The sequence below is a fragment of the Zeus faber genome, assembly GCF_960531495.2.
Source record: "Zeus faber genome assembly, chromosome: 20".
In the NCBI taxonomy this organism is placed as follows: domain Eukaryota; kingdom Metazoa; phylum Chordata; class Actinopteri; order Zeiformes; family Zeidae; genus Zeus; species Zeus faber.
The window spans coordinates 3,299,180-3,415,284 of NC_137207.1; the positions used below are offsets into that span (position 1 = coordinate 3,299,180).

Here is a 116,105-nt window from a genome sequence, read left to right on the forward strand (position 1 = left end):
ATGTGTCATGACAAGGGCTCCTATCTAGTATATATGGCGATGGGGATTTTACCTGTTACTCGTTCGACCAACCAATGAGCAACAGGTATGCAGGCACTCTGATTCCGGCCCCAATTACCTAGACACAGGTCAGGTGTGGCTGCTCAAACCACCCTATCCCCACACCACAAACCTCAAAAAGCCTTTTCAAAATCATGGCAGCGTGGTTAAAAGTGCAAATATGAAGACATCTTCAACAGAGCAGTGATAAACTGTTATTTTCATGTTTGTCATTGAACACCATCAAATCTTTAGTGTCCTTAGACTGTATTGCCAAATTATTATTTTCTATATATTTGTAATAGTTTTACATTTTCAGAAAATTTTATTTTATTTATAAAATGTTAGTTCATTTTAAATATTTTATTTAAATATTAAATAAAGAAAAATATTCTTAATGCGATCAAACAGATCCAACAATTTATAGATTCATGATCCACTTAAAAAGGTCTTGACGAAAAATAAAGGTAAGAGACCGTCACTAACAACATAGGGGGAAATGACTACTCTGTAAGTCAGATGGGAGAGTCAGTTTTTAATAAAGAATTCCCATAAATACGATTTTTCGATTTAAAATATACTTCCTTTGTGTTGAGTCTGCACTGATTTGGTAATTCTATGTATAAATATGTTTACACTATGATTTGCAAGACTCAGAAGTGGGGGGGCAAGGCAATTTATCACAGAAAATGGTGTGATTAATTCTTCATTTTTTTTATTATCGATTAACAGACCATATATATATATATACACGTATATGCCACTTTTTGTGGTAGGCCGTTTATAATACAGTTGTGATTTTTTTCAAATAACACACCAATCAAAAACATTCCTTCCAGAAAATTATGAAATCAAAAGAAATTTGGGTTCCACATATTCTTTTGGTTAGCAGAGGTTAAAAACAAAAAAGCTGGAAAAAATTTTACAAACAAAAAACATTGAATCCTAGAATATTCCACACAGAAATCCAAAAGTAGCACGGACAGTATTATTGGCACCTTTTTTGAAGTTGCAAGAAATTACTGGATTTCAGTCACAGGTGCCTTCAGCCTAATAATCACTCTTTCAACAAGTTTAAATGGGGCAAAGTACTCATTCTGCTATTTTGTGTCGCTGCATGTACTACAATGAGCATGGAGAAAAGAACAAAAAAAGTAAAATTGTCTGAGGAGGTCAGACAAAAGATGGTAGCCAGCATGGACAATCTCAAGGCTACAACTCCAGCTGCAGAGGCCTTGATGTTCCTGTATCCACCTTTTGCAATGTTATCAAGAAGTTAATACAAGCTGACCTTCAGACACAAGGTAAAACCGTTTCAACTTGCACCATCTGTCACAACTCAATGAGAGGGGGTTCTACGGTAAGAGATCCAGGAGGACCCCACTGCTGAGAGAGTGACACAAGAAAGTCCGGCTGGAGTTTGCCAAAACTCAACTGAACAAGCCAAAATTCTTCTGGGAGAATGTCCTGTGGACAAGATTAAACCAATCTAGAGCTTTTTTGTAAATCGCATAAACCCTATGTTTACAGGGGGGGAAAGTGAAGCCCTCAAAGAAAATTACACTGTCCCAACAGTCAAATATGGAGGAGGTTCACTGATGTTTCGGGGTTGCTGATTGGGGTGGGTGATGATTTGAAATCGGGAGATTACCAAGGTATTTTGGAGAGCGATGTTCCACCCAGTGTCACAAAGCTGCCTCGCCGTCGAAGGTCATTCGTCCTCCAGCAGGACAATGACTCTTAACACACATCAAAAAGCACCCAGGAATAGTTCAAAACAAAAGCTGAACTGTTCTAAAGCGGCCAGCTATGAGTCCAGATCTAAATTGGCCATTGAGCACCTGTGGAGAGACCTGAAACAGTAGTTACAAGAAGGCACCCTCCAAATCTGACACAACTGGAGCAGTTTGCAAAGGCTGTGCTACCAAATATTAAATCTGGGGTGTCAATTTTGTCTACGCCAATTTTATGATTTAAAAAGGTATTGTGGTGTGGGGATGGTGTGGTTTGAGCAGCCACACCTGTCCAGGGTCTAGGAAATTGGGGCCCAGGGTCAGTTTGGCTGCATACAGTGGGTACAGCGGCACAGTGCATTGCACTGCTGCCTCACAGCAAGAAGGTCCTGGGTTTGATTCCCACCTGGGGCGCTGTTGGCACCATGCTCCAGCGGGTTATCTCCCAATTAAGGCCCTTTCTGTGTGGAGTTTGCATGTTCTCCCCGTGCTTACATGTGGTTTCCTCCATGTAACATCAGTAAGGACTGTGAGAGAAAAATGATTACGATCAACTATTTTGAATGAGGACTCCAGAAGGGGATTTTAAAACATTTGTCTCTGTCTCCCCGGGAACCCCCTAGAGTTCATGTAAAAATAAATGTTTTGCTCCCTACAATGTCCATTTTAACATGAAAGAATCACATCACACTTGGCCCTGTTTACCTTCTATGGAGATGAAGAAACTCAACAGGGGGCGCAGACTTGTTTTAGACCTCTGAACCAAGCCACATCCTGTTTTTCTGTATAAAGCCTCCTGTCTTTTGCTGTGATATCAGATTGATCCGAGCGCTGCTTTGTAGCAGTACTGAATCTTTCTCTTTATTCTGCAGAATAAATAATCTTGAATATTCTCAGTTTTGTTTTCTTGTAGCGGGCAGATTAACCTCACCGATCATTGTGGAAGAATTTCTTCCACAGGACCCCCACTAAAAACATGCAGAACAATGTCGTCTGACCGGTGATAGACATTTTATAACTGGTCCCCGGGTGTGTTGCTGTATGCTGCCGACTGCTCCTCCTCTTCTGGAGGAAGGAAAAGCCAGGATCCGTCAAAAGCAGAGACATAATTTCACCAGCCACCATTCAAAGTGTGTGTTGGTCGAATGAGTGCATGTGTTGTCATGTGTGCCCCGTGATGAATGAACATTCTTCTTATACCTGTTGGTAGATCTAACGAGCAACAGCTAAAAAACCCCACCCACACACACTCGGAGAGGAGCCCTTGTCATGACACGTGTCCATTTGCTCCTGGGCCTATTCCACCTAGCCCACTCTCTACAATAAACTGTCTCTGGAACCCCGTCATCTGTGTCTCTGTGCAGGAGGTCCCCGAAAATGCCACTTGTGTGGCGCGTGGTAGGCGAAACTGTCACAGATATGTTAAGTTCTGAATCAAAAACAAAGTTTCTGTGCTATTCACAGTGAAATAAGAAATTGTAGAGGCCAAATACTTTTGTCAATTTCAACTTATTTTAAAGACAATTGTGAGTTTGTTTTAAAATGAACAAGGTTGCCAATATTTTTGGCCACGACTGTAGGCAGATAAAGTCTACACAACATTTTCTTTTATTTTTGGGAGGGGGCCCTAAACCCAAATGTAGTCTTCCAAGGGGAGCATTGCCATAATAAAAAACAGAAAGGTATGGCAACCCGGGGCTATAGTGCATGGACGTATCCCTTGTGGAAGTCCAGCATTTCACTGCACCATTGCTCAAATGGGCCTGTTGTGATATTACGAGCATAATGAAATCATGGGCAGTGAAAGACTTTGGTTCACGCCTTTCGCCTCACAAAACCCAACCATCCAATCCCATGTCCTTCACCAACACCATTGACATCACCCGTGTCATCACACACCCGACGTTATGTTTATGTGCAGCTGCAAGTGCATATATGTGATTTGGACTCCCCTGGTTGGGAAGGCGTTCAAAGGAGTGTGAGTAATCTGATGTAAAAGTATTTATATTTTAGAGTGTGCAGCCCTGCGATCATGTGCCACCAGCTTTTTTTTCCCCACCGGAATGCTAAACAAAGAACCACTGTTCCAGAAGCCACAATATCGTGCATTACACCCTTCCATGTACTTGTAGATGGCAGCAGTACTGTAGGTAGTAGTTACATTAGCGCATTCGCTATGAGGCAGGTCTTCCACGGTAGCACTGACGATAGTTATGTCTGACTGAAGTGCTTATAGTCGCAAAATTGTTTTGTGTAACTCAAGCAATTGCACGAAGGAGGCGCCGAGTCAAGCCTCCTTGATTAAGTCAAAAGTTGCAAGAGAGAAGGCTACCAATGCACTGAATAGATATGATTTGTAGGATCGGCAAAAGTGATATGGAAGAGAGCATGTGTTCCCTAACTTGATAATGCAATATATTGAAAGACTAATAACTTATTAAGTACAAAGTAATTATTAAACCCTTTAAGCCTCTACCAAAAAATTTATTCGCATTTTGTATATTTGGTTATTTTTATTAAACTTTGCATTTTTCAATTTTTCACTTTTCACATTGGTTCAAGTCAATGAACCGCTTTCTCAGCTCAGTGCTCCGCTCCTTAGACTTTCCCAATGTAGCTTTTGTGGTCTAACGAGTGTATCAAATGAGCCCTATTTAAATGGGCTCAGAGAAGACACCAGCTATAGTCAATCATAATCACTCACAAGAAGTTAAGAGGCAACGCCACAAAGAAAATTTGATTGACACAACTTTCTACATCTCCAAAATGTATTATTCAAGTTGCTGTATGTATATTTTTCATGCAGCAGATTCAAGATTCAAGATTGTGGCAGTTTCGCCTACCACGCGCCTCCCAAGTGGTGTTTCAGGGACCTACCTACCCTTGTAGAGAGTTGGCCAGTTGGAATGAGCCAGGAGCAGGTAGACATGTGTCATGACAGGGCTCTTATCCGGAGTGTGTGGGAGGATGGGGGTTTTACCTGCTGCTCGTTGGACCAACCAACGAGCAACAGGTATGCAGCCACTCTGATCCCAATCACCTACATCCAGGTCAGGTGTGGCTGCTCAAACCAGAACATCCCCACACCACAAAGATGTTTATTTATCACATACATATACATACGAGCATACATATATGCAATGAAATGTCATTGCAACCCACCCGGAGATTATGCACAATAAGTACTGACTGACACAATAGCTAACTAATTACTACCTACTACTACATCTGATTCCTAAAATGTCATGCAGTTGGTAAATAGAATAAAATATTTGAAATAAAAGAAATTTAAAAAAAAGAAGATTTGGTCACATTTTCAAAAAGATCCATAGTAAATTTATTAAAGAATCAAAATTCATGAATGTTTTTTGTGACAAAGAAGTATGTGCTCCAATCATTCCATCACAAGACTGCCATGACATACATGTTCTTTACAAGTGTTTGTAAGTTTTTGACCACAACTGTACATATAACACACACATATATAAATACACACACACACACACACACACACACACACACACACACACACACACACACACACACTGTCATACTGTATATACGGAAAAGAGATGTGATCGGCCAAATTCGAAAGCATTTTTGCAGGGATTGGGCAAAATCGCAAGCTCTCGCAAATATTGGAGAGGTTGAACTTGCGCTAAGAGTTCAACCTTGGTCACCTTTGACGCACAAGATCATTGGCTCTCTCACTGGCTCTCTCATTTGGAGAGTACAAATTTGATGACGCTACACTTTAGCTGTGGTAAAATCATGGTATTTTATACAATTCTGCAATTCAAGAATATAAATCTACTCGAAAAAAAACAGCGTGGTTTGCATTGACTTGTGAAGCAGAATTTTATTTGTGTAATAAACAAATAAAAATGTAATTGTGTAATTATATTTCCTTTGTTTGTGTTATTGTCTATATACTGGTCTCACTATCCCGTTAACCAATTAGCTTTAGACCTAATATTGGCCTTACTCTATAACTGACTGCAAAACGTCTCTTTAAATACACTTTAAAAAGTACCAAAAAACACTTATAATTCTATAGAGCTCTTTCTTCAAAGCAAAAGTTCCACAAAGAACAAAGTTCAACAAATATGCACATGCATTAGGACTTGCACACACACATATGGTGCGAATAAATAAATAAAAATAATAATTTCCCCATACATGGGAAAATATAATCTCAAGTTTGTACTCTTATTTACACCTTCACGACTCTGCGTTAATGTTTGCAAATAGTTTGGACACTATTTCAGTTGCACACACACACTGCACACACACACACACACACACACACACACACACACACACACACACACACACACACACACACACACACACACCACAAGCAGACACTCACACAAATGCATACAGTAGTGTGTACACAATACAAACATACATACATCCAAGCAGACACTTGTATGTTCATATACTGTTTGTATGCTCTTTAATGCATACATACATGTGAACGTTCATATAAACGCTCTGTCATCATAACCACATGTAGACACAAACAAACAAGCACACGCAGACACACACACACACACACAGACACATATAAACACACACACACACACACACACACACACACACACACATTTATTACTCCTTCAAAGTAAAGAGAGGTCAGACAGGGATCATGTCAGTCAGGCAACCTGCCACCAAAATGATGACGGATTAGCCACCTCTGAGATCGCCTCCCAATCAAGTCCAGACTTGGTTCCCCCTCGCATGCTCTCAGTTCCTGTAAATGGAGATCGATTGTACTCAGGTGTCGTCCACGATCACTGAACTTGTCGTTTGTGACGTATTGCTATTGCAGTGTCCCCCCCTCACCTTTCTCCTGCCACAGCACACTGTATACAATGAAATAGTCCCACTGCACATGACTATCCCGTTATCTGCGCTCCCTATTTGCGTTCCACCAAAATTAATTATTTTGACAGAATTTAAGGAATCTTGTATGTCGCAACTCTGAATGACTCGTCAATCACTGAATCTCCAAAAAAAGTCAAACCTTACATCACTACTAATAGATATCGCTTGTCGGTGCTTATTCTGATAAACACAGAGCTGCTATTATGGCTGGAACTGATGAATTCATACAGCGATTTTGATCTTGCAACACAAGAATTGGAATTTGAAACGTTGTTTTACGGCACACCTGGCGAGCACTTACGGCATAGCGGTTGTAAAATACTGCACTACTGGATCATGAAGGGGTTGATAATGTTCATACACACTGAAAAATAACATAATTTCTTCAAAACGCTGTGCAGCTCCAGAAAGGACCATCACAGACATAAAGAACCTAGGAGGACGTGGCCCGGTGAAAATGCTACCTCCATTTTGGACTCTCTATCGGACCGACCCGTCAAAAGGTCAACGCAGCCAAACCCGCTTTGTTATTGACCTCGGCCCCAGAGCGACTTTCCTTTCTTCGCCACCCAGAAGTAGATCGACTGATCACCAATACTCCATTTCAAAAGGTACAATAAGTAATATTTTGTTTGCTCATTACGCCAAATGACCATTGACCAGTCAGTCCACCGTTACCTCGATTACTGCTGAGATTTCAACCTCTGTTTAGGAGAAAATTCTCCTCGTGCCCAGACCTGCCTATCATCCAATCTCAATCCCCACCCCATGAACTACACAACTTACAGTACATCCCCGTAGTTTATGGCTTACATGCGAGCAAGGATGAACATTCAGCTACAATATGACCAGCGTTGCGAGACACCTATGAAGGCCAAGAGGCGCTCACAGTCTAGTTTCTGTGGCTTCCTTTACTGTAGCAGCCACTGTTTTTCGTTAATCGTCAAATGTGCATATATAGCCGTCCTAAATGCATGTGTGACCAAGGGCCCATGAGGGACATACAATGCCCCTCACCCGTTTCTGATACCAACTGAGTGACCTCCCAAAACAGGATGGTCACCAGCCATAAATCTGCCTGACGATGGCAGCCTTGCAATAACATTGTCTTTGTCAACAGCGAGGGATGTGATTTCTCATTTGATGTCTCCGAGCTCAGAGAACACGAGGAATGCCTCTCATCCGGAAAATGTGAAAAGTAGATCACGGATTGTTATATGCATTGCTCTCCCTCTTGCACACCGGCCAAAAAGATTCAAAAAGTTAATGAGACAGAAAATCTTGAAAATTGTGGAAAAAATATATATTTTCTTTCTTCTGTATGAACTAAAGAACTATATTTAATTTATATTCAACCATTTTTCTCTGCATAAAAAAACTAGACTTCTAGCATTATTTATGATTTTAGCTTTATTAACTGACGCCCCAGTCAGCAATTCAATCAGAGATCCTCAGGTTATGTTTCATAATACACCTCCACAAGTATTCACACCATTCCTCCATGGGATGCTTGGAATTCAACCACCGCTCAGTCACGTTGGCGTGCTTCGGGTCAAAAAGTTATCCCGGATGCGGTCGGAAATCAGAACTTCTACAGTTCATATCATGAGACGATCCTGGATCCCAGACGGCAACGGGGGAAAAAAATTAATCCTCTCATTTTCCTTACCGCAAGACTCCCCCAGGCTGGGGGGGTTTGCCAAGTCAGAAATGAATGTTGATTTAGGAACAACAGAAGCCTTTTGTCTCCCTCAGCCATTTTCCCTTTCTATCTAGCGTCCAGCCACTTGGCTCTGTGCGCTGTGATTTTTCCGCACATAAAAAGTTTCATGATGAAATAGCGCATTTGGCTGATAACGGTCCAAAAAAAAATCGAGTCGAAACCAAAGTCCGACCGACAAGCCGGTCACTTACTCTCACTCTCGATACCAAATACAGATGCCGATACTTGGTAAAGGAAGTAAAGGAAAGGAAGGAAAAATGGTTCCTGTGCTGCACAAGTATTTGCCACGATATGTTTTTCACCTGTTGGGAGTTAGATACCCATTCAGTTTCATAAAGAATCCATTGTAATGGGTTACAGAAAAAGCTTTTGATCGATATTGACATTTTTATGTGACGATCCATTCCAGCTGAGGAAGAGGAAACGTCGGGATGAGAAGTACTGATACTTTGTGAATCAATACGGCCATCCATATATATATATAAAAAAATTTTTTAATGTCAGGATTTGAGTAGTGGCCCGTTTTAATATAACAGCAGTGGAGAATCCACGTCCGTAAATAAGAACAAAGCGATGGCTTTAACAGCAGCACTTTGGATCCTACAAGACATTCCTGGAGCTGCGTTTCAGGTTTTTACGTCATAGGGATCAAACGTTTGTTCCCTGGACGTAAAATAATCTGGCCAGAACAAATTGGTACGGGTGGCAGTAACATTTGGGCCGAGGTGGCCGCAGTGGATGCTGCGGTGAATGCTGCACTTCACTTTAGTTGTGTCATCTCCTGTTTGGAGATGAAGTGAAGTGCGGCAATAATGTAACAAGCACATGGTCATGGAAAAAATATATATATAGATGTTCTTATAGGGATAAAAAATAAAAATGAAATTAAGATTTATTTTAGAATATTGCGAGAATCCTCCAGGTTTATTCCCTGTTATAAGTCAAGAATTCTGGGGCTGCTTTCATGACACATTAAATGAGTTTTGGCTAAGTGTAAGTCTTACTTTTTTTGAAGTGAACTGGATAGAATCACTTCAGGGAAATAGTAACACTAATAATAAGTGGAATGTGAAAGGAAATCCTCAAGGGTGAACTCAGTTTTTAGGCCTTAAGTTTGAGTTTCAACGTATTTTTTTTTCAGACGAATGCAAAACACATCTGAAGAAAATTTGTATATAAAACACTTGGAGGGTAGGTTTGATATTCAACCAAAATCTTATTAAAATGCTCTATTCCATTCAGTAATAGCTGTTCATAACCTCGCTGAGTGCTTGACTTTCGACTAACTGACCACTCTGATGCAGCCTTGTTCTTGCTTTTTGCGCAAAAAAGCTGGATCTGCAAAATTACAGGCGGATTCAAGACACCTGCGTACCAGCCAGATGTGTTTGTTTGTTTTGTTTGTATGTGGACAAATCAGAACTATTCAAAATATACACATGGGTGCCGCAGCCGGACAGCAGGTTCTGCAGGTTCAGCAGAATATAAAAACATAGAATTTACTTGCTTAATGTAAACGTCTAACACCTCAACCCAATTGGGCGTGTTTTCAGCAACTTCAGCGGACACGCCCACAGCGTCTCAGAGCAGAGAGTACAGGTACTCCTCACTTAACGACCTACCTGTCTAACGACCGTTCAGACTTACGACCAGTCTGTATTGTACGCTGCATACAATACCGCAGCGTCTCAGTGCCAAGCATCTCATCGAGCATCACCCTTTATATACTATATACAATATATACATTATGTACACTATATATACACTATATACACTATACGTATATACTATATACACTATATATACACTATATAAACTATAGATACTATGTATACTATATACACTATATATACACTATATAAACTATATATACTATGTATACTATATACACTATATATGCTATATACACTATATGTACTATATACATTACATACACTACATACACTATATACACTATATATACTATATATACCATATATACTTTACACTTTATTCACTTCTTCTTCTTCTTTCGGCTGCTCCTGTAAGGTGTCGCCACAGTGGAGCATCTGCCTCCAATACCTTCTGTTCTGCGCATCTTCCTCCCTTCCACCAACCGCCTGCATGTCCTCCCTCACCACATCCATAAACCTTCTCTTTGGCCTTCCTCTTTTCCTCTTGCCTGGCAGCTCCATCCTCAGCATCCTTCTCCCAATGTAACTCTCATCTCTCCTACACACACGTCCAAACCATCTCAATCTGGCCTCTCTCACTTTTTCACTAAACTGTCCAACCTGAGCTGTCCCTCTAATGTACTCATTGTTAATCCTGTCCATCCTTGTCACTCCCAATGAAAATCTCAATATCCTCAACTCTGCCACCTCCAGTTCAGCCACCTGCCTTTTTGTCAGTGCCACCGCCTCTAAACCGTAACATAGCTGGTCTCACTACCGTCCTGTAGACCTTCCCCTTCACTCTTGCTGGAACCCTTTTGTCACAGATCACTCCAGACACTCTGCTCCACCCACTCCTTCAACTTTCACCATTTTATCTTTGCTCTTCTTTCACTCTCTTACTCTTCCTGCCCTCCAGAGTCATCCTACAGACCAACATTCGATGCTGCCTAGCAACACACTCTCCGACCACCACTTTGCAGTCACTAATCTCTTTCAGATTACACCTCTTGTATAAAATGTAGTCCACCTGTGTGCACCTTCCTCCACTCTTGTATGTCACCCTGTGTTCCTCCCTCTTCTTGAAATACGTATTCACAACAGTCAATTCCATCCTTTTGCAAAATCCACCACCATCTCTCCTTCCACATTCCTCTCCTTGACACCACACCTACCCATCACCTTCTCGTCACCTACTGTATGTCTCTGATCCCTTCGCCAACATGCCCATTAAGATCTGGTCCAATGACGTCTCTCTCCCTTGGGGACACTCTCCACCACTACATCCAACTCACTAAAGAATTCTTCTTTCTCTTCCATCTCACACCCAACTTGGGGAGCATATGCACTGACCACATTCATTATCATCTCATCATTTTCCAGCTTCATGTTCATCACTCTGTCCGACACTCTCGTCACCTCCAAAAGACTCTTGACATATTCTTCCTTCAAGACTATCTCTACCCCATTTCACCTGCATGGTAGAACAGTTTGTACCCGGCTCCGATACTCCTGGCCTTACTCCCCTTCCACCTGGTCTCTTTGACACAAAGTTCATCTACCTTCCTTCTCTCCATCATGTCAGCCAGCTCTCTCTTTACCCTTCATAGTGCCAACGTTCAAATACACTATATACACTACATCCACTATATACACTATATATACAATAAATACTATATACACTATATATACCATATATACTATATATACGATATACAGTATATACAGTATATACACTATATATACTATAAACACTATATACAGTATACTATATTCACTATATATACCACATATACTAAATACACTATATATGTGTATGTATATGTTTATACACTATATACACTACATACACTATATACACACACAATATATACCATATACACCATATGTACTATATACACTATATATACCATATACACTATATATACCTTAAACACTATATATACCACATATACTAATTACACTATATAGTCAAGTCTAGTCAACTCACACTTTATTTATAGAGCGCATTTCATACCAGGGCAACATAATGTGCTTTACAAAAAAACACAAAAAAGAAAGAGAGAACGTGGTTGTCAGCCAGTCATTACAAAGAATGCTCTTAAAACAACAGCAACAAAAAAAGCAACAACAAAGACAACAAAAACAACAATAAAAGTGACTCCAACCACAGTGGCAACAACAGCAACGGCAACAGAAAACAACAACAGTAGCAACAACAGCCACAGAAACAACAATACGGCAGAAGCAACATCGACACCAGCAGCAACAACAGTAAAACAACATTAAAAAAAACAGCAGCAACACACATGCAAAGACGTCACCGGCACCGGAAATGGTAGCTCTCACCAGAACCAGAAATCTCCTCATCTGAACCTGAATGGTCACTCAAGTTAGAGATGGTTAAGTTGAGGTATAAGCTTACGTTAAGTTGATGTATAAGGTAAGTGAGGGTTAAGTTTAGCTATAAGGTTAGCAGCAGCAACGACAACACCAGTTAAGGTATAAGGTTAGCAGGACCAACAACAGCATCAGCTGCAACGACAACAAAAACAGCAGCAACAGCAACAGTAACAGTAGCAGCAACAGCAACAGCGCACGAGCGAAGACGTCACCGGGACCTGAAGTGGTAGCTCTCACCAGAACCAAAAATCTCCTCATCTGTTTTGATTCAACAGTGTATACCATCTCATCTCAACAGAATAAATCACAGCAAAGACGTCACCAGAACCGGAAGTGGTAGCCCTCACGGGAAACGGAAATTTCAACGGTGTGCACCATCTCATCTTCATCCAGTCACGGTCCTTTAATTAGCATCCCTAAGTTATGAGTCAAGTTTTCAATCAGACCTCGGGAGGGAGATCCTTTAGACTCTCTCTCTCCGAAAACACACCCTTCTTATGATCCTCTAACTGTAATATCACAACAGAAAAAAACACAGCAACAGAAATAGCAGCAGCAGCAACATCAACACTGTTAGAAGAATTTTATATGTCTATGTTTTGCTGTACTTTTCACATGAAATTTTGTACAAGGTATGTGTACTTTGCTTTTCTTCTAAAGGCTAAATAGAGTTCATGTCTGTATGAACTGTATAAAAAAGTAAGCTCTCCAGTGAGAACCGAGCACTTCCTCTGTGGCACTCTGTTGTGTTGTCACACTGAAACTGCTCCTCTTGTACAAGATAAAATACTTTATTAACCTTAAGCATTGGTCCCCTATTTCCTCTGTAACAATTAGTCAGTCCATGAACAAAGTTCAAAACAATTTAACTTCAACATTAATTTGGCGCCCAACGTGGGGCTCCAATATCTGCCTCTTCTCTCCAGAGTATCGGACCTGAAACCTTGCAAGGGGAGGTCTGGGAGTCCTAAAGAAAGTCCTCAGCCGCAGACCGTTAAAGGTTCATTTTGAGCAACAGAGGCCAGGCTCCGCTGGAGAGTGGAGCAGTGACAGAGCCAGGACCATGGAGAAAAAGAGGTGGGTAGAAAACGCCAAAAGATAAAACAATTATTACTTATGGGCATTTAAGGGTGAAAGGCTTGGTTCTGGGAACTAAGCATTTAAGGGTGAAAGGCCCGGTTCTGCGAACTAAGCATTTAAGGGTGAAAGGCCCGGTTCTGGGAACTAAGCATTTAAGGGTGAAAGGCAAACTCCGGAGTCAGGGACTCGGAAACATTTGGAAGGACGTAGAACTAATCCCCCAGGACCTGAGTTAACAAAATATCGACGTATGAAAGGAATGAAAATAACGATAACAAAGATAAAAATAAATAAAAAGATAAAACAAAAAATTAATATATTAATAGTAAAATAAATAAAAATGGGAAATAACCGTTCGTGCTGTTGTAAAGGACAAAATAAATTAAAATACGATGGAGATGTGAAACGTATGCAGACAAGAGGACCAAATAACATAAAGTACTTAGAAAAATGGAAAAAACAACAACAGAGGAGTATAAAAGGTTGGTGTCAGTGATAGACAACAGATCAAAAGGTAGAGAAAAGCAGAGACGAAAGAATGGGTATGAGGAAGTGAAAGCGTGGTTAGTCGAAGCAGAGGCAAGACGTAAGGGACAGCAAAGACAGAAGGAAAAAGAAAGGGAAAGAAAGGCAGTGGAAAAGAAAGAGAGAAAAGAAGCCGAACAAAAAGATAACGATTAAAAAAATCAGAAAAACCAAAGGTCACTGACATGTACCCTGTTCTTTGTTCCCGCCGAGACAAACAAAGGAGAGAGTGTGGTGACGAGTACGTTCCTCTGGCTTCCCTTCCCCATCCTCCACCCTATCCTGAACCTCTAGTCTTCACTCCTCATCCAACGCTCTACGCTCCAGTTCCTCCAACCTCCTCCGAACCGCCACGTCTCAGTCCACAGGACACAGCTCCTCCAGGGCAGTACCAATCTGGCGAGACCCCGAAAAGAATAACTTGCAGTGGTAAGTCATACAATCAATTTTCCTCAACGATCAAAAATAAACCATTGCCGCCAGAAAGAAGGAGAACCAGTCATAATATCCAAACAACATCCACCCAAGTTTATCTGCTTTCGTTAAAAAAAACAACTACCTAATTGAATACGGCACAGCAGACTTGCACCTCATAAGGGAGCACGCCCTGCATGTCGAATGAGTGCAACGCACAAAAAAGAAAAAGGAGGTGAGTGACGCTTTTGTAATAAAAGAAGGAGAGGATAAAAAAAAAATAATGATGGCGATGCTTCTGTGTATACCTCGAGGACGAGGTGGCTGCTGAGGACGTGATGGAAGTAGTGGAAAAGGTGGAGTGGGAAGGAGGAATGGACACGAGAGAGACGATGTCTGTTATAACTGTGGCAGATCTGGACATTGGGCAAGACATCGAGGAGGGAACACAGAGGTGGAAGAGGTGGAGGAGGAGGAGAAAGGGGAACCAGACCGATGGATGACCCGCATCTGGCGTGAATGCCAGAGAGAAAAGCAGGTCATGCACCCACACACACACAGAGAGAGAGATCGCATTTCCCTGCGATTCAGGAGCATGCAAATCGATTATACGGGAAGAAAACGCAGACGCTTTAAAAATATCGAAAGGAAAAATTAAAATAATTATAATAATTAATAAATAATTAAAATAACACCACAGGGATCATTTAGGACATATATTTGTGAACATATTTGTGGACATTTATATAAGTGTGAACCCCGGTGCATATCTATTGGCTGCAGGATCAGGATATTAGTCTGCCTCAGCGAATGAAAGTAATAATTTTGAGACAAAAAGAAAATCTATTACCCCGTACAAACTTTGATTACAGTAGGCCAGGAAAAATAATGTAACATGCCTAAGTCTAACAAAGAACTGCACTTAAGAGTTAATATTTTCTTCTCTGCGTGGACTACTGTACCTTCCGTAGATTTGGAGCATTCATCATGATGTACTGTAAGTGCCTGGATTATTCTGCTAAAAACAAGTATTTATCAAGTATTTATCAGTCTTATGCAAACATTATGAAAAACTCATCTTGTATTGCGCTCACTTTTGGTGAAACATCACCTGACCTCCAAGTGAATATAATATATTAGATAAAAAGTTAGATTAACAATAAAAATGGGTATTACAACAACATACTGTTAGACAATAAGTGTAAGTCTAAAGAATTAACAATTAACTGTTGAATAAGCCAAGAAATCATCAAGAAGTTAGAATATGTTGCAATATACACTAACTGAGAATTAATTTGGAAATAAAGAGAGACCAATCGCTTACTACTCGGCAAGATTAGATACAATAGCGAGAGCATTACCACTATTGGTGCTGATCCAACAATCAGCACCAATAGTGTTGTTTCACTCCCTGACGTTAAAAGTTCCACATGCAGTCTCAATACTTCTCTTACAGAATAATATCGCTTTCCTGTCCCCTGCCAGATATCTCGGGTGTATGGTAGTTCTATTATCTCAACCTCATCTTACCATAGAACGATGTACCACTCTGAGTGCTTCCACCATTTTACCATCTGCCGTGGACGGGGAGACGCATGACTGCATCTCCCGATAGTCAGTGCGCTTTCTCCAAACGACACGAATGGAAGAACAGAGGTATGGTCACATCCACGGGAAAACCAATTACACATGCGGAACTAATATCAACACTACTAGACACGATTCTCCTTCCAAAATCTGTAGCAGTCTCTAAATGCGCCGCGCACACCAACAGAACAGATCCCGTTTCACAAGGCAATCGCTTCGCTGACGAACCCGACACAGACACATACACAGCTGAAGCTGCCATGACGCATATAGATCAAGAAATTTTACGAGACATGCAAGAGACAACGAAAAGACAGTGGAAAAATAAGAGATCGAAACAAACAGATAATGACATTTGGAAATGACCAAACGATAAACCTATCCTTCCTAAATCTCTTTTTTGTTGCGGCTATTTTGAGCCATGGGTATACCAATGTCTCAACAGGAGGGATGGTCAATATGGTTTAATGTCAGTTCACAACATACGGATTTTATATTTACTCTAAAAAAAAAATTCTGCATCATATCTAATTTTCTCCAAACAAAACGCACGGGGCAGATTATGATCAAAGAGAGGTGCATTCCCACCAGCTACCTATCTGTTTCAAACAATATGCATGTATTTTATAGAACTAAATAAAGCAGAAGGTAGGAAGTACTGTTTAGTGATAATAGACATGTTTTCTAAATGGGTAGAAATAATACCAACAGTAACTAATGATGCTATCACGGTGGCCAAGGTCCAACAGTCCACATTTTAGAAATCAAGTCATATCAAAATTATCAGAAATATTTGGCATACAATTAAAATATAATTTTAGCTACCATCCACAATTGGCAGGTCTGGTAGAAAGGACTAATGGAACAATCAAAGCTAAATTGAGAAAAGCTATGGATGAAACAGGGAAAACATGGATTGGCTTACACATTTTACCAAGTACCCTAGGCATATCACCTTGTGAAATGTTATATTGAAGACCCTATATTGTACCTCTCATACAAATGAAAGGAGATGATACAGAATTGACAGAAACAATTGTTGATTATATGAGTAAAATGTTGAAAAACAAAGATATTACGGCTAGAGTGTCTCACCCGACCGAACCAGTGCCGCAAGGTGAGACCCCGGTGAAACCATCAATTGGGTGTTCATCAAGTTCCTGAAGAAGTGTTGGTCTACACCCCGGTGGGAAGGGCCATACCAGGTCCTGCTGTCCACCCCCACTGTAATCCAAATCGCTGAGAGAAAAACCTGGGTCAACCTCACACTGCAAAAAGACCTGCATCACACCAACGGATTCCGATAAGTAGACACCATGGCTGAAAGACTGTGGCCCCCCTTTCGAAGGATGGGATGTGGGCTTAGGGGAACCATCTGTATATTTACATCAATATCACTACTGATAGTGGTACCCCATATAATAGTATGAGATACAAGAGTCAAGGGGACAACCCACTGATGCCAGCACCACCGTAGCACCAGAGGCGTCTGTTGATAGGACGAGCGCTATCGAGTAAAGAGAACTGCACACCCCCAATCTGATAAAAACGTACACCGACCCAAAGGAGCTGTAAGCCCGTATCTAAGGATTTCAAACCCCGTGATTGTTTTGAACTTTACGGAAGGACAAACAACTAGTGTCCAATTTGACCTAAGTTTGGTAATTCACTGTGGGAACCAACAGTCGGGACATGTGTGGAGCACAAAGTATGTTTGCAAGGTACCCCATTCCCGACAATTTCAAGGTCCACTACTATGTCCACTACCCCCTCAACGGAACCTTAAGTCGGACTGCGTGGCCTGTGCCAGAGCCAGAGCTAACTTAGGGACGGTACCATTCCCTTAAATCCTTATAATGATCCACAAGGTTTTAAGTGTGTATTACAATTATATGCCTCTACCGCCATCCCTGAAAATTGTATCACAGTGGCTCATCTGTTTCCCCCGTGTCCCCTAAGGTTAGACCGCTATGGTTCACGCCGTATGATGCTAACTTTACCAATCTGTAGAGAGGTGGATCAGGACCAGACGTGGGAACACTGAAGTCCTGCAACACGACCTTAAAAGTATCTGAGGGTGATGAAGGGGTGATCGATACTCGGGTGGGAAACCAGGCCCAAGCCTGGTTTCCAACCCAAACCGAGCGGACATCTGGTGGTTCTGCGGAGGGAAGAGCCTCCATCCGCTACTACCTGCAGGTTGGCATGGGACCTGTGCTCCAGTACAGCTGGTAATGCCCTTTTATGTCCTACCAGTAAGTGGCAGTAATAACCATGTCCTGCCAACTACAACCGATCTTAAACGACACAGGAGAAGTTCCCCTGGAGGAACCTTTGATAATTGAGTATATATTAACACTATCGGAGTACCACGAGGGGTCCCCGCAGAATTAAAAGCTTGCGATCAGATAGCGGCAGGACTGGAATCTGTGCTTTTCTGGTGGTCAACCATTAATAAAAATGTTGATTGAATAAATTACATATACTACAACCAACAAAGATTCATTAACTATACTCGGGATGGGATAAGGGGCCTGGCAGAGCAATTGGATAAAACTAGTTTGATGACGTGGCAAAATCGAATGGCATTGGATATGTTGCTGGCTAAAGAAGGTGGCGTTTGTAAGATGTTTGGTGACATATGTTGTACTTTCATCCCAAACAACACCGCTCCTGATGGCATTGTGACCAAAGCATTGGTTGGACTCACAGCATTGTCCAAGGAGATGACGGAAAACGCAGGAAAAGATAATCCATTCACCAAATAGCTGGAGAGCATGTTTGGCAAATGGAATGGCATGTTACAATCAATCCTAATATTATTAGCAGTAATGATTGCAATTACAGCTACATGTGGTTGTGGTTGTATTCCATGCATTAGAGGGTTGTCTCAAAGACTCATAGAGAATGCCATGACTAAAACGATGCTGTACACACGAGTTCCTAATGATGACAACAATGACAGTACAAATGAAAATTATGAATTTCTGATCAAACCCAATCAGGACTCAATACAGATGAGGATTCTCCTCAACCGGAAATGGTAGCCCTCACCGGAAACGGAAATTTCAGTGGTGTGCATCATCTCATCTTAATCCAGTCACGGTCCTTTAATTAGCGTCCCTAAATTACGGGTCAAGTTTTTCATTCCGCCCTCGGGAGGGAGATCCTTTTGACATTCTCTCTCCAAAAACACACCCTTCCTATGATCCTCTCACTGTAATATCAAAACAGAAACAACAACAACAGCAACAGAAATAGCAGCAGCAGCCACAAAACAACAACAACAGCAGCAGCAACATCATTTCCAGCAGCAGCAACAACAAAAAACGACAGCAAAAAAGACAAAAGCAACGCATACGCAAAGACGTCACCAGAACCGGAAGTCACTCAGGTTAGAGACGGTTAAGTTGAGGTATAAGGTTAGAGATGTTTAAGTTAGGGTATAGGGTTAGAGATGCTTAATTTTAGCCATAAGGTAAGTGAGGGTTAAGTTTAGGTATAAGGTTAGCAGCAACCACAGCACCAGCAACAAAGACAGACAGACAGACACACAGACACACAGACAGATAGACAGACGTCAGTCAGTCAGTTAGTCAGTCATAGACTGTAGCAAACAACAAGGTTTTAACCTGCTTTTAAAAGTATTCAGTGTGGGGGCCTCACTCAGGTCCCTTGGGTCCATTTACTTGGGGCATAGATACAGAAGGCAGCTTCTCCTGCTTTAGAGTTGGTACGAGGAATAGTTAAAAGACCACTGCCTGTGGACCTGAGAGTTCTTGCCTGTTCGTGTATAATTAACATTTATTTTATATACTGAGGTGCAAGGCCATTTATAGCTTTATATACAAGTAGCAGAATCTTAAAATCAATTCTAGTTTTGACGGGGAGCCAATGTAGAGATCTAAGAACAGGTGTGATATGTTAATTTTTTTTTGTCCCGGTGAGAACGCGTGCAGCCGCATTTTGGATTAACTATAGCCGCTGCACAGCTGATTTCGGGAGGCCGGTGAACAGGGCATTACAGTAGTCCAATCAACTCGTTCTGAATGCATGGATTAATTTTTCGGAGTCTGCTTTTGACAGGAAGCCTCTTAATTTTGAAATGTTTTTTAGATGGTAGAAGGCTGATTTTGTGATTTGATTTATATGGCTCTTAAAATTTAGATCGCTGTCTATGATTACACCCAGATTTTTGACTTCATTCATGCTCTCGAGGGACACAGAACTAAGATGAGCTGCAATTTTCTGTCTTTGAGCCTTTGCACCAAAGATGAGTATATCTGTTTTGTCTTTGTTCAGTTGTAAAAAGTTCTGTGACATCCATGCATTAATATCATTAATACACTGAGTGAGGGAGTGTATGGGGAGTAGGTCATCAGGAGATGGTTGTGAATCATCTGCATAATTATGGTAATTTATTTTGTGTTTCTTCACAATATGTGCAAGTGGAAGCATAATGAGGTTAAACAATAATGGTCCCAGAATCGAACCTTGGGGCACTCCACATACAATATCCACTTTGTTTGACACAAAATCTCCTCACTCACTCACTCACTCATCCCATGGCCTAGGGGGCCGTAGGGGTGTCTTGTTGGGAGCTTGGGCCGTCAGGGATCTCCAGCGCTCACGGTCTTCTGCTGTACGAAGCAGGGTTTGGAAGCTGCAGCCAGTCCATTCTTTGATGTTGTCTATCCAGGACTTTCTCTGCCTGCCTCTTCTTCGTTTCCCCTCTACCGTCCCCTGTAAGATGGTTTTTGACAGGGAGGTGTGTCTTGTGATATGGCCAAACCAGGCCAGTTTGCGACATTTCACTATTGAGAGTACAGGTTCTTGTTGTCCAGCATTGGTGGTAACTAACTGTCTGACGTAGATGTTTGTCCGGTGTTCATTGTAGGAAATGTGTAGCATCCTTCTATAGCACTTGTTTTCAAAGGACTGTATCCTGCGTTCGGTGTCCGCTGTGAGTGTCCAGCTCACACAGCCATAGAGTAGGGTGGATAGTATGAGAGAGTTAAAGAGTCTGACCTTCACCGGGAAGCGGATGGTGTTGCTTCTCCATATTCTGGCCAGTCTTGTCATGGCTGAAGTTGCTATGCCAATTCTTGTTTTTATTTATTTTGTGGAGCTGCCATCTTCACTCACAAGGGACCCAAGGTATTTAAAGTCCTTTACTTCTTCCAGTGTTTGCCCATTCATTGTGATGTTGGTTGGTGTTGGATGGTTATGGCTGTTGACCAGGATTATCTCCATTCCGTATCTTCTCGCTACCTGCTCCAGTCTGGTGGTGAGATCCTGGAGTTCAGCTTCGCTTTTCCCTATGAGGTCGATGTCATCAGCGAAGCGAAGGTTGGAGATGGGCTTTCCTCCCATGGATATGGAGGTGTGGAACTCTTGCAGGGCTTCTTCCATGATGTTCTCCAGGAAGATGTTGAATAAGACCGGGGAGAGGAGACAGCCTTGACGGACACCTATTGTTGTTTTAAAAGGTTCTCCCAAGCCATATTGATGAGAACTGAACTGCTTGAGTGGGTGTAGAGTGCTTGTGTGACCTGTATGAGGTTATTGTCAAAGTTGTAGTTTCTGAGAACCTAGCTTGTGTTGATGCTGAAGGTGCTTCTCAATCAGTAATCTGATGGTAAAGATTTGCTCAGTGCTCCTCCTTCTTGGTCTGAATCCTGCTTGTTCCTCTGCAATGATTTCCTCTGCCTTGCTCTTCAACCTGTTAAGGATGATCCGCAGCAGTACTTTGCTTGCATGACAGATGAGGCTGATGGTTCTGTACTTTTGGCATTGCCTCGAGTTCCCTTTTTTGGGGATGGGGATAGTTAAAGATTGGGTCCATTTTTTGGGCCACTGCTGGGTTTCCCAGATCCTTTGGCAGATGTGTGTCATTGCTTTGCGCATCTCATGCCCTCCGTGTTTCCAAAGCTCTGCTGGGATGTTGTCGATGCCTGGCGATTTGCCAGTCTTCAGGCTCCTTACTGCCTCCTCCAATTCGGCTTGGAGTATTGGCACATCTTAACATTCCCTGCTGGACTTTGTGGCATTGGTGAGAATGTTGGGGTCTGGTTTTATTTCGAAGTTGTACAGTTCCTGGCAGTACTCGGTCCATCTCTTGGTTACCGCTACTTTTTCGGTTAGTAGAGAGCCGTCCTTGTCTTCAATTATTGTGGCTGTGGGTTGCTGTGTCTTTGTCAGTTTCTTTAATGTGGTGTACGCTGCTTTACTGTTGACATGTCGCATCCCTTCCTCTATGCTTTCACACTGCTCTGTGATCCACTTCTCTCTAGCTTCCCTCATCCTCTTCCTGATGTTTTTGTTCACCAGAGTGTACTGTTTTGCTGCATCTGGGTCATCCTTCCTGGTCTTCTTGAAGGTTCTTCTAAGGTCGCATAGATCTAGGATGTCGTTGGTGACCCATGGTTTGTTTTTCTTCCTGTACTTCCCTAATACTTCCGTTGCTGTTTCTATTAGTGCTTCCTCCATCTTGTCTGTCAATGTGTCTATGTCTTGTAGTAGGTTAAGTGTTGTGAATTTACCCCCTATGTTTGCCTCAAATACTCTTGCTACTTGTGGGTCTTACAGCTTGTCTACATTAAATCTGATGCATGGGTTATTGTGTTTCTTTTGTGTCTTCAGTCTAAGTCTGAGTGTCAACAGTACCATATCGTGGTCACTTCCAATGTCCTCCTCAGGAAAGGTTCTGGTTTGGGCTTTGTTGATGCTCAACTTGAACCTTTGTGGGGAGAGTATGTAATCGATTTGGTTATGTGTCTTTCCATTAGGAGCGTGCCATGTTGTTCTGCGGGAGATTTTGTGTGGAAACAGTGTGTTGGCTACAGTGAGCTTATGGCTTCTAGCAAAGTTCAGAAGTCTCAGTCCTCTGTCGTTTGTTTCATCTAGTCCAAAGCGGCCTGCTGTTCCTCCCCAATGTTTGTAGGCATCTGTGCCAATTTTGGCATTCCAGTCTCCTTGGATGACCAGAAAGTCCTTCTTGGGTGTTGCCTTGATGGTGTTCTCTAGCTCCTCATAGAAAGTTTCAACTGCATCATCGTCATAGTCGATCGTTGGGGCATACACTTGAACGATGGTTATATTCATGGGCCGCGCAGCGATCCGGATGGTGATGAGCCTGCTGGATATAGGCGTGCAGCTGATGTCTGAATTTGTTTTGCTTTTGTTTACAATAAAGCCAACTCCATGCTGGTGTTTAGAATCATCTCCACTGAACCATATCTTGTGGCCTTCTTCTGTAGCAGTTTCGCCACAGCCGGTCCATCTGACCTCGGCCAGTCCCAGAATGTCCCACCTATATCTGTCTAGTTCATGGGTCAGCTCCCTGACTTTCCCACAGGCATACAGTGTGCGAACATTCCATGTCCCAATAATGGTGTCATGCTTTGGGAGGTTGTGTGTTGGTGATAATCTTGTCCCAGTAGCAAACTTGTCGCCCCCACCCTGGGTCCAGACAGTGGGTAGCGCGGCCGCTGTTCTTCCGGGCCTCGACCGATCCGGCATGTAGATTCATGACTGTTTATCCATCATGACATTTCATTAGGCAAATAAGCTTGGTGGTGCCTATCTCCTCTCCAAGCTCTTCACCAGGGGGACAAAGAGCCCCCCTGGCTACCCTTGTCTGGTTTAGCCTGCCGGTCAAAGCAGTTTACCGTGGTGTGGCCGCAGAAACTCTGCTACTTGGAGCCATAGACAAGAGCTGGGTGCTAGTGAGGTCCAGTAAGGTTTCAACCACCACTATTGCAACCGGCACTAGTAATCCATCTGCGGCCGTATCAACCTTAAAGGTAGTACCCCTCCCTTCCACACCCCATACACTGGACACAAATTAGAACCGGGCCAGATAGGCCAACCCAATTTTGTAATCTCGCTAATAAATCTGATGGTCAACAGTGTCGAAGGTAGCACTGAGATCCAGGAGCAGAAGAAGAGATTGTTTTATTGCATCAGTGTTTATGTGTAGATTGTTCAGAACTTTAATAAGTGCTGTTTCTGTGCTGTGGTGAGGTCGAAAGCCAGATTGATAGGTGTCTAAAAGGGTGTTTGAGGTTCGATAGTTGTTAAGCTGAAGGTAAACTGTTTTTTCAAGTATTTTGCTGAGGAACGGCAGGTTTGAAATGGGCCTATAGTTGGCAATAACTGTTGCATCGAGATTGCTCTTCTTCAGGAGTGGTTTAATGACAGCCGTTTTAAATGCTGCAGGAAATATACCTGATTGAAGAGAGCCATTTAAAATTTCAAATACCTCATGTGCTAGGCAGTTAAAAACTGTTTTAAAAAAATGTGGTAGGGAGGGGGTCCAGGCTGGTGGAGGACCTGAGCTGACCACAATATCGTCCAGTCCTTTTGTGTCTAAGGGGATGAAATGAGACATGGCAGCAGTCATATTATTGGGGAGGTTTATTTCTGGATGTTGAGGCACGAAAATTCTGTCTGAGAGCTATCATTTTCTTGCTGAAGAATGTAGCGAACTCCTCACATTTTTGAGTGGAGAGCATCTCTGACAGGGTTGTAGATGGTGGATTAATAAATCGATCAACAGTGTAGAACAGCACTTTATTATTGTTGAGGTTTTCATTAATTACTTTATAGAAGAAAGACTGTCTGGCCTGTTTAATTTCTATATTGTATCACATGAGTCTATCCTTGTAAATTTCATGATGAACCTGAAGTTTTGTCTTTCTCCATTTTTGTTCTGCCTGGCGACACTCTCTCTTAAGCTGCCTAATAGCTGCTCCATCTCTCCAGGGGGCTTTTTGTTTTTCTTTGTTTTTAGTTTTAAGAGGTGCAATCTTATCAATAATATTTTGTATTTTGGAGGTGAAGTTGTTCACAGGATCCTCAGTTGATGATGTCTCTAACAGCGGTAACTCATTTACAATTCTCTTAAAGTTTTCAATGGTATTATTGTTATTTATATGTTTTTTAATTGTTCGGGAACCCCTCTGTTGTACAGGAACAGCAGACACGTCAAAGAAAATGCAACAGTGATCTGAAATAGCAACATCCATGACATAGGGTACAGTGATATTTAGTCCATCAAACATCAGCAGCGAACAAAAGATTTCAGCGTAAGTTCCATGTTCAAGGCGAGGAGGCGTGATTCGTGAAGGTTTGGATGAACTCCATCTTGTCTGAAGGCCTTTGGACGGCTCAAGAAGGTGCCGAAGTTGTCCACAAACGGTACGTCGAGGGAGCAGCAGTATCCCTTGAGCCATGTGTGTAGCTGAAGAACACGCATGAATTTTATGTCTCCAAAGCTGAGACACGGCAGCGGACCGGAGACGATGAACCGACGGTCCTACTGTAGAAGACTGTCAATAAGCTTCGTAAAGTCTTCTTTAAGTGTCTCCAATTGTTTGTTCATGAGATCGGTTGTTCCTACATGGATGAGAACACCGGACGAGAGCACCCGGGTAGCAGACGGTTTTAGCCACAGGCAAGGTGTTGTGTCGAACCATGGAGGAGCCGACAATGAGCATGGATGGAGCTCCGGCAGGCAGAGGAGTTCTGAGGGACAGCAGCAGCCGAGCTAGGAGAGCACCATCCTCCCGGAGGCGGCACAGGCAGGCGGTCCAAGTCAGTGGCCACGGGGCGGCCCCGACGGACGAAGATCGCTCTACGGTGTTGAAAACAGCGGGGTCCACGGCGGCGGAGGAGCCACCAACTGGCTCGGGAGCGGAGGCCCGGGCAGGCGATGGATAGTCTGTCAGCAGTGGGAGCGAGGCAGGCGGCGGTAGAGACGTCTTGGTGCCCTCAATGCCACAGTGGTGCCCTCGATGCCCCCCCCACCCCCCCAAAGGAGGGAATTCCTGCATATCTCCGACATCCACTGTGGAATCTGTTCTCCAGCCGGAGAGTCTCTGGCATAGAGCGGCGCAAGGGGCGCACGCAACGCCGGCCACGGCTCGTCGCCAGGGTCCAAGGTTCTGGGGTGGAGCATGGCCCAGGACCTGGGCCATGGGTCCTCTATCACAGCCGGCGGGGCGTCAGATGGATCCGACTCACCCGCAGTGAGAATGGATCTGGGCCGTGGGAGAGTGGAGTCTTACGTTCGGTCTGATCACAGCGGAGGACATGGAGCAGGAGATGTGCTTAGCCTGAGCGCTAGCGACGGAGGTCAGATGCACAAACAGTTCATCCTTCTTCTTCACGTCCTCACGCAGGCTGTGGATGTATTTGAAGACCAACTTCTCTAGAGCGCTGAGCCTGTCGACCAGGCGCAAACAGTTCCCACAATCCGTGGAGGTAGGCATCGATACCGGCATAGTTAGCAATATGCTAGGCTAACAGGCTAGCTAGCATCAGCCGAGCGCAGCCAGGTCAGAGTCCACTTTCCAAAATCCGAAAAGACAGTTCAGGCAAGGGTCAAAGCCAGGAAAGAGTAGGGATATCACAGTGCAAAAAAATCCTTAAGACTATCTCTACCCCATTTCTTCTGCCATCCACTCCATGGTAGAAAAGTTTGTACCCGACTCCGATACTCCTGGCCTTACTCCCCTTCCACCTGGTCCCTTTACACATAGTACATCTACCTTCCTTCTCTCCATCATGTCAGCCAGCTCCCTCTCTTTACCCTTCATAGTGCCAACGTTCAAAGTTCCTAGTCTCAACTCTATTCTCCCACCCTTCTTCCTCTCCTGCTATCTACGGACACGCCTTCTCCCTCTTCTTCTTCTTCGGCCGACAGTAGCACAATTTCCACTGGCACCCTGTTGGCTAACGGCACCAGTGGCGGTCGTTGTTAATTACACATTGTTAAGTGGTGTGACAAACTCAGAACACAAATTTATTTTCACTTTACAGGCACTTTAAGGAAGATTAATGCAAATGACAAAAGAAACAGACAGGTGGAGGACAGGGGGCACGATCGGGTGGCTACGGATATTTGGGATATCACAGTAAGCGGAATCCTTCCAAGGCATGAGGCAGAGAGTGTTGATATACTGTCTGTCTGAACAGCAAGGAATTGCACGGAGCAGCAAGTGTATTTCGTAATTTCTAAGCCACCATTGATTTTCACGCAACACAGCTGTGATGCATTGCTGGAGGCCGTGTTATTTTGACTCTTTAATGAAAATAAAACTTAAAATGTATTACATTTTATTTTTAGATGCAAATGCCAACAAGCCATCGACCTCTCAGATGTTCAGGCAGATTGCCGCAGGCCAGAGTGCTGACCGACGCCTAAGATGTAGAAAACTGTTTGGATGTAGAAAAATCTTTTTCATACTTATTTTTACATTGATCACAAAGGTTTACCGACAGGGCTATGAGATCTTCAAATGGCAATCTGAGAAAGCATGTGGACAAAGTGTTGCGATGGTACAGGCCTGTGGTTAGGGAGAAATCAGTGTGTCGTAACCAGAAATTTGCTGCAGAAGTCAATGTTGGCTCACTGACAAGGTGAGCTTGATTTAATTGGGAAAAATCCACACATATGTAGATGTTGCAATTTCAGACAAACAACTGGGGTGTGTCAGCAATGGATTGTGGGTAGGCAGCAATGCAAGAGGTGCAGAAATATGCAGCGAATAGCCAGCATCATTCACCGCATTACCCATAATCGCAGTAAGGAATGCATTCATTTTTCTAAAGTGTTGCAGCTAATCACTTCAAAGACTGTAGTGGAAAGTAACTGAGAAATAGAGTTCAGAAAAAAACTGTTAGAAATGCTTCATGGTCATCAGAGCACAGCAATTTTTGTGCCTACTAATGTCGATTAACAGAATTGAATTCTGCAAATAAATCTATCACAAATGAAGAAGAAAATAATGAAGCTTTGAATACTTAAATAAAGCTAAATTATCAGTAAATGACCCAAGAAAAGTTTGCTTGACAAGATTTCTTAATGATGATGACCTCTATGATTATGGTGGTCCAGCTGCACAGCAGGCATGCCGATCCAACTCAGCAGCCATTGGCCGTTTTGCAGTGACGCATCTGTGTCCAGGCAAGGTTATGCGTCTTTACGCTGCCTAGAGAACTGTAAAGCAGACACGTGCACGGGGGGATGCCCGAGCACCTGCCCCTTTGTCCCATGTTGCCATTTTTATCAGACGCAGTTTTTTTTAACAGTGTGTGGTGAACAAAGGGGTGTGGTCAAGCACTGGCTGCGGACGACAGCATGGTTCCCGTTCCAGCGGCCACCAAGCTGCCTTGAATCAGCCCAATCAGCGCCCACACTGCGCTGATTGGTCCGACTTGAGGCAGGGAGATTTCTTAATATTTGTCTATCTTGCAGAGGGGGTCGGCACACAGGCTCGTCAGCAGCCCAGCAGTGGAACGCCATTCCTCCTGCGCCTGAGATGATCATTATTATCATCATCATCATCACTATAATATTCATCATTATCAATTGTGATTGATACTTGTGGCCAGCGTACCATATTGTTCAATGTGACAATAAAAACTCTGGCCATGTTTCTGCACCTCGGCCCAAGAGACTCGGTCTCCCCTGAACCCTGCCGCCGTTAGACCACTGGTGGCTCCAGGGCATCTTTAGACGGCCCTTCTGTGTGCCTACCCTGTGCCGGAGCCCAACATTGGGAGCTACTGTGGCAGATTCGCCACAGTACACCCAAGTGGCGTGTTCAGGGACCTCCAGCACAGAGACACAGACGACGGGGGGTTGATAACACCAGTCAATTGTAGAGATGAGGCTAGATGGAATTAGCCTGGAGCAGATGGAACATGTCATGACAGAGGGCTCCCATTCACACTCTGTCCCCTCCACCTCCTGGGACAAGACTGACCCAGCCCTCTGTTCAGTCTGCAGACAGAAAGGGAGAGAGAAGTTAGTGTTAAACAGCACTGGCTTCCCACAGAGAGCTGACTTTACACTCGCAAATGCTTGCTGGCACTTCTATGACCACTGGACCGGATCTGGAGCACCTTTTCTAGTTAAGTTGGACTGGGCGGAAGGGGCTGGTTAGCTCCAAAAAGTCGGCAACCAAGCTTTAATCAAGCTGGTGTCGGACCAGGCCTTCACCCAAGTGGTACCCCAGATACCGTACCTCCCGCCATCCCACAGCACACTTCTTTGGGTTGGCGGTGAGCCCAGCCCACCTCAGGGACTCAAGCACAGCACCCACATGCTGCATATGCCGCTCCCAGGTGTCGCTGTGAATGGTAACGTCATCTAGGTAGGCCGCGCAGATGCAACATGTGGACGTAGGACACGGTCCATGAGTCTCTGAAAGGTGGCTAGGGCACCGAACAACTCGAAAGGAAGTGTGCGAAAGTGGTATAAGCCAAACAGCGTGGAGAACGCAGATTTTTCTCTTGAGAAAAGGGAATGTGTCCTCATGTCCAGTGTCATGTGTCCAGTGTCATAAAAAAAACAAGCTCTACCTAATTGGTCTAGAAGTTCATCGACCCGGGGGATCGGGTAGGCGTGGAACTTGGACACTGCATTCACCCTTCGATAGTCCACGCAGAACCGGACTGACCCATCGGGCTTACCCACTAGTACAATGGGACTAGACCAGTCACTGGTGGACTCCTCTAGTACGCCCATGTCCAGCATAGCCTCTAACTCTGCCCGCACGATCTTGCGTTTGTGTTGGGGCAGGCGATACAGCCGAGAGCAGACCTTCATCCCCGGGGTCGTCTCCACATGGTGATGTATGAGGGACGTGAGGCCTACCAGGAAGGAGAAAACATCAGAGACAACGCAACGCTGAAGTGCGGGCATGTCCGTGCTCTGGGATGGAGAGAGATGGTCACTTAACAGGGCCACGGTACATTCGGCTCCTTTTTGAACCTCCAAACTCAACTCATCCCGCTCAATGACCGGCGTGACCAGAGCCACGGACACCCCCTCCTTCCATTCTGTTAAGAGGTTGAGGTGATAAATCTGTGCCGTCCCCTGCCTGTCAGACTGTTCGCCCTCATAATTGACCTCGCCAATCCGCCATGTGACCACAATGGCCCTTGCCACTTTGCGAGCAATTTAGAGCTGGGCGTAGGGAGCAACACTAATACCTTTTCTCCCGATGCAAATTCTCACCCAAGAGCCGCTGACGTTCCTGAGCCCGGAGCAAATTCTCATGTGATAATGGCCGAATCAGCGCGTGTAACTTTGCTCTCAGGTCCACAACATACTATATTTCATTCTTACTGGTGCTAGGACCTTCCTCCCAGTTTTCTTTAATTAGGTCTAGCACCCCCCTGGGTCTGCTGCCAAAGAGGAGTTCAAAGGGAGAAAATCCCATGGAGGCCTGGGGAACCTCCTGACACTGTAGCCATACAGTCCATCACAAACTGTCTTCTAGCGATAAATAAGTGGATGAGCAATAACTTCCTGAAGCTAAATGAAAACAAAACTGAAATCCTTCTGATTGCCCCCCCCCCCCCAAAAAAGGGGCATGCTACTTAAAAACCTAGGGAAACTGGCTCCCTGGGTCAAACCTGAGGTTACAAGTTTGGGTGTCATTCTAGACTCCGACCTAAGCTTCAAGTCCCATATTAACAAGGTGACGAAAGTTTAATTTTTTCACCTCAGAAATATAGCAAGAGTAAGACCTTTCATAAACCAAAAGGATGCTGAAAAGATGATTCACGCCTTTGTATCAAGCCGGCTTGACTACTGTAATGCACTTCTCACTGGCCTTCCCAAAGTAGCTACTGAAAGGCTTCAGCTCATCCAAAACTCGGCTGCCCGACTACTAACTAGAACTAGATTATCTGCTGAGGTTAAGGTCCTCTAGAGGTCGAAGTCCTCAATAAAATAGGGGGATAAAGTCCTTCCCTAATTAAACAAGGTTAAAGTCCTCTAGAAAACAGGAGTTTAGACAAATTTCTGAAGTCTATTTAATTCTTATGATTAATGGCTTGATTTTAATCTTTTATTCTCTGATTAATGTTTTTGAGTTTCATTATTGGTTAAATCTTTTACTTTCTAATGCGCTGTTGTACAGCACTTTGAGTTGCATTTAATGTTGGAAAGGTGCTATATAAATAATTTTTTACTTACTTACTTACTTACTTACTTACCGCAAACAACAGGGGGTCCAGCCACTTGTCCCAATTACGGCTGTCGTCATGAACGAACTGTCGAATCATGTTTTTCAGCGTTTTATTAAAGCACTCCACCAGGCCGTCGGTCTGGGAACACTGGTCCGAATTGAGCGGACGCCCAGTAACCCCTCAAGTTCCCAAAGTGTACAAAACATAAAGGTAGTGCCCTGGTCAGTCAGGATTTCCTTCGGAATCCCGACTCAGAAAATGACCTGAAACAGCGCCTGCACCACACTTGTGGCCGCAATACTGCGCAGGGGCACTGCTTCTGGGTACCGGGTTGCATAATCCACTAGGACACAAAACCATACCAATACTGATCTTTGCGTAGCCAGGGGGTTGACTAACTGGCACCCAGGACATGCAGCGCACTATTTACGCATATCTGTCCAAATGCCCGGCCAATAGAAGTGGGTCATTATCTGCTGTTGTGTTTTCTCGTGACCGAGGTGACCAGCCATCAGGTTATGGTGAACCGCCTGGAAGAGCATTTCCCGGCGGCTCTTTGGCACCAACGACTGAGTTACCTTCTCTCCTGTCTGAGTGTCACAGCTCACTCGATATAACCTGTCCCTAATCTCCGAAAAATACGGGTGAGTGAGCACGGCGTCTGGGCACATCAACATGGCATCGATTTTAACTACCCCCTCAAAGGGGGGTGTTGTCTCGCGACTGCTCCAGCGGAAAATCGTCAATAGGAAAGGTTAAAGGGACCGGGGGAGATCCTACTTGGGATCCCGCCGCCCCTGCTTGCGTCCCGCCCACTGACAACCCCCCCGCGTCACCTTGCGCCACGCAACACTCACATTTCTCTACTGACCGTGAATGCACTCCCCCAGCCGTTCTCGTCAATATGTCAAACCCTGGCCAATCCATGCCCAAAATCAGGGAGTGCGACAGGCGGGAACATACCGCAGCCTGTACCCTATGCTTTTTTTTCCTTGGAACGAAGAAAAGAAGAAAGAAAGAAAGAAGAAACAGTCTTTATTTATCACGCAACACACCACACTACAACACATGCTTGCACACACACACACACACATGCTTTGATGGTGGCCAGTGAAATGAATTCTCTGCTTTTGACCCATCCTGGCTTGTCCTTCCTCCGGGGGCTCAGCCAGGAGCAGTGGGCAGCATACGTGGACGCGCCCGGGGACCAGGTGATAAATGTCCATTGCTGGTCAGGCAATGATGGGTGCATGTTTTTGGTGGGGGTCCTTACTGACGTGAGGTGGAGGAAACCCCATGTGAGCACGGGGAGAACATGCAAACTCCACACAGAAAGGCTCCTGTTTGGGAGATAACCCACCGGAGCACCGTGCCAACAGCGCCCCAGGCGGGACCCAGGACCTTCTTGCTGTGAGGCAGCAGTGCAATGCACTGCGCCACCGTGCCACCGTGCCACGAATTTCGAGCCAGACCATCGCATACGTGTGAATACCCGCATGCACACAACGAACCTCCAACTGTGATGCCTCCATCAAAGCCCCGTGTCGAACCAGGAGTTGCTGGACCATCCTCTGCGAACAGCCCAAGTCCAGCAAAGCCTGATGTCTACCCCCTTGTAGCCTTACCGGTACTTGGTAGGCCCCTTCCCGACCAGGGGACGGTCGCCGGCCTGGCTAAGTTCCCTGTTGGGATGGATGGAGAGAACTTGGCCAGGTGTTGTGTTTGGCCAGGCCAAACACAACACCTGGCCAAGTTCCAGTCGTGGTGGTCGTGGCCGGACCGCCCGCAGTGTCCGCACCCCTGCCTGGACGTCTGCGCAGCTCCCTGATTTCCCACAGCAGCACCGCCTGGAAGCTGAGGAGGACAGAGAGGGGACAGCACGGGAAGGGGAGAGAGCATCCCACAGAACCCGGCGAATCCTGCATAGGTCCAGGGGTCAGACGTAGTGCCCCCTCGGACATTGTTCTCCGGGGCGCCACGACGGACTGCGGACCCAGCGAATCCTGCAAGGGTCCTGGAGTCCGACACATGTCTGGTCCTCTGGCCGGCTCTCGTTCGGCGGCGGTGTACCGGCGGCCAGTCACGGAGTGCTCCAGGGAGCTCATGCTGGCAAGGACACACTCCAGCTGGCAGAGGAGGTAGTCCCGCTCCTCCTCCTCCAGGTCCGCGAGGCGTTTCCGCAGCCCGCGGATGGGCTCCGGGGGGGCCTTTCACTCGGTGCCCTGCACCTCCCAGGTCTCTGTTCAGGTGCCACTTATGAAAGTCTCTGCCCACAGGTAAGGGTTTAGGGAGGGAGACGGAGTCTTTCTGGCCGTGGTGCACCAACATGGTGAGAGTTTTTATTGTCACCTTGAACAATAAGGTACGCTAACCACAAGTATCAATCACAATTGATAATGATGATATAATAATAATAATAATGATAATAATAATAATGATGATCATCTCGGGCGCAGGAGGAATGGCGTTCCACTGCTGGGCTGCTTACGAGCCCGTGCGCCAATCCCCTCTGCAAGACAGACAAACATTAGGAAATCTCCCTGCCTCGAGGCAGCTTGGCGGTCACGGGAAAGGGAACCATGCTGTCATCCGCAGCCGGTGCTTGACCACGCCCCTTTGTCTGCCACAGTGTGAATGGGCATCGAGGTGTGCGATGTGCGTCTGTCTCCTTATGGAACGAAACAAAACACTGTGCGTCATGGGAACACTTCCTCACTCACTCTCTTAATGATAGCTTTCCTGTCCTCCACATAATGAGGCTATTCCTGAACCCTAATTTTCAGAGGACCAAGGTGTTGAGGTACAGCCTCTTCCTCCTTAGTTCCTGCTCAGTATATTTTCCGCAACGTCAAGCGAGCACCACAAAGAGGAAGACACACTGTCCACTTTGGTGTTTTGTGTTAGAGAAAGCCCAGCCTATTCGGTCAGGATGATCTGAGCCACGCATGGCTGGACAAGCCACCCCCCACCCCGATTCTCCCCTAATTCTGGCAACACGATACAGGCTCCAACTGAGCAACCAGGATATTGCTGGTAGCTTCAAACTGGCATGGGAAGAACATGGTTTCCTGTGGCGTAACTATGGTTGTATGAATTCCGGATGACCGTCAGAGATTCCTGTCACTCAGATTCTTGGCGAGAGGATTCATAAGGGGCGACCTCCGTGATGACAAGGGCTTACAGTATATAGGCAGTTGAGATGGAGAAGATCCAATGCTCGAAGCACAGTCTCCGACAGTCAGTCGCAATTAATAGGACCGTCATTACATTCTGAACTCTAATTATCTTTCAAAAGTTACTTATTTCACAAAAATAAATCCCTAGATATTAGATATTTAAGTAATATTTTCTCAGAGTTGAAAGACTGAATATTTGTGATGAAAAATTCCCATCCGATTTGATCCTTTCTTCCGGTCACTCATCGCAGCGCTGTTCGACATTGTTTCTCCACTCCACTGCCACCCTCCCCTTTTCTCTCACTGCCCTTTTCTTCCTCTTCCCTCTGTCTCCACAGCTCTCAGCAACAGGAAGCCATTGTCTAACCCCTCTCGTCACCATTCCAGTTGCTCCTGTCTCTAGTGCTTTCCGGGGGCTGCTTTGATAAAAACCATGACAATTCACATACGGCGGGACGAGCAATGCCTCAGAATGATGAAGTGTGTGAAGATGAAGAGTAATGTTACCCTCCCACCTCACCATGGCCCGAGTGAGAACAGAACAGTATCCTCCTTTAAACCCCCAACCCCCGTTTTTTTTTTCTCAAAAATCAAGCTTTCAATTTTGGATTCCGTGAAAAGACCACATTTATAGACATGAAGAAAAAAAATTAAAATAGAAATGGCCCATTCAGCCAGACTGAAGTGTGACAGCCAAGAAAAACAACAGGTCCTGGCCAGCGAAACCTCGCTCCACGATGCAGCAACTTAATTCTATTCTAGAGTATGAAAAGAAGAATTACAAAAAAAAGAAGTTCACGGGCCAGCTGGAAAACTCACTTTGTCTGGGTCGTGCGCAACCGACGAGAGTTACTGACATACTGACATACACGGTGTCACTAGGCGAGGAAATTTAGCCCAAGGACAAAGTGCATCAGAGAGGCCGCCGCGGTTGGAGCCAAAGCATGCTGTGCCGATATGATGAGTGATTCATGGACAGCAAAAGAAAAACGAATGCTGGAAACAGGATCGAGAGGGAACATGAGAAATTAGAGGGGAAGGGCGAAGAAGGAGAAAGAGAGAGAGCGGCGAGACAGAGGTGATAATGGGAGATAGAGGATAATGGAAAACAAGTACATGGTGATAGATTAATAAAATGAAAAAGGCAGAGGGCGGCTTGGTGGCCGATTTATCAGTCCGTTTGCTGTATTAACGGCCTCGCTGACTGAGAGATGATGGTAAAACGGATCTTTAAGTGATGGATGAGGGCACATGGCTCCGTAAAGACCTGTCTGCATCAACTCATCGGACGCGTAAACACTGCGGGGGCCGTAATTGTGAAATGACGACATTTTCGTATTACAGAACCGAACCAAACTCAAAAGAAGTAAATAGACCTGATTACACATCCACTCCATTATCTTGAACTTTCCTGAAAGGGTTTTGCTGCTGAAATGTGGTCCGGTTAAGGAGGCAAGTCACACATCTATTGCAAGTCAAAGACCAGGCATAAGGTCTTTTTATGATTATGCACTACAGCTGGATGTGAACAGATGGAACAGGGATACGCAAAATGAATCAACAAATCAACAGTCTTTTTAATGGCCTCCAGGGGTGCATGTGGTGAATATGTTTCAAACATTAGCTATTGTGTTGCAAGATCAAAATTGCAAGGCTATACAAATTATTCAAATTCATCAGTTGCAGCCAGAATAGCAGTCGTGACAGTGAAGACTTTGCGGAGCGATGGACTTCATCTCTTTTTTGAGATTCAGTTCTTGACTAGTCACTCAGTAAAAAGAGGCATTCGACTTTTCTGGCTCTTTGTTCATTTGATTCAGGTGGTGTAACGCACGGTGGGCAAGAGTCAAAAGAGTCTGTAAATGCAATTGTCACAAGAATCCTTGAGTTCTGTCAAAAATGTTTTTTTTGGTCGAACGGAAAGAGTAAATCAATCACATTCACATTCATATGAATGCTTGACTTTTTTCGTATCGGGCTTTGTTTTGTTTTGGTCTCCAGAAATTATTTTCAGTTTGTGAGTCATACTGATTCACTCGCAAACACTGTACTAGAGGATAGAGCTACTGACAGTATTAATTCAGGGCAGATGGGTGATGTACCAGTAAAATTAATTTGCCTCCATCTATCTAACAACTTGACCAGGCAAATAAATGGTCTAATAGACCGATTGTTTTCACTGACAAAACAACATATTTGCAATGCAAGAAACGACTTTTAAACTTAGGATAGCCTACTTACACTGACATATTACAGGATTTACAGGCCCTTAAAACTTGTGCAATTGATGAGAAAAGTCTCCCCAGGTCGTAGATGTATTTGATTCAATGGATAAATGTGAAATAAATACAAAATTACAAATGTCAAACTCAGGCAAACTCTTAATGTTGGATATCTATCCAAACCTTATCCCAACCGTCTTCTCTAATTTGACGAAAAGCTGTCATATTTTATTCACACAAATCCCAATAAATAAAGCTCATGTAAAGAAACAAAATAAACCTCCCTCTCAGTTCAGCAGGTTTGGCTGAAATGCCAAACAAAGGTGAATCCAAAACCAAAATATAATTTGTTTCCATGCTCTTCAACTTCTGTATTAGTTTTTTTGGAGTTTAATCGGCTGTAATTTGTTCGATTTATTTTTTACAGCCGCCGCAGTGATCTCCAGGTCAAACATTTCTGGGGGCGGCTCTTTGTTTCCCTTTCTTTTTCTACCTTTTCTCCACCTCCCCCAATAAAAGCGACTCATCCCCATTCCCCCTCATAATACCTGCTACGGTTTAATATAATATTATATTAAGTATATCAGACCTGTTACACACATAGAAAAATGGGAGTCACACTTGATGTTTTTTATATGTATATTATTTTAATTAATGTTCATATATTTTTGACATAACCACCACAACACTTCAATTAATGTGCATTTGTCACAAGGTTGCATCTAGCCATGTTATTTATTTTTTTTACCCGCTTATTCCCGTTCATTCCTTTCGTGGGAGGCCATGGGTCCCTAAAGACTGGTTTATACAGTAATCGCCGCAGCCGTAGTGTCGTTTAGTGTGCACGCCATAAATGACATATAAATTACGTCACAGCGATTTTGCTTGAGGGCGCACACCTCCCAATTTTTGGAACTCCGCGCTGTGCACGTCAGGTAATTCAAGATGGACGCATTCCGAAGGAAGGCTGTGCGAAGAGGTCCGCAGGTACAATCTGTGCAATCCATCCATGCATGACCACAAAAATAATCAGATGGTGTGAATTCACCGAAGGAGATAGCTCCATCTCTGTCCGGGACTTCTTCGTAATGTTTACACCGACAATTTGCACAAAAAAAGACTATATAGTTAACAACACTGCACTGACTACAACATTTAACACTTTCTATTTTCATTTTACTGCTCTTTTCTAATTATTCAGGACCTTCCCTCAGGTCTTATTTGTAGTGTTCACAGCAGTTCTTTTAGTTTCCCCTGCTGGTTTGTGCACATCGCCCTCCTACAGGAAGATATTGCCACGGCATCTACACGGCAACCTGTCAACTACCAATGCTCCTGCTCTCTGGTAGTGCATGCGCCATGAGCTGCACGACTCACTTGCAGTGACTACAGTATAAACCAGGCTTATCCCACCTAACTGCAAACTCCAACAGAATAGTGATAAAAAGTATGGCTCATTTTGGAAATTCGGCTCCTTACGAGTGACTCAGTAAAATGATGTGTTCTATCTTCTTTTTTTGTTTGATTAAAATGATTTAAATAGGAAGAAAGCAAAGTGTTCATCAGTCCCATTCAATATAAATTATGATGAATGTCTTCACAAGTTTTTCACATAAATTTAATCCTCAGCCATTTTTTTCTGTTCGCGAGTAGAAGATTCGCTGTGGGGCTTGATGCACATGCATAACGCACAACTTATTCCTAAAATTGCCTCAGGGCTCTCGACTCTTTTCATTCAATATTCGAGACTTAGTGTGTCTCGCTGCAGTTGCAGTCGCCCAAGTGACTCCCAACTCCTGAGTCAAAAAGAATCGTTTGTTCGCGACTCAGAAACACAGGCTGAACTGAGTCTCAAATATTGAAAGAAAAGAGTCGAGAGCCCTGAGGCAATTTTCCGATTTAAAAGATTTCTTCGCTATCAACGAATGGATGAATGACACCAGGGTCACCTCAGAAAATTCACACCAAATGCCGAGTTCACACTACGTGATTCTAGGCTGATTTTCTGCTTGCTGACAGGTTATTGCGCAACAACGAGCGTGGTGTGAACTGCTCACAACGCGATCCCAGCGATCGGCGACGCCAGCGAGATATCAAGCAGGTTTAATATCTGGTCGTGTCGGGATCCAGTCGGGAGTGACACAACGAGCTATAGCCAATGAGCGCAGACACAGGGTGGCGGGGGGGAGGGGAGGGGTCGAGAAGGAGAGAGGGGGAGACCGGAGTACACAGAGCAGCAGCCAGAAAGACCATAGACCAAGACCATACCTATTTGAAATTTCTTCTCAAGTTTTTTAATATATTTGTTATTTAGACTCTGCTTTTATTCTTTTTTTTTTTTACAGTGATCAAGAATATAATAAAAGATAATTAATCCTGTCCTGCGCATGGTATTGCGTCATTTCTGATGTCAATTCTCACGTGTGTTTTCATGACAAAACGTACTTTGGAGACCCGACGCGATTCCTCCTGGTGAAAGATCTTGTAATCTGTGACCCCTGACACTGATCAGTCATGATTGAAACCACAAGAGTCCCGATCACTAGACTAAAGTTGTGTAGTCTGAACAGTACAGCCATCTGATGACTTTGAAAGTCATGTAGTGTGCCCATGGCATAAGGGAGAAATTTAGAGTCACCAAAAAACTGTGATCTGCACTTCCCTGCAGGTGGGAGGAAACTGGAGCACTCAGGGAATTGAAAATTCCGTGCAAACCGAACGCAGCTTCAGTTTTTACATGTGAACACGGCTGAAGCAGTAGGTTTCATAGGCCTTTACCATAACAAGCGGAGTTCAGAGGAGTTCAGCCACCGACGGCCGGCTTCTGGGGGCTGATGGCGGTCACTTTCACACAGGAGCCCGTAGGTGATTAATAGGTGGAACCCAGGGCCCGACATCCATTTTTCATTATCACCGATAAACACATTGTACATTCCTCAGAGACAGTCCAACAGGAGAGAGGAATTGCCATAAAACTGGGTCAGTTGAAAGAACGTTTCACTCACTAAAAACACTTAGTGAGAGTCATGAGCGTTTCCTAATGAACGCCGCTTTTCTCAAAACATTATGTGGGGGGGCATACAATTCGGATCCATCCATCACAGGTGGACACATGGTTTAGAGTGAGTTTGGAAGGTTTTGGTTTCCAAATATACAAAGTACTCAAAGTGTAACTTCAGTACCTTCAGTTTCTTTAAGTGAAAAAACTATCTATCTAACTATCTATCTATCTATCTATCTATCTATCTATCGATCTATCTATCTACAGTATCTATCTATCTATCTATCTATCCTATCTATCTATCTATCGATCTATCTATCTACAGTATCTATCTATCTATCTATCTATCTATCTATATATCTATCTATCTATCTATCTATACATACATACATACATACATACATACATACATACATACATACATACATACATACAGTATAGACATTAACAGTGTCAATAATTTGTTTAATTAATTGATTTCAATCGAGTAATTAATCAACATTTCTGTGAATAATTGGGTATGGTTCTGTCATTGGTTCTCTGGTTAATGCCACATTTAATAAAAAGCTAAAATTTCATAATGCCATTATAGTGTCAAAGTAGATAAAGATAAAGTAAATGAATTTTGTGATACTCTGTGATATGTGACTTCACAGATTGCACATTGTGGTGCTTTGGTCCATTCAGCTGTCATAATATTGAGCCTTTCTTCTCTACTGATGATTGGATGTGTCCCGCTACGTGGGTGAGTTGGCTACGTTGATTGTGTGATAGTGTTGGTTTACCGGAGCTTTGGTATGTATGAAATAAAATAAACAGCTTCCATCTCAGAATCTGGTTTCGCTTTATGCGACGGAATTTCCAAAAGACTATTCCGAGCCCTAACTGACTCTTAGCCACCTATTTGAAGTCCATTCACTTCCCTCTAGAGAGTGTATTGATAAATGGAAAAAAAAAAAAGCCAAGGACGTAAGCTGCAATGAGAAATGGTCGACATTGAAGCAAAAACAACATTTTCTGCCAAGCTATTTTCCTAATTGGGTCAATTAAGGAAGACAGCGTTGGAGAAGACATCCATCATGTTCATTGCCGGTCGTGTCTGTGCGGGAGCCGCAGGAGGGAGGCTGGGGGATCTGCTCTGTTTTAGGGTTAGGGTTTTCTTGCAGATTTGGAGCCTTCACACCGCTTGGATTTGGATCTTGGAATGGCGAACATGCCTGTGTGTGTGTGTGTGTGTGTGTGTGTGTGTGTGTGTGTGTGTGTGTGTGTGTGTGTGTGTGTGTGTGTATTTCATGGTGATGTAGGTAGGGGGCTTCACGGCCAGCCCGGCTCATTACCTCGGTTGCCGTCATACCCCAGTCAGTATGCAGCGAGATGATGAATGACCGGGTCCTCATTGGAGGGCCATGATGGCCGCGTGGCACATGGAGCTCGAGCAGAGGTTGACTTGACTTTCTGGGGATGCACAAAGTTGCCAGAATATATATCCCCGTTGACACATGCTGGGGCTCTTGCAGACCCCGGCCAGGCAATCCTGTAATTCAATACCAACCTTGGGATTTTGTATCACATATGGACGAAACCCATATGGCTTTATTTGACTGCGAGTTCAAGTTGGCAGGGCTATAGGAGGCATCCCCCTCCTAATCACTGACACCTGAAATCCAAAGTCCTGCACTGTTATTAAAGAATTTATTTAAAAGTACTTTACTTTTTTCAGTTGTACCTCCAATACCTTATTTGTGGATTTGCAGAAGTGCAAAAGAATCACTAGAACCCTGAAAAAAATGGTAAAATGCTCGGTTCACAACCATTTTTTTACAGAACTTCGACATAAAGAAGCTGTTCAATAATGATGGGAACCAACATTTTCATAAGCCTTGGTTGAAAAGTGGCAAATTTATCCTTTAAATTTGCATATGACAGTCTTCCTCCATTAACTTAATTCTGCTTTGACTGTAGTCCTTGGTTGCATGAACAGCAATGAAATGCTCTCCAATGCACTCAAAGTAGACAAAAGGACACGCATGCTGCATTCAAAATCGCATAACAGCATACTATATAATATGCTGAGTTAGTATGTGAGCATTTTTACCATAATATGCATAAACCCAGAACACGCTGAAAGGAAATGGCTACATACGATGTAGTCACACTGTAACCGCGATCCACGGTTCTTTTTACTCACGTTCTCACCTATTAAAGTACGCTGGGCAATAGAGCACTGGACATATTTAGCCTATAGTACTGATTTCCAGACAGTAGCGCACACACACACAGGCGTCCACAGAAGGCACTGATCCTTTTAGGACAAGGCCCAGATTGTGAGGAATATGGATGAACGCAGTCCAAAGGCCACCTAAATGGAGTCATGATTTTTTCTTTCACACATTACAATAAGTTTCCCCGGTATTTCCACAGACAGGATTCCATTTTCAGCTGGCGCTGGAAAACGCTAGGTGCATAGCACGAAACAACCAGATATCTCCGGGGGTGTGTGTGTGTGTGTGTGTGTGCGTGTGTGTGTGCGTGTGCGTGCGTGTGTGTGCGTGTGTGTGTGTGTGTGTGTGTGTGTGTGTGTGTGTGTGTGTGTGTGTGTGTGTGTATAAATACATTTAGATGGATGGACAGCTTGGAGTCCACATCACTAGAGGAGATTGGAAGTCCTTTTAGGGCTTGTCACACCCCTCAGACGCTATACCTCTCTCTTTCTCCCTCTCCATCTCTCTCTCTCTCTCTCTCTCTCTCCCTTCTCCCTCTCTCTCTCTCTCAAACACAAACTCTCTGCGTCTGTCTTTGTCACACATATAAGCAGACACTAACGTCTATGGCCATCAGCAGTCAGGGTGAATGGTCATTCAGCTCCAGTCAACAGTGTCAAGACGAGTGAAAGGCTGAAAAAGATGAGATGGGGAGGCGGAGGTCGAGAGGAGGAGGAGTAGGAAGAGTGGATGAAAGGGAGGATGAGGTCTCGGGGCCAAAAGCAACATGGTGGGCTCAGCTGTCCCCCTCCCATTCTGATGAGTACCCCAGGCAAATATTCTATGAATGAGAGCACAGAGAGAGAGACTCTCTCTCTCTCTCTCTCTCTCTCTCTGCCTCTCTCTCTCTCACTCTCTCTCTCTCCATCTCAGAGCAGGAGGAGAAGAGGTGTTTCATGGATGATGTCATACGAGATGAAAACATTTGAAACGGGTCTCAAAAGGGGGATGTGAGTTCTAGCCTGTGTCTGGAACAACGATTACCGTTCTAAGGCTCTTGGGTCCTAACCCTCTTCGGTCCTAACCCCCTCTTTTAATTTGGCATTGGCATATTTGGCTTCTACAGCTGAAGTACGTCCTTGAAAAGTATTGCGCCAAATTATTTTTTTTGCAACATAATTTTAGGTCACTTCACTTGAATAAACTCTTCAGAGAGGTCTTTGGCCAAGTAGTAGGAAATTTGTCTTTAAAATTCATAGGTGTTGAAATTAAAATTCAGCACCTTCCATAAATTATCATTGACCTTCACCTTCACCAGCAAAAAGACCACACCTAAGGAGTCATTCTTCCACTCGTCCACTCTTCTAATTGTACAAATCGGCTTGGAAATGACAGTGAGTCAACCCTCCACAGGAGATAATTGGGAGAGACACTATCTCTTTTGACTTTGAAGCATCAAGGGGCTTTAAACAAACTAATGCTCCTCTAAGCACTGTCCCGCTCCCAGCGGTGTCCTCGAAGACTGTTGTCGGACATGCAGTACGAGTGTCAAAGAGGCCCTGTGATCCACCCCCTGTCCCCCCAAGGAGCCATAGGAGGTAATTTAATGGCTGTCTGACCCACAGCGGCCCTGGCCTGTCACCACCTCTTGCACAGGGAGACTATTGTGCTCCAGATAGCGAGACACAGGGAGAACCCTAACAGCAACCCTGAGGAAGGTCATATTGAATCTTGAATTGAATCTTCAGAGTCTCCTCACTATGTCCCTTTCAGCTTTCTGACTCTTGATGAAGTAAAGAAAAATTCAAAGTGGGGAGGGTTGGTTGTCTGAATTAAACCTAGTGTACACCAAAGGACTCTAAGGCAAGGATGTTCGAGTATTTCCAAGCTCTTAAACTGAATCGTGAGTAGATTTCTTGTATTAAGGGTCTTTTTGGGATGATTTCTGAGATGTCACAAGAATCATAAACTCATAAACATTGTGATTACTCTGCAACCAGGATTAATTTATAATATCTCAAATCTTGGCTCCTCTAGTGAGCTAGAATCCAAAGTGATTCACACCTCTGTGAATCCTACAGTGTGCGCACTTCTAGGATGGGGGGGAGTGGGGTGCTTTAAGTGTGTGATGCGGTGATTTGAACCTGGCAAGACCTTGGTCTTAAACTTGTACATCTTGCAGCGACTGCAATTAGACAGGCGGCGTAGCTCCCGTTGGCTGGACTCTCTAAAGCGTCACCATGTGTCAAACAGCAGCAAGTGTGGGTCATGGATCCACCCACGGTCCCCTGACATATAGCAGGAGCAACTTCTAGACCTCTAATTTTGGGGGGAGTTATCACGCGTTACCCGAATAAACGCCTGCGGATTGTTTCAATTTCCCCTGCGTAATTCAACGCAAAGCGCGCAGCCGGCGTTTCCTGGAAGGGCGCACCCCCTCCGCGCGTCTTTTATGGAATATTAATTTCCAACCGTCATCGCTGACCATGGCGGCTGTTGTTTTCCAGCTTTTGCACCTATTTTTAATTTTGGAGGTCGGATATTGGGCTAAAGCCGCGGCGGAGGATCGGCGTGGCGACGCGCAGGAGAGCGCGGAGCATCGGAGCCCTGTGCGTGGGAGCGCAAGCCGCGTATCCGCGGTCTCCGCCAGCATGTTCCGACTGTACGAGCAGTACAGCAAGGAGCCGCACCGCCAGAGAGACGCAAATACCGTGAGGAGCTTTAAAGCTGTGCCAGGTGACTGATCACCTATGATATGGGCTATGATATGATTTCATGAATGGCATCATTGGATTGGAGCCATTGGATCAACGTTTAAATAAACTGATTTGTTAAACTTGATATATTTTAGGGTTACTTTCGTTTTCAACTTAAAGTCTTACACAAATTATATAAGTTATATATATACTACTAAAGTTAAGCTGCTAAAGTATATATATATATATCTAGGTTGTAAAGGTATCTTTTTAAACGTTGATCCAATGACTCGTTGGCTGCGGGAGGAATCGGAATCTTGTTGACTAAAATCTAAAATCACGATACCCCGCTGTCGACAATTTCACAATATCATGGGGATGATTATTGGTGCTTTCATAATATTTACACACAACAATGGTTAGTCATGTGGATATTAATGTAAACCCTATAGAGGTGTTGATTAGAACAGCTGGAACAGTCAATGAAGTTAAGAAAATGTCATTTATTTACTGCAATGCAACATCTACGACATTAAAGTGTATCGCGATATCGCGATAACCAAAAGTCAAGACGATGTCTAGTCTCTTATCACGATATCGGTATTATAACAGTAAAGTTATTGCCTGGCGCTATTTCATGATGTCGATATCGCCATTACATATCGCCCTAATACAGTTATTTATTCGTTTTATATGTGTTGACATTTCCAAATTAGGAAATTATATTTAACCTCTATATTTGTTATTGAATGGAGAGTTGCTCTCTCCACCACATGTTGTAAATCTCTGGCCATGCATTGTGATGTGATTGATCAGTTTGGGGGAGGGCTTAAGAAAAAAGTAAGGTCCACCTGATAGACGTGAGACCAGAGACACTGAATTGAATGATACCTTAAAGAAAGAAGAAACAGTCTTTATTTGTCACGCAACACACCACATGCTTGCACATGCTTTGATGGTGGCGGGTGAAATGGATCCTCTGCATTCGACCCATCCTGGCTTGTCCTTCCTCCGGGGGCACAGCCAGGAGCAGTGGGCAGCATACGTGGACGCGCCCGGGGACCAGGTGATAAGTGTCCATCGCTGGTCAGACGATGATGGGTGCATGTTTTTGGTGGTTTCCTCCACCTCACGTACCCCATGTGAGCACGGGGAGAACATGCAAATTCCACACAGAAAGGCTCCTATTTGGGAGATAACCCGCAGGAGCACGGTGCCAACAGTGCCCCAGGCGGGAATCGAACCCAGGACCTTCTTGCTGTGAGGCAGCAGTGCAATGCACTGCTATATATATATAAATATATATATATATATATATATATATTTTGGTTTCAATCATTTTCCCATTGTGCATATTTCAAGAGAAAGCCAAAGGCAGGTTCTTTGCTTCTATTTGGTGCTGTCTAATCATACATTTTTGACAGAGAGGCCAGTGGAGGGTAGTTCCTGAATAAATATCTTGTAAATTAATATTTCATAAAGGGATTCATTTATTATTGAATATTACATTCATTATTTCACACTCTCACACAGTTAATGTATGTACCGTATGTGTCGTCTCTCTAGGGGTCTCGGAAACTGGAGAATGGTTCCAGTTTAACCTGTCTTCCATCCAAGACTCGGAGCACATCCTGTCAGCGTCTTTCCACTTCCTGCACAAGCGGCCCCGGCACCAGCGGCCGTCTGTCAGCTGCCGGCCCCGGAACCCGTCATGCACTTTCCAGCGGCAACAACAGCCTCCCTCACTGGCACTCCTGTTCCACGGCGCCTCCCGTGGCTCCGCCCCCACGCCTCTACTGGGAAACGCAACCGTCGCGCCTTTTAAGCGAGGCTTATGGCAAGCCATGGACATCACCTCCGTGGTAGAACAGGCTCGCGCTCTGAATGAGTTTCTGATTCATGTAGAGTTTGACTCGGGGTCTCCTCCCAGCCACGAGGGTCTCTCATCGTCCAACCTGCCATACATATTGGCATACGCGGACGACCAAGCTATAGACGACCCCAACAGCGTGGCTCTTTCGCTTCAGCGGTACAGTCCATTCCCCCTGGGTGAGGACCCAGCACGTTCGCGAGACGCACCCGCCCCACCCGCCCCGCCCTTGCTCTCGGCCTCAAGGGCGCGGAGGGAGCTCCCACGGTTCCCCGCGGGCCAGATCCAAACCAACGACCTTCCTGAGGTCCACTTCAACACCTTGAAGAATCACGAGCTGTGGCAAAGCACCTATTTCCCTCCCAAGGCCAAAGCAGTGGTCAGGCATGGCCGCAAGCAGGGCCTTGAGGGTGGCGGCAGCCCGGGTAAGCCACAGGTGCTGAGCTTTGACGAAAGGACAATGAAGAAAGCCAGGAGGAGACAGTGGAACGAGCCCAGGGTGTGTGCCAGGAGGTACCTCAGGGTGGACTTTGCTGATATAGGCTGGAACGAATGGGTTGTGGCCCCAAAGGCCTTCGATGCCTACTACTGCTCCGGGACCTGTGGATTCCCAATTCCAAGAGTAAGTCTGCTCTCTCCCCCTTGAATTGCCAGTAATCCACTGTAATTCATTGTTCTTCATTTGCTTCACTTGGGCTCTGAGGTCTTATTTTTTTTAACGTCTCTTTCAATTGTCATCCCCGACTAATTGATGCAAAACACATACCAACCGCAAATCCTGCACATTGAAAAGGTCAATGCTTTTATTCCTACTTTTGGAATATAGGTCATTTATTCTTAGTAGGGATCACAAATAGACCCCTCCTTTTTTTAATTGTAAATGTGTCCTCTTTCTTTCACCACGGCGACTCCCTCAGGTGGTCCGCCCCTCGAACCACGCCACCATCCAGAGCATTGTCAGGGCGGTGGGCATAGTACCCGGGGTCCCGGAGCCCTGCTGCGTTCCAGACCAGATGAGCCCCCTCCCCGTGCTTTTCCTGGACCCGAACCGCAACATAGTGCTCAAGGTCTACCCGGCCATGTCCGTGGACACCTGCACCTGCCGGTAGACACAGGAACAATGAGGAGGACTTGTTCGGGGTGGTCCCAGTATTCCCAGGTTGAATGAAGAACAGTTGGATACCGTGTAAAGCAACTTTCAAAAGAGAAGAGTGAAAAAAGATTGCAATTTAATGATAATGATTTGAGCGAGCTGTGAAAATTAAAAAAATATATCAAGAAAAACACGACAACTGACTTTATGATGACACACAATAAGTGACCGTTAAGTCTTCTCAGCTATTCCAGATCATTCTAGAGCCTAGAACTCACTTTTCCCCCCTGAAGCTTCAGAATCCTCAATGTAGTTCTAATTAAGTGAAATGACTAAGGAGGTTAATGGATATTGATCCTGCAAGGAGGTGCATATCCTCCTTAATGAGCAACTACATAAACAATTATTGACATGTAAATATCAATGTAACTAACACAACTAAAAGGGTACTTATGTGTTGTAAATATATGGTGCTGCTTTCCTCCAAAGTGTGCCTTTGTAGTGGAATGCCTCCCTTATTTCTGCAAAAATTGCATGAGAAGTATAGGCTTTTTGAAATAAAATGTTAAAACTGATGTGTTTATGTATTGTATATAGTATGACGAATGTATATTAAAAAGGAGCATAATTTTGTACCTCTTGTTACTTCCACAATAAAAAACAAACCAAAAAAAACAATAAAAGATAGTGGATGTGCTGCCACCTGGCGTTCTCTAGAAGAAGTATTTAAATGCTAGACCGAGTTATAAGTTGAGTTATGACAGTTTGTAAATTGCCAACAGATGGTCAAATTGCCATCAGGTTATCACAGACAATAACAGAAATGTACTTTTTTTCACTTTGTTCAACTTACATTATTATCATTAAGTTGATTAAAGGATTTTTTTTTAGGCTTTCTTCACCTTTCCATGCCTATAACAATGTGTACTATACATTCATTACTTTTGGCATAAACAAAATCCTTTGCTTTACTTGTGAAACTATGTGCTGTTCCCATGCCGACAGATATTGTTTTTGTCCTTCCCCGATTAACTCCACGGAGAAGAATTCCGACACTCTCAAAAGGCCACAATACAGGCATTTTAAAAACCTCAGCATGAGTCAAAAACTGACTGACTGACTGACTGTGTGAAAGAGACAGTCCAGGATAATGAGAGTAGGGCCAACGTCCCCAAATACACTGGCTTCTGTTTGGGGGCTTACACCCCTTAAGAGTAGCTCTGGCCCCATCTGGGTATGTTGTCATTTTGTTCCCTCTCAACTGTCTCATTTAGGCTCTTGGGAGTCTTCTCGTTGATGTCATTGATAGTAGATGCGACACAATTGTTAAAAAAAAAAGCATATACTGATTATTTTTATTATCACACTTGGACCTTTCTAGACAACACCAAGCCTTGATGGAAATACCACGGTTTTGCACTAAGTACAGGTCTAAGTAACTGTTTAATTCATGGGATGTAAGGCAAATGCCATACACTCTTAATCCTTCTTGGCTTTACTTAATCAATGCTATGCAGCTTTTTTAACAGTCCACATGTGACTAGTATTGATGGTTTCTTTAAAAAAAAGTCAAATAAAACCATTTTTGTTTGACACAATGGCAAAATAGTTTATATTTACAGTTCATATTTGGTCTGTTTGTTTCTGTAAATGATTTTCAAAGGCTTTAATGGATTTTATTGGACTATTGACCGCAGATCCTATATGCTTTGTGAAATTGTAATATTGAATTGAATCATACATGTACGCTATCTTTAACATTTCCTTCCGATGCAAATGTATCCAATTGTCTTTTTAATGTTCCTGAATCTAATTGCAGATGAGGTGACATCTCTTGAATTTTTCTCTTGAGTCTTCCTTAGGCAAATGTACTGTATAGTATATGCACATAAGTTAAATTGTTACATTTTTGGAAAGCCAGTGCTTTTTGAGAGCAATTTCCAAAGCAATTATATCCCTATAGCCCTAATACCATGCCGCTGTAAATTCCAATACCCCTTAATGCCTCAGAGTAAACTAAATTGATGTTGTTTACCCTGTGAAACAACATTTTGTCGCCTAGCCATTACACAAGGACACTTTCTTAATTTAGAAATTGGAAATATTAAACACTGCAAAATCTCTGACGGATTTCAGAGTGTCATTAATTTTGTCCCTGCTGGCCCCAAGGTTTCACCCCCCACCCCCATCTCCCACCCCCTCCCAAAAAAAATAAAAAAGCTGGGAAAAGCTTCATTTTATGGAAATGTCTGTTTGTCCATAATCTCCCAGTTTCCAGGGTCCTTCCTCATTATCCCTGTCAAGTGTTTACATAGTCTTCATTAGTGGCCAACGTTTTGATGATAAAGCCCAAAAGAAGGCAATGGGAAGGCATCAATGGCACAGATAACCCTGGCTGGGCCACTATTTTGATTGACACAAGTTCTCTGTTTACTCTCTGAGCATGGGAGCAGACCTCCAGGACTGTGGTCCTACTATAGGGAATCTGCTCGGGGTGCACGCTCACATTAGCTCTGCAGAGGAATTAAAAATTCACCATGCGTTTTTCTGGAAAGTTCCTGTTCCAGGTTTGTCTCAGTCTGGTGGTGTCTACCGGCTCTTGTAGCTGCAAGCCCCTCAACGGCGACGTTGCGGTCGAGGGCTTTGAAGGCTATTACTCTGAACAGGACCTTCTCAAGGAGGACCACGCGGAGTCGAGGCTGGAGGACCTGCTGGGAACAATGAAGGAGGGCTTTCTGAGGAAACTAAACTTGTCTGCCGTTCCTCAGGACAACAGCAGGATCTACCCTCCACAGTTTATGATGGAGCTTTACAACAAATATGCCTCCAACAGCACAGCCATTCCACAATCAGATGTCATACGGAGTTTCACTGTCCAAGGTTTGTCTCCAAAAGAGATCACTACTGTACCTTGAGTTTAGAGAGGCATAACTCTTCTTCCTTTCCCAATTAATCCAGTATTTACTGAAATGATATGTCTACAGTTAGTGTAAACCCTTTCCTTAATATATAGGAGATAAGGTTGCACTCACATCTTATTAAGCTTAGTTTGCCACCTGCCTCTCCCCTGACATTCTCACAAAATCTCACCCAAATGTCTCCCCACAGATATCACCCGCTCGGTGACAAATGGCACAGAATCACGGCATAGACTGCTCTTCAACGTCAGCGTGCCTTACCACGAGAAGGTCACGGCCGCCGAACTCCGGCTCTTCTTCCTGCCGTTGCCTGCCAGGTCAAGTGTCACCTCCCACGAGAGCAGGGCCGCCATCAAAGTTTACGAGGTGGATTACAGCGGATACGCAACCGTGTCCAGACTGCTGGCTGGGAAGGAGGTGAAAGGGACGCACGGCTGGTGGGAGAGGTTTGACGTGACCCGGGCCGTTCAGGCGTGGATTACATTGGGCCGCGGAGAAAGCGAGTTTGAGGTGGCGGTGGACAATAGAGAATGCTTGCCGTTGGAAGGGGGACCGAGGGAAGATGCTGGTTGCATGGACGTGAGTGTCTCCCTCGGAGACAACGCATCGGCGGCTTTGATAGTCTTCTCGGACGATCTGGAAAGCGGGAGGAGGGAGGCCAAGATGGAGCTAAGGGAGATGATCCTCCACGAGGAGGAAACCATGCTCTATTCAGGAGCCGACCAACGCGGCGACGATCGCCCAACGAACGAGATCCCAGAAGCCATGCACCCGCGGAGGAGGAAGCGGAGAGCTGAGCGCGAGTACTGCCGGAAGACCTCGATGAAGGTGAACTTTAAGGACATTGGCTGGGACAGCTGGATCGTGGCGCCTCCAGAATACGATGCCTTCGAGTGCCGCGGCCTTTGCTACAACCCGCTAACGGACGACATGACTCCATCCAAGCATGCCCTCATCCAGACCCTGATCAACATCAGGAACCCCAAGAAGGCCAACATGGCGTGCTGCGTCCCCATCAAACTGGACCCCATCACGGTCATGTATCGGGAGAACGGACGCCTCACGATCAGACACCTATATGAGGAAATGAAGGTGGCCGAGTGTGGTTGCAGGTAGTGAGAAGGCTGTGTTGGCTGTGGTGGGACTGACGGGTGGTTTCTAACACGCTGCGACTGCCACCAGGTCATTTTTTATCTTTTATGTATTTTTTTTTAACTTATGTATAATATCTGGCCCCTGAGTCCTGCCACGGTGCTATTCAGAAAAATAAGACAAAAGTGTCAATCTAATGTACTTCAGCCAACGAGATGTTTTCCCTGTCCCTGTTTTCATACTATATTAGTTATGGTTAGGGATAGGGTTAGAGTTTGGGTTAGGGTTAGCGTTAGCGTTAGGCTTAGGATTTGGGTGAGGGTCACATTCATTCGGGCAAAATTTCAGTCCTTAGTTCCTTGATCACTATGTACTTATGTATCGAGAGCATAGAGAGACAGGTCACAGCTCACAGTGAGACTACCAAAAATAAATTCAAAAAGTAACTTTATTTTATGAACATTTTGAATTCTTGGTTTCATATTTTGGGTTCTAAGTGCAGGGCCATGTGTGTGTGTATGCATATTTTTGAAATTTGAAAATCGAGCCTTGAAAAATCAGTTAGAGAACTTTTATAGAATATTAATTATAATATGCCAAAGGCCTTAAATAATGTGTCCTGTACTCACTATGAAAAGTAATAATTAATAATTTAGTATTTTCTTTTGAGAAAAAAAACCCTTTTCTAAAGGTGTCAGTGAAATCAACTCTTAAAATATTTTGATATTCTGCATTTGTGAATCCATGAAAATAAGGATGACATTTACCAGTGACGGAATTGTTTGTCATTATGTAAATATGTACATTTATATATTATGAATGACATTTTGGAGTAGCCTGGCAGACAGACAGCTCTGATCGAGTCAAATTCATTATTTCTTATCTTATTTTCTTATATCTTATTTCTTATATCTTATTTTATTTCTTATTAGAATGCATTGAAGCCTTTCTTTTTTCAAGAAATTGCCATTCACATCATTTGAGCAATCCTGCATTACTCAAATAATCATAAATCTTTAGTTATTTCATAATCATAGTTATAGTAATGTAAGTTATGCAGTAAAATCATATTTACAGTTTTTCTTGCTAATTTTCTACCATTTTCACATAATAAAAAGTCAATTTGATACCTACACCATGTATATATAGATATATTTATATATGTGTGTGTATATATATATATATATATATATATATATATGTATGTAATGATACTTACGAGTTAATGAGTTAATACCTTCTAACTTCAATTTGTACTCCTTGTCCTCAAATATAACTATTTGCATTATGTTTGACTTTAACTTCCCAGTGATTCAGTATTTATGTGGCATGCATTTAAAAAAAATGCAGGCCTTAGACTAGGTATTGGTATTAGATATTAGGCTAGTTTTGTCTTCTTCTTTTGATTAAATTTGTTGGTGAGATAAGTATCTGTTTTTAAAGAAAACAGCAGCATTTTAATACTTGATTTAAATTTCAAGACATCTTTCCTTATTTTAAAAATACTTTTTCTTGCAGACTGTTGTATACGAGTATATGAGTATGTATATGAGTATCTTTTTTTTCCCACATTTGTTTTCTTACTATAATAAATATATTAAATGAATATCCTCACTACTATACTCCTTGGCATATAACTAAATTTAATTAAATTTGTGAATATTAAAAAAAATATATTGACATGGATTTTTCATGTCCAAACGTGTAACAGCAAAAAACAATTCTCCCCAAAAATGTCCCTGGTTCCTGATATTTCATCCTGGTGTTGAAGATGAACAAATTAATTTACTCGTCTTAATCAGTGTTAATGTCTTTACATGCGGGTATATAAACAGCATTGTAAACAGTCCAGTCACAGGCTTCACCGCGTCCTTATCACCAAACAAAATGAGAGGATGAGCGGACACAGACACTTGCACTTCCTTCCTGGAAATGTAAAAATAGCTCTCATCTATACATAGCATCCCAAAATGATGTTGAAGTCATCGCTAATCTTGTCATTAATAATACGTTTTGCTAATTACTGCGGTGAACTATTCCTATTCTATTCCAAACTGTTGACAATCAAAAGTGTCTAATTCGCCATCAAGCATGACAGAGTGAGTCGTCTAAAAGTGGCACTCAAGGGCCCCGATTGGCTCCTAAAAACTCTGCAGAGGGGATTACATTATGTAAGGCGCAGGGGCTAAGGAAAGTTAAGAAACAAGATTAGTTTAAAATCTACCAGTAGATCATTCTCAGTTGTATAAATGCTTCAATTCTGTTGTCAAGTTTAAGCCCAAGTTCTTGGGTATAATGCTTGAATGGAACTTAGAACCTGATTTCTGAAGCTGATTTCTGAATATCAGTAGTGGTGTTTGATATCCAATGAGCAATGAATTAATAAAAAATAAAAAAAAACTATCTTTAAACATTGACTTCTAATAGTCTTCATAGACTTATTTGAATTAATATAGAGACCACAATAACAATTTTGAGTAACAACAGTGTTTATTGAAATGTTCAGGCAATACTGTAGCTAAATCCAATGCAAATGATTAGGGTTTTTGTTTTTTTTTATTTTGAGAAGAAAAAAACAATAAAGCATCAATCTAAGAAGGTATAAATAAAAATAACAGAAAGTGGGGCAAACTTCAAATGGCTTCTGTTAAATCACGTTGTTTATTTTGTTGTTGTTTTTTCGTGTCAATTTTACAGAATGCCTCTTCCTGCCATTGCTGATCCAACCCCTGTTTAAAGGTAGGTCCCACGAGAGAACAGCGTAATCATGTCATTAGAGGAGCGACCCAGACATGACCCACTAAAACCTGGCTGGCTTCTCTGACTGGCCACCGTGCAGAGAGGAGGGGAGGGAGGGAGAGATGAGAAGGGAACAAAGGAAAGGATAGAGGTACAGGTTTTTTCAGGTGGACATGAACATGTAAAAGTCAAAGGTTCCTCGCTTCAGAACGATATGGCACAAAGGTGATTTGGGTGAAGCATCATGAGTGTAATTCCAGTGCACGTTTGCTTTCATTGTTTTTGAATTCAATGCAATAAGATGGTGTGTAGTCCCTTAAAAAAAGTCCATTCCCTGTCTCCAACTTAGATGTAAAGGAAATTATTGCACAAGTCATCAAACATTGCCAAGAACCTACTTGTGCATTATATTATGATAAATCTGAAAAACAATTGCCCAGTTCTGTGCATTTTTACCCATTGCTATTGTCTGTTGGGCTGATGCACCACAGATAATGCGATTAAGGGTTTATTGGGGGACAAAAGCCTCTTATCTCGACGTTGAAAACCTGAAAAAAAAACCTGTGACAGCGAAAACATTCCCTCTACAATAAAAGCCGCCGTCCCTTTCCACAGACAAAGACACTAAAACAACCGAATGAAGCAGAAGAAATAATAAGAAATAGTTCTCGCTATAAATCACAGTAACGGAAATGGCAGCCGCTAAACCCACACCAGCACTTTTGGTGGTGATTCTCTATTTTACTCTTTCTGTAAGCTCACCGTTCCAGCCTGCCTTAGTACTAGACATGGCTAAGATCCTGCTGGACAACTACTGCCTCCCTGAGAACTTGGTGGGGATGCAGGAGGCCATTCAACAGGCCATCAACAGTGGAGAAATCCTTCAGATTTCAGACAGGAAGACCCTAGCAGCTGTACTGACAGTTGGCGTCCAGGGGGCTCTGAACGACCCGAGGTTGGCCATATCGTATGAGCCAAATTTTGTCCCTGTGATACCACCGGTGCTGCCGTCTCTGCCCGCGGAGCAGCTCATTCGACTGGTGAGAAACTCAGTGAAGCTGGACGTCCTGGAAAACAACATTGGCTACCTGCGGATTGACAGGATTATCGGGGAGGAGACGGCAGCAAAGCTTGGCTCGCTGCTAAGGGACAACATCTGGGATAAGGTGGCTCGCATGTCCTCCCTGATATTTGACCTGAGATACAGCACGGCCGGAGACCTTTCTGGAGTTCCCTTCATAATTTCCTATTTCTCTGAGCGGGAGCCGCTCATTCACATTGACACCGTGTATGACAGACCCTCGAACACAACTAAGGAGCTATGGACCATGTCCTCCATCACAGGAGAAAGGTACGGGAAGAAGAAAGACTTGATCATTTTGACGAGTAAACGTACTATGGGAGCCGCCGAAGCAGTAGCTTACACACTTAAAAACCTGAAGAGGGCTATTATAGTTGGAGAAAGGTCTGCAGGGGGGTCGGTGAAAGTCCGGAAGATCAAGATCGGAGACTCTGGGTTCTTCATAACAGTCCCTGTGGCTAGGTCTGTCAGCCCAATTACAGGCCAGAGCTGGGAAGTGACTGGGGTTGCACCATCTGTCAACATCATAGCAAAGGAAGCCATTGGAAATGCCAAATCTCTATTGGCTGTAAGGAATGCCATTCCCAAGGCCGTGCAGAGTATCTCTAATGTCATTGGGAGATGCTACGCATTTACCGATCGCGTCCCAGCTCTGCTTTCCCATCTGCAGTCGGTAGACTTTTTCTCAGTCATATCTGAGGAAGACCTGGTGGAAAAACTCAACCAACAAATCCAGTCTGTTTCTGAGGATCCCAGATTGATCATCAGATTAACTAAGGACCAATCTGTCCTTCTAGAAGAGGAATCAGAGCCTGGAAAGGTCGTTGATGATCCAACATACTTGGGAACGCTGGTTGATACACTGTTCAAAGTGCAAATCCTCCGGGGAAATACCGGCTATCTCCGCTTCGATACTTTTGTTGATTCCTCTGTGGTGTCTAAACTTGGGGAACACATTGTGAAAAAGGTGTGGGAGCCACTCGAAGACACTGAAAACTTGATAATTGACCTGCGCTATAATACTGGTGGGTCCTCAGCTTCAATGTCCTTAATATTGTCCTATCTCCAGGATGCTACACAGAGACTCCACCTTTTCACAATATATGATCGTGTCCAAAATACAACAATCGAATATGACTCTCTGTCAGAACGACCAGGACTAAACTATGGATCCAAGCGTGGGGTGTATGTGTTGACCAGCTACTACACAGCAAGCGTAGGTGAAGAGTTTGCTTACTTAATGCAGTCTCTACATCGTGGCACAGTCATTGGGGAAATAACATCTGGTACCCTAACACACTCGAAAACATTCCAAGTAGAGGGAACTGGTATGGCTATTACTGTGCCCTTCATAAACTTCATAGACAATAATGGGGAATGTTGGTTGGGAGGTGGTGTGGTTCCTGATGCTATTGTACTGGCAGAGGACGCTGTGGACCATGCTCATGAGACCATAGAGTTCCACAGCGGGCTCATGTCACTGATTGAACAAACGGGAGAACTCCTAGAAATGCATTATGCCATCCGTGAGGTCGCCATGAAGTTGAGCAAGGTGCTTTTGGCCAAATGGGCGGAGGGATCGTACCGCTCGGTAGTGGATTTTGAGTCGCTAGCATCTCAGTTAACAACAGACCTGCAGGAGACGTCAGGCGATCATCGACTCCACATCCTGTACTGCGATATTGAGCCTGAGTCTCTGCACGAGGTTCCCAAGATCCCGACAGCAGAGGAGGTAGGATACATAATAGACGCTCTCTTTAAAATAGAGGTAATGCCAGGCAATGTTGGCTACTTGAGGTTTGACATGATGGCAGATGTGGAGGTCGTGAAAGCCATCGGAACGCAGCTCATAAAATTAGTGTGGAACAAGATAGTTGATACGGATACGCTTATAATTGACATGAGGTTTAACACAGGGGGTTACTCCACTGCCATTCCCCTCTTATGTACCTATTTCTTCGACACTGAACCTTTGCGGCACCTCTACACCATCTTTGACCGCTCCACCACCACAATGACAGAGGTCATGACCTTACCTCAGGTCACAGGTCAAAGGTACGGCTCTCATAAGGACATCTACATCCTCACAAGTCATATGACGGGGTCTGCCGCCGAGGCGTTCACTCGCACGATGAAGGACTTGAACCGGGCCACCGTGATAGGGGAGCCAACAATCGGCGGATCCCTCTCAAGCGGAACGTACCAGATCGACGACAGCATTCTGTACGCTTCCATTCCCAACCAGGTGGTTTTGAGTGCAGTCTCCGGTAAGGTGTGGACTGTGTCGGGGGTGGAGCCCCATGTGTTCGCCCAAGCAAGAGATGCTCTAAATGTTGCAAAGAGAATCATAGCAGCAAGACTTCCCAAACAAGAGCAAGGGAAATAGTCGGTTGATGTAATCCATTTTTCACTAAAGCTCATGTTGTTAGATACCTGTCACACCATTTTTATGTATAATGTTTTCAATTGGCTTGTTCCAATAACTTTTCCCTGAATAACAGACAGGCATTGAACATATTTCAACAGTTTTTAATCATCATAGCCGGGTGTCATTTTAAAACATTTAGAGGACACAGTTTCAGACAGATATGGTTCTAGAGTAAATCATCTGTTAAAATATTTGGATGACTATTTAGATCTTTTAAGATTAGAATTTTTCTTTGATTCTTTGTTATTTAGGTAAATCTGACTAATTTACCATTGTGCTACTCCCTAATTTGATCTCAAAGATTTCTCCCAAAGTCAATGTATGTTATCTGGTAACCCTAACCCTGATGTACTGTAATTGTGAGCATATTCTGTCTATTTGGCTTTGTTTGTACTGTTTTTCAATTACAATTTAATCGTAATATTGTCTGACACAATTTTTAACATTCCACTTTATCGTCATCATTCGTCTTTTGATTATTAATTTTTTGTACTATCCATGTGAAGTATCTAAAGCTAATAACTCAAATGCTTTGCTGTTTCTCACTGTTTGCTGTTTCTACACGCTCCATTGTAGGGATGTCTTTCTTCACTGAATGGTTACTTATTCAAATCATCTGTAGAGGGAGCAAGTTCCCCACAAATCTAGAATTAGCCTGTGAGTTTATTTCTGCTGGTCAGTAACTGCACTGTTTTCGATCAAATAAAGTCTGAAAGGGACGTTAAACATTGACATCTATGTATTTTTTTTTTTACTTTGCAGAAATAAAACAATGATTGCTTGTGTGCTAGTGCTAATGCTTGCGCAAGTGATAGCAAACAAGTGTGACAATTTCCTACACAAATGGAGAGTAGTCAACACATTAATGCCATTGCGTGGGGTCAATCCTGAGGTTCAACTGGAAAACTACAGTGAGAGACAGACAACAGTGTGGCGCTGTTTAGTTTTCAGCTTGGAAATAAATAAAGCTGACTTAGACTTAGCATACCGTGAGGACTGATCTGGAAAGCATGCAGTTGCAAAATGGTCTCTGGGGTTTGCACATAAGGGTTGAACTTCTACCTAGTCTTGGAGTTTCTACCTATCCTTGTCAGAAATGGAAGGCCTACAACATTAGTTAAAGTACGAGACAAGTTTCTACAAATATTTAACATCTTATAAAGTTGTTAATAATACAAATGTGTGAATGACTAAATGGTCTTTGCAACTCCTAAATAAATACTCATAACCCAATACGAAAGGACTTTGAAACTGCAAAGGTAGTCAATATTTTTTTAAATTAGTAATTAGTAATGTAATAATCTCTGATTAGTTCCTGTGCCAACATTACCCTATGTGGCACAGGTGTGTTAAAATACAGGTTCAAAATCCCTTCTGTGTATTAAAAACCAGTATCTTGGGCAACATGCTGCAGCGCCACTTGGCTCGCTTGTTATTGTCTTACGAAAGTACTGAGGATAATACGATTAAAGGTTTATTGTGGGGGAGGGCGGGGGTAAATCCTCTTAACCAAGTGTTAACAGAGACCCTTGCGGTGGAAGCGGTGTCATTTGACAGAGCACCTCTGTGCGGGAAGGAGGTTCTGTTGACTGACGTTGACTGAGTTTCATTGATTCAAACCAGGAAAAAATGGCGAAAGTTTTCATTTTAGTGGCGTCTCTGCTGTTTCTCAGCAACATCTTCATCGTACGTGCTGAATTTTCCCCCAGCCTCATTGTAGACATGGCGAGGACCCTCATGGACAATTACTGCTCTCCAGAGAGGCTGGTTGGCATGCAAGAAGCAATTGACACAGCCAGCAGCAACACAGAGATCCTCAGCATCCCTGACCCCAATACCTTGGCTAGCGTGCTCACTTCAGGAGTTCAGAGCACCATCAATGACCCGCGCCTTAAGGTTACCCATGAGCCTGACTACATACCCGCTGTTGCCCCTCAGCTACCTTCACTGCCTCCCGAGCAACTCATTGCCGTCCTCCAGAGTTCAATCAAGCTCGACATCCTGGATGGCAACATCGGCTACCTGCGGATCGATCACATTCTTGGGGAGGAGGTGGCCGACAAGATCGGCAATTTGCTTCTGGATCTGGTCTGGAATAAAATCCTGCCCACTTCAGCTCTGATCTTTGACATGCGTCACACCATCAGTGGAGATATGTCAGGTATCCCCTATATTGTGTCATACTTTATAGAGGCTGAGCCTCTGATTCACATTGACAGTGTGTACGACCGACCTTCTGACACCACCACTGAGCTTTGGTCGATGTCAACTCTACTGGGGGAGAGGTACAGCACCACCAAGCCCCTCATCATCCTCACCAGCAAAAACACCAAGGGGATTGCAGAAGATGTTGCCTATAGCCTCAAAAATCTCAAGAGGGCAACAATTGTGGGTGAGAAGACGTCCGGTGGCTCGGTCAAAATCGACAAGATCAAGGTGGGTGAAACGGACTTCTACATTTCTGTGCCAACCGCAAAGTCCATCAACCCCATCACAGGCTCCACCTGGGAGGTCGTTGGCGTCACCCCAGACGTTGAGGTCAATGCGGAGGACGCCCTGGCCACTGCCATCAAAATTATCAATCTCCGTGCGCAAATCCCAGCTATCATCGAGGGCTCTGCCACGCTAATTGCTGAGAAATACACTTTTGAGTCCATCGGAGAACACGTTGCCACAAAACTGAACGGACTACTGGCAAGTGGTGAGTACAGCAAGATCAACTCTAAGGCTGACCTGGAGACTAAGCTCACTGCTGATTTCAGGACCCTGTCTGGGGACAAGAGCTTGAAGACCACGAATAACACCCCTGCCCTGCCACCCCTGGTGAGAACCGTGTTTTCAATAAAATGTTTTACTAATTCCATTCAGTAAAGTGAATTTGCAATTCTTTTTAAACTCTTGGAAAAATAGTCCATAGTTACACTTTGATGGCATTGAAGTGTTTTGATTACAAATATTACAGTCCATCATCTGTTTTTATGTGTTTTTATCATCCTAGAACTATTCTCCTGAGATGTTCATTGAGCAGATCAAAGTCTCCTTCCACACCGATGTGTTTGAGAACAACATCGGCTACCTGCGTTTTGACATGTTTGGAGACTTCGAGGAGGTTAAGGCCATCGCCCAGATCATTGTGGAGCACGTCTGGAACAAAGTGGTCAACACCGACGCTATGGTAGTTGACCTCAGGTAATAGATCTCAGATACTCCTGCTAAATAGCAGCCAGACAAAGCATATACAGTAATTTACTGTGCTCTTGTATTACACTTGAAATCTGTGTGTAAATATCTGAGATTCGTCTTTTCAGTATTTCATGTCAATCAGGTCTTCAAAGAAATGGTGCCATCTTTCAATGTTTCTTATTTTGCAGATCCTATTTTCCAACTTCATGCCATATTCTTATACAACATTTGAGGGTAGTACACTACTATTCTTAAATAACAAATTCCAGTGACTTAGGCAATTGGATTATTCAACTCACTGAGAATAAATTTACTGGAAATTGTGAACAAAGTACTTTTCCAATCATTCATTATACAGTACCCTCATGACTATATTTATAAGAATCTACCCTGACTTATATGTATACATTTTATGATTGTATTTGCAGGAACAATATTGGTGGGCCTACCACGGCCATAGCGGGGTTCTGCTCCTACTTCTTTGATGCTGACAGGAAGATTTTACTGGACAAGCTGTACGACAGACCCTCTGGCACCATCAAGGAGCTCTGGACCCTTCCTGAGCTTACTGGTGAGGGTTTTGGTGTTATTAAAAATTTCAGTTACAGACACTGTGTCTATAACACAGATGCAACAGAGTGGTAAGTTTCTTGTGTTGGTGAAATAGCTTTTTAGCTTTGACTCCCTTTCACCCCACCCCACCCCACCCCCTCCAGGCACCCGATATGGCAGTAGGAAGAGCCTGATCGTCTTGACCAGCCGCACCACTGCTGGTGCGGCCGAGGAGTTCGTCCACATCATGAGGAGGACCGGGCGCGCCATGATTGTCGGCGAGACCACCGCTGGGGCATCCCATCCACCTGAGACATTTCGTGTCGGCGAGACCGACATCTACCTCAGCATCCCCACCGTCCACTCAGACCCGGCTGCCGGGCCCACCTGGGAGGGCGCCGGCATCGTGCCCCACTTCCCCGTCCCGGCTGACGAAGCCATCGACACTGCCAAACGCATCTTCAACAAGCACATTACGGGCCAGAAGTGAGCGCCCCCGATAGGAGGAAGGGGGGGGGGGTTGTTTTAGGGTCGGGGTTTATTTTTGTTATTTTTTGCAGCAGTGCTTTTGTTTAAAAGGAAAAATAGACTATGTATGAAAGCAGGATTTATAAGTAATTATTATTATTATTTCTAGCAGTTGCTGTCAGAAGGAATCTACAAAACCTGAAAGATTTTTTTTATTTTTTAAGATCATGCTTTCCACTTTGTTGGACTAGGTTGGTATCACAAACTGTTTCAACCACTCTGACAGTGAATGGGAAATGTGTCCGTTGTTCGGTGCAGACCACAGAGGCTATATGGGTTATATCAATTTCAGTGGTGGGACGCAATAAAAGAACAAAACAAGGAAAACGCAGCCATGGAGGTTCTTGTCTTCTTTTTTAGAGACACAGCGGTCTTAAGAATGGATTTGGGCAAACCAGCCGACCACACTTATGGTTTTTAGTGGTGACCACCAAAAAAAATCCCCCTATTATATTTATTTTGCGTTTGTCTTGCATTGGTAATCTACAGAGTGCTGGCTACGGTGGGAAAACCCCTGTGTGCGCAGCAGGGGATTTCTATTTAACCTGATGAAATTCAAGTCAAATTCAATGAGAATTCGATGAGAATATTGCAAGGCATCGCTGGCGATAACATCAACCCACTAGACATTTTGGGGGTTGAAAACACTCCGGGGTCTTGGCTTAAACCAAGATAAATTTTGTTAAAAAGTGAAAATGTAATAGAGGGATATACCTAGACGTGCAATGTAATTTTGATTAACTCATTTTCCCATATAAGCTTTTTGGTAGTAGTAAGTGATTCAATTTCAGTAGGAATTATTCAAAGCCTGTCATCTAGTGCTCACTAGGAAGCCGATAAACACGAAGTAAATTCCAATTGGAAATTGATAGTGCAAATTTTTTTTTCAAATAAATCTCTTGAGTATCAAGCACAAGTAAAAAATTATGCTATGTGTAGTGACTAGTAAAATTGTAATAGATACTGCAGTATCTATTAAAATTGTACTAGTCAGCCTTAGTTTCAGTTGTTACATGGTACCAATTGCAATTGTTACTTCCAACCTTCACCACACACATGAATACCGCTCTCATTTCAGTTTTGCTCAAACCCAATAAGGACCCAACTCTCAGCAGTCTCTAAAAGTAAAAATCAAATTGACGAACAACATCCTACAACCACCTCAAATGATTGAACATCTCACTCATATCGGTCTCTTGAAAAATCCCTTTTCCAGAATATACAAACTTTTATTAAAAACAGATGACACCTTATCTTTACCTACAATGAAATGGGAAAGAGACCTTGCTGTCCCCACCGATATCAACCTGTGGAAGCTTATTTGCAACAACACCTTTTCTATGACCCACAACTCCAAAATGCAACTCATCCAATTTAAGATCTTGCACAGAGCCCATATCACGGAATACTAAATGTTCAAAATGGGTTTTGTGGATGAAGACATTTGCTCTCACTGTTCCCTTTATACCAGAGATGACTACTTTCATGCCTACTGGCTCTGCCGACCTATCCCAGCATTCTGGACCAACATCACCAAGAAGCTATCAACCCTTCTGGGTCGCAGCATTCCAGTCTCCCCGTCTATATGTCTTCTCGGTGACCTCTCCTCAGTCGACCCACCACTGAAACACTACCAACCCATCTTGATCGCCTTAACAATGGCCAAGAAAACAATAATACTCAATTGGAAAAAGAGAGATAATCTCACCACATCCCAATGGTTGCAGTTATTAATAGATTACATCTCAATGGAAAAACTATTGGCAATATCCAAAAACAATGTTGATTCATTTAATTAAATATGGGCTACTTTTATCACTGACATAACTCCATCATTAAATACTTGAGTCTTCCTAAGTTGGTACAATGTCATGGTGCTTTGGGGCATGTGGGGGTCCTACTTGTCTGCCGGGGCTCTGCGGTTGGGTGGACGCCCGGGCGGCTCTGGGGACATCCGTGAACATCCACATCCTGTGCTCTTGGGGGATCCGGGGTCCTTAGGGGGGAGTTGGGTGGTCTGGGTGGTGGCGCCCGCTCCTTTACCTGAGTTGAGCTGGCCTGTCTCCGGGGGTGGGGGTGGGGACATGCTCCCGGTGAGTACCTGCAACTGGCGTCTGTGTGTTGGTTCGGGGCATGGTTGCCCTGTGGTCGGCGCGTCGGCACACTGCTGGGGTTGCCCCCCCCGCGGGCGGGGTAGCTGGACTTGTGTGTCCTTCTGCGTCCCGTGGTGGGGGGGGTGGCCGGTCATGCCGGGGCTGGTTCGGCGTTCCGTCTGGTCCTGTCAACCTGGGTCCTGAATCTGGCTGGCTGTGCTAGGCGCAGGGCTCACCATGTGACATGTGAATGCTGCCGGGCTACCTGCCCTCTGGCGCTCTCAGTGCGCGGGGCGCTCGTCACTGGGAGGTCGGGCTGTGGGTGGGGGTGCCGTCTGCCGCCCTCTGTTCTGTAATCCGCATGCTTGGCAGCTGGGGGCTGACCAGGGGCCTGATGGGGGCGCGGAGCTGCCCGACATGGCGGAGGCGCATGGCGGACGCTCTGCGCCCTTGGCTGATCGCTGTAGGTTGGCTGCCACCAGGTATGGGAGGTGGGCGCACTGGGGCACGGTTGGGTCCGGGGTCGCGACTCGCCTATCTCTCCCAATGCCAAAACTTATACTCAGCACATACACCACACAATAGACCGGGGGCTTGCGAGATGGGCGGGGTGCAGGCTATGTGGGTGGGGATGCGGCGGGCAGCTGCCATCTTGCCTGTCATGCTCCTGCCCATGCGTGCTTCTCGTCCGTCCCGAAATGTAATCCACCTCACATTATCTTAGAACACATACAGTCGCACACCAATCCTACTCCGAACAACACTCCATCGGCCAGGGTCTGCGGGGCAGGAGTGATTCAGGTTCGACTTTCCTGAAGGACTCGCACCCCCAACCCCGCAATTTTAACTGCAATTACCAACAGCACACATTGAGCACTGTGGTTTTCCGGGGTGGCAGGTCGCTGGCTGGTTGGTGTTGGAGCATGGTTGGCTGAGGGTCGCGTGGGCCCCCCCTCTCGGTCTGGCTGGAGTCCTGACGGCTTGTGCCTGGTGGCTTGGGATGGGGCTGTGGAGAGTGCCGCCAGGTGCCTTCCGGGACCCCTGGGGCAACTGCTTGCCATTGTGGGTGTGGGTTGGGGTGTGGGGGGCGGCTGTTGGCCTTTTGCTTCTGAAGCGCGGCTTCTCTATGGCGGGCGCCCCTGGTGCTGGGAGTGCCAGAAGGCCTGTATACCTGGCAGCCTGCCAGGTGGGGGGGGTAACATCGAGGTGCCCCACGCTGGGCACACGCTGCTACGTGTATGGGCACTTGGCACTCACGCCGGTTGGGGCGTCTGGTCGGCTGCGGTGGGGCGGGCCTCCCCCTTGTGCGGGGTAGGCATGGGGGTCCTGCCGGCTCGCCCGTGGGGCAGGCGGCTCGGGCGGGGTGTCAGTCTGTCGCCGTGGGGCCGTGATCCGTGCCGGCGGTCTGTGCCTTGCGCCCGTGGCCCAGGTTCTGAGCCGGCGGCCGCGTCTTGTGCCTGCACCTGGGGGTTGGTTGTATGTGTACGCCCCTTGTGTACTGCTCGCTGGGACTGGGTCATGCTCCTATGGGCTGGGCGTGGGGGTTGCTCCACGGCCCTCTGGCTTCTCTGGAGGCCCGGGGGTCCCAGGGCAGGGTTCTGTGGCCGCAGGGCAGGGTACTCGGGGCTTTCCAGCAGCCGTAGGGTGTCTACAGGGCTGCGGAGTTCAGGGGGGTTCAGGGCCCCTTCCGCTGCTTGAAGGCGCCGCGACACAATACCGACCTTCTACACCAGTACCAATGGGGATAAGTCATGTACACTCATCGGTGGACATCTTACACACACACACACACACACACACACACACAAACGCATACAGGCGGTCCCATCACACGAACACACACACACCACCACACCTGCCTCAGGTGCACCCCAGCACACTCCTGGTTGCATTCCTCTCCTTTCCTCCCTCATTTACTGCCATAATTATGACAGGAAGAGGCCACGTGACCAGTTGTAGTTCCAGTTTTCCTGGACCTAATTCACTGTATTTCAATACATGTCATCCAATGTTAATTTTTTTGTGTAAATGTTGTTTGTTTCTATGTTTATTTGTCTCACCCGTGGTGATTCTCCACCTCTTGGAGTAGTGATCAGTTGTTTATAGACCCAAACATGATAAATAGTTCTCCAAAGAGGTGGGTTGGTGGTGGTTCTCTATAACCAAAAACTGTGCTCTTGTCATTCTACAGGTCGTCCACAGGACAGAGTTATTGCAGCAGTTCTTGGTGATTTAATAATTAATAAAGAGTTGCATTGCAGGCTGAGAACTTAAACTCCACTTGCAGACTAACTCTGTCATGAATACAATGGTATACAAATACTCTGTGTTGTATGCCCAGCATGCTGACAGCACAGGTTAAAACATTTAAATTAAAATAAAAAACAATATATTAAAAATTGTTACTAGCAGTATCTAATAAATAAGCACTAGTACCTAATACATTTTGACTAGTAAAACTAAAATAGTTACAAGGAACTGTCGGAATAGTAGTTTGTAACTAAAATATGTTAAAGTACTAGTGACTTTTAAACAGTGTCTTTTTCATCCTATGGATTAAATGTTAAAACGACTCGCCATAAATCGGTTCATGAGGTGCACGTCCAGCCTCCAAGTCCTTTTTTTCTCTTTCCTTCCCTATCATGGACACAGAGACACATTTTAGAAAATAAGCCTTCAAGAAATGGGAGGCTTTCTGTAATACCACCACCACCACCACCACCACCACCACCACCAGCCCAAAAAGAGCAGCCTTACATCTGGAGGGAGGGGCAAGAAGTCCTGACCCATTTTTGTCCATCCCCCACCCCCGCTCTCTCTCTCTCGTCTCCTTCTCTTCTCTTTGAGATTGAAATATGAAACCTGGTCCATTTCAGCCAGATTTCTAGCCCGAGGCTCCCAGTCTGCCCAGCAACGCCCCCCCCCCCCCCCCCCCAAAAAACCCCAAAACCCCAGCTTTACATTACCTCCATTTCCAACACTTTTGACAGACTTTGACAGGGAAAGCAACAGCCGCCTGTATTCCAATCATCATCATTGTCCACTTGACAATTTTTGGACTTGATTCTTCCGAGTTTTTTTTTTGTTCTTTGTCCGTTAACCGTGGACTGTTCAAGTAGAGGCAGAGTCTTTTAATATTGTTCTTCTCGTCTTTTATTGTCTTCATTGCGTGCATCATTCCCCTAGGCGCTCAAATATTTCAACTTTTTCCCTTGTTCGTATCTTTTGTTGGTTGTTTGTGTACACATCGGTTTTTCTCCCCTTTTTAACCTCAAAACGTCCTTTTGGGATGTGAGAACACACCGGTAAGCCTTCTCGGTCCGAGTCTATTTTGTTTTAATTTTTTTTTTTTTTTTTACTTTTGAGAAGGAATTAACTTTTTTTTTTTTGTTCAAGGTAAAAAAATAATGAGGGGATTTTTGAAGAACGTATCCGTTGTCCTCGTTTTTCTGGGATTATCTCTGCTCTCCTCGCCGTCGACCGGCGCCGCCGAGTCGGAGGTTCGGGATGACGAAGAGGAGGGGGCCGAGGAAGAGAGCTCCTGTCAGGGGGCTTTTGACCTGTACTTCGTGCTCGACAAGTGAGTCAACGCTCAATTTGGTCTATATTCACACACACACACGAGAAACAACACCAGCAACACATTTGAAATACTCGTGACGAATAGCAGAAAGGCAAGTCAAATAATAGGATTAAAAAAAAAGAGTAAAATAACACAAAAATAAAAATAAAATGACAGAAATGCTCGGATTGTTAAGTACTGTACATTGATTTAAGATACATGTTGCAGCACGGACCGTTATGAATGTAACACAGAATAATAATAATAATAACAATAATAATAATAATAATAATAACAAAGAACACAGCATAAAAAAGAAGCTTGACAGTAAAAAAAAACTAAAAACTAAAAAATATATACATTATATGTATATATGGGTGTGTGTATGTATGTATGTATGTATTTATTTATTATCATGGGACATGTAGAAGGGGACTTGTTGACCCCCCCTCCAAAGGTTGTTTTTTTTTTTTGTACAGGAAGCTAAGCTTCTTTCTCAGCAACCAAGTATTTTGTTGTGCACTCTGTCCACCCACAAAGGAAAAATGCTGTCGTTGTGGTATCTCAAAACTGGGCCCCTGAAAACTGAAAACAAAAAAAAAATGTGTCTCCACCAGAGCCTCTATTCAGCCTCTAAACAGCCAGGTCATGTGATAGTGTCTTGGAAAACGTGGCCATTGTTTTACCTGTGCTTGCCATAAGCGTTCCTTGCCATCATAGCTTAATAGTTTCCCGAGGTTAATAGTTGAGACGTAGGATGATCTTTGAACTCCAAGCTGGCATGAGGGAAACACAGTTGTCCCCTGTAAAATTACAATCGCCCGGCATTTACACAAGTTATTTTATGAATGAGATTATCAAATATTTCTCCCAGTGCAATGGATGAATGCTTACCTGGGTGACACCGAAGGAATTTATGGCTGAAAAAAGCCCTTGAAGTTCCCATGGCAAAAAATGTGGTTCCATTCCCCATGTTAGTGCACTGAACTTCTCATGTAGCCACACAGGGAACAGAACCTGAGAATCCGGTGCTGTTAGTGCCACGCTCTCTACGACAGAGAAAGAAAGGGAATAGGATACCTAACATTAGCACTACATGTGCCATCCTTCACCACGTTGTATTGCACAGTGCCACAGAGGTGAAGAATTGTGGATTTTGAACCCAGGCAAACATTCATATGATTAGTTACAGATGGGTTCGTAAGGCCCAATCCCTAATGTTTTGAGCTTCTCATTGTTTCACCATTCTTATTCACCATTCTAATAGTACTTGACAGAAAGTGATCCATGATGATCAAAGCTGTGAAATGCCCACAATGTAAAGCATATTTTTCTGTTCGGAGATTAAGTTCAGGGAGAAAGAGAGATGAGCCTGGGACATCAGGGTTATCAGACATTGTAGACTCAAATTGCTCAAATTGGGTAATTTTTTTGTGTAACATGGTGACGTGAAGAAATTAACCACAGTGTTTTATTTTGGTCTGCATCTATTGATAGTTGGCCACACACACACACACACACACACACACACACACACACACACACACACACACACACACACACACACACACACACGCACACACACACGTACACACATACACACACACGCACACACATACTTCCGCTGCACAACCCTCTGATCTTTATGAGACACCGTCTACGAACCCATGCTGTGGTCGATGCATAAAGAAGTGGTTGGGGCCTGGCGTGGGGTGAGAACACAGATTTGACAAAGTGGAGCAAAAGATGCAGTCATCAAATGACAAGTCGGCCCAGTACTGTAGGCCATCTTCAGCCCATATCCAGCTGAGTAGGCATTGCTTTCCTGACAGCTAGTGAGCTTGGTCTACTTTTTATATGTACTGTTCTGTATTATGTCCATGGACAATAGGTAGGTGAGTATAATACAACTAACATGACATCACTGCTTATAATAAATGGTTATTAGCTGGTACAGGTCACACAGTACCACAGTGCTGTGGTGTTAAAGGTCAAGGTTTGGCAGAGGGAACCCTATGAACGTATAGTAGGTGTGAGTAGGTGTGAGTAGGTTGTAGCGACATTATGATATTCACATTATGGGCTCTTTTGAACCTGGCAGTAAAATTTGTCCTGGGTAATCAGACAACCCCATCCCAGCTCTAAATCCAGGTGAGTAGACACCCAAGACCCATTGAGGCCGCATTGAGCACAGGGGCACTGCTCTATGATATACATGGTTATTTTCAAATTGAGCAGGGAAGTACAATTCCGTCATCCGAGATGCATTTTTAGATGCGTTATGATGCCTGGTGTCAAAAGCAATCAGTCTCAATTGGATCTAGAACCAATATGATATATCTGGATACAAGTTACCAGGTCTGAATAGGGGCTATGGGAGAGGAGGATGGTGAGGTTCCCCCATCAGGAGGATCAATACTGCAGTGTTTGCAGCAGGGTTTTTTCTTTTTACCTTTTGAATTTAATCTGAAGCACGATTTGTGATTCAAGATTCAAGAGATTTATTTGTCACATAAATATACATACGTTCATACATATATGCAGTGAAATGCCATTGCACCACGGAGGCGCACGCGCAGGCGACCACAAGGAGCGCCACCTTGTGCTACATAAATATATTAGATTTGATTAATTGCGCAGGCCCAGGGCATGCCGGCGATGTGTGAGTAACATGAACAGGGAAAGCCGAGGAGATGGAGAACGAGGAAAAAAATTGGAACGAGTGGAAAAAAATACTGCGCTTGTGGTGATCAGGGCGCTGAAACTTGAAGCTTCTCACGGAGCTGGCCCGGGCCGAACACTGGAAGACTGTGGGCGAATTTGGGCAACTCCCAGGTGTGAATGTGTGCACCTTTGTACAACTGCGAAGCGTTTCTGCACTCAAGAAACTTTAACTGTGTGAATAACGTAGGTAATATAAGCTTTAAAAAAATGCCCTACATAAAGTTATTAAATAATGTTTTGCATGATAAAATGTGAGCCTAATACCGAATGTGGTAACATGTAGTTTGCATGCAGAAGCAGGCCTCCACAACACAGGCTCGAGTATCTTCTACAAAACCACACTTTCAAGCAGTTTTCTTGAAGCTGGTCATGTGACATCAGATCTTTATACTCCCTGTGACGGCTCTGTCGTGGCAAATTTTATATAAAGCTCAATTAGACATGGTAAAGCAATTAACCGTCTCGACTCACTTTGGTGCCATAGCCCATATAATCATATAAGTGCCATATATAAAGATTACATTAAAGCAGATATCATTCATTAAAGCAGGCCTCCTATTGTGAGCCTACTTTAATGAAGAACAGAGGACCTAATTTATTTGTCCACAATGCAAGAGTTGCAACTTGTACCAATTCAAAAAATAATGGCTGATGTAGTACACCAACTCAGAAGCCGCAGCACGCACACACACGCACACACACACACAGACACACACAGACACACACACACACACACACACACACACACACACACACACACACACACACACACACACACACACACACACACACACACACACACTCTCTCTCTCTACTTCTTGTAGCTCTACCTCAGCACCCTGCTTGGCTTGGGAGGCATTTATTGTCTCCAGATCGAGGGCTACAGTAGACTGTCGCTTTGTTTATTGGAACCTGGACCAAATTAACACTTACCCCTTTTTGTGTTGATGTATTCATCAGAAACAAGAACTTTACAATGGCAAAGGCGAGCTGTTGTTGTTCTGGTTGTTGGTCTTTTAACGATTTTGGGCGTCCGAGTGAGGCATTGGATCACGCTCCTCATAAGCTGAGCCAATGTAGGGCATCAAAATACAGCTGCGCTCTATAAATAATTTAAACACCTCAGACCCTTCTCACTTTGAAATAAACTCTTATTTGCTAGGACTTTTCCCCCCCTTCTCACAATATGTTGGTGTTTTTTTCACCTCTGGGAGCAGGTTAGCCACGGGGCTTACATCTTGAGCGGAAGTAAATGCGCTGGTCTCAATGTTAGCATGATGTATGTATCCCCATGATGCTTAAGGATATTGTCAAAGCCTTTGACAGGTTTTCAAACCCGATGATGTTGTGTTTAGTGCTACCTCATATCATACAGTATAAAAACAGGAAACAGGAAACTTTAAAAAATATTAATGCGTTAATCACACTGAAACCAACACTGAAGAAATTCTGTCAAAAAAGAAGGAGCAAAAGAAAGAAAATAAAACAAAAATATTGGAATTCAGCAAAATGATATCTGCCAATAGGGTGAGAAATGCTTTCTTACAACTTTCAAGCTAACGTTCTAGCTTAGACAAAAAAATCGGGTTTGAAATGGTCGTATAGTCTTGTAAAAACATCCACAAAAACATTAAAATCACAATATTTTTTGATTTTCTGGCTTGTTATTAATTCATTAGTACCCGTGTACTTCACATGCACGTGTCTGTGTGTGTGTTTTAGGGGCAGGATTATGAGAATATTTGGACCTAGACACAAACAGTGTGGGGGAAAAAATGGCCAGAAGCCTAGATCGGAAAAACGTGGAGGCCAATAGAAAGTAAGAGAAGTAATAGCGCAGAGATATTTTAAAGATTCACCATTTCTCCATCCTGCATTAAACAGTGCAGGTGTCAATAGAACAGTATTGGCAATGAAATCAGTTTAAGCCAATCTGGTTCCATCTAGCTTCAAAGCAGCTTCCTGTTACGAGCCATTCAGCTTCTGTATTGCTGAGGGCACGTCAATAGGTAAGCGAAAGGATGTCTGTATGTATAGAACTATAATTAAAGCCAAAATTGTGGTAAATATTTGTCAAAATGATGAGTTTTGGGGTTTTCTTTTCAGCATAAGCTCATGCAATACATGCAAAAGCATGCCTCATTGGCTTCAACAAGATAAAAACTATGAAATTGTAGCCGTTGACAACTGAACAAGGAGCACATTTTGATCTTTTTTCTAAAAAGGCCTTTGGTAAGGTTGGGGCCCAAGTCCAGTCATAGTTGAGCAAAGAAGTAAGAAAATGGGACTTATCCAGTGGTTACATCTGTGAAAAAGTAGGTTAGCGGTTTCTAAAATATTGCATCACCGTGCCAAGTTCACCCAACGGGAGCTTTGCCATTGGCTGTCGGCGGGGGTGGTTCACACAGGCTCTGGCTAGAATGCCAGAAGTGCCTTCCAAAGTGGAGGGAGCTTGGTTGGGTTTTTTTTTGTCCTCTTTCTCTTCAACTCTCAAAGCGTGAGAACGAAGCAGAAGACCGTCAAAACCCACAGGCTGGCTGAGGTTTGTCCCACATTGCTCTATGCTGTAACCGCCCCCGCCCCCAGGATAGAAGGGCTCAGTCGGCTGCAGATGCCATGCTAGCTCTTAGCAGACTTGCTCATGGAATCCTAAATGGAATGTCTCCTGGTGTTTTCTCCCCAAAAAATCTTCTTAAAATATTCTTTCAGTAACTTGTTTAGTTATTGTTCACGGGTCCCATGCTTTGACCACCTTTTGCAAACCATCTATCTCTCTGTAATGGCCTTTTCCGTCTCTTATTTGTCTCCCTACCACCCCCTTTATACATTCTAATACTTCCTTTACACCCTTTAAAAAATGTTTTTTTTTTGCCCCACGCCTTCTGACCCACGATGCATCACTGAGGCTTTACACCAATTCAGCCGGAAAAATAATGATTTAAAAGGATCGCATCCACTGGAGTGATGTAGTGTCTCCTAACATGGCTGGTTAAGTGCAGGCAGCCTCCCCGAGTGCTCAAACTGCAGATTCGGAAACAGGACGTCGCTTGTCTGAATTCTGGGTACGCCGGGCGCGATCCGCCGGAGTGCATTTACAGAGTTTGAACCTGGCCCGTCACCTTGAGAATGGCGAGAAGAAAACACTTCTAGATGGTGTCACTGTCAGAGAATCAAAACAGACTCAAACTGACTCTCACCAGTCTCTCTGTCCCGCTCATATTGTTTAAGTTTGAGTGGCATGGAGGAACATATAACTACCAAACCAGTGGTATTGCAAGAGCCCTCTGCTATGAAGGCTAAGTGGAGGCTGTCAGTGTTTCTATGACTTCCTATTTTTCCAAATTGTCCAATTGTAACTGAGAAAACATCTTGAACACATGTTGAACTTGAGCAACTTTGAGGCCTTTTCTTGAAATGAAATGAGTCATTTTTCAAAGAGAACAGTGATCTTTTCACGCTCTGCATTTTGAAATAACATACAGTATGTATATGTATATGTGTATATGTATCCTTTGTTTTAAGAATACAAGACCAAAAGACTATTCCTATCTCAAGATTTCTTCTTCTTGTTCTAAGAAATCTCAAGAAAATATGGCAGATTTGGCTTGATTTATCACAGTATTAGTAATAAGTAAGTCATAAATTATTACATATTGTACCTTTAAATGAAGGGGGTGTGGTCTTCATTGTTTTTCGGTGGAAAACATTTTGTCAATTCTGCTCTTTACTCTTTCGAAACATCTCTCTCAGCATTGACCTCATGACTAACTCTGACTAACTGTTTCTACTCTACTTGCTGTTGTTGGTTCATACTGTACAATGTGCCAGCTGTGTGGGCTGCAGGGGAATTCAGCACTGCGGTTGTAGCATCTCAAAAATTGCCTCCCTATTCCCTTGTGAAGATGATTGTGTGAGGTTTATGTCATTATGTCCAGCCCAGTCATCTGTGTAGATGACTGGGTGTCAGATGTTTCAGATGTCACTATGTGTATGGTGACATCTGACAAATCATGAGTATATTTGCAATTTGCAACCATTTCTCTTGCATTGTAAGGCCATATGACGTGAAGCAAGGTTATTTGTTAAGCATACTTTATATTAAGAAACACTTTGCAGATGAGAAAAATAACATTTCATGATAGAAAGATAGACAGACGGACAGACAGACAGATAGATACTATAAAACTCCAAGCTCGGTGGCGAGTACAATTAGATCAAAGGGAAATTGCATGGTGCCTCATTTTAGAAAAGAAACCTCCAGTCAGAGGATATTGAATGACAAAAGGGCCCACTTCCTCTCCTTACATGCTGTTTGGACAGGTGATGGAAAAACTGCAAGCTCGGCCCTCGGTCTCACGCCTTCAGCTACCTCAGAGGGGCCACACGGTCCAACACAAACATGAGCCATTGTGATTCAGAAAAATATATACAAAAAACCAAATAGGTGGGAGTCCTCAAATTCAAGCCTGTGTTAAATAAATACTGAAGCTCTACATCTATTTGTAATTTATTAAGGTGGTGCAAAAGGGGTGCTGTGCCTGTTTTGTGTGCCGTTTTAGCACTCGGTGTAATGGAACAATCTGTAACCCCAATCTGTAAAATTGGCTCTTCTTCGCCCCTCATGTGAAAGTATTTGTGTGTGTGTGTGTGTGTGTGTGTGTGTGTGTGTGTTTGTGTGTGTGTATTTGTGTGTGTGTGTGTGTGTGTGTGTGTGTGTGTGTGTGTGTGTGTGTGTGTGTGTGTGTGTGTGTCTGTGGGTTCCACTGTATGCATATGTCCGCAATTTCCGTGTTGAAGACCAGTTCTGCTTGCACTGCGTATATTGCAAACTGCCAACAAAAAGAAAAATCATCCTCATGGTCCTGTGCCGCAAACCTTCTTTTTATTATCATGTTTTTGTCGAGCTTGTAAGGTCTTGTCCCCTTGGCTTTGCTAAGTCAGCCTCCGAGGAATTAACCGGCCTCCGTGTTGAGCCGACGCACTTGTCTTTAGAGATTCAACGCACACAGAGTTTGTTCAGATTTAAGTGGCCCTAATTCATCATCATAACAAGTGTTAATATGGTTATTATTATAGTGGCTCATTAGGTCCACAGAAGGTCTACCTATGAAACATTTTGTTGTCCCAGGCCAATTAATTATTCCTCATTAAATGTTGGCTCCAAACATCTATAACTGTTCAAAGGACAACCTTGAGAATGCTTTACTTAGCTTCAGCTTACTTAAGCTTCAGATGGGCTTAAATGCAGTCCAGTGGGGCAAATGTTCAAGCTGTAAATCTCCTTTTTGAGAAACAGGAAACTCACATTTTAGTCACACGTGTTTTGTTCGTGTTGACAAATCCCAGCTGCTCTACTGGCTTGCATTCTGCCTTGCATTCGAGAGGGCGTTCTGCGTAACACACGTTTGTACTATCATCCAGCGTACTTTAATATGAAGTTAAAAAGAACGCTTCCTGGACATGTACTATCGTCATATAGCCGCATAACTTATTTCCAGTGGAGTGTGCAGTATTTGCATGCTGTATTTCACCAGATGTCTTGTTATGGCGGTACTTCACACATAAGATCTTTCTGAAGATCACATAGTGGAACTTTAACTCTTATAAACAGATGACACTATATTTGAGTTAGGCCTCACTTTGCGTTATTTTAAACTATGCTTTTACGGCATACAAAGCCATATGTTTTGTAAAGGATCGGCTAATGACATATGCACATCTGCTACACAACGCTTCAACCCTTTCCCCGTCAATTAACAAATTTCCCTTATGGCGTCTCAGTGGATAGATCATTAAGCTAACTAAAGGCTGCCTTTACCATGTTGGATATTTCCCCCTGGTAATCAATTAGAGGGTTAGATGTTGGCATTCACTCTCACACAGAGGTTGTGAGGTTGTTTCTCGCCACACACACACACACACACACACACACACACACACACACACACACACACACACACACACACAAGATGTAGTCTCCATCTGCCCAGCTGAAATGAGGGCGGTTCATTTAGAGGGGAGGCGGTAGACTTTTCAGATCAGTCCAGTTTTTATGGTCAGCCCCTGGGGAGTCCAGGGACTAATCCCTCCAAACCCCTAGGAGGGTAAGAAAGGGTAATGAATTGCACCCAAAGCCCATAAGACACCACCTACTGTCATCTCACAGAGCCCCCTGTGGCCCCAAGCCGACAGGCAGTTCTACACATCTGTTAAAAACAGGATTTGCTGTGTAAAAGTTTTAAATTAAGTTATTCTCACTATTTCTTGTTTTCTTGTGTCACTGTGTATGTGTGCATACGTGTGTGTGTGTGTGTGTGTGTGTGTGTGTGTGTGTGTGTGTGTGTGTCTCAGGTCCGGCAGTGTGAAGGATCACTGGAATGAAATCTATTACTTTGTGGAAAATCTAGCTGACAAATTCAAAAGGTAAGTTATAATTGGAAGTAAATACATTTTGTCTGTTGTTGTTGTTGTTCTTGTTTAAAAACCTGTCTGAAAATAGCAAATTTGAAAAAGATCTCTGAAATTCGAAGAAATTTTAATTCTAGCAAATAATCATACGTTTTAAAGGAAATAATTGAACTTCAAATATAGCTGGTTGTAAAATACAGTATATATATATATATGTAAATCAATGCATATTTTTCTATTAAAATATTCTGACTGTAGTTCATCTTTTGTATCTATTCTATTAAGACTTTGTCAAGGCAAAAATATCCCACAGTCATCTGAAATAGTGTTAAAGGGTAACATATACATCAATCATTCCAATAAACACACACACTCTGGCATGGTGTATCACTGCAGACATCTTGTTGTGGCTTTCTATTCAGCAGCCTTGAAAATGGCAGGTGGGGTTCAGAGGTTTTTGTGCTAAAAGTGAGAAGGACTGAAGCTCGGTGTGAGGGTTTTTCTTGATTTTGATAAGGATAGGTTAGCTATCTTTCAAATGTTCTATTAAAATGTTGGTTCCTATCATTTCTGACTGTTCATCGCACAACTTCGCCAAGCGCTATGCTATTGAGAAACATTCTGCTCTACTGCAGCTTGATAGCGGGTCGTGCTATGAACAATAGTGGTAAGTTCCATACAAGTTCCATAAAATGCAATGTGTCCAGCGTCGTCGCTATGAACAGTTATTGTATAAATGACGGGGAAGAAACATTTCAATGAGGCCAGGACATAGCTAACCTTTGATCACTGACTACTGACTTCTCTTCCCCGTTTCAATACACAAATGACCCTGCTATAGTCCAGTGTGAGTACCCAAAAAATATGTAGAGATCGCCGCAGTCTATGAAAATGCATAAATGCATCTATGCCATGAATACTCAAATTTAAGTAAAAGTCTTAAAAAATCAATGCAGTGCAGCGTTCATAAAAAGTTGCCATTTGTCAGGGCCATTTCTTGCTTTAAGAGGACTATGCGGTTGCATAGGGCCCCCAAGCTGCCATTTTAGCCTTTTAAACTAGACTTCCAGACAAATCAGTAGCTGTGTAGCATGTCATGGTAGCTTGCTGGGAAGTGGGCGTAACATACTGTAGCTCCAGAGTCGGCGATCTTTTTTGACAAAAGTAAATGGGCATATATTCAAACTATAATCAATATTTAAATTCAGACGATATTCAAACAGGTCCCTTTACCGCTTACATCAAGACATCTGAATGAAATTGGACTCTTTAGAACTGTAACATTCTCTGACAGAATGTCAGCTACATAGGGTATGTTGGCTTCAGGGTCCTAAACAGACTGCATGCAGTGAAAATATGTTATTTTTTTCGCCTTTGTTTCTTTTCCCCATTCCTGCACACTGTGGTCTTGTGAGTCCAAAGAGCCCAATTGCATTCATGTGTGATGAATTATTGCCTCAGAGTAACCATTTTACTGTGATAAAACTTGACCTTACTCAATTATAATGACCTATTGTGACCTGTAGAATAATCACAGCCTCAAGAAACTCTAGACCCAGAATGTAGACACCAAGACCATTCATTCATGGGATGTCCAGGTACATTGAAGATAACTTATCTTCAATGCACCTGGACGTCTCATTCCCTTTTTCTCTGAGCTATTTTTAGAAAACAGTGCTTGTCATCCAATTGTCAAAATAGTCAAAAATCTGAAATTTTCAAAAGTTGTTGATACTGCATCACAGCATTACATTTTATAAAGTGTTTTTCAAGGTCGTGATGTCTTAAGGTGGGATCTTTGACCCTCCCCCCCCCATTCTCGAGTGGTCAAAATGGCTAGAAAATGTACCAAAGCAACCCACAACTTGGTGCAGCAACTAATCACCCATAACTGAGCATGGTAAAGGCCATCATTAGGCATGAGCCCCTTTATACTTAAAATATTAATAATTTTATGAGGCACAATTACAAATATAATGTTTATTACCTTGTAATTGATAGAAAAGATTTACATACAGTGTCAAGTTGCAAATGAAAGTAATTTTTTTTCCACAGATCTAGCCTATTTTCCTCCTAAAGTGCTACAGATTAATGCATGTAAATGTTGAACGCATGCCCCCGGACAACCTCACAGTTAGATTGGAATCCACCGCCATAGTTTCATAAAATAGTGGCACGCAAACAACACTTTGCATAGGGCTCCCAAAAAGCAAAAGACGGGCCTGCCGTTTGTACTCCACATCTGCCTGCTATGTGCATGCAATGTTGGGGTTGTTCTACATGTTTTTGTTGTCTTTGTGTAGTAGTGCGAGATTCACCAAATTGTGGATGTTTTTTGCCCAAGCCACACAATAGGGAGGCGACTATGTTATTATTATGTTATAAAGTTAACTGCTCGGCCAATTGGTGTTCTCGTTGAACTCGAGACAATTCAAGGTTCCCAGCATGCCTTCAGAGTTTTGGAGTGGAACTGCATTGCAGGGAATTATGGGAAAACGCACAGCAATCGTGGGTGGTATTGTTTTGTCCTTGTTGCTGCTCAAAGGCCACAACAATACTTGGAGCTTTGCATAACAAACGGTGAAGTAATGTCAGTGTTCCAGGATCTGTTTCCCCCCCCATCTAAACAAGTGCAGAGAATAAACTCCCCCAACTCAACAAATTCTGATATTTAACAATTTGTATTCTCATCTTTTGTGTGTGTGTGTGTGTGTGTGTGTGTGTGTGTGTGTGTGTGTGTGTGTGTGTGTGTGTGTGTGTGTGTGTGTGTTGTGTTTGTGTGTGTGTGTGTGGGGGGTGTGTGGTTCTAAATATAGATTTGCTGAGCGACTCAAGAAAACATGAAAAATTCCACATCTAAGGCCCCTGGTCATCTGTTTCAGCGTCAACAGAGACTCTGGTTCCTACAGTGCTGTCACACTTAAGTGACACAAGGCCGCGCATTTTATGCAAATCATTGCCTTATGTTACAAGGTCTTGGCTGTGTTCCTTTATGGGCTACTCTTGAAATTTGAGAAAGAGATTCGGGACAGAAAGTTGGATGGTAGCCAGGATTTTATCTGTGTATCTGTGTTTTGTTCCTATGCAAAAGGAAATATTGTTCAGTCTATCTATCTATCTGTCTGTCTATCTATCTATCTATCTATCTATCTATCTATCTATCTATCTATCTATCTATCTATCTATCTATCTATCTATCTATCTATCTACAGTATCTATCTATAGTATCTATCTATCTATCTATCTACAGTATCTATCTACAGTATCTATCTATCTATCTATCTATCTATCTATCTATCTATCTATCTATCTATCTATCTATCTATCTATCTATCTATCTATCTATCTATCTATATATCCGTTGCTGGGCCTGGGGATTGAAACACTAACTTTCCTGTCTTCTCTTGTCTGTTTTGGATTACAGCCCCATGCTGAGGATGTCATTCATCACCTTCTCATCCAGAGCTTCCACCATTATGAAACTAACTGAGAACAGGTCAATTTTAAACAACCATACAGACTCTTGAGCTGCTTTCATACGTGCACTGCAACCCTTAGGTTATTCGGACATTAACTGAAAGAGCTGTATGTGTGGATGTATATGCCCGAATCATTTGGACCGGACATTAACCGGACTTCACCCCAGTACAAAGTCTGTGTAATGTCTGTTTGAGGCCATGTGCGAACAGAGCAGGTGATTGTCCGGAACATTCACAGGGAGCAAGTGATCGCGCGTTGATGACATCTCTATCATGCGCCAGTTATTTATCTTCGTGCGGATCTTCGCACACGGAGTGTAGCTGCTTCGTACTCCTTTTTCTGTCTTCCTTTATATTCCTTTCCACTTATTTATACATGGAGTATCAATGGCAAAAAAGAGAAGTCGGTAGCATTGTCTGCCATCTTGGGTGTGCTACAACTCTGCAGCCTCATTGCGTCACGTCCTGCCTCCTGCACGAGTATTTCCAGTAGGTGTAAACACGCCTGACATAGACAATCTCCGGTTGTGGGCTACATGTGTGAAATGGCAACTTTTTTTTTTTTTTGGATAACTATCAGTAATTGATGAGGTACCAGGTACCTAATAAAGTAGGACCAATTATTTGTATGCCTTAGTCTGCAAATTCTACCTCCAATGCATGCCATGCAGACGGAAGCAAACCCTGTTTGTAACTTAAAGCAATATAATATTTATACACAAAATTGGTCTCTCGTTCGTAGCATCCAAGCAATGAATCAGAAAAATGGCCTTTTCTGTCTTCGGAAAAGAGTGCATGGCTGTTTCATTTAATTTCCACCTACAGCCATTTTCAGCCTTGCTGGAAAAAAAAAACAATGAGTTTTTGCTTGCTTGGTTGTTTTTTTTTTCACTGCGAAAAACCAACCACCGTGTTTCCTCTCTCCAGGGTAGATATCCAGAAGGGACTGAACGCTCTGAAAATAGAGATTCCCGGTGGGGACACATTCATGCACCTGGGACTGCAAAGGGTAAGGGGAAAAGTCTGGAACACTGCAGATCATTGCCCGATTTGGTGTCTGGCGTAAAACCAGCCAATCACTGCGTGATTCTCGTCAAGAAAATCCACCAATCAGGCTTCGTCCTAAATATGATGTCTTGATGTTTTTGCAAAAACCGTGGATGTTAATGAATTATCCAGATCGACAACTTCTGCAATTTTCCAAAAATGTTTCTTCTTCCATTCCTTCTTCCATTTCATCCTTTATAGGCAAATGAACAGATATACCGTGAGAACTTTGGTAAGTATTCTTAAAAAATCTTTAAAAATCCTTATTTTCTGTCAAAGAAGTAAACATTTTTATATTTTTTTAACGGACATAAATCATGGGCTTCTTTTTCTAGGGACGGCAAGTGTTATTATTGCACTTACTGATGGGGAATTGCAGGAACATCAGCTCATTGACGCTCAACAAGAGGTAAAAGATTAACAAGATGGGCAGCATGGGAGAGTTATCACTGTCAATGTAGCTATAGGGAGATGGACATGCATACATATAACATCACATGAAACTACGTGCTAATTTAGGATATCCGACAAAAACTTATTTTTTAATCAATATGAAAGCATGAATTAAATATAAATGACTACTACTATGACTAAAGTCACTCTCTTTTTTCATTGTCATCAAAGTGGACTATAAAATATCTGCATCCTGACATGATGACAATTTAATGTCATGGCTTGGACCCTCTCTGTACTGAAATTATGATGCGCTATAATAATAATAAGAAGAAGAAGAAGAAGAAGAAGAAGAAGAAGAAGAAGAAGAACCATATTTTGTATCACACCTTTCATAAACAACTTGCAACTCAAAGTGCTTTCCATTAATAGAAGGCAATCAAATAGTAACAATAAAAAAAATCTAACAAGCAAAATGCATTTAATAAAAATAGGTAAATATTATTAAATGTAATGCTATTTTCAGATTGGGGTCCTCAATTTCTTCACGTTAACTTGTGTAGATAGACGTGTACATAAGTGTTATTTCATCTCTCTTTAATTTATCTCTTTCTCGACTGCACTGTTTTGTGCTCCTGCAATGCCTGAGTGTTTATAATGACAAAGAATAATAGATTCAAGATTCAAGATTCAAGATTTTTTATTTGTCACATACATATACATACTTCCATACATATATGCAGTGAAATGTAATGCAACGCACCCGGTGATAGCACACAATATGTCCTAGGAAAAAATTAAAAATAAAATAAAATAAAAAGTAGAAAATTCCTTTCTAATAGACCGACTAACTGACTCCTAAAACGTAATACAGTAAGTGGAATACTTATAGAATAAGATAAAAAAATATATAGAATAAAATACAATAAAAAATAAATTGAAATAAAATGGAATAGATAGAAGGAATATGCCTATGTATATACAGATATGTGCATTTAAAGTGGCATGTGAATTAATTACATTAATTAATAGATAAAATCTAAAGAAAACAGGATAAGAAAATGCTAATAAAATAAAATACATAAATCCAGATAGATAGACTGAAGTTCGCCATGTTTGCTGGGTAGTTAAACTCCTCATTTAATCCCATCCCCCACCCCACCCCCCCAACAGGCAGAGAGAGCGAGGTCTCTTGGTGCTATCGTCTACTGCGTTGGGGTCAAAGACTTTAATGAGACGCAGGTGAGCCCATAAATGCTGATGTTTGCATGTGTTACACGGAAGACTTTTGAAGCAGTCCACATGGCTTTCAAAAAATCTTTCCTCATGAGAAAAATCCATCCATTTTTAACATTTTTTTCTGCAGTTCAGAATCATTTCCAGGAGAAAAAACAAGCAATCTGTGGTTGATAGACAAGTCAGATCCCAAAATGCTCTCTTCCTTGTTTCATTGTACAACTTGCAGCACGTTGCTACGGAAATGCCTCTACCTCTTGCAGTTTGGCCTAGCCCATAATTTAAAATTTCCTTTGGTATACGCCAATCCCCAGAAAAGATGTAACCCCACGCTGCCTCTTGGGTTGGTTTGGCTCCCCAGATCTCTAGATCAGGCCAAGGAAATGGCTGCCGTTTCAGTAATAATTGGTCAATGCCTGTTGGTATTGATTGTAAATGGAGCTTTTATGCAATCGAGATTCATTTCCGGGTAGATCAAACCATTTTATCTGAAAGTCAATTTGTTGAGAAGTCAATTCTATTGCCTCAAAGGAAATTTTATAGTTTTTTGAGGTTTTGTTATCAGGCTTGGATGAATATACAGTGCTTTCGTGGGTCAGCGAAATCTCTGAAAATATGTCTCTCCACATTGTCATTCACTGTCCATTTTTCCTTCATTCTCACGCTCTATCTCTCTCTCTACCACCTACCCCCTTCCTACCTTCCATACCTCCACGCCCCACCCCAACCCCCGATCTCCACCACTAGCTGGCCACCATCGCCGACACAATCGAGCACGTGTTTCCGGTACTGGGGGGCTTCCACGCGCTCCGAGGCGTCATCAACTCGGTAAGTACATCGTCTCAGTCGTTTCAAAACACAGTAAAAATGTTATTAGTCGATTAAATTCATAACGCAGTAACGATTTTCCAAACAATTCCTCTTACGGTTGAACTACACCAGGCACTTTGCCGTAGATGCTGTGAGTGCCATACCTGCATGCTCCCTATTAAATCCATGTCAGCCACGCCGCATTTCTTGACTTTTGCACGAAAGGTTTATTTATTTTTTTCAACTTTGTGCGGCTATGTGAGCCTTCTCCAAAGAAACACGAGATAAAATGACATAGAAATGTTTTTGTAAAGAGTGTTTTATATGAACCTCCAGTACATTGTACCAGAGACCTGGAGCTGCTGAGTGCTATCGGGTTGGCTTATTGATCAAGACCCGTTTCAAATACAAAGAACAAAGAAATATATAATACGTAAAAATAATGCAATACAGTGCAAACATATCCACTGACCAACTTCAACAATTGCAGTTGAAGCTCACATCTCACATTTCAATTATATCAAAAGTTATTTACGACAGACAGAGAAAACCATTTTTTTTATACTTTTTAACTGGATAACAGTAAGACCTTATTTCACTTAAAGTGTAAGCAGATTTGGAGTTAGACAGTCTAAACAAGATCAACATGTTGTTATGTCATTTTCATACAAGTAATAAGCAGAATTTTTTCACATAATAACTAATAAAAGTACTGGTGGCATTTCAGACATAAAACTTACCATCAAACTGTGTGTTAATAAAGTGCCAGGTGTAGTTCTATCATTCGGGCCAAAGAAGTAAGTAGCGTTTACGCAAGAATTGCGATAAAACTTTGGACCTCTGCGATGGCTAAGATAGAACCCTATAATAATGGGGATGGGAGGGGGGGGGTGTCTTGATTTATCAGAGCCTGTTGTTGATTTTTAAGTCAACCAGAAGCTGGAAGAATAGTTTTGAAGCGTGACAGGCAGAGCCATCAACCACTGTACCTACCTACCCACCACTTTCACAGGGTGCCTGCGCAGGGTGTTTGCAATGTCCAAATGCACCGTGGAGAATTGATCTGTAAGTTGTATAGCAGAGGGCAAGCGTGTGTGTAGTAAAGGTTAACAGCCGAAAAAAAACGTAAACAAGAAGGGGGATAAAAATCGATACGTTTTCACTCATCCTGAATGACTTCACAGTGAGTGTAGATGTGGGATAACCTTCATTTGAAAGATTCAAGATTATCACTGTTACCATTGAATGAACACTAAGTGGTGTGTTTTTTTGCAAGGCAGGGTTTGTGTGGAGTTCTTTCAACGCGTTATTTATCGCTGCCATTGTGGAGGATCTTCTAAAATCTCATCCTTTCCGTTTCCAGATCATCAAGAAATCCTGCATTGAGATTTTGGCCGCGGAGCCTTCGAGCGTGTGCGCAGGAGGTGGGGGATGAAATTGATTATTCACATTTGTATGTACACAAGACGTCAAAAAGAAGACGGGAAGTGTAGCAGGGCGGTGTACAAGTAACACGTCCTTTGACGCCGTCATCAGCACATTCTTCACACAAAGTCCTTTTTCTTTTGCACTCCACAAGTTTCGCTTTAGTACCTAGATGCTCCCGTTCAGTATTCTTGGATCTATTAAAATTCAGGTTCCAGGTTAGTTTGTCACTCATGGTTTACTATGAAAAACTGGGGAGGACTTTTAACTTTCAGAACCTGGATGTTCCACCTCAAGAAATGATTCTATTATTATCCTATTCTGATCAATTCTGCTTAATCCCGCCGTTCGCGGGAGTCCAGGTGTCAAGAAATTACCACTTCCTGAAGGAAGTACAACTAACCCTACCCTAAATAGGTAGAAATGTAGCGCTAATAAAAACGCTTGACATCTGCTGTTGTCATTTATAAATCAATCTCCCATATTGTGAAGATATCCCCCATGAGACTCTTTCTCTTGCCTGCTGCCTTACACATTCAGCTAAATCCTTCCAGTTCGCGTGTCATCGTAGCAGATCCTTTGTTCTCAGATCTCTAGTTGAGTGAGATTTTCTACAAATGATTCATCAGTTGTGTTGTCTGAACGGCCATCTAAACTCCTCCTCAGAATTTGTCTGACCATGTCAAACAAGCCAATCAGATTTGACCTTTCATTTAAATGACCCCACCCTTAAGTTTTTCTTTCGATGGAACCTCATTAGCCTGTTTAGTAGTTCTCAGTTTGGCATTATTGTGTGTGTGTTTTCGTTTTTTCTTTTTTTATCAGACAGATTTGGACCTTTAATGTAAAACATGTTTTTGTGGTTATGTGTCCAGAATCATTCCAAGTTGTGGTGAAAGGGAATGGTTTTCTTCATGCTAGGAACATCAACCAAGTTCTCTGCAGTTTCAAGGTCAACGACACCATTACCATCAGTGAGTAGAGTTTCAATTTTCCTCAGGGGAATCAATCAAATAAAACCAATCAAATATATCAAATCTATCTATCTATCTATCTATCTATCTATCTATCTATCTATCTATCTATCTATCGATCTATCGTTCTATCTATCTATCTATCTATCTATCTATCTATCTATCTGTCCAGAAATTAGACAAATCTTTAATGTTTAGCAGACCCCGTTTGTTGGTGTCTGGCCACTGTGGTTTTCGGGAAAAGGGGAACTTTAACAGCCAAGTTAGGAATAGGAAGACAGCTGAGTACACTTCTTTGTATACTATGTTGTCGTGCTCCCTCCTGTCAAATATATTTGGAATAAATGACATTGTGACGGATACTTGTGGCGTAATAAATGTGTTTGTGGGATTGCTCACAAAACATTTTCTTGCACTCCTCTAGACGAGAAACCAGCCGGTGTAGAGGACACTTTCCTACTCTGTCCGGCCCCGGTCATTGACGAAATCGGAAAGTAAGTAGTTCCTTTCAATGGGAGCTTGGTATCTAATTATAATGTTATCAAGTTACATGGATTTAAGTAATGTTCTGTTGTTAAGTTTGGACTTACCCATCCTAGCTACTGCTTCTCAGTAGCTAGGTTTGGTAAGATGCAGAGGAGAATTTTCCCCACGGTGATTCTTCTTGTGAAATAGAAGTGTAAAAGTGGGACTTCTTCACTGGCTGGATATACTGCATGTATACAGTATATCAGGGAAGGCAATTTTAGACAACAGCTTTAGCAGCACTTCTGGTGTCTGCCTACGTTAGTCACTTGGTAGAAACAGGCGATGAACGTAACTATTTAAAAGATCATATATTTTTCTATTTTGCTGAGAGTCCTCTTGCTTTATCTTTTACTGTTAAATTGGATACATAAATGTGAGAAAGAGAGCAAGAGAGAGCGATAGAGAGATTCCGAACTATGCAGTAAAGAGTTTAACAACCAAGCCCGATGGCATTGACCTTGGATTGCACACTAAAACCTATAATCAATGCTATGGTAAGAGTCATTATACAGGGAGGTTTTTGCGCTTTTCCCCTTCAGTGTACAGAGGGTCTTCACCCTAATGACTCCTTTCATCAATGCCTTTTCCGTATTCTGTGCTCTCTCTCTCTCTCTTTGTCCGTTCAGAGTGTTTGGGTGTGTATGTTCCTTACCTGGTTGTGATTATCCATGTATTTTCCTAAGGTTTCTGTGGTTGCTGTGTGGAGAATGGATATTTACATTTCCTCATGCTCTCCATTGACTTCCATTGTTTTTACAGACAAGGTCTCAAAATATTCTTACGCCCTTACACTTCCCCCTGCGATTCGCTGTATTCTGCCACTTATCGATAAAGGCACCTTTATTACATTTATTAATTACTATCGGAATTTAAAAATAAGGCATATTTCCTGACCTAGTGGCACACCCTTGGCTGGGGGGGTGTCCCTGTTACGCACGGTTATGAATGGTTGCGCACATTGTTTTTTTGTTTCATTCAATTACAATAAATACTAAAATCTAAAAACACACTGTTATTATTGGTTTGGTTTGTAGAAACAGGAAACAGGGATGCACAGTGGAGATCTGCAGTGCCGCCAACCTTTTTTTTTAGAAAGGTTAAAAATATGGGATATTTGCGGGAAAATAAAAAAAAAAACAGGAAAGAAGGGTAAAAATGGGAGAATCCCAGGAAAAATGGGAGGGTTGACATTCGTTTGGACCAACTGAATCCTTCCAGGGAACTCAGGTCCTCGTTCACATTCACAAGGTTAATAACGCTTCTAAACTTCAAAATGTATTAAAACAACTGAGTTCATTTTTTCTATATTTGATTGGGATGTTTCAACCTGATTTAGAGTTTAGTAGGAAGTACATTCTGATTTTTTTTCCATCAGGAAATCAATGTTTTAAATGGAGAGCTGAAAATAAGAAAATCTCCATTCATTGGGATTTCACTCTAAAAAGGGGGAACTGCCAGTAAGTGGGGTTTGCAGCGTAGACTATTTACGGGGGTTAACCAACTGGTTGGCTCTTTAGACGCAGGTAATTATGTAGTTTCACTTTAACTGACTTGTATATATCGTTGCAATTTAAATGTTAATGTCTCTGTAAAGCAAAAATAAATATATGTTCTGTGTTTGTCGCACCGCTGAAATCTGTGTTATTAACCAACCAACCAAGTGGCAAGTTTATAAAGTTTGGTTACAAAATCGTGAAAAAAAAAGGGCAGTACTCTCTGCTCTGAGACGTTGGGGGCGTGTCCACTGAGAATGCTGAAACCATGCCAAGTCACGCGAGAGGTGCAGCCTCTCTCAAGTGTCAAATGCCAGTAATCCAATACATACATATACATATCCAAAATCAGAAAACCAATAACAGGCTTTTTTTGTTGTTTTGATTTTGTTCTTAAGTTAAAAACAGAACACGAGAAAATGGGATATGTTGCTGGGAGTGTGGTGGCTCCCCTAGCTCCATGCACTCCCGGGAGTGGGGATCTGTTCCGGATCCTTGTCGCCCGGAGAGAGCCCCGCTCAGAGCTGTCCGGGAGCGCACGGTGCTGGGGGAGCCACCACGCTCGGAAATGAGCGGAAATGTAGATAAGGAGACAGAGCTGTTATGTACATTCTGGCATTCAGGGAATATTAATTTATGGGACGAAGGCGCCTTAGCTAAATGGCAAACTAGTGTAGGCTGTAGTAACTCGCGAATGAGCAGGAGAACCACTGACTCTAATGCACTCCACTCTTAGTGGTGTAACAAAATAGTTGATCCGTACGGCCCCCGTGATCAGTTCGGCACACAAATGAACCGCGGATTAATTGCAAATTCTAACCATCATAGTGAAAAACAGTTTTACTGCTGCTGTTGCTTTTTAAAGTAATAATTCCCTTAATCAGGATGCAGAGTTGCAGTGAAAAGAAGATACTGTAGACAAGCCAGATGCGTGCTGTGTTTTACTCTGAAGCGCAGTGATTGGTTTACGGTACATCGTGCCATGTTGCTGCTACTTTACCACATGTCGTGAATTAGCTGGCCGCTGTTGTATGTTGTCGCACCATATTGGACCGGTCAAGATCCGCGAGTAAACAAATAAGAGATTTCTCTACAAAATTGACTGTAACTAATTTTGAACCGATTTTTCTGAAATTTTATTCTTTAAACATTAGAACTTCTGTGGCAGATTCGCCACCACACACCACCCAAGTGCCGTGTTCAGGGCCCTCCGGCACAGAGACACAGACGACGGGGGGTTGATAACACCAGTTTATTGTAGAGACGAGGCTATGTGGAATTAGCCAGGAGCAGATGGAACATGTCATGACACAGGCTTCTATCCTGACTGAGTGTGTGGATGGGGTTTTTAAACCTGATGCTCGTGCCGATGCCAACAAGGATCAGGTGTGGCTACTCAAGCCATCCCATCCACCACAACTTCAGACCAGCCAGAGCCTGGTGTGTGTGTGTGTGTGTGTGTGTGTGTGTGTGTGTGTGCGTGTGTGTGTGTGTGTGTGTGCGTGCGTGCGTGTGTATGTCTGTCTGCCTTGACTCTTTCATCTTTCATCTGTTATCTAATAGCCGTCTGGCACCAGAGAGCCCACGCCTACGCCTCCACCCTCTGGTTCCACCTCCTTGCGCCCCAGCCCCCTCCCTCCCTACATCTGTTGCTATATAGTGCTATCTCTTTTTTTGTCAAATCAGAGATTAAATCCACTTTATTGTCTTTCGATTGCCTGAGAAAAGACACACACAAGTATGTACTTTACGAGCGCCCCTGTGGCATAATTCCAACAGCCTGTGTTCTATTTTGAACCCCAAATACACTCTTAAACATAGTCATGTGAGCAGACATGCACAACACCTAACCCTAACCCTAACCAACACACACATACCAGGCTTTGGCTGGTTTGAAGTTTAAAGCCCCCAGTCTCCAGCTGTTTGTTGTTGGTACCTCACTGACAACAACAGCTGGAGACCGGGGGCTTGCTGCTCATCATGAACGTAAAGGGGACCTATTATAAAGAACTCACTTTTTCAGTGCTTGTGCACACATGGATCTCTGATGAACGAACACACAAACTTTGAAATAAGACAACCCAGACAGTTTTATTTTATTTTTTTAGTTTTTCTGTCTCGGTCAGAAACCATGTGATCCAACACGTTTTCAGCAAAAAAACGTGTTGTGTGTGTGTGTGTGTGTGTGTGTGTGTGTGGGTGGGTGGATGTGTGTCCCTCTCTCTCTCACTCTTTTGGCCCCCCTATCCTCTGGCTAACTGACAAACACAGACTTCTTTCGAGACAAGCTCCCCGAGTTAGCAGACTGAGCTCATCTGTCAAGCAGTCTAGTTAGTTTGGGGGCGTTTCCAGCTTTTTAAAGTCTACTTCTCTCTCTCTCTTTTTCTTTGTAAAGGCCAAAAGAAGGGTACCTGAGTTCAATTGTAATTCTCGGAATTGCCCACCCCCAAGAGTTTTGGCAGATGAGAAACAAAGTGTTTGTGATGAACACTGCCTTGTCAGTCTCACTCTTAACTTTATCTTTGTGTCTCTCAACCATTTTGACTTTCAAACCACTTAAGCTGATCAAAATGTAAATTGTGCACGTAGAAGACACTGTTTTAACAAGAAAGACTTTATATCTCTCCATTGAGAAAATCTGACCTTATGAAGCTTACTTATCGGGGTTAAATAGCAATAGAGTCCAAATGTGCAAGATAAAACCAAAGAAGTCCAAAGTGATAGTGCGTGTTCTGCAGAATAATAATCAGAACATTACTCTTTCACTGTCAGAGTTGGATGGTTCCATACGCAATACCATTGTGCAGCCTAAAAACAGAATTTTCTCATCTTGCAAACCTTGCTAATGTTACTCGGAGTTCATCTGTGCAGTCAAATAAGTATTTTATGGGTCTAAAGGAGTGTTTTTCAATAGTGCTAGGCATGTTGAAAATATAGAAGAATCATCACACATGCACACATGCACACATGCTTTGGATGGTGGCCAGTGAAATGTGGCCCCTGCATTTGACCCATCCTGGCATCCCTTCCTCTGGGGGGCAACCAGGAGCAGTGGGCAGCATTTGACAACGTGCCCGGGGACCTGGTTCCATATGTCCAACGCTGGTCAGACGATGTGTGCATGTTTTTGGTGGGGGTCCTGGGGGCAATGCACTGTGCCACTGTGCCACATTAAATGTCTCATTCCGGTATGAGGATACTCAAGCTCTGTGTTTGTTGTTGTTGTGTGTCCAGGGTGATTTATCTCCAAGTGAGCATGAACGACGGTCTCTCCTTCATCACCAGTAATGTACACATCACCACCACAGAGTGTGTAAGTACTGTAGAATTTTACAAAATCATAGCCTGTGAAGAAACTCCAGTTGAATGCATGGATCTTCAATTTGTTTTCTGTTCGATTAATGGAGAATTTGGTTGCTACAACTGGTTACCATGCTTTGCAGTTGCGTTAAACCTGAACTGTGTAAATGAATAATAGATCAATTGAATACCTTGATGTTGAATATTGGTTTCGATTTAGGGAGCCTGTATTATGTGTTAAAGCTAGTATCAATGATTTGAGATAAGTGAAATGCATGTGCAACAACAAAAAAAAAGATTTTGTCTCTAGGTTTTTTGTCTATGATATCTTCCCCCTCTCTGTATTTCTTTAACTTCTTGGCGAAGCCAAACCATGATAGCTGTGGTGGAAATTCACCCAAAACCCTGCAAAGCCATTTGAACACATTGTGGCTGGTGGGAGCCTACAGATAAGAAATGTAGGCTATCAACCTGGAGGTTGTGGAATTGAGTCCCAAACCACCCGAAAAAGGAGAACGCTGCTGTCTCCCTGTGTACCTCCATGCTTTGTGTTTGTTTTACAAAGTTACTTTGGAAAAAGCTTGCGTACTGTATATGCATATAGCCCATTACATTTTAATTTAAAATCAAAGCTTGAAAAAATCCCAACTTTTACAATTTGATGCAATTCAATATTATAAAACGTTTTGTGGGCTGTAGCCATACCTCTTCCATTCAGCCCTTACCCAGCCCCATCACGCCCTTCCTTGGAAACCATTCACACCCAGTTCCTGAGATCATATCCTCAGTGTAAGTGTGAAGTCATAGCGCTGTGTTGTGGTATATGGAATGTATACAAAGCTCAATTGGACTTCCCATAGCGATTAGCTGACTGTCTCCACTGCTGCAAAACCATGTCGGTAAGCTTAACTCACTCACAGACAGATATTTGACAGTTTATAATAACACATACTACTTCTAACGAAATTCTGTTGGGTAGAAGGGTTTACCTTCCTTGGTTTAAAAAAAATGCCAAAGATATATCAACTAATTTACCCTGAAACCAAAACCGCAACTACTCCTCTACTGGCCGTGGTCTAATTGGACTCAAATTGTACTTCCCCATAGTATAGGGAGGGAAATAAATGCAAAGAACGCAAAGATAATTTTTTTGTTTTCCACTGCCCATACTGATTTCTGAGTTTTAAACTTTCTTAAGTAGCAGCCAATAACAAGTAACTATTTTTTTACTCAACACTATAGGTATAGGCTTGCATTGTTGCTTTTAGGTCTTGAAAAATAATGAAAATGTATTTTTTTTTCAGCATGCACATTTCACCAGGCTCCTCGTAGCAGATTTTTGTATTGGAGATATTCTTTACCTGTTTTCCAGTCTGCCTATATGATGCCTGATATGATGTGTTTGAGCCTGTACGCGTTCCTTCAATGCGACAACGGACACATGCATACGTTACAACTACAATACAAATGTGGCCACTTGCGTTCCTGGCCACCACTGAATGTGGCCTGATGAAATTAATATGGGAAAGAATTTGACCGCATGTGAGCTTCAATCTTTGGTCTATAATGGGAAGCATATTTGCTGGCTCTGCAGCGTCTACACCGCCCCTAGTTGCCCTGGCCACTCCTCGTTTGATGGAAGCCATATTGAACATGTCAAGCGTTTGAGGGAAAAAATTAAACCACTCAGATTTTGTCATGCCTTGAAAGTAATACGTTTACGAATGCTACAACAGAACCAAACCTTTTAGGAACAATCTACAGTCGTTTGATTGTAATATAAAGCGTCTTGAGCTACGCCTCCTACTGCTAATACATCAGAGTCAAGTCAAATGTACTGTCCCAAGCGTAAACATTGTGAGATGCACAGCACTATAGATGCTGAAATAGCTGAAAACCATTGCTGCATCAAGAATTTAGTATCATCAATATAGGATAAATATTCATCAGAAAGAAAGTCAGAAATCATCAGAAAGTGCACAAGTATACTGTGTACCAACTGCATTTACACCTCTTGTGCCAGATGGAGTGTGTATTCCCTGTGGCCAAAGGGATTTAGCCATATAATTAAATTATTTTCTTACCAGTTTACTGGCCATTTTGAGAGTGCTTCTCTTCCTCATTACTATTACTCCTACGACTAACGCCACTTCTACTACTACGAACACCTATACTGCTACTAACACTAACTACTAATAATTCTACTATTTGATGGAATTACGGCTATTACGGCTATTGTAACAACTGGTGAAAAGACAGGCAAGAGGGCTCAATAGCACAACTTGGAGACAGGAACTTTGAAAAAATAAAACAGTCTTTATTTGAACAGGAAGGGTACAGGTAGACAGTCAACGGAGCAAACAATCTGGCAGGGAATCAAAAATACCAAAAGACTCGGAAAAACTGCTGGACCGCTCGACGCACGATACAAAGACAAACTGGCACAGAGAGAGGGGAACACAAAGACCAAATACACTGGGGAGAGAAGGTTACTTAGAAACAGGTGAAATTAACCAGGGCAGGTAAGACAATCACACAGGGGGGAAACAAAAAAAACAGGAAGTGAAGACACTAGGGTGCAGGGCGGGACATCATAGCAACGACTACAATTACTGCTGCGGTGACTGGGTGGGAAAAGCATGAACCCATTTATGCCCAGTCAAATGTCCTTGAATATGTATTATTTAAAAGTTTTGTTGTACCTTTAACACAACTGCAAATACAAGTACTTGAACCTATCATTTACTTGCAAGACAATACTTATAACTTGTTACTTACGTACGATTATGTATGTCTGTGTTTCTCTATATGTGTGTACTTGTATTCAGTTTGACGGCACCATTTTGCTGATCACCCTGCTGGTTTTGTTCCTGCTACTGGCTCTGCTGTTCATGTGGTGGTTCTGGCCCCTCTGTTGCACCGTGGTAGGTCTCCTTAACACCACACTATCTGTGATTACCAGGCAGCTCCTTGACCATTGAGACCTTGCTTTAATTACACAAGCAGCCTAGAGTTATTCAATAGAAGATGTCGACTTAGGTGGGTTCCTGGAAGGAAGGCAAATGTGTTAGGGGTTCAATGGTTTGCAATCAGTGTTTGCGAAAACTCTGGCTGGTGAAGCAGGGGAGTTGGTTACATGGGAGGAATTTGGACAACATTGGCAGAGAGCGTCTATATACTTACATGTGCAGCCTGTCAAGTTGTGATGTCTGACTTCTCCTGTGCTATTTTCTTCATCAGGTGATCAAAGAGCCACCTCCCCCGCCCCCTCCTGAGCCTGTAAGTCAACCAGATATCAAAAAAAAAGATAACTGAAAAGTCCATAGGGGAAACATCGCAATAAGCTTCAAGAACTACCGCACTGGTGCAAATGCACCGCTAGTAAAATACACAGAGATCTCTGTGCTTCACTTGTGAACTTCCACTGGAAAATAGAAGATGAAAGATTTGACCCCAAAAACTGTCCTTGTGATTAATGAAAGTGATTCCGTGTTCACTTGTCAACAAAAGCAACTATAACTTAGCAGAAACAGGCGGAAAGTCCGCAAGTAGTCTTCAGGCTGTCTGAAGAAGCCACATTGATTTCTTCATAACCATCTGGGGTCTTACATGAGTCAAAATATACACACATGGAGTAAACATACATTTAATGTATGTGCCCACAGGCCTACTAGTGTACGTGAAAGTGTTTCACAGAATAATACAAGCTTATTATATACAGACCCTGGGTTACTGTTTAAGGCCACTAAAATGCGCCTGCACATCTGTCTCTATATTTTATCCCATGATAAGATGTAATATGATCGTACTTATTCTCTCCGCGGGGAAAAGTTAAGTGTAAACAGAGATTTGGCCCAGTGATCCCCAAGCATTTTAAGCTGAGGTCTGGGGATGGGACAAGGCCCCCCGAGAAGAGTGTTGTATCTCCCGCCTAGTGACAAAGCTCTTCACATTGACAGATTTTTATGCCCTCGCTGAAAGCAAATTTGCACTTTCTTCTGTACTCTCTGATTCAACCCATCCACGTAAAAGCCCAAGCTCTTCTGCTAGATGGCTTTGAAAACCAGAGACAGACATATAAAGAGGTTCTGCCGAAAGCTTCCAAATAGAACAATGCAAAAACACATTTGCAAAAAAACCACGAAAAAATACCAAACATTTGTAAGTGCGAAGTAGATGTGAGAACTTAATCTTTGCGGGTGGGAGCGGATGCTTACAGAACTGCCTGTGTTTAATAAGGAGTCAGATGACGAAGATGGCCTGCCCAAAAAGAAGTGGCCCACCGTGGACGCTTCCTACTACGGAGGAAGAGGAGTCGGAGGAATCAAGAGAATGGAGGTGCACAGCCTTTCAATGGTGTCAGTGATTTGAAAAGGCTTGCGTTTTAGCCCTGTGAGAAATGTACCTCAATAGCATCCGTTCAAGGTCCACAAACATAAAGGCAGCCCAGTCAAAACAGGTAGTGCATTCAACTTTGGCATAGTGTAATATCAAACTGCCAAAAAATGTAATCTTAAGCCAGACAACAATTTCTTATTTTTTTTCATTTGAGATTAATTGACTGGCCAAGACTTGGATGAATGAGGTTTGTTCGCAAGTTGTCTTGCTTGGGAAAATGGCCAATTCTAGGCATTTCTTCAAGTGAAATTAGTAACTTTTTGAGAAAAACAACAAACTTTTAATGTTCCTCTCTCTGTTATTAAAACATTTTGAGACACCTTTCCTAATTTTAAGAATCCAGTGTTTTACAGACTGTTTCAGACAGATAAGATAATTTTGTGTTTTAAGAAGCCTCATTGGAAAAAAAAATCTTAAATTTAGTTTTGCTTTTTCATTTTTTTGCATTGCTTCTTTTTGTGCAGTGTAAGGAAAAAACTTTTTTCTTCACGTTGTAGGTGCGCTGGGGAGGGAAAGGCTCCACTGAAGAGGGCGCCAAGCTAGAGAAGCCCAAGAACGCTGTGGTGAAAATGCCAGAACAAGAGTATGAGCCCTACGAGCCTAAACCTAAGAAGTCTCACAACAAGAAGCCACCTCAGAATAGGAAGTGGTACACACCCATACAGGTAAAAACACAGATCTCCTCTTGAACAAAACTGATGTTCAATGTTTTTAAATGATAGGTTCAAAATGGTGACAAACTATGCATTTTTATCAGGTTTTTCAGACTTTTATTGACATGATAACTTGGGCATATTAACACCTTGAGCCCACAAGGGTCTTGATCTTGATCTTGATCTTGGCTATAATGTGAGTTTCATGTTTTCCAAAAGGAGATTTAACGTTCTTTTAAGGCTTAATTGGACCGTGTCTAAGCTAGTGCGGTGAGAGCAGCAAGTCTCGCGATACTAAAATCTTCAGTTCATGTCAATGAATTCATGGAGTCAACGGAGTCCAGAAAGTTACTGGCTGAAAAGGTTATGGGGTCAGAGTGCAAAGCCTCAAATCTGCCTCCTCCTTTCTCCTCTGTAGGGTAAACTGGACGCCATCCTGGCTCTGTTTCGCCGTGGTTATGACCAGGTGTCTCTGATGAGGCCCCAGCCGGGGGATCATGTGAGTAGCTCAGTGGTGTGCCACTGTCATTTCCTTTCCCTGCGCATGCCTTTCCCATTTACACCCTGCCTTCCTGACTAGGTCGATGGCAAAGCCATTCCCGGCCTCACTGCCCTCTCTTTCCTTCCTCTCCATCTCCATCTCTGTCCGTCTTTCATGTTCAACATTCTCTTTCACAACTACAGACAGGCGAGGCAAGGAAAACACCCTTCTACCTTGGCTCTCTCCGCCTCACCCCGACATCCTTCTCATCTTCCTCCTCCCATTGCTTTTTCTCCTCCCCTCCCCTGCTGTTCTTTCCTCTCTTGCCCCCCACCATACTCTCTTGTTTCCTTTTGTTCTCCTCTGTGTCCAGGGCTCCTAGAGAGCGAAACCAAAGTGAAATTCTAGCCATGATGCACTCTAGCCTTATCTCATCCACTCTTTCCCTCTCTGCTCTCATTCATTTATTCATTCTTTCTTTCTTTCTTTTTTTCTTTCTTTCTTTCTTTCTCCCCTGCATTTTCTCCTGCAGTGTCACCTTGGTTGGGCCACATCCATGCGGCTCCAGCCAGACCTCACGCCTGCCTCAGATTAGCCACTATAAAGTGGATGGAAAGCAGATGCATGGCCAACATCCAGACACATCCTCCTCGCTGTTAAAAAAAACATTGCTGATGTTGTGCGTGTTCGCGGGCATACACGGGGTGCGCGAGCGTAAGGAGGAGATAGCCGGTAAAATAAAGAAAAAAAATCTCTATTTTTGCTGTAAATTCTCAGCCACATGGTTTGATTTAGCCGGCCTCTTTGTGTCAGCAAAGCCATCAGATAGGAGCCGGGCTTGGATGTGGTTTCCACTGGAGAGAAGATGGAAATTCTGTTGTGTAGGGATGTTTCTCAGAAGTGAAACTTGGATTTATTTTTTATTCAACTTTTTTCTTTCTTCGACTTCTTTCTCAGTTATTTTCCTTCTGCAGTATCTTCATCACCATGTCCTATGTTTAGCTCTTCATCGTTGTCGTCTTCTACCTCTACCTTTTCTTCAACTTCATCTTCAGCTTTTTTAAACTTTTTGTCTCCTTCTCCTTCTTCTTCCTGGTCATCATCTTCTCTTACCTCTTCTTTGTCTTGGGTTTCTTTGTTTTCCCCTCCAAACTGTGTTTCCACCCCTTCGCAAGCGTTATCGCCTTCCGCTTTTACTCCTCTGCCTTCACCTCCTCCCATGCCCACCCTATCCAAGGTTTTCTCTACACCTCCATCCCCCGTTCTTTCTCCTCTTCATCCTCCAGCGCCTGATCTCACCTCCTTCGTGCGTCTCGCTGCACACACCCTGCTGAGCAGGCCTGGCCTGGCTCTATGGAGCCTGTTAAAATCATGCCTTATTTGCAGAAAATATCCAATAATCCTTTTTAACTGGAATTCCACATTTAAGAGTGTTTTCTGGGCGCTGAAAGAAGGAATGAGACGGATCAACCACCCCCTTTTTTTTGCCCCTGAAGCGTAACAATACTGAAAAGTGTCACGATGGGAGGAAACAGTTTGCAGGATTCATTCTGAAATGGAGTTCTATGCCAGGCAGAGGAGGCACATTCAGGTGGTCCCTTTTTTGAAGATGTGTTGTACCCTGTGAAAAGCTTTCAGAGGTGAACACACAGTAAGATATGAGGAGACGCTGCGCTTATTCCAGAAGGACTGTTTCCCATGTCTGTAATGGTGTCACCGACTTTGGCTTTTTTGTCTTTTCTGTGCTACAAAGCAACAACTTTCCAGGCCAGCTGCCTGGCTTCGTTCCACTTCAACTAATGGTTCATTTCAACGGGTGATACAGTATTTCCAGTACTAAATGTCTCTTGAGTTGGCTGTCTGCCATAGGTGTTCGATGTCTCTGTCGTCAGTGCACGGTCATTAAACTTGAATCTGTTAAGATCTCCAGGAAGGGGCAAAAGGCGATAATCAATGGAAATACATTATAATAGGATCACATACTGTAGGATGCATGTTCATCGCTCAAGCACGCACACACACAAAGACAGAGACACATATGTACAGACAAAGCCCCTGTTGGGTTGATTAAGGGAAGTTGGCAGAGTTCACTTGACTGAGTTCACAATGACTTAGGTCATTATGTTCCTTTTTTCATCGTCTCACTGATTGCCATGGCAACAGCTGAATGACATCTTTGAGAGGAACTTGCCTGTAATTCTGTATGGCGTAGTCATGAATCCTGCCTTGGTGGTCCTTGGTGGTAGACACAGCATGATCCCAAAGCCTTGGAACACTGGTGTCCAAAGGCCAAGATAGGTTGCTATTATCAAAGGATTGGAGCTAGATAGAAGCCCTGAGCCCTGAGCTTCTTACCACAGATGACTCTGGAGCAACAAGCACAGTGAGTTATTTTTTATTTAAACCAGTTGTTCTTAACAGGTCTGGCCACAGGATCTACATTGGTGCACAGTCATTGATTTATGGAGGAACCAGGGGAAATTGAATAATTGATTTGAACCATTGTAACTTATAAAGAAAATGAATAGTGCAGTAATCCACTAGCTTTTGTACACTGAAACCCAATAAAAATAAATAGCCAGATTTCCAAAATAATGTTTTATCTAGACAGCAACAAAGTGCAAAGGGAGGCATTAATGAGAAAATCAGGAAAATGACAGGTAAACAATCCAGTTTTGGATTGGGACCCACCAGTTCAAAACCCATCACAAATTCCAATTGCATTATCTAGAAGATCCAATAGAATATTTGGATTATATGAGAAAAATCCATAGAATGAAATGGTGTCAGATGAGCTTATGAGATCAATTGGCACTAGAATTGAGATTCACCACCTCTGCTAAAGGAGTTTCTATATTGTGAAATTGTCCAAATGATTGATGTGGTTCATATACATTATTACAAGGGAGGTTGTCTATTCAGCAGAAAGATTCTTTTTTTTTTAGTAAAGAATGCAATGTCACCAATAATGGAGATGTTGCCAATAGGTCATCAACATAGACAGATACTGTAAAACAAATTTAGGGATATGGATCCAGCAGGCAAGTGCCAATGTGGAAAAAACCCAAAGGAAATAGTAACAACATGGGTAAGAGCATATGGGGGAGAGAGGTTCCCCCAAACAGGCCCCTCAAGGTGGCCCCTCAAAGATGAGGAGATGATCTCATTTGTTGCTGGGCTTTTTTGGTCTAGTTTGGAAGTGAAGAACTCAACCATATCATTCTCTGTGGAAGAAGGATTATAGGAAAGTTTCGCCACAATGTCCTCCCGTACTCCTATCATGTATGAGTTAAATACAAAAACCAAGAAAAACACAGTATAATGGTTAAGACCAAACCGATGTATTTCGACCAGCAAGCTAGGTGACCATTGCCATATGGTTTTTGATATCAGAAAATAGATCACACGACAACCAAAAAACCATTGATCTTCAGCCAAAGTGGTGCGGTACAGCTTTGCAAGCAGAAACCTCCCCCTCTCTCCTTCTCGTCTACCTCCTCACTCTCTTCAACAGAATGATGTGGTTTCCACCCCCGCCCCCACCTCACTCCATCCCTCCACTCTCCCAAAAATCCCCCTCTCTCTCAGCTGTAAACTCACTAACCCCTCTCCCTGTTTGCTTAGTACTGTACAGGTTCAGTGTGGAGGCGGAAGAGTGAGTGAGTGAGTGTGTGTGTGTGTGTGTGTGTGTGTGTGTGTGTGTGTGTGTGTGTGTGTGTGTGTGTGTCATGTTCATTCTACAGAGTATCAATAGCATCTCATGGTTTTGCCTTGTTCACATAGCTACAGAACCCATGTGCTGCTTTGTGCTGTGACTGGTTTGCAACCCCTGAACCTACTGTACGTTGTTGGTTCGTCTGAGTACTGCTTGTGCTGTATTACAGAAAAGTGGGTTAGGTACATTGCAGAGAGGATTTGGTCATTGTGAGAGCCATGTGTCACCAAACCACATCCATTAGAAACATTGCTCCCTAAATGCTCTTACGTCAGGCCCTATGTAGGTGCAGGCAGCTGGATTTTTCTGTTGAACACACAACTCCACTCTCTGAGAAACACACTGTCCTTGTCTCTCTGTCACTGTTCTCTCATTGTATCTTTCCCCCCCGTTCTTTCTTTCTCATACGTACATACAGTCTAATGCCTCCCTTGGGAAGCAGTTAGAAGGCTTAAAAATATGAGGTAATACCCATAGCAGGAGACAGGACCACCAGATCTGTCTCCACTGAGAGACCGCATCACACACACACACACACACACACACCCACACACACACACACACACACTCACGCACATACTTTGCCGTAGCGGAGCGAGACAGTTTTATGACCTCGGTAAGACTGCAGACAGTGGATTAGGTCAGTTAGATACACCGAGTGAGCTTTTCTCTCTTTGGGAACAGGAGACCTGCTCATGTTCAAAGAAAATGAGCAACAGCCATTAAAGCCCTTAAAGCACATTTCTACAGCAGCTAATAAAAAAATACTTTTTTTTTCATTCTGCTGCACTTCAAAAGACTTGAAAGCCAGTAGAAGTGTGGTAAAATATACCAGTAACACCTCGGACAGCTTTGATCACTGCAATACGGAAGGACTTCTGCCGGTACCAATTGCAGCCAATAGGAGGATTGAGCCGTAATGCGTAAGACTTGCCTGCGTTGGGTACAATTCTGCATTTCTGACTGTTTGGGCAAGCTGCTGTCCACAGCTATTTATTAAAAGAAATTCCACGGGGGAAGAAAACAGTATTTCTTACTTAAGGAATCCGAGAAGATCCTTGAGAGCGCTGTCGTGTTCTTGTTGTAGTCGAGGAATGCCAGACCGGATTAGTGGAGACAGACTCTGGTGACCACAGGAGTCTTGTCTTTCTTTTGTGGCTGATTTGCAAGTTGAGGATGAATGGAATGTGTCCTCCATGACATTTGTCCATTTCCCTGTTGGTATGGCCTCATGTCTGTATATGGCTCTATACATGTAGGCAAATGCACTCAGGAAGCCGTACTCTTTCTTTCAGCTTTCTACTCAAGTCAAAGCATGAAAGCGTTTGATATTAAATATACTCACTTACTTAAAGAAAAAGTACTTGTTTGACATCATAGCCTCATGAAGGGACATCCCTTGATATATTTTTTGTTTAACAAAAAATTGGCTCTATGTGTTCCTTACCTCGATATGAGTCCATATACTGCGTGGTACCTGGAGTAAATATATTCAAGGTACTGTTACTTCCCTCATGCTGTGCACACCTTCGCACAGTCTCCACTTAGTGGTCAGTGCTGACCATAAACACCGCATTGGTGTGTGTTATTTGAATAAACCTATTCTTCCATTCCGTGGGTCTCCATCAACAAGAGCTACGCAGACAAAAGTCGACACTGCAAAAAACATGTTATGAAGAGAACAGCCTCTTGGATGTGTGTTTTTTTTAGGTTTTTTTTTAGATATCCGCTGTTTTTCATTTTTCCGGTCAAGCACTCCAATCACTTAAAATGAGATAAAATGAGAGGGGATGAAATGAGGAAAGAACGACAACTTTGATCTTGTATTAACATATTTTGTATTTCACGTGCTCGGATTATTTGTCTGAACGTGCCGGGATTGTTGAATGTTTGACTGACAAACCTTTGAACGCGGAGCTGTAGGAGAAAATGTTAGACATGAGCCACAATTCTGCGGTTTAAAAAGGAACAGAACATTTGGCGAGTGGAGGTAGTCTGCTACGGGGGCATCGTAGCCAGGGGGATTTAGGTGCAATCTGCCCTACCAGCTGGCTGCATGTGGACAGACAGACAGACAGACAGACAGACAGTGATGGACGGCGGGACAGAGAGAAAGACAGACAGATAAACAAATATAAAGGCAGACCTACAAACAGGGAGACAGTTGGCCAGACAGACCCTTAGTCTGGCAGGCAATCAGATAAATAGACAGACAGACAGACAGAGAGATAGACACTTAGTCAGGCAGCTAGGCAATCAGGCCAATGGACTGACAGAGAGAAAGAGACATACGGTTGACTAGGCAGACAGATAAACACGGAAAAGTCACCCTGTAAATCAGTCAGTCAGTACCGTGACCCCTGATGTCAAGTGGGGTCACATGTTCCTTCGCCCAGATGTATTTTAGATTACCACTTTAACGTGTGTGTGTGTGTGTGTGTGTGCGCGCGCGCGCATCTGGATTCTTTCCCATTGTTCACCATCTAACCTCCCTGTCTCTCTCTGCCCTCCTTCAACCTCTCAGGGCCGATGCATCAACTTCACCCGGGTGAAGGACGAGGCTGCGGCGGCGGCCAAGGCCCAGGCCTCCCTGCGCACGCCCATCCACACCCCTTCCACCCCGCTGCCACCGGACTGCCGGCCCCAGGCTCGCACCGCAACCCCGCCGCACCCGGCCGCCGCCCCCAGCAAGTGCCCCCTGCCGATGGGCCAGCTGCCCCCGGGCCCTCCGCCATCACGTACCCCTCCCGGACCTCCATGCCCACCGCCCGCCCGCCCTCCACCCAGCCTCCGATCCTAAGGAGACTGAGGAAGAGTGTGGAAGACCCGCTCGCCTGAAGACTCCTGTGCTCAACAGGTTTTTTTTGCGTACCCCCACCTTCCCAGCGCATTCTCCTTGTCTCTGTGTAGGCAGGAGAGCACATCGCACATTGTGTATCACCTGCCACGCTGCAAAAAATGATCTAAAAAAAAATAACATTTGAATTAATGAATTTGACGAAATTCCTTCAAACTAGAAAAAAAAAGAATCTTGTGATACAAGTTAATTGTCTTATAGTCATTGTGAAAACGGCCCATAAAGCATTGTATTCTTAAAATTATACAAAGATTATTTCAATTGTCTTCAAGTGACTCATTAAGCATAAAAAATGATTAGCTATGAGCTAAAAGTGATTTTTTTTTCTGAAGAGGTATTTCCTCGCTTGTCTTTAAGATCTGTTGTATTTTTTTCGAGCTTCTCTGACTTGTTAAGATGGCCTTTTTTTGCGGTGCAAAATTTGAGCGCGTCTCGCCCGGCGCGCAAAGCCGAACATGAGTAGATCCTATACCATGAAATGTCTGCCAAACGACTTTGCCCGTTGGCAGCCAACGCCTTCTACGCCTTATTTTCAGGTCACAAACCAATAATAATATAATAATTATGTAAGAGTTGTTCAATTGGCTTGCCATCAATCATACATGCTGCTGGTTCAGGTTGATATATATGGTCAATTTAATGTTGACGTCCAATAATATGTCCTAAAGGCATTAGTGCTAATCTATAATATATCAACAGTAAAACAGTTGTATTTTGGTGTACCATTGGGCATGATGTTCTCCCCTCGGATGCAAAAAGGGAAATTGAGAGTTGGCCTTACCATTTGTGTCTAGTGATGCAAGACTCGTGAGTGATTCGTTCATAACGAACAAATCTTTGAAATGACTCGGGAGTTGTCGCTCCATAGTCATACGTTGAACTCGGTACCTGCAGCCAGGCTGAACTGAGACTCCGATCTCAAACGAAAAGACCCCCGAGCCCCCGGTTAGCCAGCTCAGAGGGGACTCCTCTGTCTCCCCTTCACCCCAAGTGACACCAACTGGATCAAACCAACTAGGAGTCTGAAAATTGAACTAATCATTTTACCGAGTCACTCGCAAAGAGTCTAATCTCTTAAGAGTCGAACCTTTCATCACTAGTTGTGACGTGTGGTGGCGGGGGGGGGCATTTGTTGCAGGACAGCAAAGCATGTAGGAACAGGAAGTAAAAAAAAAAAAAAAAGAGAGAGATCCCAGAATGAGATTAAATTTTCTTTTCCTTTATCAACTACTGAGTTTTGCCGCTAGTGTTCAGAGTCAAGGTTAAGTAGGTTGTACGGACCAATCTGCATAGTTTTGTTTTTTTGTTTGTTTGGTTTTTTTTTGTTTTTTTTTTACATTTGAACAAATTGGATTGGGGTTGTTGATATCCATTGATATGTATGCTGTCGAAAAACATCGGATAAATAATTTCTGACGTCGTAAAGTAAGAAAAAAGCAATTGTATAGAATTGAACACAAAATGTATAATTTTTGTCTTAATCGTCCTCTACCTGCTAATATTCAACATCAATTCCAAAAAACTTCAACGCAATTAGGGAATAACGGGAACATAATGGGACATTTTAAACACGATTTAGAAATTTCTCAGGATCAGAGTGGAAAATGTGTTATGTCGTTGGAAGTGTTTCAGCTTTTAATATCTGTTCATTTAGGAGAGAGAGAGAGTGTGTGTGTGTGTGTGGAGATGGTTTCGGTGGGAGGTTGATGTTTGACTTGTTTTCCTGTGTGCTTTGATGGTTGGTTACTCCGAGGCTTTGGACGTCATCCTTATTCAACTTTTCACGCAGCTGTCATTTAGCGTACAGGTATCTCTCGGCATCGCATTTTGGATCTGTCACATAGAGAGCAGAGCAATCACAACAGTGTTCGGTAGAATTGCATCTGTCCGAACCCTGGGGAGGCGGAAATTGCATATAAATTGGTCACTGTTAAAAAAAAAAAAAAAAAAAAAAATCCATCCAAGTGATTTCTTTCGACTCAGCCAGAGACAAACCTATGAGCATCCTGGCTTATTTACTCACGGTATGATCCATAAACATGTTGTGAATATTTTCAGCTGTGGCTTTCTTTAATTGCAACTTAAGTCTTGTCTTTAACAGGGAGACGTATGTTTTTAATTACACAATAGACGCAATTGACAAGCTTTGCAGTCACCATCAATATTCTACATTTTGGGGAGCATTTTTTTTTTTGTCCCCAGTTCCCCAGATGAGAAGGTCAATACTCGTTTCATTCCTGTGTGTCCAGTAACAAGATGGGAATGGGCTGCATAACAACTGTGTTTACTCAGTGCAAGGCTGCGGGGGCAATCAGCCAGCCTAGCACTTGTGAACTTCAGGAAATACACCTTCCAGCATCTCAAACGCTGAGTTATCTCAGCGATGAATCTTGCTTCTTTATGACAATTAAAATGAAAACATACAAACAAAAAACTTGGCTGCCATCTCAGCCAACTCACCAGTCTGTCGGTTTGTACTTGGCACTTCACATTTGATAATCACTTTACTCATGAAGACGCACGTATCGCTTGAATAACTCAGCTTTTGAAGTACTGGAAGAGCGTATTTGCCTATTTTCACAGGAGCTAGGCTAGTTGATTCCCCCTGCAGCCTTGCATTGAGCTAAGCTAGTTAGCATGCAGCCTGTGGCTATCTCAGTACTGGGCACACTGGGATAAAATTGGCATTGACCTTCTGGTCTGAATCTGGGTAAGATGGACAAAAAGAGTTTCCCTAAAAACGGTGTCCCTTCAACAAGTTGCGTTGACTGTTTGGAAAAACAGGGTTCTACTGCATTTGTCTTTATTTGCATTTTGGACATTTTTGTGAAACTGTCAAACGTATCCTTTTCAAGCAGCCACTCAATCAGGGTAGCATCTCACATCCTCACATTTTTCCGTACGCGTACCGATTTAACTGTACTGTACCAGTATATTGTAGTAAACCTTCACTTATATCACCATCATCACTCACATTGCAACTGCAGGGCAGTTCATACAGCATCTAATTTATTTAACTTCCTGCTCAAGAGATAGAGGAAGGTACTTGAATATCGACAAGGTGTCCAACTGGCGAGACGGACACTATGCACAGACATTTACGAAAAATAAAATAAAAAAACAAAGAAAAAAACAACACAGCAATCAGCCAGTTTAACTCCGCATGTGTCTACTTCTCTTCTCTCAACCTCTTCACGACACGCTCGTACTGGTTTGATGGATTCTTGATTTCGACAGAATAGGCGGAAACATGTCAAATATATCAGGATTGAGTAGTCGTTAAAAAGTGCTTTTAGTTATTCAAATTTTGCCTACAGCAATGAGCTTTCTATTATCTGTCCATTATATTCTATAATGACAAGAGATAACCGTGGTGCCCCCAGGTGCCCCCATTACAAAGGTGCCATGGACCTGCTTTACCTGAAAATTAAAGAATTAACTTGAATTTCTGTCAGACAACTCTTAGATTTACTTGGAAATTATCCTCATTTTTCATGTTTTGAGTTTGGGCGTCGGGGCTCTACAGCTCATCACTCCCAGCAAGGTGTACAGCCAACATAGGCATGCTTAGTGATCTAGAAATATAGGAGTGATGAGCTTGAATCCCTTCATTGGATAGAAGAGTAGAGCCCAACAGGTGGATGCAGGGGAGGTGGCGGTGGAGCGTGGCAGCAGCAAAGCAGGAAGTAAAGTTGGTAGGGCAAGAGGGATTGGCTGCTTATATAGGCCAGCCCATAAGGGGCGTGGAAGCGTGGGGCGCCGTCAAGTTGTCTGACAGAACCAGCTCCGGAGTCTACTTCTCATTTGTGGTGCAAAAGAGAAATTTGTTTTCGATTTTTTTTTAAGTGGTTTAATCTCTGTACACAGAACACTGTGAGGGTTGCGAGAGCGAATGCACACCCATGTAAATGTAAAAGTGCCTATGTTACTTTGCTTTGGTCAGTTGTTTTGGGGTTGGGGGTCCGGCCCACTCACAGCTCACCCGTCACTGAGAGATAGTTTCAGAATTTTACAAAGTTTATAAAATAGTTTGTCTAAAAAGAGGTTGAGAAATGGCCATATTTTTTCTCTACACCCAGTGCCTCCTGAAATGCTTTTTCTCATACTGTTTTCTTTTGTTGTCATTCGGTTATGTTCCTTTTCTCATTGTTTCTTGTTTCTTTTTTGAAGCACTTTTCTAAGCTGTTATACTGTATATCGCTGATCTTACATGAGATGAATTGAAGGTAACTGAGATGTTTTTGATTGGCTCTGTGTTATGGCTCACAATTGTGTCAACTAAGTAAATCTATATAAATCATTTGCATCCATACACCAATCCAAGCTGGTTTCCTTGGCAACAGCTGCGAAAATGCTTCCTTCCTAAAATGCCTTTTTTTTTTAAGAAGCCAAACTCCAAGCTGATCACAAAGCTCTGATGGCCACCCGAAAAAGGGAAATTATCTAAAATCATCGTGTGTGTGTGTGTGTGTGTGTGTGTGTGTGTGTGAGTGTGTGTGTGTGTGTGTGTGTGTTTTTTCACAGTGTTAATCATTGTTTTGACATGTATTGGCAGCAGTACTCCAGTATATGAAAAGAAGTATATGGATTTATCTTGTCATTTTGATGATTTGTTTTTTTTTTACAGTATCAATAAAGGTTGACTTTCATGCTTCTACCTGAGTTGTCTGTCTATGTAAAATTAAAAGGGGGGGAATTCAATCAGAATCATGTACATGTATAAGGAATTCGTCATGGTGAGGATTGGTGCGTTTTTACAGATGATTAGCATTTTAAAAAGCTTAACAAACTGAAAGAAATTGTATAAAAAATAAATAAATAAAAATAATTAAACCCAAAATGACCAAATATAAACAAATAGCTGAAAAATACTAAACAGTAATAGTCAAATAAAAAACATGCACAAACATAAATAGAAACATATACAGTATGCACACACGTATACACGTAAACATTCATCCTGGATAATAACCCAATATTATTGACACGTGTTGAAAAATAATGTGTCATCGATTAAAAAATATTTTATATGTGTGGGTAAAATAACTTAACTTGACAGTTGTCAAGTTAGTATTTGTTAGTTAGTATTAGTTTTATTTAACAACAGGAAATGAAAATAAATCTTTTTTCCTCTCTCAAGAGGTAAACAAACGGTGCTTTCACAGGGGTGATGCAAACACCAAAAATACATCCTTTGTTCATAATTACCGTGACCCAAAATGGTGCTCTCTTGAATTGTGACACCATAATGACATAAAACAGTCACAGTGGAATCAACACCAGTCACGCAAATGAACCAAAGTTAGTTGTTGACAAAGAAAGAGCGGCACTAACCTTATTTCTGCCAAATAGAAAAACACAGTGTTTTCATTTTAGATTTAGATTTATTTATTTTCCTGTGTTTCCTGCTTGAACGAAAACAAAAAATGATGATGGCCTGAAAAATAGGATTCCCCGGAGAGCGTTTTTTCCTCTAAAATACATTACATTACAAATTACATTTTTTTCACAAAATGAATTGACATTACAATTATTGGACAGTACATTCGCAGACCCCTAGTTGAAGGCCACTGCTCTTGATTCCAAACCATTGCAGAGTGTCAAAATGTGCCTATTAATCAATTAAAAGGAATTAATTAATTAAAAGGCAAATACTCAAGATGACATGTGAGTTCTCACTTAGAAGGAAATGGCTCTGCAAAACAATGTCCTCACCAGGGTTTGAAAAAAAACAACAATGAGATAAAGATGTAATTTTTTTGGTTCATCAATACATTATGCATGCATTGTTCATGAATGCATAGTACAAGACGTATATGTCCCTCCCCCCTCCTCTCCTCTTGTGCATGTTTGTTCTGACTCTCACCTCCCTCCCTCCCTCCCTCTCCAGCTGAGGAAAACCAAGGCCCATAGGAATGTGCTGATGGCTGTGTGTTTCATCTTGGTTTCTCATTACAGCCCAGACTGAACCTCCCTGACCCAAAAGACACACACACACACACACACACACACACACACACACACATAGGAACAGAAAGATGAAGGCTGATGGAGGGAGAAAGAGAGAGAGAGAGAGAGAGAGAGAGAGAAAAGAGCACATGCATAGATGCACATCCTGCTGGCATTTTTTGTCAGAATGTCTTTATTTGGATGCCCCTTGTATCCAAGGCAACCTGTGTGATAGAAAAAACATAGGCTGGGAGGATGGAAAGCTGTCTTGTAAGCAGGGCTGCGGTTTTTAAGCCAGGCTCAAAGTTTGGTTTTGCTATCCCGAGGGGAAAAATCGAGGATCATTTGCGTTAGATGTTCACTCGACCCTCGACTTCAGAATGTGCCTCTCCCTGTAAAGAATAAGATAATCCAGTCTAACTGTGATCAATAGCTGTGCGGTTGGATGAGATGCAACGGTGTGCCCGTAAAACAAAAGGAGGGAACAGTCTAATGACAACATGTAATAACAAATGTCAGTGAGGTAGGAAAATCAATTATTCACTGTTGTCTTTCTCAGGAACCGTGACAAACCCCCCACCCCCCACAAATAGAGGGAAACATTTTGCAGTCCGTGCCGTCGTCCCGGCGAGTCACAAGCTTTTAAATACGTTCCCGGCTCGGGGAAAGTCCAGACTCTGCTAAAATGGTCCACGGGACATTTCTAGTTCACGCAACACAGGCTGTTGTGGATGAGAGTGTGTGTACGTATGACTAACAAGAGGAGGACAATAAACTCTATCATTACCCGGAACCTCTGAATTGAAACAAACATAAACATTTGATGTTTACATCTGTCTTGTTAGTGTGTTTGCATCGAAATGTATCTGTGTGTGGTGTAGTGACTCATGCCACCTAAACCGAAACCCATTTACCTCACAGAGAGTTGCCCTGAGAAAGCCTTCAGTTTCGGATCAAATGCATCTGGATGAGCTAACATCTACAAACAGGACAAAATCTGGAATTTGGAAAATAGGGGTGTGTCGTGGAAATCAATTATGGAAGTGAGAGTGGGTTCCATTCAGTTTGATATCGATGAGTTTGAGGGGGAGGGAGGGTTGAGGCTTGAGCGTTGTCAAAGAGCCAGGTTTGCCGCAGAGAGAAGAGACAGAACGGAGCATAGAAAAGGCAGATCTAACAGGCTACAGGCCACAGTGGTCTTGCTGTGGAATCATAGCTGTCATGGATATGTGTGTGTGCGAGGGAAAGACTCAGATCTGTCTCCATACGATCCCGATCGGCAGGGTCACGATTCAATCGAACATGTTCCGAAATCCTTTGCTGTGTGTGCGTCGAAGCCTCAAATTGCAACGGCAATTTTCAACAGCCAATGAGCGAGTGCAAAACAATAAACACTTTGCGGAGGCCGCGAATAGACATAGGACATAAAGCTGACGCTATACGGGAGTAGCACAAAACTGCATTTGTCGATTCTCCGTCCTTAGATTTGTGACAAAGACAGCGGTTGTTATGTGTGTGTATAGAAGAGGTCGCAAATGTCAGTCGTGTACGCCGCTCAATCTCTTCATTGTCGTTCACAATTGGTAGAAAATCACATAATGTGGACGAGACTTAAGATGGCGGGGGGGGGGGGGGCAAATCTATTTTGTACGGAATCCAGCTACGTAATGGAGATTGTGGTGAAAGTTCAGCCAGTAAGACTCCTTGCCTACTATCACGGCCGGGTAGCATACGTCAGCTCCGTCATTCAACCACAACCAATGGATACCAGCCCATCTTCAACCAGTAGCGAGCCTCCAGATGGCCATGTAACAGTGTATTCTCTTTCACCGCCATCTTAGGGGCTCTCCTAAAGCGTCAACTGCAATAAATGTCTTATTTATTTTTTCACTTTGGTCTCTCCTGATTGGAACTGTAGCAGGCAAAAGGACCCATGCCGTCAGGGGAGAACGGATTGGAATAAGCCCCATGTGTCTCATGACCAGATGCCTTCCATTGGAATGCTCTGGGCAGAAGGGCTAGAGCAGAGCACCGAAGCAAAAAGCTCTCGCCTGCAAAGTCGACTCAAATCGAGGAGAGCCTGGATAGATCGGGCAGTGGGCAGTGAAAACCCAGAAATGAACTTTTGCTCTGTTGTTTGAAAGGTCCCGCCGCCACACCCCAGAATGCAGAGTCCAGCTCTCGGAGTAGCCTTTCAGGCAAATCTCGTCCAGGTGCATTGCCGGCAATTGTATGGGAAAAAATATGAGATTAGAGTGAAAACATACTCCTCTATTACTATTAAGTGAGATTAGTATATCCAATACCCCAAGATCATCAACATACAGTAAGAGCAACTTTAGAAATGAGAAAGGCTTTCTTTCCTTCTCCAAGCCTCGGTGCCAGCTTGGCTCTCTAGGCGCTGTCTGAATGGAATCACAGTTCTGTGATGCAAACGTGGCAGCCTGGAGCTGCCTCCGCTCTGCCCCATCCCCTCTCCTGCTCCCACCCCCGCACTTCCTCTCCCTCTCCAAAGCCAGGGCCACGGCGACTGCCTTGCCCCCCCGCCTCCCCCCCAGGCCCCAGGGGCAACTTGTGTGGTACAAGCAGAGCCCGCAACCACCCTCTTCCTCCTCAGCTCCCCCCTCTTTAGAATATGAGCTCACCCCCTCCCCCCGCTACCCTCTCCCGCTTTGCTTTCAATCCCTTCCTTTCTTGACTCGCAAATCTTCCCTCCTTGCTTACTCCTCTCTCTCCGAAACTAGCCACAGTCTTTGCCGAGGACGGCAAAACGACTAGACGTCTTGACTTGAAAACATTCAGTCAATCGCTCATTTCTAATCTTGAGGTTTAGGTGTGGTATCACTGTACAATATCAACCCACTTTGTTAGAAACATATACCGCACACAGACGACACGAAAAGCGAACCCCTGAATTACACCCAGACGCACTGTATGAAACACTCTGAATCGCTCCCATTCACAAATGTATGACTTGTTCAGTTCCCCTACAGGACATTTGAATGACCCCTTTCTGTAGACGGGTAAAACTCAAAGAGCCTGACACTGGAATGAGAGAACTGAACCCCTCGCTGTTAAGATATGAGGACCATGCCTTTGGGGGGCAAACTAAAAGACTATAAAGTAGCTCACTTTGCCCTTACTGCACCAGCACCAGTTTTCTGGTGCTCAACTTTACGGTCAACTCCGCCGTTCTGTTCACGAGGAAAACACGTCAGCATCTACTCCAATGTAAATCAAAATGAAAGTATAACAAAATCTGGTTAATAATATTACAGTGTAATTAATACATTTGTATAGCAGCTTTCATATAAGGTTTGCAGCTCAAAGTGCTTTACAGACATTTGGGAATTAATAATCAATTAAACAAGAAATAAACAAATAATAATAATTAGAATCTAATTAAATCAAATTCAATTATGTAACATTTAAATAGCATAGCAATGGCAACCTTTTATTTTCGTTCTTAATCCCTGAATCAACAAGGTTGTTTCAGGGATTATGAAGGCCAGTAAATACACTTCGAAAGAGCAAACAGAGGTATTTTTGAAACAAATAGTCCTCTCCCCCATAATTGATACAAAAATCACATGGTTGGTGGCTTTTAGGTTGCGCCCAGAATTCAGAGCAAAGACATTTTCGGCTGTGCAACACATCCTGGAAGCTACGTGTCAATCAAGTGCGATCTCCTTCGCCGCAGTTGGAAAAAGAAACCCCAGAGTGGGTCGATTTAGCCGAGAAATTGAATCAGGCAAGATGTGACACAAATGTGCGTTTTCCACTATTCACTCCCTGTCGTGCGGTTTGGACAAAACAATATCTCGGCTTTCTGTATCAGCCTGTCGTACTGCTGTGTGTATTTGTGCGCGGCATATGCATTTTTGTATGTGGTATGTGTGGTGTGTTATGGCATGCATACATACAGTATACTGTGTATGGCTGTTGATTGTAGTCTGGGCTGCAGGCTGAACGTGTCATCAATCACTCTATAGAGAAAGAGAAGCTGAACTGAATCAGAACTTTTTGGTTGGCTGACCTGAATAAACATCTTAGATATTTTTCTTTCTGGTTGACTGACTTGAGGTTTGAATAGCGGAATGACTGACTGGTTGACTGGCTGTCTGAATAGCTGTCTGAATGACTAGTTAACTGGCTGTATGCATGATTGGTTCGCTGTCTGAATAGCTGAATAGCTGACTGAATAGTTAAGTGGCTGGCAGATTGGCTGGCTGACTGACTGTCTGAATAACTGGTTGACTGACTAGTTGACTGGCTGTCTGAATGACTGGTTGGCTGTCTGAGTGACTGGTTGACAGGCTGTCTGAATGACTGGTTATTTGGCTGTCTGATTGGCTGTATGAATGAGTGGCTCGTTGTCTGAATAGCTGAATGACTGACTGCCTGGTTGTCTGACTGACCGGTTGGCTTGCTGTCTGCATGACTGGTTGATTGACTATCTGAATAACTGGTAGGCTGACTGACTGGTTAACTGTCTGAATGACTGGTTATTTGGCGGTCTGACTGACTGGTTGATTGGCTGTATGAATCACTGGTTCGCTGTCTGGCTGCCTGAATAGCTGAATGATTGACTGCCTGGTTGTCTGAATGACTGGTTGACTGACTGTCTGAATAACTGGTTGGCTGAGTGAGCGGTTGACTGGCAGTCTGAAAAACAGAATGACTGGTTGGCTGTCTGAATAGCTCAATGACTGACTGGCTATATGGCTGACTGACTGATAGATTGCAGGCTTACTGGCTTGCTGACTGTTAAATATCAGAAGCATTTTTTTCCTCTCCCCATCCATGAGATCAATTCCTTCATCTACTTAGGTGTGTGCGTGTACACTGCAGGTGTATGAATACATTCTACTCCGCTGTCATAGGAACTAGATATACTCTGCGGGTCACTGGGAGACTCTGCTAAGCTACAGTCTGCTAGAGGGAAACCTGCCCATTACAACAGAGTTGTGGCGAAGTGTTCCCATTGGCCAGAGCGCTGGGATTGGAGATGAGGAGACAGTTGTTTTGGCTCAGCTGTGGAACTGATTTGTCCATGTAACCCTCCCAACTGGGACCTGCAACGCTCTAATACAGGATTTGCCTGTGCCCTTGGGACCCTGTTTCCCTGCGCGTGTGTGTGTGTGCGTGTGTGTGCGCACTTGGCCGGAGCTTTGTCACGGCCAATGAGAAAGACCCAGACAGTAAGCTTACGAGTTGGCTTTGGAAGGGGGGGCTCTTATATGGCTAACACACCAGTAAAGGCCGCGGCAGGCGTGTGAATGTACGTCTGGCACTATGTGTGTGCATGTGTGTCCGGGAGGCGAACACGCCGCACTCAGGTCCATCTCTCCAATGATCGGGCCAAGGTACGAGATGCACAGGGCACCATTCTCGTTGATCAACTACATCAAGGACTTGGTGTTAGAACAAGAGTAGAGGGAGGTAGAGCAGGGCGGTCTTTTTCAACCGCCGTGGTGTGTGAAATGTAAAAAAATCCAATACATAATGGAAATGAGCTTTTGTGTTGCAAGATCAAAACTGCAAGGCTGCACTAATCCATCTTATTCGTCAGTTCCCGCCAGAACTGCAGCTCCAGCGAGACAAGTTTCACTCAGCCATTTTTTTGAAGGTTTGGCTCTTTGATGAGTGACTCGCTAAAAAGAGGCTTTCAGAAGAGTCGCTTTGCTCTCGCAAGAATCAGCAAATTCTGCCGAACCGTTTATTTTGGCGCGATAGAAAGAATAAATCGTGACATCCATTACGAATTGTTTGTGCCAAACGCTGCGGCCTTCGATTCAGTCCTCGGTGATCGAGGGTCATTGAAAAGATTTGTCCTATTTCTCGCTGCTTGTTGCTTTGGAGGTCTGATCTCGCCGAGTTGCGACTGCGGACGACGGAAACGCCTCCCTGATGCCGATGACATCATCTGATTTTGATACTGAACCGTGGACCTTGAGCGTAGGAAAGAGCCCCTGTGTCGGTCCCATGTCCAGTGGCTGCCATCAGCCGTGGCACGCACACACGCCACCCCCACACGGTATGAGGTGAGTTGGAGGTGGAGGTGAGCACCAGGTGAGCGCCAGCTAAGTGGATGAGGGTCTAGCGAGAGCTTTCCAGCCGGCTTACAGACCGGGAGATCACGGATTAGCCCCAAACCCGCCATAGCTGGCGCGCCAACACATAAACACGCGGTCACACTCATGTTGCCTGTTCCCAGGACGCTGAGGATCTGGGAGGGTTTTGCACTCTCTCCTGTGATGGGGTTCAGCCTTTTTGTTTTTCTCTCTCTGGACTGAGCCCTCTGAACACGTTATATGCGGGGCTGGGCGTAACCGGTGCGCATGCGCGACCAAAATCGGAACCGCGCTGTGGAAATGGTTTCGGGACGCGAACCAACTACGAAAGCAGTTGTTTTTTTGTTGTATTTAAAACTTAAAAAACATTTAAAAAATTCAACAATTATCACCTGACAGATGACCAATTGTGTGGACTGCGTATTTATCGCTGTCACTGCGGCGCAGCGCTGTTTGTGGTGAGCGAGCGCCACTTGGGATGAAAGGTTCGACTCTTTTTTTGAGACTTTCTCACAGGGATGATCCTCAATCCTGTCAAAATTGCGCCGGGGTGAATCGAGACTCCCGAATCATTTAAAAGATACATTCGCTACGAACGAATCGCTCGCCCGGCAATTTCTAGAGTGAATTGAACGCCAGTGATTTTTAGTGTCATGTAATTGGTCTACACTGATGTAACATGTAATATGATT

At 43.3% G+C, this 116,105-nt stretch overlaps 5 protein-coding genes across 6 annotated transcripts; all 5 read left to right on the forward strand.

Annotated features, from left to right (window-relative positions):
- Positions 1-43,431: 43,431 nt before the first annotated feature.
- On the forward strand, positions 43,432-49,364 carry gdf10b (growth differentiation factor 10b). 2 transcript variants are annotated; one of them, XM_080021653.1, is made up of 3 exons: positions 43,432-43,537; positions 45,897-46,822; positions 47,118-49,364. In XM_080021653.1, the coding sequence occupies exons 1-3, from the start codon at positions 43,504-43,506 to the stop codon at positions 47,307-47,309; spliced, it is 1,152 nt and encodes a 383-aa protein (XP_079877779.1). In that variant the 5' UTR covers positions 43,432-43,503; the 3' UTR covers positions 47,310-49,364. The 2 variants fall into 2 exon arrangements, with proteins under 2 accessions (XP_079877779.1, XP_079877778.1); XM_080021652.1 differs by lacking the exon at positions 43,432-43,537 and adding an exon at positions 43,944-44,370.
- A 466-nt stretch (positions 49,365-49,830) lies between these two features.
- Positions 49,831-51,327, forward strand: gdf2 (growth differentiation factor 2; the record flags this gene model as incomplete). Its single annotated transcript, XM_080021031.1, has 2 exons — positions 49,831-50,173; positions 50,402-51,327. 2 exons carry the CDS (start codon positions 49,831-49,833, stop codon positions 51,325-51,327), a joined length of 1,269 nt encoding a protein of 422 aa, XP_079877157.1.
- A 3,407-nt stretch (positions 51,328-54,734) lies between these two features.
- On the forward strand, positions 54,735-57,509 carry irbpl (interphotoreceptor retinoid-binding protein like; the record flags this gene model as incomplete). The annotated part of the gene is made up of 1 exon (XM_080021903.1): positions 54,735-57,509. One exon carries the CDS (start codon positions 54,735-54,737, stop codon positions 57,507-57,509), a length of 2,775 nt encoding a protein of 924 aa, XP_079878029.1.
- Positions 57,510-59,180: 1,671 nt separating this feature from the next.
- Positions 59,181-61,776, forward strand: rbp3 (retinol binding protein 3; the record flags this gene model as incomplete). The annotated part of the gene is made up of 4 exons (XM_080021905.1): positions 59,181-60,374; positions 60,550-60,740; positions 61,163-61,305; positions 61,451-61,776. 4 exons carry the CDS (start codon positions 59,181-59,183, stop codon positions 61,774-61,776), a joined length of 1,854 nt encoding a protein of 617 aa, XP_079878031.1.
- Positions 61,777-66,910: 5,134 nt separating this feature from the next.
- Positions 66,911-108,045, forward strand: antxr1c (ANTXR cell adhesion molecule 1c). Its single transcript, XM_080021185.1, has 19 exons — positions 66,911-67,212; positions 67,304-67,487; positions 76,545-76,616; positions 80,026-80,097; positions 81,008-81,089; positions 81,329-81,359; positions 81,463-81,536; positions 82,694-82,762; positions 83,504-83,584; positions 84,930-84,990; positions 85,867-85,965; positions 86,390-86,459; positions 91,221-91,299; positions 94,115-94,210; positions 94,527-94,565; positions 95,526-95,624; positions 96,182-96,349; positions 96,756-96,836; positions 103,058-108,045. The coding sequence occupies exons 2-19, from the start codon at positions 67,315-67,317 to the stop codon at positions 103,331-103,333; spliced, it is 1,722 nt and encodes a 573-aa protein (XP_079877311.1). The 5' UTR covers positions 66,911-67,212; positions 67,304-67,314; the 3' UTR covers positions 103,334-108,045.
- Positions 108,046-116,105: the final 8,060 nt, after the last annotated feature.

Coding starts and splice junctions, on each gene's coding strand:
- gdf10b (XM_080021652.1), top strand. CDS start 44,121: ATGGCGGCTGTTGTTTTCCAGCTTTTGCACCTATTTTTAATTTTGGAG. Junction 44,371..45,896: donor GAGCTTTAAAGCTGTGCCAG/GTGACTGATCAC, acceptor TCGTCTCTCTAG/GGGTCTCGGAAACTGGAGAA. Junction 46,823..47,117: donor GTGGATTCCCAATTCCAAGA/GTAAGTCTGCTC, acceptor CGACTCCCTCAG/GTGGTCCGCCCCTCGAACCA.
- antxr1c (XM_080021185.1), top strand. CDS start 67,315: ATGAGGGGATTTTTGAAGAACGTATCCGTTGTCCTCGTTTTTCTGGGA. Junction 67,488..76,544: donor CTGTACTTCGTGCTCGACAA/GTGAGTCAACGC, acceptor TGTGTGTCTCAG/GTCCGGCAGTGTGAAGGATC. Junction 95,625..96,181: donor GAGGAATCAAGAGAATGGAG/GTGCACAGCCTT, acceptor TTCACGTTGTAG/GTGCGCTGGGGAGGGAAAGG.